The sequence below is a fragment of the Malaya genurostris genome, chromosome 1 (genome assembly GCF_030247185.1).
Source record: "Malaya genurostris strain Urasoe2022 chromosome 1, Malgen_1.1, whole genome shotgun sequence".
NCBI lineage: Eukaryota > Metazoa > Arthropoda > Insecta > Diptera > Culicidae > Malaya > Malaya genurostris.
In genome coordinates, this window is record NC_080570.1 from 113,045,679 (window position 1) to 113,168,995 (window position 123,317).

General features: G+C 36.5%; 7 protein-coding genes across 18 annotated transcripts; 3 read left to right on the forward strand and 4 right to left on the reverse strand.

The window, feature by feature from the left end:
• The first annotated feature begins 18,354 nt into the window (after positions 1-18,354).
• LOC131425425 (negative elongation factor D) lies at positions 18,355-20,508 on the forward strand. Its single transcript, XM_058587331.1, has 4 exons — positions 18,355-18,538; positions 18,611-19,335; positions 19,395-19,755; positions 19,824-20,508. Exons 1-4 carry the CDS (start codon positions 18,467-18,469, stop codon positions 20,424-20,426), a joined length of 1,761 nt encoding a protein of 586 aa, XP_058443314.1. The 5' UTR covers positions 18,355-18,466; the 3' UTR covers positions 20,427-20,508.
• Positions 20,509-21,067: 559 nt separating this feature from the next.
• Positions 21,068-39,744, reverse strand: LOC131425426 (trimeric intracellular cation channel type 1B.1). 6 transcript variants are annotated; one of them, XM_058587337.1, is made up of 5 exons: positions 39,672-39,744; positions 39,430-39,547; positions 24,153-24,588; positions 21,422-21,588; positions 21,068-21,351 (listed from the first exon to the last, which is right to left on the reverse strand). In XM_058587337.1, the coding sequence occupies exons 3-5, from the start codon at positions 24,534-24,536 to the stop codon at positions 21,075-21,077; spliced, it is 828 nt and encodes a 275-aa protein (XP_058443320.1). In that variant the 5' UTR covers positions 24,537-24,588; positions 39,430-39,547; positions 39,672-39,744; the 3' UTR covers positions 21,068-21,074. The 6 variants fall into 6 exon arrangements, with proteins under 6 accessions (XP_058443320.1, XP_058443319.1, XP_058443315.1 ...); XM_058587336.1 differs by having other exon boundaries at positions 39,423-39,547; XM_058587332.1 differs by lacking the exons at positions 39,430-39,547; positions 39,672-39,744 and adding an exon at positions 30,932-31,089.
• A 438-nt stretch (positions 39,745-40,182) lies between these two features.
• Positions 40,183-42,101, forward strand: LOC131425428 (synaptobrevin homolog YKT6). 2 transcript variants are annotated; one of them, XM_058587339.1, is made up of 3 exons: positions 40,183-40,377; positions 40,492-40,668; positions 40,726-42,101. In XM_058587339.1, exons 2-3 carry the CDS (start codon positions 40,544-40,546, stop codon positions 41,198-41,200), a joined length of 600 nt encoding a protein of 199 aa, XP_058443322.1. In that variant the 5' UTR covers positions 40,183-40,377; positions 40,492-40,543; the 3' UTR covers positions 41,201-42,101. The 2 variants fall into 2 exon arrangements, with proteins under 2 accessions (XP_058443322.1, XP_058443323.1); XM_058587340.1 differs by having other exon boundaries at positions 40,506-40,668.
• Positions 42,102-46,150: 4,049 nt separating this feature from the next.
• Positions 46,151-95,476, reverse strand: LOC131425429 (transcription factor GAGA-like). 5 transcript variants are annotated; one of them, XM_058587346.1, is made up of 7 exons: positions 95,320-95,476; positions 78,800-79,883; positions 78,613-78,735; positions 78,432-78,536; positions 78,308-78,361; positions 74,497-74,716; positions 65,779-66,108 (listed from the first exon to the last, which is right to left on the reverse strand). In XM_058587346.1, the coding sequence occupies exons 2-7, from the start codon at positions 79,851-79,853 to the stop codon at positions 66,093-66,095; spliced, it is 1,572 nt and encodes a 523-aa protein (XP_058443329.1). In that variant the 5' UTR covers positions 79,854-79,883; positions 95,320-95,476; the 3' UTR covers positions 65,779-66,092. The 5 variants fall into 5 exon arrangements, with proteins under 5 accessions (XP_058443325.1, XP_058443324.1, XP_058443327.1 ...); XM_058587342.1 differs by lacking the exons at positions 65,779-66,108; positions 74,497-74,716 and adding an exon at positions 46,151-47,042 and having other exon boundaries at positions 78,432-78,533; XM_058587341.1 differs by lacking the exons at positions 65,779-66,108; positions 74,497-74,716 and adding an exon at positions 46,151-47,042.
• Positions 95,477-101,532: 6,056 nt separating this feature from the next.
• Positions 101,533-104,187, forward strand: LOC131425430 (zinc finger protein 62 homolog). The gene is made up of 6 exons (XM_058587347.1): positions 101,533-101,738; positions 101,800-102,120; positions 102,178-102,758; positions 102,826-103,297; positions 103,355-103,551; positions 103,609-104,187. Exons 1-6 carry the CDS (start codon positions 101,547-101,549, stop codon positions 104,138-104,140), a joined length of 2,295 nt encoding a protein of 764 aa, XP_058443330.1. The 5' UTR covers positions 101,533-101,546; the 3' UTR covers positions 104,141-104,187.
• Positions 104,140-105,764, reverse strand: LOC131425431 (zinc finger protein 17-like). 2 transcript variants are annotated; one of them, XM_058587349.1, is made up of 4 exons: positions 105,508-105,764; positions 104,594-105,384; positions 104,360-104,531; positions 104,140-104,307 (listed from the first exon to the last, which is right to left on the reverse strand). In XM_058587349.1, exons 1-3 carry the CDS (start codon positions 105,643-105,645, stop codon positions 104,363-104,365), a joined length of 1,098 nt encoding a protein of 365 aa, XP_058443332.1. In that variant the 5' UTR covers positions 105,646-105,764; the 3' UTR covers positions 104,140-104,307; positions 104,360-104,362. The 2 variants fall into 2 exon arrangements, with proteins under 2 accessions (XP_058443332.1, XP_058443331.1); XM_058587348.1 differs by having other exon boundaries at positions 104,140-104,531.
• Positions 105,765-110,171: 4,407 nt separating this feature from the next.
• On the reverse strand, positions 110,172-112,182 carry LOC131425432 (uncharacterized). Its single transcript, XM_058587350.1, has 3 exons — positions 111,858-112,182; positions 111,391-111,564; positions 110,172-110,828 (listed from the first exon to the last, which is right to left on the reverse strand). The coding sequence occupies exons 1-3, from the start codon at positions 111,931-111,933 to the stop codon at positions 110,596-110,598; spliced, it is 483 nt and encodes a 160-aa protein (XP_058443333.1). The 5' UTR covers positions 111,934-112,182; the 3' UTR covers positions 110,172-110,595.
• Between the last annotated feature and the right edge of the window lie 11,135 nt (positions 112,183-123,317).

Sequence of the window (123,317 nt, forward strand, 5' to 3'; positions counted from 1 at the left end):
CGCCTGTCATTCATATTCCACTCCTGAGGGAAGTTCATTTATCGTACTCATACGCACACACCCACCCGCCCGAAACACAAATACCGATAAACATTTAGGACTCTCGACGGAATGTGGTATTGCTACTGACTGACTGTAGCGTTTAGTTCGGCTAACAGCTGCCAAGAAAAGCAAAAGAACAATGTTGATATCCTTTGGCATCGTGTTCTTTATCTCATCCTCGCACAACTTCATGCTTCAATTTTGGTCTCCCTGCACTCCAGGGGGTTGATATTAGGATTTTTGTCGTGTTTCTTGCCAGTGACAGATGTGCGGCAAATTATTTTGTAGAAGGTGGAATACACCGAAAGGAGCAAAGCAATTCATAAATATGTTTATGCAAATGGGACACATTTTCTACGTGTTCTTGAAGTAGCACAACCAGGATATCAGTCAATCAAATGTCGCGTTCAAGTAAGGTGCAAACTGTTCTATTGCTGCGGTATGCCCGAAACGACACGAGTCCTCGCCGGTGGTAATTCATTTGTTCTAATTATTTTGCTTCCAGTTGATGTTAGTTTTTTGGACGAATGTGCCAAGAAAATATTTTGTTGTCAGTTATGAACGATCGTCTCCACTGATAAAATTTATGTCATGGAGACAGTTGGTAGTTTGTTGAAAAGTATGAGTTATGACTTGCAGTGTCAAATACGTTTGCTTCAGTTTTCAGTGTTTGATAGAACATTTAAGATTTCGCGCACAAAATTTTAAACTTGAAAAGTTAAAATATCATACTTGAACGCATCGACTAAACGATTGTTAGATCGCATCAGCCGCTATCAAGTGATATTCCAGCCGAAACATTTCCCACTGATACTGGAAAGTGTGTAAGAGGAAATGTACAACCATTTCCTTCTATATAGCACATGAAATGCTGACACACGAAAAAGAAGGAGTTGAATTGATGAGATATGATTTTAATTAAAAGAGAAAAAATAACCCAGCGTCTCTTGAGAATCACTTTTGGGAATTATTCCGAGACAGCGAAAGTTCGGAGCATACTTCAACAAACAGTACTTTAATTTTGAGGAAAAGTATGGATGCTGGTAATTTGTTTCGGTCTTCAAGAAAAATGAACGGTCGTGAACCCTGCTTCTTTTTAGAATCGTATGCTTGAAGAGAACATCACACCGATGAAAAGATAAAATCCTCGCTTCATGAATAATTTCGTTTAATAATTGTTCGTCTATTGTGACAATGAGCTATTTTCTATCTATTTGAAAAATCTTCATTCCCATGTCATTGTGCTGTGAGTATGATGAACGAACATGATAAAATAATACTACTTAATCATTAATAAAACAAATAGGCGAAAAAGCATTACTCCGATATTCTGGTCTTTATTCAAATTGATGACGTGGCAGAATAATGAAACAGGCATAAATTAAGCTAATTATGATTATCAGTTTTTAATGGGAAAAACAATCCATTAGGTTTCAGTACGCTGTTTTATGAGCCCGTTCGGAATAAAGACAGCATTTAATGACACTGACAGTATTCAAAGATTGTTTTGCATAGAAGAGCGAGTTTTCCTGAATGTACGCCTACAAGTGTTGGGGTTTACTGATTTCGATGAAATTCCCCGTATTTGTTGCATCTATTTGTAACATTAATATTGTTACCGCCATGTACTTATTATTGTCGGATTACCCAATTATTTATTAAGTTTATTGAAAAAGTTACGTTCTTATTATTAACTCATTACAGTTTGTAATTTTTAACTCTAATTCGAATAATTATCAAGAAACGGATCTTCATTTGGTAATACTTAATACTCAATCTACGGCACATTGGTTAGTACGGTGCTGAACAATTTTCCGCAAACGACCAACTGAATCTTCTGAAATTCAAGCTAGCGTTCGAGCGGAAGTCCGGCATAATCGAGCAAGTATAAATTCTTCTTTTAGAAAACGACTGACAATGAGAAAATTTGGAATATTTTTGGTTTACCGTAAAGTTGGGTCGGATATTTCTCAGAGTCTTCCTTTTTTAAGTATTCAAGAATTTTCTAAACAAAAGTTTTATCACTAACACTATCTTTCGGTAAGATCTTTCTGCTATGCAAGTTTGGCAGTTGTCATTTGCTGGAAAATATGAAAAAACTGAAAATATCATTAGGCTGCTTTTCGATGTAATGTTTCGTCTAATGGTCGATTGCTACTCAGTACACTAAGGTCTCTTTTTACACGGTTTTTTTTACACGGATTCCGGAATTAACACGGTTTTTATTTACACGGTTTTCGCAATTAACACGGTTTCTGATGAGAGTTTAAAAAGCACTGTCATTTGTTTTTTGAGAAAAAATTTAAAAAAGGGAACAGGTTGTCTGTAAGAAAACGATTATGAGAGCAAATTTAAAGTTTGAAAGTTAACTAAAATCATTCATTCAACAATTCACGGGATCATTCACTGTCGTTCCATAAAATGATTAATCAGTCTTTAGATCTTGAATCTCTGTTGTAAATTACACGACAACGTCTCTTCTGCTCAGTTGTGGTGTATGATGTCAGAATCGTCTTTGATATCATCGAGAATTTCGTAGTGTTGAAGAACTAGTCGGATTTACTAATCTCGTCCACTCTTCGTCATATCAAACAGTAAGGTATATTATACCCATTTGAATTCTATAGCTCTAGTAGTATTATGATTTACGCCGATGAAATGAGTTTCTTCAGCATGACACATAGTAATAACTTTTCTAATTTGATCCATATTCATCTCTATGAATTCTTCCCCTTTGATTCTGTCGCTGCGTGCATAGATCTTCACCCAATATCCATGTCTTCCCTCTCAGTTTAGTTGAGAATTTTTGTTAAGATCGTTAGTGTTTACTACACATCGCACCTTCGGAATTAAATATAACTTATTGCGAGAGGCCGGCCGAACACGCCAACAGGAGACGAAACACATCGTCACACAAACACATTCACGATCAACACCCAAGCCGGACATTTTCAACACCCTGCCTACACAGCCCCGAACACCGATAACTACCGTCATCTCAGCCGTGGGCCGCCCGCCAGAGGGAATCCCCTGGGGGCGTCGTCCGTGGCCACACTACAATGGATACCGCGAACCAGCAACCAGGACCGTCCGCAGCAGACCCATACAGCGATTCAACTCTCATCATCATCGAACATCTCTCTCTCTGTCTCACAAGAAACCAACAATTGAACGTAGTCCCCCCTCCCACCCCCCCTTTTTTTTTCTCGACCCATCCCACTGATATCAAAAGAAATGTAACTATCTACAAATGCAATGTAATTTGAACGACACAAATGTAAAAATCTCCCATCCTCTTCTCCCAACCTCACTAAACCCCCCTCCCCCACCACCCAAATCTCCCCTCAAACGATACAAACCCGGCGAACGACCGCAACTTGATTAAAGCCGGGTATAAATAAACGATAAAATATATATATATATATATATATATATATATATATATATATATATATATATATATATATATATATATATATATATATATATATATATATATATATATATATATATATATATATATATATATATATATATATATATATATATATAACTTATTCTCAAGCTTTTTTGTAGTGAAAGTGTTTATGGGTTCTAATTGTACGTATTATCGTTCTTTTGAAAACTGAAGGCAATATACAGAAGGCATGAGCCATTTAGAATAATTTGCTAATCGTACAACGCGTTTCGTGTTCTAATTTTAATTTGTCATCCAATGTGTTTTATCAAGTATGACTGGACCCTTCTCGTAACCTCAGGCTGTTTTTTAGATTACCGTTTTCATTGGGAAATAACAGTTACATTTTCACAGTTATGTGCATCTTGCATAAATTTGGGGGTTAAAAAATAATCTTTTTTTCCCCTTCAAATGATCAAAAGTTATATTTCATCCAAAACAAAACAAACAAATAATCAAATCTGCGGTTTTTTGGAATTATAACGTCAAATTTTCCACGCGGTTTTTGTTGCACGGTTTCCGCAATTAACACGGTTTTCTTTTACACGGATTTTTTTAACACGGTACGTAACCCCCGTGTAAAAAGAGACCTTAGTGTAATTAACTTTCAACAGTGCTAATGTATCTATTTACAGTATAAAAATCCAAAGAAACAAAGCCATTTATTTGATAAACTAGTTGCCTCATAACAATCACTCTACGGACATTATGCCCCACCTTCGATTCAACAGTATGTTCCGAGTAAAAATATTGTTTTAAATATTTATAACGATTATTAAAACAAAATGTAGCATTGGGAGAATCAAAAATGTTGGTTTCCAATTGTAATTAATGATTATGCTTTTCTTCTATATCGACATTTCAAGGGACATCTCGCTTGTGAGAAATTCTGGCAACCCTCAGAAGGCTGACTGCATTCCGGCTGCTGTCAAAATTGTCCAGGCGAAATTGCATCATTATCTCGCCGTACGTGTCTTGTTTATTTCTCTCTTCCTTCGTTTTTCTTTTTTTTATTCGACATTCTTCAGTCCCACATGTACATACAAAAACGAATCTTGAGACGAGGTAAATGAGTTTGAATTGTTTTTAGTGAGAAAGCAATGTTATTGGCAATAACATGTTTCATAATTAGTATATATAAAGGGCAATAACTTATTGCCTTTCATATAACGCGTTTTTTTATAACGGCCAATAAGCCATCCATCAATATTCACTTTGAAGAGTAATTTCAAAAGACTCGGCACACGCTGACAGTAAGTCATAATAGATGTTAGAATTAATACTGTATCTTTCATAGCTCGCTTGCAATTTCTTTCGAAAGTAGAAGTTGACAGGTAGCTTATTGGCCGTTCTAAAAAAAAACCCGTGATATGTACTTTTTATTGAAAAAATAAAACCAAGACGCTACCCACATTATCGAAATGACGGAATGAATTCTTACTCGACTGCATGATTTTTCAGTGCTCGATCGGTTCAGTGCTAGAATTTTCGCCTGAGTTGGTTGCTCGATCAACCCGAATGACAGTGACATTATAAATGTCATTGAATATTCGCTCATTTTATGAATGTGTTAGTGTAAAACTTAGGCGCCTTAAGCCATTTCACTACACTCCAGCTAGAGGAATGGATGATGCTGACTAAGGTAGGCCGTTTTGGTAATTTCCAGTGAATTTCAACAGTTTATGTTGGAATTCTAAGAAGAACTGCACACTTAAAAAATATTACATCTTATTAAATGCACATAAATGGAGCGTCGCAGTTCACGCAAATTTACGTGTAAGAACATTTAATATTGTGTCTAAAACTCCATGACATGAAATTCATTGAAATAAAAAAAAAAGAATTTTGTAGCAACCCACCGCGACTTGAACCGAGAATCATAGGATTGCAAGTTCGTCTGATAATCGACTGAGCCACAGAAGCATGCATCTGCTAAGCTGGTAAAAGGTTAAATTCATACAGTCGCACCTGCTAATAGAACGCAAGTTACAGTCGGAACCAGTAAAATACAAGCTCATCTAACATTAAGTCATTACAAAAAAAATTGTCCGTCATTTAACAAATTAGGTTATTTTATGGTTATTTACTTAGTTCTGTATATCCGAAAAACATGAAGATTTAAATTTGTACATTCAGTTATGTAATGTTTTCATTTAAAAATTAACTGAAAATGAGCACGAAAACGTGTAAAATCGAAAAAGGAGAAGAAGAAGACGAATTGACAATTCAGTCCGCATGTTCTCAATCAATTCCGACAGATTTCCGAATCAGCCGGTTATAGGGGAAATTCATTGGGTATCGGTTGTTGCACTGGAGTTGGAAATGATTCGGAACTCCACATGATTTCCACATGGAATTACGAATGAAAATTTCTCGTCGATTTGGAATCCATTCGGATCTGATAATGTGGGTAAAAATGTAGAACCGATTCAAAACGGTTCTGCCAATCTTGTATGGCAAGAATACGACAGAAACAGAACCGTTACCCTCTCAGCAAGCCGTTCAATTTTGTTGATTTTTGAGCGCTTGTTGAACGCTTGTTGATATATTGAGCGCTTGTTGATATATTGCACGAAATATTCGTTCAATTTGCTGAAACGGTTTGTTGTTGTTTTTTCTCTTGCAAAAATAGTGTGAATATAAAGTGTTACTTTTCCATAGAAAGAAAATTTGTTGTTATTCTACGTGAAGTAGAAGTATTGTGCAGGTGTGTATTGTTAGTTTAAACAAATAAGTGGAAAAAAGTTCAGAAATTCTGCAGTAAAACTAGTCCAACGGGGCTCCAACTCCTCATGTTAAAAATGGCCCAACGATGGACCTCTGTCTGCCGGGTTTGTTGAACGAAAAAAAATGGCATTCGGTTCAACGGTCTGTTTCAAAATCGGCAAACGAAGGTCCCGTGTTGGCCTCCCGTTGAACGATTGATTGGACTTTCATTGGACCAATGATCCAACGTATTGGACCAATGAAGGACCACCGTTGAACGTTTTTTCCTAAGTGGGTAATAACCGCTAGACGAATTTCTCTACCGAAAACGGTTGATGCATTGTTGCCAGACTTTTGCCGGAATTCTGGTAGAATTCCGGCCAAAATGGTTGGCAGACATAGCCAGCCGTCTGGGGTGAAATCTGCCCGCCGCGTACAATCAATTGCATCATTATTGTGGGGCATACCACTGATTTGTTGTGAGGCATATTATACGATTGGTGGAGCATTATGCCTACGGCAAGCGAAAAACTGAGAATGTGGTCATTTTGGAAAATATGTTTTCATCAATCAATTCCCATCACTTCTACCGAAATCATTGAAAATTATGTTCCTCGGGCGTATTGCAAAGAAATACATATGTTCTCGAAGAAAATATATCAGTACATTTAGAAATATCTCAATGTTTTCTCAAGGGGGGGGGCATATTATAACAGAAGCTTTACCCTAATGATTTTCTGATGATCGCTGTACTTGAGTGGCGTTTAAAACAGGTCATGGCTTTTTCGATGCGCCATTCTAAGTAATTTAGCGAATTAAGATCGTGCCTGGATGACGACCACCATTGAGTGTGGTTCGAGGAGTCCCATCTTGTTAAAATATAATATTTGACTGTACTGTTTTTCGATCATATTTCAACACCATAACGCTAGAAAAAGTGTGTGATCAGACTCACGTTTTAGCATTAAAAATGCCTTACTCTTCGCTATACGAGGCTGGGTGTCAACTAAAAAAATGCAAAACTAACCGTGTAACCTTTTTCTATCATAATTTTGAACACTTATAACTCAGTAATTCGTTGATGGATTTATATAATTTAACAACCAATCGATTCGAAAACATTTAACTTATACTTATGAGGTAACGTCGTTTAAGTATTTCAATTGCATACCTTTGCAAAATTGGTTTGAATTGACCTACGTTTTCACGAGACAATCACAGTCGCAGTCACAGTGCGGCAATGATGTCACCCTCTCGTCCGATTTGTGCAGTATAAGATATAGCACAAAAGAGAATCTACAAATATATGCCCGAATACATTTCTGCTTTAGTTAACGCCTGGCTGTGAGCGAGGATTCCTTGTGGGCTAGAGGTGGGCGACACAGCTCATAACGGTGAGCTGCTCCGAACCGATTAGTTCACCAAAGTGGATCGATTCGATGTATCAGCTCATTTAGATTAAACTGGAGGTTTATTAATTGTTCTATGCGCTGTTTTCATAAGCATGATCGTAATCGAATTATTGATTTGCACAGAAAATAATACAATTTGAACTTATTCATGATTATTTTATGTGATAATAGTTGACTAAATTGTATTGTAACTTTTTTAGAATTGTCATATTTACACAAATCTGCCAATCATTATTATTTCACCTTATCCTACTGAGTGAGAGCTGTATGCTGTCAGCTCTCTTTTATGATTCGATCCACAGGAACAGCTCAGGAGCAAAGTGGCCATCTCTGGTGTAGGTCGGTGTAGGTATTTGAGTAGCGAGAGGATGAAAACCACATCCATTCGCTCGCTGGATAGTCGCTTTTGTATGTGTGCGGTGTGTTCAGTATAGTATAGTAGTACCGGCCAATTTTGAATTATCGGCGATAGATCTTTCGGACCTAATTTAAAGCGCTTGTAAATCGGTGATTTATTGATGGATTGGTCTCATTTAACTTAATTCGAAAGCTTTAATACTGTACGTTTAAAAGTGTTAATTTGTCAACGGGTTGTGTGCATACTGGAATCTCCATTTACATCAGACTAAGTGTAGCAAAAACAATGCAATGCAATGCGAATCGTTATGCAGCATCAATTTGAACAAGTTGTTGTCCCACCAGGAAACGCTTCGAAAGATTCGGAACTTGCACAGACTCACATATATAGAATTATCAGATGCAATTCTGATCTGCGATTTTACATGTATCATTTGAATCCTCACTGAACTCGGGTCACCGCCATTTTCAGTTAAATTATCATTTACATCAAAACAACAAGCATCTTATCACTACGTCCGTTGTAAATATCAAGTTACAATATGAAAAAATATAGGAATTTGGTTGCGTATGCATTGGTTCCTAATATGAACGGCTGAAAGAACGAAGAATCAATAAAATTTGCACTGTTATTGGCACATTGCCACGAAACTGAATTACCGGTAGTGACACCTGCCAATGAAAAATGGAACCAAGAAAAGGAGGATACTTTCGAAAATTTTCATATCGGCAGTAGTGATTTGCAACATTTTTATCGCTTATTCAATAGTACAAATAGATATCAGCAATAAAAGTACACTCGGACTAGAAGAAAATCGATTTCAAAATGATTACTACTACTTTTTTCTAGTGTTAACTACGATTAAACATGGAAAATCTTCAGAAATGTGTGAAATTGGGTAAGGTTAGGTTTTTTCGGATCAACATTTTTGCCTTTCTCTCTAAGACAAGACCTGACAACTGGCTTCTTATTCTTCCTTCCGTATCATCCTTCTCGTAATTTTCGCCCTGTGGAATAAATACCAACGTATCGGCTACAGTGTAGCCATATTTACAGATTTTTTAATTACTTTATGCTAAGAAAAAACTGTTTAATAAATTTAAATTTTTAGACTCGGTTTTTAATTTGAAATAAACATGAAAAATGTGTTGGTGAATGCATTTGATTATTATATATTAATGCTTAAAAACAATTAATTGAGCTTTGATGAAAAAACACGGAATATCTCATGTTGAACGCAAAATCGAATCCATTGTTGACGTATTACCAGATCTTTTGAAAACCGGAAAAAGTCAAGTTTGGGTAGAAATGCTTAGTGTGACCACAGTGTGGAACACAACAGTTCATTCTTCTCATAAAACTAAACACACTTTCGAGTTTACATTAATTTAACAAATCTTTTTTGGTTACACTTTTATTCACTTGCTTGATGCTGATTTTAAGTACACAGTGCTGCCACTATAAACATTTATTACAAATGAGTTTGGAATTTTCATTTTCATTGGTGAGCTAAAATTATACATTTTATGCCCCGTTTACACTTCTGCTGGCTGCCAGCATGCTGGTGTCAGTGTACTGCCCTCTAAGGAAAAAAACGTTCAACGATGGTCCTTCGTTGGTCTAATACTTTGGATCATTGGACCACAGTTGAACGTTTTTTCCTAAGAGGGCAGTACACTGACACCAGCATGCTGGCAGCGAGCAGAAGTGTAAACGGGGCATTAATAAACTTGTTTTCTGATTTTCTTTATACTTGGCATCATTGCTCGCGTACCCTGCAAAAGTTTTTTTCTTTTCACAATGTACGGGTAGCAACATCAAAATCAGCTTCGGTCCATTTTGGAATAAAAGCAGCCCCCCCCCCCCCCCCCCCCCCAGTTGTCAGGTCTTGTCTTAGCTTTCTCTATAGAAAGGTATTAGAATTGCTGGAAAACCCGACTATTGAACGGAGCCTCTGAGACCCATAGTGTTATATACCATTCGACTCAGTTCGACGAGATCGGAAAATGTCTGTGTGTGTGCACTTTTCGAAGATATTTATACGCGCTCAATTTTCTCAGAGATGGCTGAACCGATTTTAACAAACCTATGCTCGTTTGAAAGCTACTATCGGACCACTGATCAAGTTCGAAGACCAAATGGCTGTGACTTTTGGTTCCGCAGATATATAGTGGTATAAGTGACGTAACCGACAAAGCACGTTGTTGTTTACCGCTCTAATGTAAGGGTGCCAATATTTTGGGATCACTTCTAATTTCGTAAAGCGCTATTGTTCAAAAGTTTAAGCACCTCGAAAAAAGTCTTCATGCAAAATTTGAGCTAAATCGGACATGGATGCTGCCAGCGATTAAAGTTTGAAAATTTTCGATCTTGAAAAAGCACCATAGGGGGAGTACATGAAATTTCCGAAAACGAAAATTTCTTTTGATGCCAAAAATCTCAAAATTGCTTGAAACGTCGAGATTTAGTGTTATTTAAAAAAAATCGAAATAATCGACTTTCTGAGACTTTTCATTGATTTTTTCTAAAAAAAAAAAAATTTCGAGATGATACTAAATCTCGACGTTTCATGCAATTCTAAGACTTTTGGCATCAATAAAAATTTTTTCGATTTCGAAAATTCCATGTTCACGGTAACTGATTCCACATTTTTCGATCAAAATATATGAAATCTTCTCTTAAATCGCTATTTATAAAATTAATAAGTTTGTTTGTCAATTTTATCAGTCGCAACAAATCTAAGCGCTTAAAGTAGAGTAAATTTGTAATTTGCCACAGATTAGTACATCCACCATCTTGGTATTTATTATGGGAACGTTAGAATTATTTCATTTTTAATGTAATCGTGCTAGATCGTGCCTTGAATACAACCAGAAGTTTGTTCTATATTTGTTCTTGTGATCGATGTACCTCCTAAAAAATTTGGAGTAATGACTTCCAAATATTGCCTAAATAAATTCAAAATAAACATAAAATAAAAACAATACTTGTTTTTCTATGGTTTCTCAAAAAATCCGAAAAATAGCATTGGAATACGTCTGTTTCACTAAAGAATCCCCTACAGTTTTTTGTTCTAATTTGATTTGCAGTGCATCTCCTACAGATTATACAAAGGAAGTAAAAATCATAAAAAAAGAAAATAATAAATTTTTACCTGAAACATTGTCTCATTAGGAAAATTCCAGAAAGGAAAGAACAAATACATGCATATTTTGCTATTATGGGTAATCAAAAATAAAACAGAGCAGATTTGTACAGGTAACTTTTTCTAGGTATACTAATATGAAAAAGCTAAATTATTAAAATGCCATTACGAATTCAGTCAAATGTTAGTATGGTTGAAATAATCAACTGTAAATAAGCTCTAGATTAGTGAAAAATAGGAATGGTCTCTCAAAAGCTACTGAACCAGTGTTACAAATTCGAAACCGTTGCCAACACGCATCATGTGACCATTTCAAGTCCAAACTTTGATATAAAAATGAAACTGCTGCATTTAGTGTATCGACACGCGGTCGTAAGCGAATCCGCCTTACCTTCGGCTAGACATTCGATGGCGATCGCTCCCGGGGATGTAGGTTCACGATCCGAGGATCGTCCAACCAGTGAACCTTCGTACCGTCCCAGGATTTTGGCTGTTGAACGAAAGTCAAAAAATGAAACCCAAAAATCTAATCGAGTGCACATCAGTGTAAAAAGTGCCACTTTACCGGCCACCATTTCGAAACACCAAACAATGGAAATGAAACCGGAACTTGGAAAATACCGATCAATAGATCAAGCAGCAACCGTAGAAAGTAAAATAGCAAGCGAAACTCAAAAGGTGAAACGGTTGGTCAAGTATTTTGAAGATAACAGTGGCGGTAACAGCTCTAGTTATACTCTGCCTCGGAATGTGTTACGAGCAACTAACAAACTAAAAAATCAAAATGTCATCCAGAAACCAACGATGTCACAAGTGGCCGCACTGAAGCAGACAAGTCAACCGCCGGAATCAATGGAATCGAAGAATGCCAAACATGAGGACGATATAATCAAGGCTACACTGAAACAACAAAAGAAGGTTAAGAATCTGTGCAAGTTTTTCGAACAACAGGCTAAAAACTGAATTGATCCCGAAGAAATTGGGAGTACTTTTTCATGAATGTTACACTTATAATATATGTACATAAATCGTTACACTTTTTACTTTACTAAAATGCGTTTTATATTATTGAGTTGTGTTTGTGTGTTCAACCTTTCCCAAGCCCCGCGGTTTACAGAAAACAAAACATGTTCCCAAAATGCATTCAATGTCCTATTTCTTACCAATCGGATACAAACCTTCAGGCTTTAGAACCATAGAAAATTATACCTTTTGGGCATAGTATAATATTTCTCTGACAATAAGAATCCCAATGAGAGTGAGATGAAAAATGCTAAACCACGAATATTGTAAAGGATGTTACAGATGGTTTCTATGAAAACAAGTTGGCATAAAATCTACAAATTTTAAGACCACATTAAAGGATTTAAATACACTGCAGCAATATGTGACCAATTTTTTCGCAATTCAAATGAGTTATTGCATTCAAACAAACTCTCACCCTTTCATTCTACTACTAGAGCAGAAAGCGATAGCAACCAGACCGTATTGACCAAACATCATCGCAGACTCATGGGAGGGATGGAATAGGGTATGACAGTCATGAGATGTGAGCACTCAAACGTCTCAACTTTGAACAACCATTGCGTTTTATTAGATACCTCATAAAAACGTTATGACGAAATTCGTATTCGAAACTTTACAAATCGTTCTGCGCTATACATCCGAAATGAAGGCACATTTTTCGTGGTGAATTCGAAAGATCACAACAATGTTCTGTACCACAGATAACCGAAATTTTTTTTTATCAAAAACCCGTGTAATTTTTAATTTGCTATACATTGGAAACAAGGAGAGTCGGACCGGTTCAGAATCAGTTATTGCGTCAGATCCGGAATCCATTTGTAAATCATATTGAATTCCGAATCAAATTTCAGATTAGTTAACTGGGTACCACCCACTTGACTACCTGGGTACCACCTACTTGACGTTCCAGGACAATTACAAAGTTCTTCAAGTCACACGTAAAATCAACAGGAATAAAAAAAATGAAATTGTGTCTTTTACCAGCAGCAAGACAAAAATTTAGCGTGACGTGAATGCAGTACATTCTGCTCATTCGAAATTTTACACACATTTCAAATTGGAGTCCATATATCTGTTTTATACGACTATACATTTGCATGTTACGTTACACCACAGCAAAAAACGAACCGTAAAAACCTTGAAATAACTTCCAATCGCTGGGAAAGAAATTTAGATTAATTGAACAACGAACACAGTAATTTTCTGTTTTTCGATATATTATTCTAATAAATGTGTCCCACCAGCATTTACCTGGTAGATTTCCTCCCAGACGTCTGACAGTGTCTGCAATAACACAGCTTTTGCACTACCAAACATGATTAGCTTAATTTCATAATATCAAAGACACCATATTAACAAGATATCCAGCTCTCACATTTCCCGAACAAATCATTGGCAACATCCTTTTTGGCGAACATGGTGCCCTCAGGCGTGTCCGCATCGAATCTCGTACATAGAAGCAGGGGAGAGAAATGTCAAACTCGTGCGCGCCAGAATAGCAGCACTGCGCACCCATACAATTGACATGATATGTTGAATGTGACGCCGTGGGATGGCGTTGCTGAACTGAAGATTGATTTCGCTCCAAGCTGACAGGGTCTGATAATATGTAAGTATTTTCATTTAATTTAGCTGGTATCTAAACTCGTTTTCATGCACATGTACATGATGTACATGCAGGATTGACGAATATCAGATAAAGTAGAACAGAAAAAAAGATCAAAGCGATCTTGCAAGATATCACTTGAGAATAAAATGGCTCAATTTCACCTGCAAAATTTTGACAGTTGCCGGAACCAAGGCATTCTTCTGCCAGATATCAGAATTTCTCACGAGCGGGCTAAATTTTTAGGTCATCCCTCGTTACCCATAATTGGGAAGATGCACTTCAGTTGATTTTGGGTAGGTTTTGACCCAACATTAGGTAGCGGCTGGTAAGAGTGTAGACTGATTTCTCTCTACCCTGTATGAAAAAAATGTCCAACGGAAGTCCCCCGTTTTTTCCCATACGTTGGGCCGTTGTCCAGATGAATGTCCAATAAGTCGTCCAACGGGAGGTCGATTCGGGACTTTCGTTTGCCGATTTAGAAACAGACTATTGAACCGCGAGTCATTTTTTCCGTTCATAAAACTCGGCAGACAGAGGTCCATGTTAAACAATTTTCAGTATGAGGAGTTGGAGCCCCGTTGGACTAGTTTTACTGTAGAATTTTGGAAGTTTCTTACTTTTTATTTAAATAAGCACGGTATACCGTAGAATACTTATACTTCGCATGGAATAAAAGCACATTTTCTATGAAGAAAAAATACCCAATTTTCACACAATTTTTGTAGAAAAAAAAACAACAAAATCGCACCAAAGTGCTAAAGAAGAGCATACGAATTCTCTGAGGTGGTCTATTATTCTATAATCGAATATAATTTTGTTTGAACTAATCAATTAGATTTTAATCGAACGAAAAGTTATTAATCGATTCCTCGATTATTAGTATTGGATTTTTCGAATTACACTGAGGTCTCTCTGAAGGTCTCGGAATACGTAACGCGAAAAAAACCGCGTAACTTCGAAATTCCGAGAAAAAAAAACCTCAAAACTAAATAATTTCTTTTTGGTGCTAAATCTCTTAGAAATGCATGAAATGTTCAGATCTGGTGAAATCTAAAAAAAAGAAATATTTGTTTATTAAAATCAACTTTGGATTCCCAATTTATGCCAAATTTCTTAGAAATGCATCAAACATCCAAATCTGGTGTAATATTAAAATGAACCTGAGTTGATTTGTAACGTCACGATAAACAATAATTAATACAATTTTTACGTTTCGCCTTCGGCTCATCTGTGCAATTAACAGATTATGTTGATCTGCTAATGCTACGTCACGGATCAACATAATCCGCTAAGCAGACGTAAAGTATTTGCTATTTACAAGTCACTTTGTTTACACCGAGAACGAAACAAAATTAATGAAATATGAATTAATTCGATGATTGTAACATTTTCTCCAATTAGAGTGCTGATTCATTAACTATTTTTAGTAGAGGTAGACAACGGTACAAAACTAACGAAATTTTACATAAGGTACAGGTAGAATCTTTCATTCGTTTTGTAAATAACGTCAAGTTGTTAAAGGCCACGTGCATAGGTAAACAATGAAATTTGATTAACAAAGCTGAAAGAATTATTACCTGTAACTTGCGATATAAATTCATCAGTTTTCCACAAATATGCACCAGTCTCAAGCGTTATTTGAAAGTGGAAGAATCGCTAACTTTACGAAAATGTGTCAAAAACGAAGCCGACAAAAACCTACAGTGCGTCCCATCATTGGATCGTCAAATGAAAAGTATTCTCGGTATGACGTCGAGTATAAAATAAAAATGCTTCAACTGAGGAAGGACTGTCAACCGTTTGTCACTCAACACCATTCGAACGGAATATCATCATCGAACCGAGCTGAAACATTGCGAATTGCTCCAAAAATTGTTGGAATGATTCCAAAAGGAAAACTGTTCAACAATATCAGTAACGTATCTACAAATACATTGCTCAGTATAGTCGAAATCTCTTCAACATCGCATAAGTCTTCAGAGAACTGTGACACCATAGCAACAAAAACAACCAATTCAATATGTTCTTCAGATAATACCAAATCGCTGCTCAAAACAGAACGAAATAAAGTGCAGAAGTTGATATATTTTTTCGAAAATTACGCTAATGAAAGTCAATGGACTTCGCAGAAACTCAGGTGAATCGATTTGATGATGAATAATTCAATTGGTCGACGCAAATGAAAGAATCGTTATTTATTTGTACATATGAGTATTGAATAAAGTTTATTTAGTTGTTATGAAACAACAGGGTGTTTATTCTATTAATCCTGATTGGTAGAGCTTCGTTAACACTGATAAAAGTTGATAAAACGACGATAAATAACGCATAATCGATTGGAGTACAATGAGCATACATTTCCAGAATTCATACCGATTGGCGAAAAGTTTAATTTAGTTTTGTATAGAACATACTTGAAATATATTGATCTAAGACTTAAATTTTAATGGATCCATGGAACATTTTCTGAAAAGACATAACTTGCTTTGCATGGTCCAATGGAATAACGCAAGTCGCTTGACTTCCACACTAGCTCATTCACAAACAGAGAAGAAAATTCAATGACACTTATAATGTCACGGTGATTCGGGTTGATCAAGAACTCAAAAACGAGCATTCGAATAAGAAGTGATTAGTCATGTGCCATATGTTATATGAAACATAAAGTCAGTACTAACATAAAGTTAGAAAGATCCTATCCTAGAAGTCTATCGTTGGTCCAATACGTTGTACAGTCGGACCGATGAATGACTCAATTTCTCAGTGGGTATAAAAAGACATTACCCTCTTAGAAAAAAACTTTCAACGGTGGTCCTTCGTTGGTCTAATACGTTGGATCATTGGTCCAATGAACGTACAATCAATCGTTCAACGGGAGGCCAACCTTCGTTTGCCGATTTTGAAACAGACCGTTGAACCGAATGCCATTTTCTTCGTTCAATAAACCCGGCAGACAGAGGTCCATTGTTGAGCCATTTTTAATATGAGGAGTTGGAGCCCCGTTGGGTTAGTTTTAGTTAGCTACAATTGACATAATATGTTCAATGTGATACCGTGCGATGGCGTGATTGATCTGAAGATTGGTTTCTCTCAGAGCTAACAGGGTCTGCTAAAGGCCTGAAGTTAGAATTTTTTTGCAAGTTTAGTGTCGGAAAATAAATATCGAACTGTCAGTATGACCCATGCTTTCGAGCAGGTTTATTTTTGTCAAAGAAGAAAAAACTCCTCGACTGTAAAATTTTAACTAAAAGATAATGTAATTCGCGAGATGGTCACAGCATAAGTCAGCTTTATGAGGACTGATACCTAAAATAATGAGAATGTTCAAAATAAGTATACTTTCTTTCTTACATTTGATTATGAGTCTCAATATAGATTATCTTTACCGAAGATAACAATATTCCAACTCAAATAAAATTCTTCAAAAATCAGAATAATAGCCTTTTGCTCGACTGTTCGTTTCGATCTGACGAAACCGATCCACACCCAGGGCCGGTGGAGAAGTACTATTCAATGCTTCATAACTTGAAATACTAAAAAAATCGATAAAAAATTTTCAATATGTATCAAATTCTTCGCGTTTCGCCTTCGGCTCATCAGTGCTGCTAGGCGAAGCTGGCAGTTCAATTCAAGCATTGATGAGCCGAAGGTAAAATTCGAAGAAATTGGAACGAAATATGTGCTTTTTGCAAACCAACAAACCCCTAAATGTTCACATTCTTCGACGACCAGTAGTAAGCCGCCACTCGTTTACGCCTGAGACGTCATAAATAAAATTGCACCGGTGCAAACTATGCGTCTGCTTAGCGGTTTCAATTGAACTGTTAGGCGAATATGGCAGTTCAATTTGAACTGCTTTAGGCAGTGATGAGCCGAACGCGAAGAAATTGAAACAAAATATGTGCTTTTTGCACAAACCAATAAGCCCCGAAATGTTCAATATGTAGTATTTAAATAACATTTCCATTAGAATTGAGGAGTACTTAACATGTTTCACCGGCCCCTAAATAATGAATTATGTTACGCCAGGTTGACCATTCAAAATAGTACTGCCTCGATTATTTATTCGAATAAGCATTGTTTATTTTGGATGGTTTTGTTATATTTACATTTTTCCTCGTGACCAAAGAAATGGTAATTTTTATTACAAAAACAACAACTACAACCTGGGTTACCAGTTTCAAGTATATTCCTAACGAATATTATAGGTTACTGAGATACCAGGTTTGCAGATGTGTCTATTAATCTGCAGACTTTCAAAAGTGTAGCAGATATTGGTAGCAGATTTTTACAAATTTCTTAACATGTTTTGCAAATTTCCGAACTTTTTATTTTTGAAAATGACAGACTTTTGAAACCAACACGACCAATTGTTTTCGTTCACCGAATCTACAAAGTAGGACTTTTCTCTTTGTTTAAACATTTCTCATTTGGGCTCTGTTTATGACACAGTTTCGTTTCGTCGATTTCTATTCGTGTGTCTCTTTCAACCGAAATTGAAGTTTGGATTTGTTCAAAATCTATCTTCTTATAATTCAGTGTGTACAAAACTCTCCTCCTTTTTTCGGCACCACTGGTGTTTCTAATTTTGACAGTTATTCCACAATAAATCGAGTGACGCGATATTCCTCTTTTTCGACTGTTTTATTTATGTTTACTAGTATTCTAGAGTACGTTAATAGGAGCGTCTTAGATCGGAACATTATAAACTATGAGCGCAATGGCCGAAGAATTCGAAGAAGAGGGTTGGATGAATCGCGGTAACCAACACGGCGAGGAAGAGGTAATGTAGCTTACTCCTGTTCCGGTATTTACGTACCTGTTCTGAATGTTCCCTGTGTAAATTTTAAATTAGGCTGATGGACATGATGAGCCACTGGAAAATCCTCAAGAGGTACTCACAGAATGCCTGGGGAAGTTTGCTACGTCTGATTACATTATGGAACCGGGAATATTTGCTCAACTCAAACGATATTTTCAAGCCGGCGGAACCCCGGAGCAAGTCATCAATCAACTATCAGCAAATTATACTGCTGTAGCTCAGATGGCAAATCTGCTAGCTGAATGGCTTATTCTAGCTGGAGTTCGCGTCACCGATGTCCAAGCTATGGTTGAAAATCACCTAAAAGATATGATCCTAAAAACGTTCGATCCTAAGAAAGCAGATAAAATTTTCACCGAAGAGGGAGAAACTCCGGCGTGGTTGACGGAAATGATAGAACATCATACATGGAGATCACTGATTTATCGGTTGGCAGAAGAGTATCCGGATTGTCTTATGTTGAATTTTACCATCAAATTGATTTCCGACGCTGGGTTCCAGAGCGAAATAACATCAATTTCCACGGCAGCTCAGCAAATTGAAGTGTTTTCGCGCGTACTGAAAACATCAATTGCTAAGTTTTTAAACCACCCCGAAGACTGGCAGAGTGCGATTCACGAATGTGCCAAAATGGTTTGCCACGGTCAGCATACTTACGTTTACAGTCAGGTATTGATCCAGGTTCTCTCACAGGAACCGAAGGGAGGTTTTATCATGAAACGACTGGCACAAGAAATTACAAAATATGCGCTCAAGAAGTATGCTTTCATGAAATCGTGTGTTCATTAACGATAACTAATTAGTTTTATGCTTGCAGTAACCACAATGTTACCCCTATCACGATGGCTCTGAATGGTTCGGCTCGACATCCGCAAGCTTGCGAAGCTTTAACTTCTATGTTGACAAGGAATGCATTAAATCCCGCTGATATTACAGTGCTTTATCGTAATTATTCATCACCGGAGCCACCGCCAATCGATCTCATTCGTAATCCACAATTTCTGGATTTGTTAGTCGATTCCCTCTTCAAGGTAGGGGTAAAGATCAATCAGGAGCACAAGTCCAAGTACATCTATCTGCTGGCGTATGCGGCTAGTGTTTGTGAAACATCCGGAAAGAAAAGTCAGCCAAAAGGTCAACGAACCACCAACAAAGATGAACTGAAACCGACCATTCAGGTAAATACAAAATAAAGAAAAGACAAATCTGTGTCCGATTTTCGCAAATATTTTTTTTTTATTCGTAGGCCGTTGAGAAAGTTCACGCTATTTGCAACGTAAATCGAGGATCAACCGAATTGATTGCTGAAATTTCTACCCTATATAACTGCATTCGCTTTCCAGTCGTCGGAGTTGGTGTGATCCGTTGGGTGGAAAATACTGTCACCGAACCATCCTATTTTAAACTGTGTACCGAAAGCTGTCCCCTTCACTTGGCACTTTTGGATGAGGTCGCTTGTGTTCATTCCTCCCTGCACGACCAGATTCTTCGACTGTTGATTCAATTGTTTGAATCCAAACAAGATGAGCTGGAGATTTTGGTTCAACTCGAAATGAAGAAAATGTTGCTGGACCGCATGGTAAACTTGTTGGCTAGAGGATGCGTGGTGCCTGTCGTGAAGTATATCCGGCAGTGCTGCACACGTGGCGACACGGATATATCGTTGATAAGATATTTCGTGACGGAAGTATTGGAAACTATCACGCACCCATACTCGCCGGAGTTTGTGCAGTTATTTTTACCGATGGTGGAAAACGAAGAAATCACTGGTTCGATGCGAGGCGAAGGCGATAACGATCCGGTGTCAGAATTTATTGTTCATTGTAAGGCTCATTACACAACAATTTAAACTATGGTAAGTGAATAAAAAAATGCGAATATTTCATTGGACAGAGAACGGTTTATTTTACGAAAGCACTAAATAATTTATTCCGAAGACGTTTCCCATACTGTGGGTTTCTTTTGCATATTAGAGATGACAGTTTTCTTGGTTTGAATCATTTGTATATTTTCCAATTTTACTCCCATTTTGGTAGAATGAGTCTTAATACTAATCACTTGTTTTCTGAAGTCGCAAATGGTTTCCAAATTGCTCAAAATATTGCCGCTAAGGTATTTCATTATTGCGTTTATGGCATAGATAAAGGACAACCGAATCCCACCCACTGTTATTTGATTGTGCTTTTGTCTTTCAGTTTCACTATTTTCTGCGTTAACCAACACGTTATTATTGAGTATGGATAGGTTGAAGTTACCTCAAGTCGTCGTTTGTCTGTGTGTGTCTTCCTTCTCATCAATCCTATCTTGCGTCTATCGAATTGGGTATTATTTGACTAGAATGCCTCAATATGTGTCTTACAGCTAAATTGTTGCGTAGTTGCGTCCGAAGTGCATCGATCTGTGCGTTAAGCGATTGAAGAAAATCGCAGAAAAAAGACATAGCCTACAGAAAGTTGAAAAAAAAAATGACCCGACATTCACTGGCCAGGCCGCTTGTTCAGTTCGACTTCTTTGCGTCCTTGGATTCCTCTTTCGCTTGTCCGCGGCCCAGAATCTTGGCCAGGCTATCCCAGATGCCACCGAAGAACAGCGCGCAACTAAGATTTTCGAACGGTACGAAAGGATCGTGAATTCCCAGGAGCAACGACGACAGTTTGAAGTAGACAAGGAAAATCACAATGCCGAAATATACCAGGGCATGTGGAGCCGAGATCAGATCAGTCTTTTTATCCAGCACGAAGATAATGGAAGCGATGAGTGAGGCTTTGGTGTAGCTGAAATAACAAATGCGTTTGTTTCAACATTAAAACAATACGACAAAATTACTCATGTCCGAATACTTACAAGCTTGGCTGCAAGAATTCCATAGCGGTTGGAGTCCAAACACCTCGAATCAATCGTTCCAACAGCTTCGTGAATCCAGCTCCGTTGCCCTTGAGCGTACCAATGATGATCATGATGATGAATGCATTCGGGTATAGTTTTGCAGCATGTGTGACACCATCGTGTATCTGATGCAAAGAATATAAAGATTTAATATGGCAAAATACTGTCCAAAAACTTCTGCATATAATAATTGAAACTTTTCTATCGTTTTACCATACTCAATTAGATTTTACAAACCCCATAACCTCACCAAATGAGCTGGATGACCGTCGTTTTACAGTCACCAGTGGTTTATTTACATTTACATTACGCCTTCAGGTCGTGGATGCATTAGCCGATTATTGTACTGCTAATGTCACCGCTTGAGTTAACATAAATCGATAAGCAGACTTAAAGTTATTGCTATTTACAACACACTTATTGTTTGTCTTTTCTGGCGTTAAGAAAGAAACGAAACCAATTGATGGCATACTGGCCGTCAACAGATAGTAGTCATGATGAAATAAGTCATGTACACTTCAACACAAACCGGTACCCAGAAATAACTACGTGTAATTTTGTTTTGGAAGGACTGCTAAGACCGATTACGGTCTAGCTTAACGAATCTGGGTTTGGGTTTGCTGTTATGTTATCCGTGTTTTTAAATATTGTTTTAATCATTAAAAAAGTCATTACTGAAAATTGATCTCATTTTTAATGAACGTGTAATGGCAATAATGATGAATTCTTCATACAAATTTGGAATGTCATTACTTAGTATTCATTTAAAATGACAATAATAATGCTCGTGTAATTGCCGCTTATGACAAGACGAAACCAAACTAACGTCTGGAGGGTGAATCAGAAGAATTTCAGTTCTCATTCTTTCATCGATACAATGAAAATCTGTGGCGTTTTGGCTATAAAATTACTAAAATATGATAAATCGCGGTAACTACACCCCAGAACCTCTTTGAAAACCAAAACTACTACAAATTCGAGCACCAACAGATAAAAGTTATTGTGAAACCTTTTTCTGACATTTTCGATTCTCAAAGCTTCGGTTGAATATCGACACTGCATACTATGGGATTTTCACTGAAAACCGCAAATGACTGAAAGGGCAAATGAAAGAAACAATACAATTTTGAAACTACTGTTCCGCTTGTCATTGACTGGACATGGATCTCGTTCTCGTAATTTGCAAGCGTAACTGAGAATTAGGTTTTTCACATTCACTGCTAACCCCAATCGGGTGAACACATTTTGACAGTTCAGCAGTACTCTTTGTAAACAGAGATTTTTTTGTTTGTCTGTTGACAAATTGGATGAGACCATTTACGGTCCATATCGTCTAAATAGAGTTTTAAAACATTTGTTCACAATTGGATACAGCTTGTTTTTTTGAGATTTATTATGTAAAAGTGACTAGTTGCAAAGTGTAAAGATGATTGTTTAAGATGTGTTCTTCGATTTTTGTTTAAGCTTGTTTGTAAACAGTACCACTGAACTGTCAAGGATGAATGCTTGTTCATTCGTGACGTCACGATAAAAAATCTAATGACATTTATTCCTCGTCATTTTCGTATATTTTAAATTAATGAAAATGAGTTTTTTTTAGCTCTGTGTTTGTTTGGTTTCACACGTGGACGAAACAAATGGACTGCCGATGAATCAAGTTCGTCTTTGACAGTTGCTGTGTGTTTTTGTTTTGTTTTGCAACTGCAAATTAAAAATTAAAAAATGACGAAAAAGTGCCTGTAAAAACGTGTTCCACAGTGAAAAGAACTAAAAGCATTGTCCTGTATGCGTTTCCAGCATCAAGGAGCGATATTTGTATAAATCTGTTTAGTGTGAGGCGACTTGCAGTTTTTAAATTCAAATAATGAACCTCTGATGAACTTTTAAACTGTAAACAAATACACGGCGACTGTCAAAAAAAGTTAATTCTGTTTATTTTTGTGAGGTTATGTTATGTTCATGCAAAACCTAATTGACACGTTTTCAAATTAGAATGAACACATAAACCTACCACTGATAATTAGATTTTTTTTATCGTGACGTCACAAATGAACAAGCAATCTAAGAACACATTTTGAACAATCATCTTTACACTTTGCAACTATTCACTTTTATTTAATAAATCTCAAAAACAAACCGCCTAAGCCAGTTTCGAACCTAGTTTCCACGTCATTGAACTGAAATCTGAGTCAGTTTAGAACCTGATTTTTATGCCGCTTTTCACTGAAAAACACTGGTGGCGTGGATTGCTCTGGTTTTCCACTTTCGAGCAGAAATGACAATAAATTGTACTTCTGCTCAAAAGTGCAAAACCAGAGCAATCCACGCCACCAGTGTTCTTCAATTAAAAACGAAAACACCATAAGATGCCTAATGAGTATGTACACAGGTCTACTAGATTGAGGTTTACTTTGACGATAGAAAACCTATTTTAATGTTCGACTAAACGAAGACTAATGAAACTCTCAAAGAATGAGTGTATCACATATGAATTATCATCGGTACTTCGGTGACTCGCTGTTGCAACACAGCGAGGTTAGCACCTGTGTAGTCCAGTGATAAGAAAGTCCATTGGACTATGAGCAAAACACAACTGGCAATGTGTGTAGGCAGAAAAAGAATTAATAGAGAAAATTTATTGAAGACGACTTCTTGCAAGCGCTAAATGTTAAAAGAATACCGTACATACCTTCTTTGCACGATAAATTTCTTTCATGGCACTAGCTACCAGTTTAACTGGCAGGAACTTGGCCACCTTGTATCCAACGTCGAAGGGAGTGTAGAAAACGATGTACCAACAAGCGGTGGCTACGAGCAGCTGTGGAGTATTCTTCAGTGGCGCCAAGATTGGTTCCCCGAGTAATCCGTTGGCGACCATACCGCCGGCGAATACGACCAGCATCGTCGACAGCCAGCATGCTAGCGGATGCTTACGAGAGAATGCTTGCGCCCCAGCTCCGAGATCCTCCTTCACCGACAGCGCACACAACAGACTGTGTGCGATATCAAAGTACGGGAACATTTTCAGCTTTATCACCTGATTGGCGATATCCAGGAATGCTTCCGGATCCATTTTGGATGTCGGTGTGTTTTCCGGCCCAGGTCACGAATTCGCAGGAACTTATCTGTGAAGAGAAAACAGATTTCTACTTTAGGCATTTGGCTTCCGAAAAACTACTGCAATGCATTTGGTTGTATTGATGTTCTCCGATTCTTGTTTATTTTTTGCTTCTCAATTTTGTCGCCTATCATGAAATGGTATATTAATTAATTTTTTCCGATTTTCAGTTCCTGAATTCCGTTCCCGAATCCGGTCCAGAATCCAAGTTCAGAATTCAATTTCAAAGATTATGTCCAAGCAGGCCCGTGCGCAGGGGGGGGTTTTGGGGGTTTTAACCCCCCCCATGAAGATTTTTTTTAAATTAAGTTTCATGAACAATGGAGTACTTATTATATTAAAGTGCAAATAACTTGACAATTCATATTTTTTGTCAATTTATTATCTATTTATAAACTGACATAATAAACCCCCCGCTTTTTACATTGTCAATATAGTGGATGAGGCGCCTTTTCGCATTTTGGACACCCCCCTCTCCCCTTGAAACCCCCCCCCCCCCCCCATGGATGATTCCTGCGCACGGGCCTGTGTCCAAGCTTTAGTTCCAGAATCTAAGTCCAGAATCAAGTTCAGTTCCTTTTAGATTCTGAATTCCAGAACGCAGGTCTAGAACGCAGAAACTCGGAATTGGGCTCCCGAATCTAAGATAAAAATACAGGTTCAGAGTCAAAATCCAGAATCTAGGTCTAGAATTCAGTTTCAGAATACAGATCCAAAATCCTTGTTCAGAATCCAAGTTTAGAATGCAGTACCAGAATCCATATCAGAGCTTCAGTTGCAGAACTCAGCTCCTGTCAGATCCCGAATCCAATTCCGAGCCCAGAATTCTGGTTCATAATTTAATTCCAGAATGCAGGTCTTCAGATCCAGAAGGGGCTTCTCGAGTTCACTAGGAGATTGGTGTACCTATTATCTTTCTTCGGACAGTACTAGCCTAAATGCCGTGTGAAATCCGGCAAAAAAAAACTTCACCAAGAATGCATCCACTGGGTTCCTGCTTACTCTATTTTATAAAATTATCTTTTCATTCAACTTATCAATTTCCGGCTAGCTTCGGAGAAAAGTTTTATTCGGTTGTTTTTCTTATTCCATATTGTTGCTTGTCTTTCAAGATTATAAATTGAATGATAAAAATCAACTATTGCGCAGATCCATTAATATTACAATGTTATTAACATAACATGAGATAACATGTATGGGTATATTGAATAAATAGTAAAAAAATACTTATTTGTTTGATAAATTAATAATTTTTTCTCGGTAGCCGGCTGCCCAATTCAAACAATATTACCAATTAACCATTCAAATAAATAATTAAAATAATAATGGGAAATAAACAATCAAGACGCGCGTGAAATTTGTTGACCTGTGTTTGGTGATTTAAAATGATTTGATATAATTTATAGAATATGTCACTACAATGAATCTATGAAGCTATTTTGTCTAAATCCTGTTCACTCGTTTATTTTTTAGCGGGTAATTCCATTTAGAAAAAATAGGGAAGTTTTTATTCGTTTCGCGGTAGTATTTTAAATTTCTCTTCATTTTTCTTTACTAACAAATATCCTTCTCCCGTGACACTTGTGGAGTGCGCAGTTGTATATACGGCCTCTAGTAATAACAAGTGTTGGACTGACATCCCTTCATAGTCCTTAGTCAATCTACGTTCGGATTAGAACGTAGAATACAGGCTCGAAATTCAGTTCCAGAATCCAAGTCCAAAATCTTGGTCCAGAATCCAAGTTCCGAATTCAATTCCAGAAACCACGTTCAAACTTCGGTTCCAGAATCCAAGTCCAGAATCAAATTCCATTCGTTCCATTCAAATTTAGAATTCAGTTCCAGGATACAAGTTCGGAATTCATTTCCATAATGCAAGTCCAGTATTCAGCCCTAGAACTAAAGAATTTTCTAAGTTATAATCAAAATTCAAAATTTAAGTTTCGAATCCAATTCTAAACTTCAGTAACAGAACCAAAATCCAGAATGTAGGTCTAGAATTCATGTCAGAATACCGGTCAAATACTTGTTCTGTTATGTCAAGCCTTTAGCTTTAGAAATCAGTCCAGAGTTCTGGTTCATAATTTAATTCCAGAATGCTATTCGTTAGACCCAGAATACAGAATTCAGATTCGGTGTCCAGTTCCAGACTCCAGGCCCAGAATACAGGTTCGAAATTCAGTTCCAGAATCCGGATCCAAAATCCTGGTCCAGAATCCAAGTTTAGAATTCACTTCAAGAAACCACGTTCAAACTTCGGTTCCTGAATCCAAGTCCAGAATCAAGCTCAGTTCCCGAATACAAATTCGGAATTCAGTTCCAGAATGCAAGTCCAGAATTCAGCCCTATAACTCAATTCCAAAAGTTCTAAGCTTCAATTCCAGAATGCAGTACAAAAATTCAGGTTCAGCTAATACAGGTTCAAAATCCTGGATCTGTTCCAGAATTCAGTTCCATTCAGACTCAGAATTCAAGTTCGTAATCCAATTCCAGAATGCAGGTTCAGAACTTAGTTCCTGAATCCAGGTTCAAAATCTAATTTCAGAATGTCGTTCCAGAATTCTGGTCAAAACTTAAGAACTAGACTCCAAATCCAGAATCAGGTTCCGGAACTCAGATTCGGAATCCAGTTCCAAAACCCGGGCCCAGAATCCAGGTACAGAGTTCAGAATCTAGGTCTGAAATCCTGATAGATTCAGAAGTTGAGAATTCAGTTCCATTCAGAATCCGGACCCAGAATTCAAGTTTTTAATTCAGTTCCAGAATCCAACTTCAAAATCCTGGTTCAGAATTCTGTTCCAGAAACCAGCTTCAAGCTTCGGTTCCAAAACACAAGTCTAGAATCAAGTTCCAGAATTCAGTTTCATTCAGATTCACTTCCAGAATGTTGTTTCTGAATTCAGCTGTAGAGCTCAGTTCCAGAATTGAGCTTCCTAAATCAGGCTAAGAATTCAAGTCCAGAATCCAGGTCTAAGTTTCAGTTCCAGAATCTATGTACAGAATTTAGGTTCAGAATTTGGACCCATAATGCAATACTAGAATTCAGTTTCATAATGCGAGTCCAAAATCCTTGTTCAAAATTCAAGTTCTTAATGTAGTTCCAGGAGCTATATCAAAACTTTAGTTCTTTGAGTTTTCTGGTATAGCCTGATGAGTAAATCGATGCGAGGGTCAGAAAGTTTTTGTAGCCTGAAAAGGCGAATGACCTGAAGTTTAAAACCTCTATAAACGAAATGAAAAAAAACTAGTTACAGGATCAAAAGTCCAGAATTCAGTTCTATTTACGTTCAGAATTCAATTCCATTCAGTCGAATTCAGGTTCAGAATGCAGGTCCGGAATTCAGTTTCTTCCACTTAGTTTCAGAGTAAAGGTTCTATAATTAGGTTTCAGAATTGAGTTCCCGAATTCAGATCCAGAATCCAGAATCAAAACTCAGTCGCTGAACTTAATTCCAGAATTCAGGTTTGGAAATCGATTAAGCTCACTCTACTTTGAAATTTTGAACTTTACTTCTAGAGTAATAGCAGACCCTGTCAGCTTGGAGCGATCTCAATCTTCAGTTCAGCAACGCCATCGCACGGCGTCTCATTCAACATGTCATGTCAATTGTATGGGTGCACAGCCCTGCTATTTTGGCGCGCACGAATTTGACATTTCTCTCCTCTACTTCTATATATGAGATTCGATGCGGACTCACCTGAGGGCGACATGCTCGCAAAAAAGGATGTTGCCAATGATTTGTTCGGGAAATGTCAGAGCTGGATATCTTGTTAATATGATGTCTTTGGTAATAGCCAGTATAGCCAAAATAGGTTCGTTTGGCCATCAACTAATAAAATCTTTGAAATGTAACAGTTTTGAGGCCTGTTTTTAAGGTTAAGTGCGAATTTTGCATCGTCAATTTAAATGACAGTTTGAAATTTCAAATGCTCACCTTACTGTTATTCTGGAACTGGAAGTCGTATTCAAAAAAAAATTATTGGCATTGTGTGGGAGACTTTCATTTGATTATAGAGGGTTTTGACCTTATGATCATTTGCCTTTTCGGATCAGAAAAACTTGTCTGACCTTATGTGCGGGGGTTGGGAATCGAACCCAGGTGAGTTGCATGATAGGCTTCGACTATCGGATCACGCTTTATCCGTCTCCTATAGGAGTCTTTGAGTTCGAATTTAATTGGGTAAAAATCTGTATAACCTTCTACGATAAATCGAAACTTGCTTCAATTTCGTATTTTCCTTTGCTTCCGAAACCGAGAGACCGGTATAGGTTAAGTTAGTTTTCTAGGTTACCAACTAGGTAGTCTTGTAAACTATGAGAAATTTGAGCAAAATTCCGAAAAATGTGTGTGCGAATGCGACAAAAATAAGCACTTAACTATCCCAGAGAAGGCTAAACCAATTTTCATACTAATTCCATAGGCTGGTAATAAGTTTTATCAGAATCCAACACCCGGTTCCAGAGTTACAGGTTGATATGCGGAAAAAAGTGAAAATAATATGTACTGTAATTTCTCTGGTATGATTGAGCATTATCCATATCTCGTGAATTTAAAAGAAAGATCTTAAGTCTATTCCATAATTCCGTAATCGAAAGTAGAAATTGTATGAAATTCAATAACAATTTATAAAATTATAAGACCTTCCATTTGGATTTTAGAATGTGAAAATCTGTTCAACGATTTTGGAAATAAAACGATTGATAGTAGAACATTTTTAATTCTCTGCCTCTGAAACCAGATTCGGCTCCTGATAAAATTCAATAGCAACCTATGGAATTAGTTTGTGAAAATCGGTTTAGTCGTCTACAAAAAAATTGAGTGCATATTTTAGTCACATTTCTTTACACATAGACATTCGCTGATCTGACGAACTGAGTCAGAGGTATATGCCATTCGATTAAATAATCTATTTTCACAGTTATTGAAGAGTCTTTCTATACGAGAAAGGCAAACACAATTCTAACAATATTCCCCAGTATTGCATACAATATCAAGAAAAAGTATTATTGACACAATCAAATAACTGGCCGTAATAATTATGATAAAATTGTCAATCCCTTGAACTGAAATATGTTGTATCAACTGTTCAATGAATCGAACGGCATTCACAGGTACGTAAGGAGGGGTAAAATTCGCTACAATGAAACCTCAGCACAAGTAAAAATAGCTTAAATGATCAAAAAATCATTCAACAGAACAAGCTCCTTCGCTTCTGAATATACCTTTACGACAAGCTAGAAAAGAGAGCACATCAAAGGCACGAACTGTTTCTGATTCTAATCGTAAATATGTCAAAAGCTTTCGGGCGGATTACTGTTAAACGCATCAAAGTGCGATATTATTGACAAAAACGTTATACTATATCAGACTATGTTTCAGTATAGCCACATAAGATGTTCATTTATCAGACACATGAAAAATTTCGTATTCAGTCATAATATTTCGCTCCAACAGCATGTTTTCCTATTAAACGAAGCACCAATCTATTCATAGACTGTGTATGTCCTTCCCTAGTAACAGTACCGGTGAAGAAATGGGTTCAAAACATGTAATACTTTACAAATTGTTATTTTGTATGCGATATTTTGACGGTCATCTGTAGTACAAATCTCCAGAAAATTGTGGAATCGGAAGAACTAATAACTAAAATTGTTTTCGTTTCTATTCTAACGACAAATGGAAACCGGTTTTTTGTTTAACGATGTCACGTGCAATATACTAAAAAGATATTCACTAAAAACACGGAAAATACTAGCACTACAAATATGAAACGTGGGTTTCATAACAGTCGATTCTCGTCTACACATCTTAGGAAGAACGTTGTTTCGTCACCGTTTTTTTTTCTCTTCACATAATACAGTCATCAGCCTCCGTGACCGATCACACAAAGACGGTTAGCATTTTCATTTGAACAAGAAAAATGCGCAGACATCGGTACCAAAAAAACAAAACGACCGTGAAAATCATTTCACCTCACTCTTGACTTTCGTAGCGATCTTGTCACTGAATTCACAATTTACTGACCCCACCGTGTACTCGCGAGCAAACTAGAGCAAAAATTATCAATCAGTTTCAATAAATAAAAAAAAAACATGTGGAGACTGCATTTTAATGAACAGATGATATACGCACGCTTAAAATACACGCGACTGTCCCGGGATGGTCTAAACTTATTAAGCTAACCGAAGAAGATCACCAGAGAACCGTGACGTACCACGCACGTCCACACTGCTCGAACTCCAGGAGTGAAAAGAACTGAAATACGTACCCTGTCTCACAACTATAGCATATTAGAACTCGAAACTCCCCAATACTGCGATATTAAACTAGTGCAAACCTGCAACGTACCTCTCTGGATATACGAGGAAAAGCCTCTTGAGGAGAAAATTTTCCTGCTACCGCTTGCTAGACGAATTTTTCTTACACTGTCCGTCACCACGCATACGAACGCACCCCGTGAATAGAAGCCCGGCGGCGGTGTCCTCTGGGGGTGCTATATTTAGAATTATAGATGAAGAGGTTGCCGCCTGCTAAGATAGCTCTTACATACATTGGTGTGCTACGATGAGAACTTTGTTGTTTGATATTTACACACGGCTGTATAAAGGTAGTCCGTCGTCATGCACTCGCGAGACGAACAAAGTTCTCTGAGATTCGCTTAAGCCGCAGTTGAGAGGTTGCTTGATCTTATTGTGTAATGTGTTTCCAACATTACACTGTCGCTTGTAAGGCCATTGTCCAAGTACCATGCGCGCGAGTGGTTTTAGGAAATTTTCGATGGAAATTTTGAAAAATTTGACAAAACCAAAAACATACAGACCTTGGAAATACTTTTATCTATCTACAGGGTGAAAATGACTGGAAAATTCGGAGGATTTTCCGAGTCTTATCAAAAAATAGCACTGAAAAAATGAGCTTTTTTTGTAATCTTTCATAATTATTTGAAAAAATAATTCGATAGAATGAATTTTTTTTATCAAATAAACCTTATGCTGGCAACAAGGATCACATTCGGACACATTTTTGGAAAACCTTTTCACGCTTTTCATGGGAATTCAACGAATTTCATATAACCGATTTCGTGGAAATTTTTGAAATTCGTGGATTTTCTATGAAAAGCGTGAAAAGGTTTTCCAAAACTGTGTCCGAATGTAATCTTTGTATCCACCATAAGGTTTATTTGAAAAAAAAAATTATGTCATCGCATTATTTTTCCAGATAATTGTGAAAGATCACAAAAACACTCATTTTTCAGAGCTATTTTTGATAAGACTCAGAAAATCCTCCAAATTTTCCAGCCATTTTCACCCTGTAGATAGATAAAAGTATTTCCAAGGTCTGTATGTTTTTGGTTTTGACAATTTTTTCAAAATTTTCATCGAAAACTTCCTAAAAGCACCCGCGCGCATGGTACTTGGACGATGGCCGTTAGTACAGGATCCGGCGCTCGAAGTGTAACAAATTAAAAAGGCCATAAATTCAGTTTGGAAAATTACTTTTACTTAATTCAAAGTACAAAATGTGTAAAAATAATACAAAATTCAGAATCAATTCACTTTTGCTCGATATGACCACCTTTTGCCTTGACTATGGCCTTGAGACGGTCAAAAAACGAATCGCAAGTTGCCGAATGTGACTTGCAGGTATTTAGGCCCGCTCGCGGACAATAACTTTTTTCAGCGCCTCGAGACTGGTGTATCTTTTAGTTCGGACTTTGCTCTCCAAAATGGCCCAAAGAGAATAATCCATTGGATTCGCATCTGGTGAATTCGAGAGCCATTGTGTGGACGTGATGAAGTTCGGAACGTTGTTTTTCAGCCATTCTTGGTTCACTCGAGCTTTGTGAGACGGTGCCGAGTCCTGCTGAAACGTCCATGGTCTGCCACCGAAATGTTTGTCTGCCCACAGCTTCAAAGCAACCTCCAGAATACTTTCCCGATAATATGTCGCATTTACCTTGACGCCAGGCTCGATGAAAACGATTGGAGAGCGCCCATCTGCGGTTACAGCGGCCCAAACCATTATCTGTTGCGGGTGCTGCCTCCCGGTGGCCGATGACTCAAATTCTCGTATGAACGGTCGGTCAAGTAAACCCTATCGTTTTGAGAGTTTACGAATTGCTCAATTGGAAAAATTTTCTCGTCAGAAAATACAATGTTCGGAAATTGACCGCTTTCGGCCAAACAAAGCAACTCCTTCGCTCTCTCAAGTCAAGATTTTTTTTTCGCGTTCACTTTTGGCAAAATGCTTTCTTGCGCTTGTAAACAATACAACTCCGAACTGTCATTTAGCAAATTTCTAGAGAGCTGATGCCCGTGCGTCAGCTGCGCGAGCGGTCTGAAGTTGGTTACACTTCGAGTGCCGGACCCTGTATGCTTACAACTTGTTCTTGTTGCTCTGGTCTCTCCCGAAATCAGAAGTTTTGGGACTGTTGATCTTGTAGATTAAACCGTGAGAGTTGTGTGATGGTCAAAACGTCACTGGGATTGGGTATCGAACCCAGGCGGGTTGCGATATTATCATGAGATGGGAAGCGTTACGTTAAGTTAAAGAAGCTAGAAATCGTTGCAAGCGATAATTTTCTTAAATTGCGGGTTACAAATCATATGAGTTATTTTGTGGAAATTGAGAATGTTAAAAACCATTATAATGGGTAGATTCTTGCGGTTAACGAGTTACGACGCGTTACTTTCTTGTAAGTTATAGGCATTACGAAGCATTACATACGTTATTTTTAAGTAAATTATAGGCGTTACGAAGCGTTACATGCGTTACTTTCTAGTAAGCTATAGGCGTTACAAAATGTTACATACGTTACTTTTTTGTGAGTTATGGCGTAACGAAGCGTTACATGCATTACTTTTAAGTGTTATGGACGTTACGGAGCGTTACGAAGCGTTATTTTTGTGTGAGTTAAAGGCATTACGAAGCGTTGCATACGTTACTTTTTGTGAGTTATACACATTACGAAGCGTTATATGCTTTACTTTTTGGTAAATTAGAGGCCTTACTGGTTGGTAAGTAATAGGCATTACGTACGTTCCTTTTTTTGTAAGTTATAGGCATTACGAAGCATTACATGGGTTATTTTTTATAAGTTATATACGTTACGAAGCGTTACTTTTTCGTGAGCTATAGGCGTTACGAAGCGTTACTTTTTACGAGTTACTAGCTGAATTATTATTTATTATTATTATTTATTATTATTAGCTCCATCTGACTGTTGTCTACATGAAATAAAAACTTAAAACTATACACAAAACAGTTAACTAAATACGTGACTTGATTCGTGAAATAAACCGGGTGGATGGTTCTCCAAACTCATGAAACTCCTCGACAGTCGTGAAGATTCGAATCATTGCAGTTATTGGTTCGAAATACCCAAAAGTAGTGCGATGAAAACGTGGCTCAAGTAAAGTACTACTACGAAGAACTCTCGGAGGAACTCGAAAATTCAACATGGAGAGGAGCTCAGAGCTATCAACTTCACCATTCAACAACTTAGCCACAAAACTAGCTTGATGAATACGCCGACGCCGTTCTAATGTATCCATGCTCAATAATCTACAACGATCATCATACGAAGGAAGGTTTATGGGGTCTCGCCATGGTAGATTACGAAGTGCCAATCGAATGAACTTGCGTTGTACATTTTCAATCCTTAAACTCCACGTCAATTGATAGGGCAGCCAAACAACAGATGCGTTTTCTAGAATTGGACGCACGAGTGAACAGTATAATGCTTCTAAGCAGTACGGGTCAGTGAAATTCTTTGCAATTTTCGATATGAAACCCAATTGTCGATTAGCTTTAGCGATAACGGCCGCGCAGTGGTGATTGAAAGTGAGTTTTTGATCCAGCAATACACCTAGATCACTGATCAGATCAGCTCTTACCTCAGCTCTTACCCGGCGTTGCTCAGAAATGTTTCGTGAAAGTAATACCGTAAAAACTCTAGGAATTGTCCTCCCCATTGCACAGTAGTCTCAATCATGTCAAAACATGCGTTTTTTTTATTTAGGGGTTAATTTTGAAGCTTTCATGTCTTCAGAAGAATTTGTGTTTGTAATAGTCCGCTTCATTCAATATAATCAATGTTGACATTAATCCACCTACAAGTGAGTTAAAAAAAATATTTTGCATACAATACGAGATAGAGCATTGATGTCTTTAGAAAAATTGTGGATCATGGTCAAACAAGAAAACATGCCAAAGACATAAACAATTTAAAATGCAGTGGTGTCGAGATATGACGCACTGTTTAATAAGGACCTCTACATTCAAGTATTTCCATCATAACTTTTTTCAAGGAATTTTTAGAATTTTCGGATGTTCTACAATTATATTTTAATTATCAAAATACATATTTTTGTCCAAGACTGCATATTTTCAAGTTCACAAACTAAAAAGTTTTTGATCAATTTGATCAATTTAATTACAAAATACTACATATTCAAGTATCAATTTCTAGAAGATGTTGAAATATGGTGAACCAATTTCAACAAAGTTTAAAAGTATGGTCAAAACACTATTAGAAAAATTAGTAGTCACAACTTATATTCACTTAAATTTATATGTGTTTCCATATAAATTTAAGTGAATTTAAGTTGTGACTACTAATTTTTATAATAGTGTTTTGACCATACTTTCAAACTTTGTTGAAATTGGTTCTATATATTTCCACATCTTCGAGATATTGATACTTGAATATGTAGTATGGTGTGATTAAATTGCTCAATGTGAACTTAAAAATATGCAGTCTTTGGCAAAAATATGTATTTTGATAATTGATATATAATTGTAGAACATCCGAAAATTCTAAAAATTCCTTGAAAAAAGTTATGATGGAAATACTTGAATGTGGAAGTCCTTATTAAACAGTGCGTCATATCTCGACACCACTGCATTTTGAATTGTTTATGTCTTTGGCATGTTTTCTTGTTTGACCATGATCTACAATTTTTCTAAAGACATCAATGCTCTATATCGTATTGTATGCAAAATAATTTTTTTAACTCACTTGTAGGTGGATTAATGTCAACATTGATTATATTGAATGAAGCGGACTATTACAAACACAAATTCTTCTGAAGACATGAAAGCTTCAAAATTAACCCCTAAGGCACAAATAAAAAAACGCGTGTTTTGACATGATTGGGACCACTGTGTATTGGTACTCTGATTGTAATGAAACACAACTTAGACGACAACCCGATGTTAATGTTCAGATTGCGAATCATCAGTGCCCCATCTCGGATCTCACAATAGTAATAATTTTCATGGTATTCTCGACAAATTGGGTCAGTTTTAAATTAGAACCATTTTTTTTTTTTTTTGTTTCAATTATAGAGGCTTTAACATCTTAGGTCATTCGCCTCTTCGGACCAGAAAATTTTTCTGACCCTATGTGCGGGGTTGGGAACCGAACCCAGGCGGGCTGCGTGAAAGGCATCGACTATCCCATCACGCTACACCCGTCCCCCTTGAACCATTTTGTTAGAAACATTTAAGACACCTTTCTCTCTATAAATACCTTCTTAGTAACCTCCGAGTTGCATAAGTATAACAGATCGGCTGAAAAGTTCGTATCGTTTCTATGAGAGGGCGCCACTAGAATTAAATCCATACCATTTTCAGTTAGTACCAACCTTCAAAAGATACGTGTATAAATTTGACAGCTGTCTGATTATTAGTTTGTGAGATCTTGCATTTTGAGTGAAGCTACTTTTGTTATTGTGAAAAAATGGAAAAAAAGGAATTTCGTGTGTTGATGAAACACTACTTTTTGATGAAAAAAAGTGCCGCCGATACCAAAAAATGGCTTGATGAGTGCTATCCAGACTCTGCACCGGGCGAAGCAACAATTCGTAAGTGGTTTGCCAAATTTCGTACTGGTCATATGAGCACCGAAGACGATGAACGCAGTGGACGTCCAAAAGAGGCTGTTACCGATGAAAACGTGAAAAAAATCCACAAAATGATTTTCAATGTAAAGTGAAGTTGATCGAGATAGCTGACACCCTAAAGATATCAAAAGAAACGTGTTGGACATATTATTCACGAATATTTGGATATGAGAAAGCTTTGTGCAAAATGGGTGCCGCGTGAGCTCACAATCGATCAAAAACAACAACGAATTGATGATTCTGAGCAGTGTTTGGAGCTGTTATATCGAAATAAAACCGATTTTTTTCGTCGATATATAACAATGGACGAAACATGACTCCATCACTTCACTCCGGAGTCCAATCGACAGTCAGCTGAGTGGACTGCACGCGATGAACCGAACCCAAAGCGTGGAAAGACTCAACAATCGGCCGGTAAGGTTATGGCGTCTGTATTTTGGGATTCGCATGGTATAATTTTCATCGACTACCTTGAAAAGGGAAAAACCATCAACAGTGACTATTATATAGCGTTATTAGAGCGTTTGAAGAACGAAATTTCAAAAAAACGGCCTCATTTGAAGAAGAAAAAAGTTTTGTTTCATCAAGACAATGCACCGTGTCACAAGTCGATGAAAACCATGCTGAAATTGAACGAATTGGGCTTCGAATTGCTCCGTCATCCACCGTATTCTCCAGATTTGGCCCCCAGTGACTTTTTCCTGTTCTCAGACCTCAAGAGAATGCTCGCTGGTAAAAAAATTAGAAGCAATGAAGAGGTAATCGCTGAAACTGAGGCCTATTTTGAGGCAAAGGACAAATCGTACTACAAAAATGGTATCGAAAAGTTGGAAGATCGCTATAATCACTGTATCGCCTCTGATGGCAATTATGTTGAATAATAAAAACGAATTTTGGCAAAAAAATGTGTGTTTCTATTAAACGATACGAACTTTTCAGCCGAACTGTTATGTGCTTGTAACGTACTTCCGTACTTCTTCGTCACATTCGATCTACAATAACTTTGACTTCCATGGCTATAAACACTTGCTACTCCCTCCTCGTTATAAAAAATTTTCTGACATCATTATTTTCACGTAATCGCTCAAAAATTTCCATCTCATAATGATTATTTTATAACGAAAGTCTGTTTATCATAATAACTACATTCGTACTGTAGAATAACTTTTTTATATCATTTATTTTACCCCGGCTTTAACAAGTTTGGTCGTTCATCGGGGAGGAAAACATATTGAACAACGTATCAGTTAATACAAATGTTTTTTGTAAACTTATTTCCATCACCTTGGGTCCACAGTTTTCTCAATTTACATAAAAATTGCACATTGATTTCGTCAATTCTGATCAACGTTGAGAATACTTATTCTCCCTCCCTCTTGTGAATATTTTGTGAACCTCTTTTAGTTGCTAGAAATATCCTGTACTCGTAAAGAAGTACCAATTTTTCGCAAAAACCGATCAATTTTCTCTTACACTTTCCATGTTCGAGGCACTTGCTGTACTCCCTCACCCTCAAATAACATAATTAATACAGATCTCTTCCATGATTACTCTAAGTAGTGTAGAAAGTGACTGTGCTTTTAAAAAATATCGATTCCTACGTTTGGTACATGTGCCAAACTTAGTGGCGATTCGTTTAGTTGTTTCGTAGATATGCTAAGACTTAAATAAAGCCAGATAAAGGTTATTTTCCCTTAGTTCTTTGAACCAGATCTTTTGAAATTATTTAAAGAAAATTGCGTGGCAATCAAATTAACATGTGTTGCAATCAAATTATATGTTATTTGTTGTAAGTTCTAGGGTATTAAAAAGCGTTACAAGAGTTTTGAAATCCCAATTTCAACATATTGATGGGTCACTTATTTGCTAAATCTACTGGAGTTCTTTTCTTGATATGAGAGTATTCAGTAAATTAAAATGTTATTTCACATGATTCAATGGTTTCAATATTTTAAATGCTACCGACAGCCACGTACCCAGAGAGGAGAGCGGGGGGTGAGGGACCCTGAAAGAAACGAAAAAGTTATGGGGCTATTGATCCTGTAGGTTACATTACATCACATATTCGCGATAAGTACTCCAGAAGTGTCGTGAATACACCGACGCGAATGGTCAAAGGAACGATGGATAGACGGATGTGCTACGTCCGAGTATCATGGACGCTCTCGAATCCCTTCGAATCTCGGAGAGGGCTACGGTAAGGTGATGGACTCTCTTGTGTCTTGGTCAATATTGCTTTGGAAAGTGTGATTCGAAAAGCGTGGATCGAGTGGTACGATCTTCCGAAATCCCGTACAGCTCTTTGGCTTCACTGACGATATTATGGCACGTAACCTTGAGAAGATGATGGAAACATACATCGGACAAAAAATTGAAGCTAGGCGCATCGAGCTGGCCATTAATGTCAAGAACAAAATACATGAGAGGAAGCGGCTCTAGAGAAGAAAAACTAAGCTTCCCACTATGAATATGACGATATCGAGGTGATTGACAAGCTCGTGTATTTGGGCTTATTAGTGACCGCCGATAATACCAGCAGATAAATTCAGAGGTATATTTTGGCAGGAAACCGTACGTACTTTGGACTCAGAAAAACCCTTCGGTCGAGAAAAGTACGCCAACGCTCAAAATTGATCATCTACAAAACGCTCATTAGACCGGTTGTTCTCTATGACCACGAGACCTGGACCTTGAGAATAGATTTTACCCAAACAGCGTTTTCAGTGAAAGAATTCAAATTTGAGTAACTAAGGAATTACTCTAAATAAGAGTTGTTCCACTTTACCTGCAGATGAGTGGGTCTTACTAATTTTTGAGTAACTTTTTCTAAGCGTGAACATTATACAATTATGACATTTTCCCTCATCATTTACTTGTTTTTAACTCACATTGAACGTATAGCTTCTTAGACAAAAAAAATTAATAAGACATACCACTTACAACACGACCGTTTAAGTTTCTTTAATGAAAAAGATTCACTATGGTTAGCTCACTTAATCCCTCAAAGTATTACATTTCCTTCTAGGTCAAAACCCTCATGTGACCATCAGAATTTGTGCTGTAGAAGAAATAGAAAATAATGTATAAAACATCTATTATTTGGTAGCTCTAGTCAGCTGCATAACAAAGAAAAAGCGGATATAAGGACAAAAATAAAAGCAGAAATTCAAAAAGATGTTTACCTGTATATAAAACAAACACGAGCATTCACATAACACACGTCTTCGTTAGGAATATTTATGTAAAACGAGCATGCGTTAAACTTCATAGTCAAAGGGCCTATTCGCTTTTATTTACAACACTCTACTAAAAAAGTGTAGATTATTTGGAATACTTAAAAAAGTTCACTTTCAACAAAATATGCAGTTTTTTGTGACAACGAATCTGTAGTTAGAATTAATACACAATTGGTTATCGTTATACGATTCGTCTTCGACTCAAACATTTTTAGTTTTGTATCGAAGTACAATGTCTAACATGACATCTCGCTTCAAACAATTTTTGGAATACTGATGGTTATTCGATGGTGAAAAACTATCTCGGAATTTGTGATTAGTGCACTTTATTTTTCTTTTCTTATTTTTTCGTTTCGTCATCGATTCACTAAATTTTTTTTTATATCAAGATATCTTAACAAACACCCTGTATCAGTATCAATACGCCCTTTGGTTAGAACAATTTTTTGACATTACTTGGTTTTTCTATTCCTGGGCAGCTGTGCTATAAAATTGTCAAAAACATCAGAAAACAATTAACAGAAAAAGTAGATGATTTTTTTGTCTGCTAGAAAAAGTCGAAGAACTGATTAATTTACTGATAACGTAACGAACCGATTACTCCAAACTGTTTCTCGTACGCATCTGTTAAGTCTCCAGTATATAGTTTAAGGTAGGTGTGTTACGTCAATCATTGGCAAACCAAACAACTTAGCATAAAAGAAAGTGCGTAGGAAAAATATATCGAGCAGCTCTAGTCTATTGAGTATCACTTATCGATTTTCAGTGTACATATTGTAGCATTTCCGAAGATTATTGTACGACTAGAGGCATATAAAATGGTTAAATTGTATGCCATAAGCGTATTCTATAAAGCACCAAACGATGCTCGAGTGCTGAAATCGGCGTACGACCTTCAAAGTTTCTCCTTTTTCCAACGAGGATCAGTTCAGGAATTTATTAGGTAAGATTTTGGTTTATTGAAAATATCCAATATTTTATACATAAAAAATGGTTTTAGTTTTGCAAGTAAAACCCTCGTCGAGCGCACACAAGCAGCGACACGCCAGTCCGTGAAGCAGGATGTCTACATGTGTCACGTGTATGTTCGAGCGGATAATCTCGGAGCAGTAATTATCTCGGATCATGAGTATCCACACCGTGTAGCGCACACACTGTTGACAAAGATATTAGACGATTTCAGCGCTAAAGTGAGTTCAGATCAGTGGCCTTCCGGTAGTGAATCTTCGATCGATTTCAGCACTCTGCCGAGTTTACTTAGTAAGTATCAGGATCCTCGCGAAGCCGACGCACTGACGAGAATGCAGGAAGATTTAGATGAAACTAAAATTATTCTTCGCAACACAATTGAAGCTGTGCTAGAACGGGGAGAGAAGCTGGACGATTTAGTATACAAATCAGAATCACTTTCAATTCAAAGCAAAGCATTTTACAAAACGGCAAAGAAAACCAATTCGTGTTGTAATTTTGGCTAGACTCGAGCGCATACTTTTCGTGGAAATCAACTCCAAATAAACCCACCAATTGTGCCGAAGGCTACATAGTTAACTTGAATACACAGTTCTCCACAGTTTGAGATGCGAACCGGAATGTATTACAAGCTCATCTCATTTTGTCATTTTATGCTACATACGATACTTCACGGCTATGGTGTTTATGGAGGGATTGATTTGCATATGTGTGTTGCATATCATTCCATGCGTGCAATAACGAGTCTGATTATGAGCTGCCAACAATGCTGGTATTACTATTGGTTGAATGCTGCTACGTTTTATACCAAGAAAAGATTACATTTTATGTTCAGTAATATAGATGTAGGAAAATTTGTAACAATTATTAGTTCAGTTGACAGAAACCAAATGAAAGTTGATGAAACCATTTCCTGTGTGTTGCTTTTAACATAAGTAATACAACTGCATGATTCGATTAATGTTGACATCGGCCTTTGATCGAGTATGGTAGGATGAATTACAATATTGAAAATTCATTTTTACTATATTACAAATTTTTGTTTTGTTGAACAATTATATCACAGAGCTTGTGTCATTTGTAGTAAATTCAATTATGAATATTGTTTCCAAAAGGCTAACTGGGTCGTTATCCAAACATTATTAAAAAAATCCAGCCACTAATAGATTAATGTGCTTTACATTATAAGCTTATTCGAAAGATATGAAGATTTGTGTCCGGTTACTTGGATTGTAAAACTGAACAAGCTGCAACAAAAAATGTCTGTTAATTACTCAACCATATACACCGTTCCGTCAGCATAACGTGGGTAATGCTCGGAACAAGTAATCGAAATGTAACAATAAACCTAGTTTCAATGTAAATCGTTGATATTGTGAGCAAAATACAACATAGTTTTAAATGCAATCAATATTTTTTTTTGTCATATACCGAAAGTCTGCATCTCAGTTGATAAAAAACTTGTAAACAAGACTTCGTGGAAAAATCGGTACGACGACATACATGTAAAATAAACATGCTTTGATGATTCAACGGTAATTAGTTCGAATAGTATGACGAAAGCAAACACGTGATTTTGGTTTCACTTGGCCACCGAAACCAAGTTCATTTCAGTAACACAAAAATGTTACTATTTCTCACACACGTTTCTACATTATTGGTTTCAAGCAGCTGTATATCCAAAAGGCTGTGAGATAGTAGTATGAAACAAAACATGCTTTACCTTCATCATTGCCATGGTCACTAATACTAGAGTACCCAAAAGCAGAGTGACGACATCTCATCCACAATGTGATCGTTAGCATTACATTGTAGTTGACAGGTCGTCATTCCAAACGAAGAGCTGTCGTTACATTAGTTTTAGGCACTATAGCTAAACCGAAGCTTTTTCCCCAAAAAATCATTGCCCGGAAAGTACTAATCTCCAGAAATACAAACTCTAGAAAGTAATTGAAGTGTATCGAACCTTAGGATTATTAATTTACACAATAGATTAAGGATGCTGATTGTATCACGTACAGTCTTAGACTGACTCTATATTATAAAACTTAATATCAATACTGCAGCACTCACTAGTTGAGTCCTTTTGGTATTCAGCTAACTAGTCGAATGATATTATAGTAATAAAATCCAGAAAAAAAATCCCAGAATGTACCAAAGTCCAGAAAACCATACACCCGATGGCATTAGTCGCTAGAATATTATTATTGGTATAATACCGTTTGGCAATAATGGTTATTTGGTGTAATTGTTATTTGGCATAATGATCATTTGGCATAACAGATCAACATGCTGCTTAATAGACTATGTTTTAATTTACTGCGATTTTAAAAGGTCTAATGCGGCTACGCCTCATCATTTTTAATGACCTCGCTGCCGCTCGTTCGGACTTAACTGAAGGATAGCCCCTAGGTTTGGGTAATCCGGGCAAACACCCGCAACTAGACAGAGGTGATTTCTGAGGGAGGCACCCCATAGTAAAGTAAGTCGTATTCACAACACCAAATAAAGCTTTCCTCTGCAGCTAACCGGAAATTGGTAAGTTGAATGACGAGATATTTTAGTAAAATAAAATAACCAGATGTGAAACGTTGAAAAAATCTGATAACTAAAGGGAAAAAGACACTCCTGCAATTGTCGCCTTTCACGACATGGAAGTAGGAACCCAGTGGATCTATTCTTGGTTAACTTTTTCCGGCGGATTCCGCATGGCATCGAGAAAGATAATAGGTACTATTAATCTCCTAGTGGACCCCAGCCCTCCATCTTTAGATAAAATGCAAATTTAAAACAAATATTTCGATTCAGCTCTAGGAGTCGTCTTTTAACTCTTCTTCAACTTCTATTTGACAACTGACGAATATTTCTCAGATGGGCGAGCAGTTGGGTAGATTGATGTCCGTTTCGAAGAAATCCACCCGGTTGTCTAGTTGCATTCGCATGTAATTTTTCCAATCTATTCTCCCCGTTTGATACTGATCAAATTTAAAACTAGCTTAAGGCGGCTCTATGTCTAGAACAAATCATTGAAATCTAATCACAGAATAGATTTGATGTGTAAAATACATAATTTTTCAAACTCCTTCAATGTTGCAGCTCACTCGATCTGTCCTGGCATCGAATTGAAGAAAAAAAAACTTTTTCTTTGTACAATAATGAGGTGTGTTCTCGCATCACAAATTTTTCTAATATTATACCTATGCAAAAGTAACAGCTTGCTAAATCAGCCCAAAACATTACAGGTCTATTGTGAGCTTCAATGTACGGAAGAATATGCTTTTTCAGAATTTTTTGTTCTCAGCTGCAAATAGCATTGCCAGTTTATGTTTTTTTTTGCGAATTCACCGGCAAAAATCTGTTTGAATTTTATCTAAGAAGCTACCCTCAATCCATTTTCACGTATGGTTCGTCCGCCCTGAGAATGCATTCTTCATAGTGTGTTTTTGTACAACTTTCGGGCACGTCTTCTGGCCACTAGGCCACTGTTTCTTTGTTTTACTTGATTGTTCACTGGCCGGAAAAAATAATTTCCAACCACACAGGGTTTTCCGAAATGAGTTTGTTTGAACATCAACTAACTAAGTCAGTTTTGAAAAATCCGCTTACTATTGCATGATCACTAATAAAAAACTACACCCTAAAAATTGAAATTATTGCATCTATCTTCGAAACCGGAAGTCGAGTCTAAATAAAATTCAGATTTTTTTTATGATATCCTAAGCCCTTTCATTTGACTTTAAGTGTATAAAAATCAGTCCAACCATATCGGAACCAAGTGAGTGCCCATATCTTGTTTTTTTTTGTTGGATCCTGATCAAATTCACAAATTTTTATGGGACTACAAGACATGGAACTACAAGATCTATCCTTTAAATCTGAGTTCGTTGAAATCGGCTCGACCATCTCCGAGAAAAGTAAATGCAAAAACAATGTGACAGACGCAAACTGTTATCGACAACCAGATCGAAACGCCTCATGTCGGTTGAATCCTTAAAAATAAAATCCACTATCATTTGTGAGTACAATGTAGGCAGTACAGCATCACAAGCACTACAGTACAAACGTCAAAGATGGACGGTCGATTGTTGTTAGCTAGAGTATTGTGGTAAACATAGTTCTTCAAGCCATTACCATGATTTTGCTTAACAAAGGCGACAGTCTCGTAAATATCAGTTCTCGGCTTTCATAGGAATTCCGCTCTGTAATGTGAGCGTTCGCCAAAACTCTCTCATAAAATAAGATGTCTTTAAGAAGGTTACTGTGCACATCGCAAGTAGACCGTGTACAAATTTATTTAATGCACCGTTCAACTCGCTTCAAAGGTAATCATTTTCAATGTGTGTGTTCGCATTTATATAAGGCCCTCTCACAAAACAATAATTAGTATCGAACCGATTTGCACTCTGTGCGGTTCGTTAATTGCGTAGAGAAGAGTGCTATGTACATTAGCGACTGAACCTCGATCATGGAGTGCTGGATAATTGTGATCTGCACCCTTTATCATCCACACCAACAAACCAGTGTTGGTGATTGCCGAAAATTTCACAGCAGCTGCTATATTGCTATCTATATTGTATACAACATTTTCAATCCGGTAGAAGATGCTACAAGAACTCGAATCTCTCAATGCATGAACCGCGAGAGAATTTTTCTATATTCCTTCGCTCCACTTCATACTCTGAGTATTTCTCGGCCCTTAAAAAAAATTACAGTCTGATAATGATCGTTGCTGTGTGGAATTTCCCAAGAGAGAATCGCAAGTTGACAGTTATCGCAGAAAATCGAGTCGATGATTCAACTTGATGATTCTCATACTAGGTTGCAATATTTCAAAACCCTTGTGTGGAGCATTCACATACATTTCCATAGACACAACTTATACAAAGATTACATGCACATAGTTAGAATAAGCGGCAATAGTAAAATGATTCTATCGCAATTATCAACTGCCTGTATAGAATCGGAGAATAAGCGACCGCTTGTTGCTTCAGAGAGGGTCCCCACAGCAGCGTGCTAACCTTTGATTCTCAGAAATGTCATCGAGAGAAATTCGCTCTCGCACTGGTGTCGATTCTATGTTAAATGAGCCATGCCGGGTTTTTGTTGTTGCGATCATTTCCAACTATCTTTGATGGCACTGATTCAATCGTTGAAGAGTTGCCAGCGAACGTTCTCTGATACGATAAAAGCCATCCTTGCAACAAACTAAACGTTCCTTCTCGGGATTGTTTGTGGAAAACATATGTCGCATAGACACAAATAAGTTTACACGGAACATATAAAAACTGCTGCCTATATTTTCAGGGCAAATTTTAGCAATGATTTTTACAATATTTGTGTAGTCAACAGTTCGAACGACGCCAACGAACTGTCTCTTGTAAGTTTTTTCAAGTTGAATGAATTTAAAGCTTTGAGCTTAAAATGGAATTTTTCTTTCAAATGAAAATGATACCCGGTTTCGCTTAAATGGGGAAAGTTTTTTACTTATAAATAGTTCACTACAGTTATCGACTTAAAATATACGAAAATTTCAGCTACACTGATGTCGTTTCTGCCTGGGTAGTGTACAATTTAAAATGGTGACCGTTATCGGTATATATCTAAAAATCAATCAACGAAGGACTTCTACAGCTTTCAAAGTATAACTAACTAATTTATGTCGGAAATCTATCGGATTTCAGTTGAGCTTAAAACACGATCATTAATTCTAGTGACAGGATTATTTACCTTTCTAAAATTATGTGTCCATATGAAACAAAAAAATATATTAACATACCATGGAAAAATGTAGATTCGGCTTCCATCAGTTGCAAGAAGACTGCATTGTACAAAGCATGATTTAATCCTTATATCATTTTGTTTTATTATTTTTCGTCTCCGCCTGTTGGTTACGTTCTGCTTCCAACTCCGTTGTTCTACCGAAAGTCGGAGCAGTAACAACAACCGGATGTCGCTGTTCTCATGGTGTACCCCCGGAGCTGATTTGTATGGACTTGCGGGTGTTCGCCGGCGTCACCGTCGTCTGTCCAACCTTACGCAGTGCTACCGGGGTGACCGCTGAGCCTGTACTTACGGTTGTTATCGTCGTAGTCGGAGTAGACGGTGCACTATCGGAAAGGTCCGCCTTAACGGGCAAAACCATCACCTTGTCCCGGTGATATTTGCTCTTGTGGGTAGACAGTGACCATTTGGTTTTGAAAACGGCATTACACATCACACAACTGTACGATACCTTGTTGTCGCCGTGTTTAGCTAGCTTGTGCCGTTTCATAGCATTCACCGAACAGAACTGTCGATGACACTCGGTGCAGGTGTGCAGCTGTTTGTTCTCCGAGCCGATGCCGGAAGCTGTAAGGCAAAACAATGGTAAGGAACATTAAAAAATGATAAATTCAAGCCAATAGTAATTGAAATCATCGTTTATTTTTTTGTTACAATGTTTCGAACCGCCTATAGTAAGATTGTACCACGATTTTTTAATTGCTTTTATTATAATAAAATATTGCTCAATATTGTCGTGAATACGACTTACTTTACTATGGGGCGCCTTTTCAAAATCTACTCTCTGAGAGAGTGATAAGTTTTTGATCGTGAATATCTCTTGTTGTATCTAACGAAACAACATAATTTTTGCTACATGCCATCGGAAATATGATCACAATTTTATGATAAAATTTTCAGTTGTGTGACATAATCTCAAATAATTCAAAATTAAATTTTTCTGAAATGTTTGTTATAAATGAGTATCGAAGAAAATAATTCATAAGGAGCGTTTGCCTTTCTCGTATTTTTAAAGCGCATAGCTCAGTGATCTGTGAAAGGATTTCTATAATCTAACTACCAATAGAATCGAGATTTTTCAACTTAAAAGTGTATAGCAACAGCATTAAAGTATTTCAATAGTACACTATTGAAAAACTTGTCTCATTTGACCCATGTCAACACCAGCCAATCAGAACGCTTTCTGAGGAAGAGAACAAAATATCTGCTGCTGTACAACAAATCGTTCGAGGAAAATGTTCCAAGCAGTGTTTAATATCGTAGTGAGTTCCACAATTTGGTCCTTCTGAAAGGCAGGAATGAACCCCGTACAGCATTCTGATAGTTTCTTTCAATGAAATGCAAATCCGAAATGAAATAATCGACATTAAATTTCTATATGCTGCTATTTGTATAGCCGTTAGGACCGCCAATTAGTGAAAAAGCTACAAACGAAATCACGTAAAAAGAAACCTCTTAACAAAAATTGGATCAGTTTGGATTCTATCGTCACTGCGAGCAGATGTATTGTGTGTCGTTTGCAAAGCTAGTTTCGCCTCCGACAAGAGCGATTACGTCACAGCTGCTAGTCGTTTGCATTGGTGAAAAAACAACGAAAAGGGGACAACGGTGGAGATCATCACACAAAATCAGCAGTTCTTCTTCGCAAATCGAAGGATTTCTTCTTCGCAAATCGAAGCTCAAAATCCTCAGTTTAGTGCAAATCTAGAGCAGTTTGATTTGATTTTTGCACTTTTCGCAGTGTGAAATTCATAATAAACTAGATCAAGTGAAACCTTCTTTGTTTTTGCGAAAAATGTGAAAAAGGGGAATGCTTGCATAATTCATACAATTGATCAACTAATTGATATTCGGAAGTGTTAAGGAACATGTCAGTTATTTCGTATTCACGACATCCAGTTATGTCTCTGACATTACCCACGCGCCTTTTTTTATTATAATAATTTGTTTTGGTACATATGTGTGTTTTGAGTAATATGGCGATATTAAGGAAGCGCAGAGAGAGTTCAAACTAGAGGTTTTTTTTTTGGACTCGATACCATTGACGTTTAAGAGAGACAGTAATAAATATTTCGTTCAATTTGTTATATTTTTCTATTACAAGTATTCGCAAACCATCGGTAGATTGGCTCAAGCAGTCTACATATGGTCAATTCCAAACCCCGCAGAAAGCTTTTTCGATCACATAGGCGTACGACCATAAAGTTAAAGCAAAGCAAAGTCCTGACATTGCATTCCTTTTATGGAATTTGGTCTTTCTGTTTCAAATGACTTCGCAGCTGAGCGTAGAGAATCATTGTATGGCTAGTACTATGGATCCTATTGACACTTGAGAATCCTTCCAAGTCGAGACTCGAACATACGACGCAACTGGCTTGCAAGACCAGCGTCTTTTTCATTGAACCGCCAACCCGCCGATCCATAAACTTAAAATCTCTATAAATAAAAATATTCGCAAGGTGTCACAACGGAAGCTTTTGATTATGTTTTCTGTATCAGATGAGATGAGAAAGGATTTATTTTGAAATTAACGTACGGCTGAAAAAATAAACGATACTATGCATTGTTTGAGATAAAAAAGGAGTCTTGCAATGCGCCATACTCCCCGGAATTGGCTCAATGCGAGTATCATGTGTTTTCATCGATGTCTCTCTCTTTTCCTGAGAAGCACATCATTAGCTATAAAGATATAAAAAAATAACATCTCGACTGAATAGTTTCAAAAGATGAACAGTTCTTTCGGTGTGGTATTTGTGAGCTTATGGAAAGATAAAAAAGCATAGCTTTCGAAGGCAATTACTTGTAAGTTAAGGTATCTCGAACTTATTATTTACACCTCACCTAGTATTTTAAACTTATTACTGTTGATACAACAAGTTTATGTAAGAACAATTCCAGAAAAATGTGTTAGAATCAGGATCGATTCGATTCGATGTAAGTAAAACTTTGCAAACGTATTGAGTATGGAAAACTATTTGTTTTGTGTGGATTCGGCCAAATAACATTTTGTAAAAAGGGCGAATGTTTTTTTTGGTTGCCTTCCTTAATGCCTTACTCTTCACTATACGGGGCCAGGTGTCAATTAAAAGTTTCAAAAATAGTCGCGTAATCTTTTTGTCATAATTTTGAACGATAATAACCCATTCATTTGTTTGATGGATTGATATAAATTAACAACCAATCGATTCGTAAACATTTAACTTAAATATGTATGACAACGTCGTTGCAGTATTTCAATAGTATACCCTTGAAAAACCTATTTGAATTGACCTATGTTTTCACGAGACAATCACAGTATGAACTATCGCACAAAAGGGGGTCTATAAATATATGCTCGAACAAATTCCTACTTTAGTTAACCCATGGTTGCGAGCGATGAAAGTGTTTGAGTAGTGAGTGGATAACGAAACTGAAAATTACATCCATTCGCTCGCTGGATAGTCAGTGCGGTGTGTAGCTGCTGTTTTCACTTGAGTATATTGAATACCAGTTAGCAGTTGAATCTGCTGTAACTAGTAGGTCAATTTATAATTACCGGCGATAGATTTTTCGGAACTAACTTGAAGCGCTTGTATCTCGGTGAATTGTTGATGGATTTGCCTCATTTCAAAAGCTTCAATATTGTACGTTTAAAATGTTTTAATTTTACAACACATCCCAAATAGCAAACATTGTTCTTGTATTGGATTTCCTAACTCTTCCCGAAACGATTGTGTGATTGGCAAAGCGCACTTTGCTTGTATGATGTGCAACGAGTTTCTTGTTTGACATGTTCCACAGTAGTAACATTTGTTAAGAGAAAACTGGAAATGAAACTGTTTAAATGGACATATTGTACAGACAGTTAATAAAACCGATCTGGAACATAATGCTTTCAGGTTTTTGAGTTGGTTCCACAAGCAGTGGTATGAAGTGCAGTGGTATCCAACAAAAATAACCGTACTGTAGCAATTGTGAAACATGTCAATTTCAACAAGTTCTAGTTGCTACTTGGGATTGTACCTTAACATTCCGGAACCGTGAGTCATATCCGAATATAATTTAATAGTAGACGACAATGGGATTCAGAGCTTGGCGCAATTGGTTTGTCCAACGCTTTCTGAGAAAGTCGAGTACTTTTGTTCATGAACATTTTATCTCGTTATTCCAGAAAAATCCGTTTAAAATTTTATAGCAGATGAGGGGATCTTGGGACATTTAACTTGAGTTTAAGTTTGCGAGAATTGGTCCAGTGATCTCTCAGATTGAGAAATTTGTGTACACTTCTTTAAACTCTGTTCCACATTTTACTCCTTTAGTTAGCGGAAGTTGAAATTGGACCTGGGAAAAATTTAATAGCAGACTATGGGGCTATAAGTACTTTCATTTATAGACAAGTTGATTGAAATCTAGCATAAACATACTATGACTTATTCCGAGATTTATTAAAACGATTTGCTGTTATTTCAAGAAGCGCTTTGTTTTACATTGTAGTTTGTTGAACTAGGCAGTCGCCAAAATCAACCAATGCACAGTGGTCCGAAACGGGAAATTAGCGTGACCAAAATATTTTCACTATTAAATATGTAGTTTTGGTGTGTATCATTTATCGAAAGGACAATGTATGGAACACTTGTAGAACTAATTTGATACTATTATTTTGACGAAGGAAGTATATTGATACGTTAAGGCGTTGAAGAGTTATGCAATGTATTTGAGTTTTTGAAGGTATTTTTAAAACTAATTTAAATAAGTTAAAAATAATATCACCCTTCCCATTTTCTCTTAAATTTTTACATATATCATGACCTTTCAGGAACAGCATAGGATACATTTTATCGATATGGCATCTAATGAATATTGATATTTAAAGCTTGACTAGTTTTTGATGAAAAAGCAATCATAACTGTTTATTGGTAGCTCATATGAAAAAGCTTGGTTGAGTAAAATTGTGCGCAATAATTAGTTCAACAACTTTTCTGAAGACAACTTTTCGGTAGAACGTTTCATTAAAAAGTTAGTATAAAAAAAAAGTGATTTTTCTTGAGCCACCCTATTTTTACTCGGGAAAATTTATGTAATTCGATGAAATGAAAAGCTAGAGAAGTGTTTTTTTCAGCAAAGCTGCTAAAAATAAAATTTCCTACAATTTTATTGTACAACAAAATCATTTTTGAGTTCAATCAAGAAAGATAGGTTTCAGATTTCAATCTAAATGAGGACCACCATTGTAACTTTCATCAAAAGACACCAACTATAAAAAACTAATATTTAATAGTGAAAATATTTTTGTCACGCTAATTTCCCGTTTCGGACCATAGTGCAATGCATTTGTCGAAATTCCGTAGGACAACTGTTCTAATGTTTTCGCGATATCCAAGTTTGATCAAATCAAATGGACAACATTTTGAAATAACAAAACAGATGTGGAAATTAGAACTGTTCTGTACAGGCAATTAAAAAGAAACTTTAAACTTTGATTGTTCATAGTACTGGAATATTCAAATCTTCTTAAAAATTTACATATTTCCCATGTCCCTCCGACGAATGATTATTACGGTCTGAGGCCAGTGTGTTTTAGGGTGTTTTAGAGGGCTATTTTCACGCTTCAAATCTGATTTTCTCAGAAATTTCAGAATGACTGTAGCGATCGGGAAAGTCTTTTTTCTGAAGGAAGAATTGAATAGCTGAAAACGCCGCCTTACAACTTGTTCATTGAAAATCTCACCTTCAAAGGCATGCATCATAAATCTATCCTGAGAATGTCTAGATAATTTAATTTAGATGCGATTAGTGCATAAAAACATAGGTGTTGTCGCGATAAAAATGAAGTGAATGTTATTTTTGTGAAGATAAGTCGATTTCTATGCACGGGCCATTTTTTCTGCTCCAACTTTCTGGTAACGTAACGGAAAATGAGAGAGCAATAAAAACGGCCAAGCAAGGCTGCCAAACAAGCGGTAGCTTTATTGGATGCAGACACATTCTTCGCAAACTTGTAACCGAAAATATCGAAACTTTTCTGGTCACCCGGCCCATCGAGAGTCATTTTGTACATATGCGAGAGAGCATGGAGAGAAATGTAATACGCAGTGCGAGACACGTGGTTATACGCGACGAACTGGCCTCAGACCTTAAGGTTAAAAGAGCGGTAAGATAAATTAACATACACATACTTCCAAGTCTCTTCATATAAAATCTTGTCACGCTTTTTGTTCTCAGATAGAGGAGTGGAACAAATAGTAGGCTGGGCTCCACTAGCAGATTGCTAGTACCTATTATTTTTCTCCAGACTGCCAGCCTAGATGCCGTGTGGAATCCGGCGGAAAAAAATAAGCCAAGAATAGATACACTGGCTTCTTGCTTCCATGTCGTAAAAGGCGACAATTGCAGGAGTTCCTTTTTCCTTTCAGTTATTAGATATTTTCCACGTTTCACTTCTGGTTACTCTATTTTACTAAATTATCTCTTCAATCAACTTATCAATTTGCGTTAGCTTTGGATAGAAGTTTTATTTGATATGTTTTATTGCTTGTTTCAAGATTATAAATTGAATGATAAAAATCAATTATTGCGCAAATTCGTTAATATTACAAAGAGATAACATATATCGGTATATGGAATAAATAGTAAAAAATACTTGTTAGTTTGATAAATTAATAACCAATATAACCAATTAATAATTTTAATAAATAATTAAAATAATAAAGCGAAAATAATAAGAAATCGAATCGCGCGTGAAATCTGTTGACCTTTGTTTGGTGATTTAAAATGATTTTATAAAAATTTTTAGAATATGTCACTATAATGAATCAACTATGTTGTCTAAATCCTATTCACTCGTTTATTTTGTAGCAGGTAATTCCATTTAGAAGGGAAGTTTTTAATCGATACACGATAGTATTTCAAATTTTCCTTTTGTTTCCATGAATAAGAACTGTGAATCAAGACTCCTCGGGACTTCAGTATCGGATATTGTTGAAACTTTCACTCGGAAAGCCAGTGAGTTTAGTGGTGCATCTTGGAACCAGAACATACTAGGTCGCACAGGAATACTACCATTACTGGAATTTTTACTAACAAATATCCTTCTCCCTTGACACTTGTGGAGTGCGCAGTAGTATATACGGCCTCTAGTAACAAGTGTTGGATCCCTTCCCGTTCCTTAGACGATCTACGTTCGGGCCTGGCCGGCTCCGGTACTGATCAATGAATGCTGGGGTTACCAGAAGATGTACATTGCAGAATGATTTACCAGTCTCAGGTTGGATCATCTATAAATTCCCTGTACAATTTCATCTAATCCCGATCAGTAACGGAGTAGCAACCAGGGGTGGTCGCTCAAGCTCAGATAGAGGAGTGGAACAAACTGCTAATAAATTTATAGCTTACAGGTTTTAATATAAGCATGTACCAGAACCGCTTTTACAGAGGGGCAATGCCCCCCGTTCTTAATGGCGCACTTGACGGGACCCGCCGAGCAAACAGTTAGGTCATTCTGTTAGTTAGGGACATACAAATAAATTTTGGCCTTGGGCTCATTTACACGCAGAAGCGGCGATGATATGTCCCATCAATGGCTTCTGTATTTCTTAATAAAAAGCAAATTAAAACAGGATTTTTTTTCTCGCTCACTTGCTGACAACTCCGTTAATCATCGGTTTTACGAGCACACAAGTAGTTTTGACAGTAAATGACTATCTTTTATAGTACCGGAATTCGCAGAATTTTCATCATTTCGGTAAACACAGAAAAAATAAGAAACTCGGTTGTGCAGATCTCGGTATTTTTTTCTTGGTAAAAATTATTACAAAACAAAACAAACTAAAGAATAACACACACTTGTCGAATGTTATAGAAAGGATCCTATTATGGATGTACTCACCGGCGATTGATACTCTGAATACTACTTCGTTTGAGCGTACTAACACGTACTTTATAGCAAGAATTTAAAAAGTTTCTGGTTTGCCAATACAAGTTTTAAAAAAACTGACTCAAAGTTGTAACATTTATTTCACGTTTTCAACATTACAATTTATTTATACAATACAGAATACAAGATTCGTACTATTCTGAACTATTTATTGATCCTGCATTTGAATTTTACACGGTATTATGGTTAAAAATACTTGGTATTCTTGACAATGGCGCCTATAATCTGTAACGTGCTCCGTGGTCCCAATGCCGTTGCGTGCTTCTGCTTACGCTAATGTTCATCCGAAAGGTAATCGTAAAACGACGATCGGGACATTTAATACAACCGTATTTTAGCTAACATATGTACAGTGCTAAAACTCGCCAAGTTTTCTCTGCAAACGATGCGCGGCCCATTAAGTTAGTTTGTACTACAAAAGCGTGACCTCTTAGAACTGCAATCAAAACAGCTTCATCGTTGTCGCAGCCGCCAGCTGTGCCGCTGACAGGACGGTCAACCCGGCTGCCGACGATGCATCCACTGATATTCCCGGACTTGTTTCTTCCAGTACCGATCCCAGTGTTATCGAACTACTCCGCGGTGAAAGTGCTTCACCAGCAACGGGTGCGGTTGTCGATGGTTGCGATTGCGGTTTGTTTTCGTGTGCCATGCGCACATGCTCACGCAAGCTGTACTTGTTCTTGAACTGTTTGTTGCAATGATCGCACTTCTTCGGTTCTTGATTCGTGTGCTGCGTTCGCATGTGCCTCCACAGATTGACCGAGGTAATTACCAATTTACAGATCTGACATTGGGACCATTTGTTTGTACTAACAATATCTAGAAGTAGAGAGAAAGAGAGAACAAAGAGATTGGGATAGCACTCTTGTTTTTCATTGGTTTTACATCGCTTCCAATTAAATTGTAGCATATGCAAGTTGCAACTGAGTTTTGTTTTCCAAAATTATCGGCTACCTCAACAAAAATTTAGATCGAATGAAATTTTAACTACTGAGGAATTGAAAAAAAAATAAACAAAATTGGTACTTTCTCTGTTAACTCTTTCTCGTAATGAATTGCGGGGGATAGATAGCAAAACGAAGCAGATGGTTTCTAGACATATTCTTATTTCAAATCTAATTGGAATATGCCACCAACTGCGAATATTGTTTTTTTTTTAAGAAAACATTTTGAAAAATCGGTCTCAAGGTCAATGTTATTTCGTAAAAACAGTTCACGAATTTCATAGAATCATATGTATTTCCGTTATTTCTTTCATGTATTGTAGTACTCAGTATTGTAATCAAACACAGCTATGTACACTTGTTAGCCCGTCGGAGTGATGCAGCACTGTTCCTCCTTGGTAAATCCATCGGCCGGTAGCAATTCGACTTTGGGCACCACCGTTTTGTCGTGCTTCAGTTTCATGTGCCGCTTGAGATTGGCCGTCCTGGACAACACCGCTCCGCAGATCGTGCACTTGGTGAGACCCCGATGAATATGGTTATGCATCGTTAGCGATTTCCAGGCCGCGAAGCTTTTGTCGCAATCTTTGCACTTGTACTTTTTCGGTTTCATTTTTTGCTCAAACACTTCTGCGAAATAGAAAGAGAGAAGAGGAAAGAAGAGGTTTATTAAATTCACCGTTCTCTTTCATACAACAGTTTCAGTTTTGGGTTGGCACCACCGAAAAGAGGGAAACAAATTGGATTTACTACCGAGTGGAACCGTGGGTGTATCGAGTTTCATTTGAAAACTTTGCAACGGATTAAATTTACAACTCTGCAAAAAAATTTATTGCAGACACAAAAAATAGATTGAAATAATCGAAGAAGTGTTTGAGCAAAGGCGAAACTGAAAAAAGACATCAATCTAATACACAAGTAAATCACCAAACGTAGTTTGGTTTACACCATTGTCACACACACAGCAGTCCTCAAGCATTAAATCCGGCAATCTGTTCCCCCATTTTTAAACTAATTATATATATTTGCAAACATCTTCATTCAAGTAGTATACAAGTTAATTTCTCATTTTACAACGGATTTCTCAAGTTTGCATTTTCTTTCGGACAATTATTTACATTTTTCTTAGATCTATAGACCTTTTTACGAAATAGGCGTAAAAATTACTTAACCTTAGAATGTAAAATAAATGCCTTTGTATTGATAACAAACGGATAAAATCTTAGCATCGATCAAAGTGTGTTCTATTTTAATTCTCTTGTGCTGTTGAATTTTTGTCATACTAAGGTAATTATCATTGTTTAAAAAAATGCTCCAATCTGCCGCCTGCTTTGAAGTCCCAATGTTTCAAATAAAACTTGACTGTCACGATTTTGGCCCGTCCTAAAAGGCCAAACCAGCAAACAAAAAATGAATGTCACTGTTTTGTTCACCTAAAGAAAAACCTGTTTTAGTTCACCTTGTGGTGTAATGATGCCTTTCTCATATAACTAGACTATAAGGGATCCTTCAAAAAACTTTCATGTGAATCCTGCATAAGAACAAAAAAAAAATTGTTTGAGCATACACTAGAATAAAATTTCCAGTTTATGAAAAGTTTTGAACCAAGTTTGTAGGAATCAGAGCTTGAAATTGTCACGCATTTTCAATGAAAGAAGCCATTCCAACAACCTCAGTTTCAATATTTTTCTGTCTCTTTCGTAAATGACCAATACCAGAACAAACGAAGAGAGACGAAGCAGTTCGTGTCTCATTCAAAAAATGAGAGAGTAAAATTTCCAACGTCACTCATTGCTCTATGACAAGACGAAACCAAACTAACGTCTGCAGGGAGCATCAACAGAATTTCAATTCTCATTCTTTCATCGATGTATTGAAAATCTGTGACGCTTGGCTATAAAGAAAAACTAAAATATGAAAAATCGAAGTAATTACATCCCAGAACCTCTTTGGAAACCGAAACTACTACAAATTCGAGCACCAACAGGTAAAAGTTATTGTGAAACCTTTTTCTGTCATTTTCGATTCTCACAGCTTCGGTTGAATATTGACACGGCGTACTATGGGATTTTCACTGAAAACAACAAATGGCTGAAAGGGCAAATGAAAGAAAAAAAAAACACAATTTTGAAACTACTCTCCCGCTTATGTCATTGACTGGACATGGATTTAGTTCTCATAGTTTGCAAGCGAAGCTGAGAGTGACACCAATTTCTCGTCATTGTCGTCATTGTCAATGAAAATTATTTTTTTTAGCTCTGGTAGGAATTCTTCGTTTTCTTTTGCATTTTTGCTCTACATGACGATATTAATTTCAAACACACTTCACCCCGGAAGTCGCATCGGAACAAAAGTCAATAGTGTAGTCTATGAGACCATAAAACTTTTCTTTTGAGTCTAAATTCAGCCGTCTCTGAGAAAATGAAGAGACTGGGACTTCCGTAACTGGGAACTGGGAAACCGGCACAGCTGAATTCGGTTTGTTTGCCAGTAATTGACACAACCTATAAATTGAGACAATTTTGAGCCAAATTAAGAATTAGGACTACGTCTTTTTTTACTATGGCCACCTCGGTGTGTTTCCAAAATTTCACAACACGAAAGTGTAACGAAATGACGAAAAACTTTTTCCCTGTTTGAATATTTTCTCCAATTCGTTCCTAAATTAACCGAATCGATAAATAAACCCTGTTGCATATTCGCAGATGGAGTTTAAATTCAAACAAAAGTGATTGTATAATCCAGCTTCTGGTCGTGGCATTGGAAGAAAAGATAACGAAAACTGGACAACGATGGGGAACCTTACACAAAATCAACCGTTCTAATGGCTCTAAATGTTATCTAAAGAACTAAAAAAAACGATTGTTTTTTTGCAAATCGAAGATAAAAATCATCAGTTTAGTGCAAAACTAGAATAATTTGATTAGCTTTGTGCACTTTTCACTGTGCGAAATTCGCACCAAACGAATGTTAGCTAGCATTTGACGGCATCGCGTTTGATAAAAATGTTCCGAACAGATGTTAATATCGTAGAGAATTCCACAATTTGTTCCTTCTAAATACCAGAAATGATTCCCGTAGTCAGGACTCCAACGCCACTAACGGTCTGTTTCAGCACACGAACACATTTTCCGGAACCGGGAATGAAGATCCGGTATACATAAAATCAGTGTATTTGGCCATCAACTAACTAAACCTTAAGTTTACGTTTCGTCTTCGACTCATCAGTGCGTCAGCAGATTATGCTGACGCAAACCCCCGGATCAACATAATCCGCTGAGCAGACGTAAAGTTAATGCTATTTGCAAGACACTTTTTTTTGTACACATGAAGTGTAACGTCTAAACCTGACGTCTCGAACGAAACAAGTTTCGGCTTACTGGCCGTACAGATTGTGGTAATTTGAAGGGGAAAAAGCTTGCTTTTACCCCCAAGTTTATGCTAGGTGCACATAACCATTTTCTTAAGTTTACGTTTCGTCTTCGACTCATCAGTGCGTCAGCAGATTATGCTGACGCAAACCCCCGGATCAACATAATCCGCTGAGCAGACGTAAAGTTAATGCTATTTGCAAGACACTTTTTTTTGTACACATGAAGTGTAACGTCTAAACCTGACGTCTCGAACGAAACAAGTTTCGGCTTACTGGCCGTACAGATTGTGGTAATTTGAAGGGGAAAAAGCTTGCTTTTACCCCCAAGTTTATGCTAGGTGCACATAACCATTTTCTTAAGTTTACGTTTCGTCTTCGACTCATCAGTGCGTCAGCAGATTATGCTGACGCAAACCCCCGGATCAACATAATCCGCTGAGCAGACGTAAAGTTAATGCTATTTGCAAGACACTTTTTTTTGTACACATGAAGTGTAACGTCTAAACCTGACGTCTCGAACGAAACAAGTTTCGGCTTACTGGCCGTACAGATTGTGGTAATTTGTTATGTGCACCTAGCATAAACTTGGGGGTAAAAGCAAGCTTTTTCCCCTTCAAATTACCACAATCTGTACGGCCAGTAAGCCGAAACTTGTTTCGTTCGAGACGTCAGGCTTAGACGTTACACTTCATGTGTACAAAAAAAAGTGTCTTGCAAATAGCATTAACTTTACGTCTGCTCAGCGGATTATGTTGATCCGGGGGTTTGCGTCAGCATAATCTGCTGACGCACTGATGAGTCGAAGACGAAACGTAAACTTAAGAAAATGGTTATGTGCACCTAGCATAAACTTGGGGGTAAAAGCAAGCTTTTTCCCCTTCAAATTATAACTAAACCTGTTCAATTGAAGAATTAGACAGCTGTCGTTGAAAGCATTTTGCTCGTTTTTCCAGTATCATGTATAAAAACACGCTCTTGAGAATGAAATTTTTATACTTATCTGCCTTTAATTCCGGAACCGGAAGTCGCATCCAGATAAAATTGGTTGGGGTCTATGGGATTATACGACCTTTCATTTAAACATAAGCTTGTGAAAATTGGTTGAGTGGTCTTTGAGTAAATCGAGTGTATTTTTTTTTGCACATTTTACTGCTAGTAAATTTTGAACACAAATTTGACCTCAACTGGTTAAACACTGACCAGGGCTTAAACAAGATGTTTTCATTTACTCAAAATAGACGAAAATGACGATAAATAAACGTCATTCTCTGCAAACTATGTGACCGAAAACCATGTCCATTTAACAACCAAAGCGGAACAGTCGTTTTAAAATTGCGTTCTTTCTTTCATTGGGTTGAGGGTCATTTCGCCGAATCGTAAAACTGTCTTAATATATTGAAATTGATTTAAAACAAAGACCAATGAAAGATGATAATGTTTACGCCCCTTTTTGTTGACCTACAATCGTACTTCTAGAAGATCGTACTTCATTTCGCCAAAAGCCGAAATAGTCATATCGCCGAAAGGGTTATTTCACCGAAGGGATCATTTCGCCGAAAGGGTCATTTCGAAGAAAGGGTTATTTTAAATACATAACATAATTTATTAGAAAACTGCAAATTCTGATTCTTCATCAAAAAGGTCTATTTGTTTTTATATCTCCTGGATAATTGATGTGAAACATACAAACCTGTAACCGCCTCGTTTGCTCGGTCTACTCAAAGCTAGGTTTCTTTGCTTCAGTTAGGTCCGAACGAGCGGTAGCGAGGTCGGATAGCATACGAACAAAACGATGCACTTCAGTTATCGGAAAATATCGCAAACAAACAATTGCCTGGTAGACATACTAATAAAGTCAACAAGTTTTTTTGGGAATTATGTTCTGACTAGTGATGCCGGATCGTGCGCACAAAATTTCCGTATTCCGTATTTCATCTAGGATTGTGATGTAGGAAAAAATCAGTGTAAATCCGTATAACTAATTTTTACATTCAATACATGTTTTTCATGGATCAATAAGTCCCGAGACTGAAGCAGAGATGGCGCTCGTAGTAAACCAGTAACCACGTCTTCCTAGAGTACTAACCTTTGCTTGAAACGGGTCAAAATTTTAAGTCGATCCGACCAGAAACAGCAAAGTTATCGGGGTTGGAGTAAAGTCGTTTTGTAGTTTGTTTAAAAAATGGAAAAAACCGAGTTTCGTGTTTTGATAAAACATTGTTTTTTAATGAGTAAAAACACCGTGCAAGCGAAACAATGGATTGAAAAATGTTATCCGGACTCTTGTTCATCAAGAGCAACGATTTGTCGGTGGTTCGCCCAGTTTAAACGTGGTTGTACCGACACAAATGACGCGGAACGCTCGGGTAGACCTGTGGAAGCCGTTACACCGGAAAATGTGAGTGAAGTGACAAAAATTATAATGAAAGATCGTAAAGTGAAGCTCCGTGAAATTGCTGAGATGACACAGATATCATATGGAAGTGTATTTACTATCCTTCATGAAAAATTGAGCATGAAAAAGGCTTTTTCCAAGTGGGTGCCGCGATTGCTTTCGATGGAACAAAAACAGCAACGAGTCGATGAATCAGAAAGCAGTTTATCGCTATTTACTCGCAACAAAAAAAAATTCTTGCGTCGTTACGAGACCATGGACGAAACATGGATACATCACTACACTCCAGAGTCGAAGCGGCAGTCATCTGAGTGGCGTCCGAAAACGCAGCAGTCAGCTGGCAAAGTCATGGCGTCAGTTTTTTGGGATACGCATGGCGTGATTTTCATTGACTACCTCGAAAAAGGTAAATCGATCAACAGTGATTATTATATCGACTTACTGGTGCGTTTGAAGGAGGAAATCGCAAAAAAACGACTGCACATGCAGAGAAAAAAATCCTTTTTCATCAAGACAATGCACCCTGCCACAAGTCAATGAAAACAATGGCGAAATTGAACGAATTGGGCTTTGATCTGCTTCCTCACCCCCCATACTCGCCAGATTTAGCCCCCGGTGACTACTGGCTCTTTGCTGGTCTTAAAAAAATGCTCCAGGGAAAAAGATTTGGCTCAAATGAGGAGGTCATCGCTGAAACTGAAGCTTATTTTGAAGCGAAAGATAAATTTTTTTATAAACATGGTATTGAAAAATTGGAAAAACGTTGGAACCCTAAAAGGTGATTATGTTGATTAATAAAAAAAAATTTGCAAAAAAAAAGTTGTTTCCATTGTTAGTCTCGGGACTTATTGATCCATATGTTATTGTGTAATGTTTGTAAGGGCGACTTTTTCGAGTTTAAACGTATTTTTATTATTTAATACGAAAAAATATAGTTAAATCCAGAGCAAATCATCTCTATCTAAACTATCTATCTACTCACTGAAGTGCCTGAATATATCCAGGAGAAAACATCCCGGTCGAAAACGGAAGTTTCATCATGAGTGTATTGGATGTGCAGAATGCACAAAGTTTGTACATGTACTATACACTTTGGGTGCGTTCTGAAAGTTCAACAGTTAGATAGTTCAACTTGCACAGGTTTTCAATAATTTTACTCAATGCAATTTGTTGACCGGAATCGGTCCGATGTTCGAATCGATTGATCACATTCCTCTATCATTTTTCATAACGCTTTTTAATGAAATTCCAATTTTCGTGGCTTTATAAGACGATCTTATAATTCGCATACGATATTTTTGTGGCTAAAACCATGCAATATCATGTGTATGAAAAGCAGAAAAACCTTTCTGTAATATTACTTATATTGGCGGAACACTCCGAGTTTCTTCGAAAATTTCTGATTTTCGATGATATTTCTGGTAACCCCTGTTTCTGAGGATCAATACAAAAATTATTCAAGCCTTTCTGGATTATTTCAGAAGTACGATTGTAGGTCTACAAAACGGGAGTAAACATAATCATTTTTCATTTGTCTTTCTTTTAATTCAATTCCAATCACGATATTAAGACTAATGAAGAATTCGATGAAATAACCCATTCGGCGAAAGGATTCATTCGATGAATTAACATTCGGTGAAACGACTTTCGGGAAAATGATTTTCGGTGAAGTGACCCTAATCCCTTCTAAAATACCTTATATTAAAATTAACGAATGAATGATCCTCAGAATGGAATTCACAAGAAAACTTTATGGCTTTACTAGCTACTAAGCGTCAAAGTATTTGCTTTGGTGTGTCTACCAAGCAAATGTTAGCGATATTTTCCGTTAATCTAGTGCAAATGAAAACACGCAGAGAAATAGAAAACATTAGATTCTTATATATTGAATATTCCAGCCAGCTTCAAACATTTGTTTGATACAATTAAAATATTTTTTAAATAAAATTTGAATCAAATAAAACTCTCTTTGAATTAAATTTAATTTGGCAATGCATATTAGATATAAATATATTTAGAGAAGAATTCAAATTTGAAAATTTTATTGAATCAAATCTTAAATTTATTTAATTCAAATGCTTGTTACAATACGTTAAATGTGTTTGAATCAAAAATGTCGTGGTATAGATTCAAATTAAAAATTATATTCAAACAAATATTTGTTTATTCAAACACATGTACGCAGTAATACGATATATTGGAAATAAAGATGTTGACTCTTGAATTCAACTGAATCAAATATATTGAGTTTTAGATTCAAATTCATGGATGTTTAAAATACCAGGGAATATTGATTCTAAAATATTGCCATTAAATCAAACATTGCTATTAGTTGATTTTGAGGTATTTAACACTACTTTAGATAAGACTTAATTTTGCGTGTACAAACCATCTTGTTACATCATTCAAACGGAACAATCGACGTGTTCCAGGAAGTAATAACTCATTACGATTGATATCACTAATATACAATACGTGGAACGACTTGAAAGAAATTGGAATGATTTTCAAAAACAACATTAAGGGCTGATATTCGATGATTAAGTAGATGTATGTTATTCTAAGCGTTGCAATTTTCAGCAGTTCTTCAGTCAGAAAAAAATACAATACGAGTGGTAACCTCAATGAATCATTCTGAAAATTTCACAGAATTTTCTCAACTAAATTTCGAAGAGATTGTCAGGTGGGTTTTTCGATATTCATCACCGTTTCCAAGAAAATTTAATTTGAAACGGTAAATTACCAAAAAGCCTACATCTTTAGCGTACTGTCCTCAGCCTTTAAATGTGGTTAGCTCATCAGCATTTACGAGATGAATAAAATAATTTTAGATAATTTTTATTTTGGATGTTGATTTGATTTTGTATTGAATCTCGTAAGTTCCATGATCATGATCATGGTCACTCGAAGTAAAAAACTACCTAGAACACATTTTTTTGTAAAAATATACAATCTAGATTATTCTGCATAAAATGGATGAAAAATATGTTTAAGTTTACAGTTAATTTTCCTGCGTGAAAATATCTAATGCGACTTCACCACGCCGTGTTTTGTTTGTCTGACCTCGATACCGCTCGCTCGGACTTAACTAAGACAAAGAGATTTAGCATTGAGTAGACCGAGTTTTTTGGTTTCCAGAAAGTTCTGAGAGTGACATTTATTTTTCGTCAACAGTCCTGGCCATATTATTAGACCCATGCGGAAAAAATAATATTTCTCTGAAATATTGTTACTTCCAACGATTAAAAATGGTTTAAAATTCGCGGTACATCATGTCACCGTTTAAAATGGTTATCAACTTATTTAGAAAAGAAAAAAAGTCATCCTTCTTGACTGGCCAGGAGATTCTCCAGGCATGAATCCGATAAGGATTGTTTAGGACTCTATAAATTATCAAGTTTCTTAGCATACTCCTACTACCAAGCAGGATCTCGTGTACACAATGAAACCGGGAAAAATAACGGAGATTGATAATTGCCTCGACAATATGCCTCGTCGAAGGTGAAGGTGACCAAATAAAATTCTTTTTGTAAATATAAACGTATTTAACGTTTAATAATTTTATTCAAAATCTTGTGTAAATTTCAAATTTGCTAAACGGTGGAAACAAGAAGCTCACTACTCTCACCACCTCGACTATTCGCCGCGATTTTTCAAAACTTCCACTGCGTTCCGGAACGATGACAATGTTCTCCTGTCTCTTATAGAAATATTTCAACTCCAACAATTTGAACACTTCTCATACAATTCAATTAACCATCAGCAAAACAAACATTTTGCGTGAAATAAATGTGGCACCCAAAACAGTGTCTATCGCGGTGACATCTACAATTATCTGCCACACTGGATGAGCAAATTTTACACACATTTTTTTCCATATGCAAGCCTGTATATCTGTTTTTTGTGATTGTACCAATAATCATTTCATTGGTAAGGTCGCCGGATACGGTATCTTTGCTTCGGTTCTAAGAAGTTTACCCTTCTTTTTTATCGTTTATATGAACGGTTGAATGCGAATATCAGATAAGTTAATTTGGAAACCCTGTTCAAGTACTTTTGAATTTTAAGTTATTTGTGTTGCGAATTTTCAAAAATAATTTTTTTTTGTTGAAAATTTTGGATGCCCTGAAAAGGACCGTTAAGCTTGTTGGGGTTGATAATGAAAAGTGCTAATCATTTCAACAAACAAACCAAAGTTTTAACCGTAATTTTGGGTCGCAGTTTATTCTTTTGAAATAACGCGCGTAAATATCGTTCTGGCTGCAGCGAAAAGCTCATTGGTATTGAATATCGCTAAAACAAACGAGTGGAACAACTCTTGACCGCCGACTGTCTGGAGTTTCGGAAATTTATCGGTACGAGTACTGTGTATTTGGCAGCATGTGAAGCAAAGTGATCATGTTGCTTGAAAACATAATTTTGAACCATCAACGAACTAATTTCAACGAAAATGCTGTGTATTGTAAATTAATAACAGAATACTTTCTTCAACTTTGAAAAACTATTTCAAAGTCTTGTGTGAAGGTTATAAAATACTTGTGCCATTTCGCAAATTACACATCAATTCTACTTAAATTCAAAGAGTTTGTTTCCATTAATTTATATTTCATATGCTTCCCATCCTTAGATTTAAAATACAGTAAATAATAAATGTTTTAATTGTAGTTGAATTGATTTATTGCGGACTTTTCTCAGTTACAACATGTTTTCCTTCATTACTAAAATAAATAATCTATTCTAATCATCACGATCAGTCTGCTGTTGGCTTCATACTATACATTTTTATTTTAGTCCTAAGAAAATCGACTCGCGTATATGACAAAAAAATAATGTTTTACATTTTGTTCTGCTTCTAGGAAGCATTCCTTAACTTCTGGCTATAAAATAATTTCATCATAATTCACTTCATTCACTTCGTTTAGGATCTCATGCCAATTTTAAGGGGGTCTTGTTTCAAAGTGCAAACAAATGGTCAGCAGCTGTCGCATTGTCAGATCAGCTCGCAACTGTTTAAAAATATATCTCTGAATGTATCAATCGAACCTTGGTAAGTGTTGAAAATTTTCTCATGCACACATTGAACAGTAAGATAGTTGTAGCTTGGTTTTAGTGTTAAGAAAAAAAAAAGATGTAAATCTTTCAAGTAGTAACTAGAATCCTTCGTCTAAATTAAGGGTTTATATACCTTCCGTCGCAAAAAAAAAACATGCCCATATTTTGCGATTAATCAAAAAGTTTCATTTGATTTTGTTTGCGGAATCAAAATTCTGGTGTTGAAACGTTCAGAATGTTGGCTAAGGTCTTCGATGATAATTATATGTTGCGAGCAAATGTTTTGGATTGGTACAAGTTGTTCAAAGGACGGCCATCAACATCAACTGATGATGAACGCGTCAATAAAATCAAGGAATTGGTGCTCGAGAATCGACGATTTACAGTAACAGACCTTACTGAGATTGTTGGAATATCGAAAGGATCAGTATAAATTCGTATTCGTAAAAAGCGGCCGAAATTATGGGCCGACAACTCTTGGTTTTTGCACCACGATAATGCACCGTCGCATACTGCATTGATTCTTCGTGATTTTTTTGCTAAAAAATCAACCAATATCGTTCCGTAACCACCGCATTCGACTGATTTAACTCCGTGTGACTTCTACCTATTTAGCAAACTCAAACGAAACCTTTGAGCCAATTGAAGACATCAAACGTGAATTGCTAAGCGCATTGAAGGTTATTCCGGAAATTGACCTTAACAACTGTTTTGAGGATTGGAAAAAATGTTGGCACAAGTGCATTGGGGCCGGGGACAATTACTAGAAAATAGATTAGGAAGAATAAATAAATAATTTTGAAATTTTGAACAGTCTTACTATTTTTTTTATCACAGTAGTAGTTCTTTTAACAAAAGTTTTAGAAAAAGCATTCAAAATTATAGCCCTAAACCACTTTAATGGAACTTAAAAAAACTGTAGCTTTCCTAAGAGTTCAGCACAATGTTGTTCCAGATGAATGATTGAATGAATGATCCAGATGAATTGTTAACTGTTCCAGATGAATTCCAATTTATGAGTCGATTTTACCCGGAGAACAACCAAAATTAGGTTAAAGCCGAGTATATCGATATAAAAAAATGAGTTAACAGCGATACTCATAAGATAGATGAATTGGATCAGACCAAGGTAAAACGTAACGTATAAAGCACCTTTGCACGCTTTCGATTCTTTTGATATGGACTGTGGCAGGCCGCCCTAACTGAAACCGACACATTCTAATAACAGATCGGCTGAAAAGTTCGTATCGTTTCTATGAGAGGGCGCCACTAGAATTTAATCCATACCATTTTCAGTTAGTACCAACCTTCAAAAGATACGTGTATGAATTTGACAGCTGTCTGATTATTAGTTTGTGAGATATTGCATTTTGAGTGAAGCTACTTTTGTTATTATGAAAAAAATGGAAAAAAAGGAATTTCGTGTGTTGATGAAACACTACTTTTTGATGAAAAAAAGTGCCGCCGATACCAAAAAATGGCTTGATGAGTGTTATCCAGACTCTGCACCGGGTGAAGCAACAATTCGTAAGTGGTTTGCAAAATTTCGTACTGGTCATATGAGCACCGAAGACGATGAACGCAGTGGACGTCCAAAAGAGGCTGTTACCGATGAAAACGTGAAAAAAATTCACAAAATGATTTTCAATGACCGTAAAGTAAAGTTGATCGAGATAGCTGACACCCAAGAGATATCAAAAGAAACGTGTTGGACATATTATTCACGAATATTTGGATATGAGAAAGCTTTGTGCAAAATGGGTGCCGCGTGAGCTCACAATCGATCAAAAACAACAACGAATTGATGATTCTGAGCAGTGTTTGGAGCTGTTATATCGAAATAAAACCGATTTTTTTCGTCGATATATAACAATGGACGAAACATGGCTCCATCACTTCACTCCGGAGTCCAATCGACAGACAGACAGCTGAGTGGACTGCACGCGATGAACCGAACCCAAAGCGTGGAAAGACTCAACAATCGGCCGGTAAGGTTATGGCGTCTGTATTTTGGGATTCGCATGGTATAATTTTCATCGACTACCTTGAAAAGGGGAAAAACCATCAACAGTGACTATTATATAGCGTTATTAGAGCATTTGAAGGACGAAATTTCAAAAAAACGGCCTCATTTGAAGAAGAAAAAAGTTTTGTTTCATCAAGACAATGCACCGTGTCACAAGTCGATGAAAACCATGCTGAAATTGAACGAATTGGGCTTCGAATTGCTTCCTCATCCACCGTATTCTCCAGATTTGGCCCCCAGTGACTTTTTCCTGTTCTCAGACCTCAAGAGAATGCTCGCTGGTAAAAAATTTAGAAGCAATGAAGAGGTAATCGCTGAAACTGAGGCCTATTTTGAGGCAAAGGACAAATCGTACTACAACAATGGTATCGAAAAGTTGGAAGATCGCTATAATCGCTGTATCGCCTCGGATGGCAATTATGTTGAATAATAAAAACGAATTTTGGCAAAAAAATGTATGTTTCTATTAAACGATACGAACTTTTCAGCCGAACTGTTATATCTGTACACATTTAAATTTCGATGAAATCAATAATGACGTCGCGATTGCAAACGTCCTGTTATGGGTACAACCATGTCTCAGGAATCGTCGTCTTGCTTTTGAAATTGACGAGTACGTTTCCGAAAAATGTATGACAGCATCTGGAATTGAACCGGAGAGTCAGACATCTTGGCCCTCTAATTTTCTTATTGTGTTTCAACGTTAAATTTTCTCTGAATAGACTACCGCAGATGCAACTCACGATCTATCAAGTTATTCGCAACTTAGAGGATGTAGGACTAGGCTGCAACCTCGGATACATGCTTCGCCCGTCACCAATCCAGGAATTGAAGAAAGTTACTTTTTTCGACTATCTCTCTTTCGATGCGAAGATGCGCATGGTTTTGTCAATGAGTAATCCGATTGTGAAGACGTTCAGCTCTCGAAACGTGGGATCTGATTTTTTATTATATCAAAAGTTTTACATAATTTACAACAAATCATGAACAAATTTATTGCCTTTAATCTGTAGAATAATATTCTACTGTTTAAATGATTATCTTTCAACGAGAAATTGAAATTTCGAATATATCTGTAAATTGTTTTAGCTGTAACTTCTTCATTTTTCAAAAGGCACGGATTGGATAGCCATCAATCTGCAGGTTTTAATAACAGCTTTAAAATAAAAATATCAAAAAAAAATAAAACCATACTTTTTTCAGATTATTTTGTAATTATTGAGAAAAAAATCAAAAAAAAATTTCAGTGTATATTTTTTTGATTACCCAATCGATTCCCTACAACTTTTTCCTGAACGCCATTTTTGTACAGTTAACGGTTTCCGAGTTACAACGATTTGAAAAGGCAATTTTTGAGAAATGCAAAAATACATACGCCCTTTTTAAAAATCAGTCGTGAGTCGGATTGACCTTTCAATCGGTTCAAAACTTATGGTTTGCCATACTGAAGTCATGTGCAAAGCTTCATCCAAATCTTAGAAGGTCGATTCTGATTTTGTCACTTTTTCGTCTACTCATTCCTGGAATTGCTCATAATTTACAACTTATTGTAACATTGACTGAATATTGCAATCCATTCGAAAAGGTAGGAATGAACTGATTTTTTTTTTTTACTTTTTTTTCGATAATATTATTCCAAAACAATAAACTTCAGAACATGATAATTAAATTAATTCCAAAACATATAGACATTTTAAAACAAATCCTGCTCTGTAAATCGACTCTTTTTTTAAGCAAGTGAATTTCATTTCAAGGTTTTGGTACTGCATGGGAAGCGGCTTGTGCTAAACAGTGTTGGGAAAATCATAATCAGAAAAAGTTAAGTTCAACAGATTTTATAAACAAAACTCAGTGACTGAAAATTTTCAATATTTTCAGTCATGGAACAAGCATCCACAAAACTCTGCACTTCGAAGTTCACAAGTAATTTTTTGTGTCAGCGAAACTTGATCACGAATATTCACCCAAAGAAACATTGCTAGAAATAATCGAAAGGGACAAGAGTCTCCGATGGTATTTCGATGCTAAATTTAATGACTGTAATATTTTCGATGCACGTTGGGTGGGTAATATGAACAAACTGGCTGATTACACTGTACTATTTAGATTAAACCGAATATAACGCTATTTAGCATGAATTTTATTCATAGAAGTAACGGGAGCGCAGCATTGTCAGCAAGTCACGAACACACAGTAGGAGCAGAGTTCGAATAGAGGTATTCTGCGCTCCTTTACAACTATTGTTGCTTTATCATTACAACTATTGTTGATCACAGCACTTGCTGCTTTTATTAATGATATTACTCCACCATCACGGTAGTGCCGAATAAATTTCAAATACATCAGAACTATTGATCCACTTATCAACCACCCTACGCACACTGAATATTTTCAGAAAGGTTCAGTTTTTGTTCATTGGCGAATTTATTCCTCATGTAATCTGCAAAGGGTTGAGATATAGCGGCTATGAAAACCCATTTCCCTAAAATCTTCTGTTCGAGGATCATATCAGATATATTCAATGTGCGAACTTGTGTCTTAAATATCATCGAGAAGAATGTTCGCTAGTGAACTTTCCAGAACTGATTGTTTTTGCCATGCGAAATCAGTTCCAGTGAGAATGGCGCTGTCAAAAAATCAGCACTGAACTTTTCTGCAGTGAGTTTTCTGTTCGATGATTATTTTGTCTGAAAATCACTTCTGAAAAAAATCAGTCAGATTTTCGAAATTTTGTTTTTTCCCAACACTGGTGCTAAGTAGACATAAACATTTAATATTCTTACGTATCGTCTTCGACTCATCAGTGCATTAGCAGTTTATGTTATGTTTTTACTGAAATACCGATAAATTGTAAAGGGAACTCTCAAAATGTAGTCGTCATTTAATCACATTTTCCATTTGATAAAATTTCAATACAGGAATCCCACTGTCGTTGTCATATATGCCACTCGGGATAAGAGTAATAATAAATGAAGTCAACTTTTGCCATTCACAACTTTTCCATTTTCCGCTTCTCAATTTTAAGTATGGCTGATGTTTAAAAGCTAACAACAGTTCTTTTATACCTGATGTTAGAACCAGTGCGGTAATACTTCATTTCAATCGAATATTATTAGATGAAAATTAAATTTATGGCCGTTGACTGTCAGCATATCCCTTCTCATTCATTTTACTTTTGTTGCCGAAGCTCCCAGAATTCATCATGAATTGAATAACCGTACCTAGTCACTTGAAGTTTCGCTTGCTCAGTTTTTAGTGCCAATTAGTCTACCTGTTTCATTGTCTTCCTTGTCTTCACTGTGGGTAGTGAGCAAGTGCGAATGAAAAGGCATAAACATCAACTCGATAACCAAAATTCTCTCCGACCATAATGATAAATAAAGGGTGGCGGTTCTCATTTGAGTTATCAATTATTACCAGCAAGTTAAAATCGATAATTTCGGCTGTTTGAAATGTTTTGAGATGTGCTCCGAAATAATAAAAATGAAAACTGAAAAAGGGAACAATTAATTTATATTTATTTTGTAATTAATATTTCAGTTATCATGACCTTTCATCTATTATTTTGAACCGATTCGAATATTCATATGAATCTCACTTGAATTGTAAGAGATATTTTGTTACTTCAATAGATAAACTGACAGCGGTTAAACTGAGCTTCGGTAGAAAGAGAAACGAATGAAGAAGAGGATGATGTCCATTCGGTGCGACAGCGAAGGTTGTGTGTTAGAATGTGAAATTTACTGCAGTAGAGTGATCGTCAGTGTGTGCACACATTCGATTTCAACTGAGATGAATGAAGTTTTACAGCATAGATTAGAACTATCAGTTGACAAAACCATTTGCAACAACCTTTATTGAGAGCAGAACTCATTACCTACATCGAACACTGTAAGAAGAGTCCTAGCAATTCCTATGATTGTCACATGCGAACATATAAATTGTCATATATCTTTATCGAGCGATCAAAAGGAATTTAATCCCATCTAATCATTTTGCGATTTCCAATTTGTCGTGTATTGAGTATTTATTAAAAGTTAAACTAAGTTATTGATAATTTTACGCCATGGCGAATCATGCGAATCATTAGGAATCATCGGTTGTACTGCGGTCCGGCAGAATTTTCAAAAGTCCGTCAGCTTCTTCTAGGCCCGAAAATACCGGGCGAGGCCAGTGCAACCCTAAGAAGATGCGACTTCCCTTCAACGAAAATTGACAATCTTTCAAGATTGGTAGATTGACATGCATCGAACAGTTAACATTCAAACAACACATCAATCGCAATGCTACTGAATCTTCCCGATGCTTTGGGCTCGAAAAATTCAATCGTTATACAGAACATTTCTTTGAAATGATATTCTTGTCTTATATGACATTCTCGTTTTTCTGTTTTATTCACATCGAACAATGTTATTCAAGAAATTTCTTATTTTTCTATGATGAGAGTAACCATTTATTCTTTGTTTGCAAAAAGATGCACAAAACAAACTTCTTTCAATCTTTAGTGGAGCACAAAAAATCGTAAAATTATGTTGACGATGAAACAAAATACATTTCATTGAAAATAAATACGAGACTTTCTTAGAACTTCCCTCCCCCTTCGTACATGTAAGTAAATTTGTAAGTAATCGGCCAGTTAAAGTGGAAAATCCCTTTTCATTCGGCACGTCAATTTAGACATGGCACTTCGGTGCAAAACAAAAAGTTTTATGCAAATATCAGAAACATTATGTCTGCTTAGCGGTTCAAATTTAACTGCCGAGTTTTGCATTAAGTAGTTCAATTTGAACTGCTAAGCAGTGATGAGTCTAAGACGAAACGTAAACAAAATTCAAAGCAAAATTTTTACATTACATTCCATTTGTGGCATTTGACCTTTCTGTCTCAACAGACTTCGCAGACGATTCTTAGCGTTCAGAATCATTAGATGGCTAGTACTACGATCCTATTGATACTAAGAATCCTTCCCCGTCGGGGTTCGAACATAAGACAACTGTCTTGTAAGACCAGCGCCCCATGCATTGAACCGCCAACCCGGGCTCCAGCGAAATTATACATGATCCTGATTTTAAAATGGAACTATTGCCAAAATAGTCTGTTCTGAATTATATTCTCGCAACAAAATGTTCAATAAGGAAATATATATTTATCTAACTGTTAATTCATGAACATAAGTAATCATCGACTGCAAAACATGTTCATGAAAAGAAAAGGGAAGTTCCGCAGTAGCTGTCAAAATAAACGATGATAGGCTTGTGTTTGCAAATTGATCTTTCCGTCATTGCTGGAGCTGATTTATTTGATTATAATCAATGATAAATCAGTATTCATGCAAGGCAAGACAACATACAAATGGAAGAATCTTAAGGAGCAATTTAAAATCTTGGGAAAACTGCCCAGTCGTAGAGTTAAACTCTAAAATAAGGAACATAAATTTATATGGCAATTATTGATTTTTTGAAAGAAGATTAATTGTCTGACACTGTTGGTTGTCTTGCACAGGGATCGGGAACCTGTGGCTCGCGAGTCATATTATGCAACCTTTTGTATAAAAGTCTATGGACAAGGGACAACTTCTTATGCTAATTTTATCTATTTTACTAGATGAATTAAAAGGGTTGACACTAGAAAATATTTGTAGCCTCTTCAAAACATTGATACTTTTTTACCCTGGTCTGGGAGAATATTTGTATCGTTCCAGTGGTAATCTATCCTTTGCTTCGAATGTCGTTTTTCGACAATAACGAACATTTTTATTTAGCTTGAAGTATCACGAAACACTGACTGTCATTCTAACGGCGTTTTTGTTTATTGCGCTGAGCATATTCGTGCATAATTCAAGTAGCAATGAATGAAGTCAGTGTGAATCAGCGAATACAACGAAGAAACTTGAAGGATAAAATGCAACTTTAATCCTACTAACGATATTATTGTATAGCTTTCAGTACAAACTTCCTTTGGCAATGAATCGTAATAGTTATAAAAGCATGCGAAAATCTACCCGATTCTGTGACGAGCGCAAGATTGGTTTGCTATCTAATCAAAATCAAAGAGGATTCTAGTTTCCGGTTACTGCAAAAATTCAACATAATATTAGACTAAAAGGACTAGACCCTAGATTCCATGAAACGTAACCCAACAGAGATCCCGAAGAAAACCTGACCGAGTGACAGTTCAATTTTGTTAAACCGAGACCCGTAACAAATCAGAAAGCAATCCGTGCAATTTTTCTTTCAACGTATACAAGTGCACGCAGACTCACACACGCACACAAATTTTATATACATGGTGAATTAATTCTCTCTCCCATCCTTACTTCAAATTGCTGATGTTCTTAATGTTCAGTTTGGCATCCAGTTTGAGCGTAATTTTGTGTATCTTGCTCAAATGGATCCGCATGTCGTAGCTGCGCGAGAACGAACGCAAGCATACGGGACATTTGGTTTTCCCCGAGTGCAGATCCTTGTGTAGGGTTAAGGACATCGGGTGCTTGAAGCCCTTCCAGCAGATACTGCAGCGGAAACGGAGCTCAGCGTCTGGAAGATAACAAGAGAGAGAGAAGACCACAGATTAGACGCTGGTCTGGCAATTGAGCGAAACATTTGCCGTTTGAAATTTGAATGAGGGGACAAATACAACGAATGAAGAAATGTTCAGTAATCATCATGAGCAGTTTGAAATCTAATAGTAGCATAGCTTCGGATAAGTTACAGGATATTTCAGTAATTAATTAGTACCTAAGAATTGATTCGAAATAACTAAGCGTATGTATTTTCGAAAAATTGAAATACTGAAACAACCTTGGCTTATCTTTGGCTCTCTTTGTAAGAGACTAATAACTTTGACCCTGACAAGGTTAATCACTGATGAGAAACGAAAATAGAATAAATAAGTGAGTGATCCGAGTGTCAAGAACAAATGTTCCAAAATCAAGTTTTACGAAATAAAATAAAAAGAAAACCGCTAAAAATATACTATGAAACGAATGAGCAATTCAATCTATACATATACTGAAACGTTTACGTACCGAACTAGTCCCGGATCGAATTCACGTTAGTTTTTATTCTATTTTCCTTCTCCTTCTCTAGCACTCTATACTGGCCGGGAAACTCCACAAATATTTTTTTTCGCACTCATATTCACTTTTCGCGACTGCTTAGTAAGCATAAGAAATAAATCCAATTTTATATGAATAACTGCCAAAATTTTGAACATTTGAATTGTAAACAGTAAATGAATGAAATATAGAACAATGAAACTTGCGAAAAATTATTCCCAAACACACTCGACCGTTTTGCCTTTCTCTGCAGTTAGGGTATAGAATTGCTGGAAAGCCGACTTTTAATCGGTGATCGTGAGACCCCTAGTGTTATAGACCATTCGACTCAGCTCGACGAGATTGGATAATTTCTATGTACCTTGCATATTTTTTCTATTTCAAAAGATTTAGATAAAAAAAATTGGAAAACTACTTTTGATTCATTGATCAAATTAATATATCAAATAGCTGTCACTTCCGGTTTTGTCCCGGGTTGTCGTATATTCGAGCCCCGATCTGGATGGATTCTTAGTGTCAGTAGGATTGTAGCACCAGCCATGCAATGGTTCTGTATGCTTTGAATCGGTTTCCAAGCCTATTGAAACTGAAGGTCAAATTCAACAAAAGGAATGTAATAACAAAGCTTCCGGCTCCAGAGATAATGCTACAGGCAGTATTTTCAGTGCGCTAAATTTTCTCGGTATTGCCTGAACAGATTTCGAAAATCTTAGACGCATTCAAAAGCTTTCAGCTAATCTGATAAGATCACAATACCCATGACGAATACTTTTTGTTCCGTAGATGTAATATTGTAGCATACATGTTTTAATGATACTTTTTGATTGGAAAGAAAAAGGCAATAAGGACTCAGAAAAGATTATCGCTAATTTAGCAATCCTAGAGATGTGGAAACCACATGTCAAAGTGTCTCGATTAAACAGTGTTAAAAAAAATCGGTGATTCTATTTTTCATATTTACTTTGTGTGACTTCATATCGCAAGAATGAACAGTTGCACATCTATCATTTATTTTTAAAAAAAAAATAACGTGAGGACAAGATAAAACATGTTGTTTTTATTCAGCAATCAGGATTCAGGATCAGGAAATTAATTGACTCAAGTAGCATGTTCCTCCGGTTATTTGTAGATTTGTACCATTAACGGGTTATATACAAAGTTGGGGCTCACAAAATTAAAACTGAACTTTTGCATACTCTGAAAGTACATATTTCGAGAATATCTGTGTAATATTCCATCCAGAAAAATAAATCTTCGAAGAATTACAGTGAAAGTATCTCAAAAAATTTATTCGCGGATTTAAATTTTCATCGAATTGTTCGTATTTACAAATATGTGTATTGAACTGTTACTTTTTCAGTAAAAATATTTCGTTTGTATGCAATGCAGTTTTGTTTAGAATTCTGAACCTCAAAAATCGATATTTGTCAACATCAGGGCAAACATCATTTGGAAAACTCAATATCTTTATAAAATCGACTTCGGGACTTGAATTTGAGATCGCGTAACTTCGGAAATTCGCGCAGGAAGAAAAAATCGCAAAATCGAAAAAAAAAAAAATTTTATGCCAAATGTCTTAGAAATGTACGAAACGTCCAGATCTGGTATAATCTCAAACAAAAATTTGGAATTTAGAAAAAAATTCAGATTTCCGAAATCGAAAACTCTTAGAAATGTCTTAGAAATGCATAAATAGTCGAGATCTGGTGTAATCTAAAAAAAATGTTTTGGAAAAGATCGAAAATTTTCTAAGTTTCATGAGTTGACTTAAAAAAACGGAATACACCAGATCATGACGTTTCATGTATTTCTAAGACAAAACCGGAAATCCGCGTAAAAAACCGCTTAACTTCGGAAATCCGCATAAAAAACGCACAAATCAAACTCTATTACGAACTCGATTTTGCGCCTCAACTTTGTATTTAACCCCTTTAGTTTGTAAATTCTTGTTTACGCTAGTAGGCCAAACATAAGAGCCAGCGTTTGGCTCAATCAGGCTACTTTGACAGGTGCTTTCGCTACATCGACAGGGTGGCTCATTTGGCAGAGCTGTTCCACGGTGTGGATGAGATTAGATGAGTGGAATTCTATCTTTGGATGATTTCATTAACCTTTCGTTTTATTTTTCATTTAGCGGAAGAATTCAAACCATGATCAATTAATATTTGAACATTTAATATACTAAAAATCACTAATTTTAGAACGAGTCTCAGTTTCTCGATTCATCCCATCTATCAAAACCATCAGTTAAAGTTAAATCGTCCATCTCTGTTCTAAGCATTGCAATCCTAAGGATTGTTTCATGGAGTTGAAAAAAGAATTTTCCATATTGGTTTATGCGTAATTCGATGAATGATCAATCAATCAGTGAAATAGTTTGGAAACCTTGACAACGTTTGTGCTTAAATATTGGTACAATTTACTTTTTTATTTAGGTAACTTGCTGGAATTCATTTAATTTCGGCTAATCAGTACATCAGTAGTTTATGTTGAACTGCTAACGCCACCTAACGGTTGAATATGAACCGAATGATGGAATTTTTGAGGATTATCGTTTCAAGTCACGGTCTTTTTTTCTAACCAGAGACCAGAATTTTTATTTCCTTCATTTATGATCGCATGCCTCACCGATTCACATTGGACATTGCCGAAAAATCAGGATTAGTCCTTTGAGATTTCTAAGGGTGTTTAGAATGCTAATTGCTAAATTACGGAATTTAGAACACAATGGTTGTCCAAATTTAAAAACTTTATAAACCCGGTCATACTTATGCATTTATCAAAAACACATTTCCTTATAAAACACTTAAAAACTTGCTATCGACAATCAATTTCACTTGTTTGCTCACTCAACCCAAGTAAATTGACGCAAAGGAAGTTTAACTACAATGCAATTTCAATGCGATTAATGTCAGGAATTTGAAAAGGATATCACAAACTCGAAAAGAATATGCCTGTTCACACGCAAAGTGAATGTAATCAAAATTTTCTTTCTTCTATCTTGTTGAAGAAACTGATCAAACATCCCGAATAAAACATACTCATAATAAAATTGTAAAACGTTACTCACCTTGTAGCAAACTCGCCTTGGTTTGTTCATCTGTCGCTCCTTGGAAAATCCTACCTGAAAATGAAAACCGCAAACATTAAATTCAGATGTACTAGTTTTGCGAACCAGAATCGCAGAAACTCACTCATATCCATGTCCGAAGTTTCCATTTCAATACCGTCCTGATTCATATCCTCATCGTCTTCGTCCTTGTCATCCATGTTTTCGCCGACCAGTTCGTAACTTTCTTCTGAGATAAAACAAAAAACGCAAACCATATTTTACAACAAACACAAACGGTGCCACAAATCCGATTCGATACAAACCTTGTATGTAGGACGTGTTGTTCGCACCCGTAGTATTAATGCCCTCACTGCAGTCGATGTATTCCGGTATTTCCATCTTCAGAGTTGCCCCACTGGCCTGCGCTGCTTCCACATAAGTTTCGACTGAAAGAATAGTTAAAACTTGCATGGACGGTCCACATTATGTCTTACACTAAGCGATAAATACCTTGTTCCTGTTCCTGTACTCGATGCTCGTCCGATTCCGCTTTAGCCGTTGTAATGTGATACGTTTCCGTCGAGGTTTCGTAGATTTCCGTGTCGCCAGATCCCGCTGCCGTCCCCTGCGGTACTTGAGACGTCACAACGGTCGTAGTCGGGCCACCCGATTGGTTTGGAGTGGACGTGATGATCTGTTGTACTTTTATTTTCTTTTTCTTCGGTTGACTGACTACACTTTCGACCACTTCCTGCAGGGTAGTGGCTTGGGTCTGCTGTTGCTGTGGTTGTGACTGCTGTTGGTGCGTTTGAATATGCTGCTGTTGCTGTTGCTGGGGTTGATGTACTTGAACTTGCTGTTGTACGGTTGCCGTCTGCTGGGGTTGTACCTGAATCTTGGCAGCGATCGTCTGCTGTTGGGGTTGAGAAATCGGGACGGTGATAGTGGCTCCGGTAGCAGCCAAAGCCGGCATTTCGGCGGGTGTAGCTTTGATAATGGTTTTGTTCAAAATCTGGGGAGCTGTTTGAATTTGAGCCTGCAGTAATTTGGCGGGCTGATGTACGATGGTGGAATTTGACGGCAGGGTCAGATAAACGGACTCGGCCGTCGTAATCGTTGCTTTATCCAGCAGACTTTGATTCTGTGTCTGAATGATTTGCTGGGCTAACGACGACGTTGCCTGCTGGGTCTGTTGCTGCCTCGTATCGCCACTGTTGTCGGTTAAACCCCGAATCGAAAGCAGCTCAGCCGTATGTAGAAATGATGGCAGCGATTCCTGAACTACGCTTACCTCTCCCTGGTACATAAACTCTACGATCGACATCAGGTCCGAATATTTCACATTCTTGAATATGATCACCGGATGTTGACAGGGGTTCTCTTTGAATATCTCCTTGAAATAGGCGCTGCATGCTGAAAGTAAGATCTTGTGTGCCCGGATTTTGCGCCCCTCACAACAAAGCGTAACGTCTACGAGATCTTCCTCGTAGCGAAGCGAATCGAACGCACCGGTTATGTAGTTGGTGTAGTTGTTCCAACGAAGTGAAAACTGCTGAGCCGACATTGCGATGCCGATGCCGGGCTCGAACCGATTCTGCGGTGGTGAATGGAAACAAAAAAGTTTGGTATTATCTATACTGCGAACACAGATAACTATTCTTATCAGATTGACATGAAGTAGGTTGACCTGATGGTTGTTTGTCTTATGACCGGTCATCGGAAAAAAAACTAGGTGGGTAATGTTGGTGACTAAACTGGGTAACGCGAAAACGTCTGAATATCGAAAATCACTCCTATTAGTGAACTGTTCAAGCTTCCAAATTATAACGTTGCAGAGACATCGAAATTCGTTTAAAGTTCTTGAAGCAATGTCTTGGCATTACATTCCTTTTGTCATTTCTGTTTCAACAGACTTCGCAGTCGATTCATAGCGTACAGAATCATTGCATAGCTAGTACTACGATCCTACTGAAACTAAGAGTCCTTCCAGGTTAAGTTTTTAGAAGAACCGAATTATTCAACTTCTTAGCTAATGAACAAGTTTGAGTGCAATTTACTTGAATGCAAAGGTCCTGTTGCAGAATATTGTTGAAAATAATTGCCACATTTCGACTGGGGCTAACAAACGGAAAACAACATAAAGTACCTTTTTAAATACTGCGTTATGATACGTTTACAGTCCATGAAGCGGCGCTAACGAGAAAATATCAAACAGTTTGTTGGAGTCAATTTAAGGTTCAGAGAAGAACTGAATTGATTGGAATAGGCTCAAATCGCCTCTGATTAGTTTTTTTAATATTCCTTCAATTCAAGCTTTAAACAGATATCCCATGTCAACAAAAACGAACATTATAATAGGCCCGCTAGTAGAGGATTGAAATATCTATCGTATATCTGGATTCAAGCTAACAACATACCTTCTGATTAAAATTGACCCGGACTAATCCCGGATTGTATCTACATTTAAACCGTACGCGTAAACCCAATCGGTAAAAAAATGTAGCAGAAGTATTCAGTAAGGGTCGTGAGATTGTAGAAAAGTTGTCTCAGGCCACCTCTGTTAACGACGATAACATCGAAAAAATGAAAGATATCGTGCTTGAAAATCGTCGTGTTGATTTTTGTTTATTTTGAGGAGCAGGGAAAATCCCGATGGAGCAAAAATTTGACAATCTCTCTCTCCAGCAGGCACAAAACCTCTTCATCTTTTGTATCAACAGATTACAATGATTCAACAGAAACAATAAGACTCAACACTAACAATTAAAACTAAACCTATAACCCTATAACTAGTTGATGACATCAATCATTACAGGGCAGCAATAGTGTTCTTGCTTAAACGACCCGAGAGAGAAGAGAAAAGTGGATAAGTAAATGGATGATGAAGGTAGGTGGAGGGGGTGGAAAGTAAGCGTGGGTTAGAATCGGCATGTAGATCTAATTAGTGACCGAAAAGATGGTGGAAGACGTAAAGCTCTTGGTAACGCGAAAGACGAAACCCAAGAGCTTGGAAGCCTTTGGAATCACATAATCGATGTGACTTTTGAAGCCCAGCTTGAAATCAAAAATAATACCCAAATCTTTCACGGAAGATTCACGTTTCAGTATATTGTGCGAGATACTGTAGTCGTAGGCAATCGGCGAGCGTTTACGAGTGAACGACAAAACGGAATACTTCGAGGCATTCTGATCCATTCTATTATCATGACCCCAGTTTTTTTTTTTTTTTTTTTTTTTTTTTTTTTTTTTTTTTTAAATAACTATTTATTGGAATATGAGTTAAAATTAAATTATTAAGATTTAAATTGGGTGTTCAGCCACAAGTGGTGACTTTTCAGCCCTGTTATATATATATATATATATATATATATATATATATATATATATATATATATATATATATATATATATATATATATATATATATATATATATATATATATATGATTTGGTTATTACCATGAAGACATCATTTGCTTCCGCAATTCTGAGATTTTTGTGTAGGGAAAATTCTAAACCTACTTGTATTGTGTAATGGGGAAAAGGAACTTATATACTAACTTACTAACTAATACAGAGAGCGAATCGATTCAATTGAAGATTGCATCGATTTTTGTCGGAATTTGCTTATAATATTATGTGACATTACATCTAATGGTTCTATAGGGTGATTTTTTAAGAGCTTGAGAACTTTTTTAAACAATAAAACGCATAAAATTTGCAAAATCTCATCGGTTCTTTATTTTAAACGTTAGATTGGTACATGACATTTACTTTTTGAAGATAATTTCATTTAAATGTTGACCGCGGCTGCGTCTTAGGTGGTCCATTCGGAAAGTCCAATTTTGGGCAACTTTTTCGAGCATTTCGGCCGGAATAGCCCGAATTTCTTCGGAAATGTTGTCTTCCAAAGCTGGAATAGTTACTGGCTTATTTCTGTAGACTTTAGACTTGACGTAGCCCCACAAAAAATAGTCTAAAGGCGTCAAATCGCATGATCTTGGTGGCCAACTTACCGGTCCATTTCTTGAGATGAATTGTTCTCCGAAGTTTTCCCTCAAAATGGCCATAGAATCGCGAGCTGTGTGGCATGTAGCGCCATCTTGTTGAAACCACATGTCTACCAAGTTCAGTTCTTCCATTTTTGGCAACAAAAAGTTTGTTAGCATCGAACGATAGCGATCGCCATTCACTGTAACGTTGCGTCCAACAGCATCTTTGAAAAAATACGGTCCAATGATTCCACCAGCGTACAAACCACACCAAACAGTGCATTTTTCGGGATGCATGAGCAGTTCTTGAACGGCTTCTGGTTGCTCTTCACTCCAAATGCGGCAATTTTGCTTATTTACGTAGCCATTCAACCAGAAATGAGCCTCATCGCTGAACAAAATTTGTCGATAAAAAAAGGCGGGTGGGTAATGTCAGAGACATAACTGGATGTCGTGAATACGAAAACAAATGACATGTTCCTTAACACTTCCGAATATCAAATAGTTGATCAATTGTATGAATTATGCAAGCATTCCCCTTTTCCACATTTTTCGCAAAAACAAAGAAGGCTTCACTTGATCTCGATTACTGTGAATTTCACACAGCGAAAAGTGCAAGAATCTAACCAAACTGTTCTACATTTGCACTAAACTGAGGATATTTTCTTTCGATTTGCGAACAACACATCCTAATAGTTCTTCAGAAAACTTTTAGAGCCATTAGAACGGCTGATTTTTTATAATGCTTTCCAACGATGCTTATTCATCCATCGAAATGACTGGCAGCTGTGACGTAATCACTCTTATCGGAAGCGAAACTAGCTTTGCAAACGGCACAAAATACATCTGCTCGCATTGGCGATAGAATCCAAACTGATTAGATTTTTGTTAGGAGCTTTCTTTTACGTGATTTCGTTTGTAGCATTTTCACTAATGGGCGGTCCTAACGGCTATAAAAATAGTCGCATACAGAATATTAATGTCGATTATTTTATTTCGCATTTGCAAATTTATTGAAAAAAAAAACTATCAATATGCTGTAGGGATTCATTTCCAGCATTCAGAAGGGACAAATTGCGTAATTCTCTACGATATTAAACTCGGAACATTTTTCGCAAAAAAAAGCTTCACTTGATCTCGATTACTGTGAATTTCACACAGCGAAAAGTGCACAAATCTAACCAAATTGTTCTTGATTTGCACTAAACTGAGGATAATTACCTGCGGTTTGCGAAAAACAAATCCTAGTAGTTCTTTAGGAAAATTTTAGAGCCATTAGAACGGCTGATTTTTTATAATGCTCTCCAACGTTGCTTTTTCATCCATCGAAATGACTGGCAGCTGTGACGTAATCGCTCTTGTCGAAAGCGAAACTAGCTGTGCAGACGACACAAAACACATCTGCTCGCAGTGGCGATAGAATCCAAACTGATTCAATTTTTGTTAAGAGTTTCCTTTATGTGATTTCGTTTGTAGCTTTTTCACTAATGGGCGGTCCTAACGGCTATAAAAATAGCCGCATACAGAATTTTTATGTCGATTATTTCATTTCGGATTTGCATAATTTATTGAAAAAAAACTATCAATATGCTGTAGGGATTCATTTCCAGCATTCAGAAGGGTCAAATTGCGTAATTCTCTACGATATTAAACTCGGAACATTTTTCGCAAAAAAAGGCTTCACTTGATCTCGATTACTGTGAATTTCACACAGCGAAAAGTGCACAAATCTAACCAAATTGTTCTTGATTTGCACTAAACTGAGGATAATTACCTGCGATTTGCGAAAAACAAATCCTAATAGTTCTTTAGAAAAATTTTAGAGCCATTAGAACGGCTGATTTTTTATAATGCTCTCCAACGTTGCTTTTTCATCCATCGAAATGACTGGCAGCTGTGACGTAATCGCTCTTGTCGAAAGCGAAACTGGCTGTGCAGACGACACAAAACACATCTGCTCGCAGTGGCGATAGAATCCAAACTGATTCAATTTTTGTTAAGAGATTTCCTTTTATTTGATTTCGTTTGTAGCTTTTCCACTAATGGGCGGTCCTAACGGCTATAAAAATAGCCGCATACAGAATTTTTATGTCGATTATTTCATTTCGGATTTGCAAAATTTTTTGAAAAAAACTATCAATATGCTGTAGGGATTAATTTCCAGCATTCAGAAGGGACAAATTGCGTAATTCTCTACGATATTAAACTCGGAACATTTTTCGCAAAAAAAAGCTTCACTTGATCTCGATTACTGTGAATTTCACACAGCGAAAAGTGCACAAATCTAACCAAATTGTTCTTGATTTGCACTAAACTGAGGATAATTACCTGCGGTTTGCGAAAAACAAATCCTAATAGTTCTTTAGGAAAATTTTAGAGCCATTAGAACGGCTGATTTTTTATAATGCTCTCCAACGTTGCTTTTTCATCCATCGAAATGACTGGCAGCTGTGACGTAATCGCTCTTGTCGAAAGCGAAACTAGCTGTGCAGACGACACAAAACACATCTGCTCGCAGTGGCGATAGAATCCAAACTGATTCAATTTTTGTTAAGAGTTTCCTTTATGTGATTTCGTTTGTAGCTTTTTCACTAATGGGCGGTCCTAACGGCTATAAAAATAGCCGCATACAGAATTTTTATGTCGATTATTTCATTTCGGATTTGCATAATTTATTGAAAAAAAACTATCAATATGCTGTAGGGATTCATTTCCAGCATTCAGAAGGGTCAAATTGCGTAATTCTCTACGATATTAAACTCGGAACATTTTTCGCAAAAAAAGGCTTCACTTGATCTCGATTACTGTGAATTTCACACAGCGAAAAGTGCACAAATCTAACCAAATTGTTCTTGATTTGCACTAAACTGAGGATAATTACCTGCGATTTGCGAAAAACAAATCCTAATAGTTCTTTAGAAAAATTTTAGAGCCATTAGAACGGCTGATTTTTTATAATGCTCTCCAACGTTGCTTTTTCATCCATCGAAATGACTGGCAGCTGTGACGTAATCGCTCTTGTCGAAAGCGAAACTAGCTGTGCAGACGACACAAAACACATCTGCTCGCAGTGGCGATAGAATCCAAACTGATTCAATTTTTGTTAAGAGATTTCCTTTTATGTGATTTCGTTTGTAGCTTTTTCACTAATGGGCGGTCCTAACGGCTATAAAAATAGCCGCATATAGAATTTCAATGTCGATTATTTCATTTCGGATTTGCATAATTTATTGAAAGAGACTATCAATATGCTGTAGGGATTCGTTTCTAGCATTCAGAAGGACCAAATTGAGGAACTCACTACGATATTCACCACTTTTGGAAACATTTTTCTTGAACGATTTGTTGTACAGCAGCAGCTATTTTCTTCTCTTCCTCAGAACGCGTTCTGATTGGCTGGTGTTGACATGGGTCAAATGAGATAGGTTTTTCAATAGTGTACTATTGAAATACTTCAATGCTCTTGCTATACACGTTTAAGTTGAAAAATTTCGATTCTATTGGTAGTTAGATTATATAAATCCTTCCACAGATCACTGAGCTATGAGCTTTCAAAATACGAGAAAGGCAAACGCGCCATATGAATTATCCTCTTTGATACTCGTTTATACCAAACATTTCAGAAAAGTTTAATTTTGAACTATTTGAGATTATGTCACACAACTGAAAATTTTATCATAAAATTGTGATCATATTTCCGATGGCATGTAGCAAAAATTATGTTGATTCGTTAGATACAACAAGAGATATTCACGATCAAAAACTTATCACTCTCTCAGAGGGTAAATTTTGAAAAGGCACCCCATAGTAAAGTAAGTCGTATTCACGACAAAAGCGGATTTTCCGAATGGACCACCTAAGACGCAGCCGCGGTCAACATTTAAATGAAATTATCTTCAAAAAGTAAATGTCATGTACCAATCTAACGTTTAAAATAAAGAACCGATGAGATTTTGCAAATTTTATGCGTTTTATTGTTTAAAAAAGTTCTCAAGCTCTTAAAAAATCACCCTTTATATTTGTGAGTCTGTGTAACTCATTTGTACTAAACCAGGGAGGACGCTTCAGAATCATTTTCAGAATTTTATTCTGAATCCTTTGAAGCGTTTTCTTCCTGGTGGAACAACAACTTGACCAAATTGGTACTGCATAAAGCATGGCTGGTCTGAAAATTTGTTTATAAATTAACAACTTGTTTTTTAGACAGAGCTTAGAATTTCTGTTTATAAGAGGATATAAACATTTAATATATTTATTACACTTTGCCTGGATTCCTTCAATGTGATCCTTGAAAGTGAGTTTTTTGTCATACGTTAAACCTAAGTATTTAGCTTGATCAGACCATGTCAATTCCAAGCCATTCAATTTGAGAATGTGATTATTGTTTGGTTTTAGAAAAGAAGCTCTTGGCTTGTGAGGAAAGATAATTAATTGCGTTTTTGCTGCATTTGGTTTAATTTTCCATTTTGACAGATAATCACTGAAAATATTTAAACTTCTTTGTAGGCGACTGCAGATCACTCTTAGATTTCTACCTGTGGCTAACAGACTTGTGTCGTCACAGAATAGCGATTTCTGACAACCAACGGGTAGATTTGGAAGATCAGAAGTGAAAATATTATACAAGATTGGAGCTACACTCGAACCCTGCGGAACACCGGCTCGTACGGGTAGCAATTCAGATTTACAATTCTGATAGCTAACCTGAAGAGTACGATCAGTTAAATAATTTTGAATCATTTTGATCAAATAAATAGGAAACTGGAAATCAGACATTTTTGCTATTAAACCTTTGTGCCAAACACTGTCGAATGCTTTTTCTATGTCTAGAAGAGCAACTCCAGTGGATAACCCAGAAGATTTATTTGATTTTATCATGTTCGTTACTCTGACAAGTTGATGAGTAGTTGAATGTTCATGACGAAATCCAAACTGCTCTGGTAAAAAAATTGAATTCTCATTTATATGAGTCATCATTCTTAACAAGATAATTTTTTCAAAAAGTTTACTGATAGAAGAAAGTAAGCTAATTGGGCGATAACTTGATGTTTCTGCTGGGTTTTTATCAGGTTTTAGGATAGGAATTACTTTAGCGTTTTTCCATCTTTTTGGGAAGTAAGCTAATGAAAAACACTTGTTGAAAATTTTAACCAGGAGTCTCAAGGCAACATCGGGAAGATTTTTAATAAGAATATTAAAAATTCCATCATTACCAGGAGCCTTCATGTTTTTGAGTTTCCTAATAATTGATTTAATTTCATCAAAATTCGTCGCAATAAAGTCATCTTGTGATAACACTTGGGTTGAAATATGATCATACTTCAGTGAGACTTCATTTTCAATAGGACTCACAACGTTTAAATTAAAATTGTGGACACTCTCGAACTGCTGAGCTAGCTTTTGAGCTTTTTCACCATTTGTAAGAAGTATTTGATTTCCTTCCTTGAGAGCAGGAATTGGTTTCTGAGGTTTCTTAAGAACCTTAGAAAGTTTCCAGAAAGGTTTAGAATATGGTTTAATTTGTTCAACTTCTTTAGCGAAATTTTCATTTCGCAAAAGAGTAAATCTATGTTTAATTTCTTTTTGTAAATCCTTAACTATGTTTTTCATAGCAGGATCACGAGAACGTTGATATTGTCGTCGACGAACATTCTTCAACCGAATGAGCAGTTGAAGATTGTCATCGATGATAGGAGAATTTAATTTAGTTTGAGCTTTGGGAACTGAAAGATTTCTAGCTTCGATAATATAATGATTCAAATTATCAATTGCTGTGTCGATGTCCGCAGAATTTTCTAAAATAGTTTCATGATCCACATGATTTTCAATGTGAGATCTGTAATCCAACCAATTAGCTTTATGATAGTTGAATATAGAACTAATTGGATTAATTATAGCTTCGTTGGAAAGTATGAATGTTACAGGAAGATGATCTGAGTCAAAATCAGCATGAGTAATCGGTTCACTACAAATGTGACTTTGATCTGTTAGAACCAGATCAATTGTAGACGGGTTTTTCACGGAAGAGAAACAAGTAGGATTACTGGGATGAAGAACTGTAAAGTAACCAGCTGAGAGTTGATTATGAAGTATTTTACCATTACTGTTATTTTGCCTACAATTCCACTGGACATGCTTAGCATTTAAGTCCCCTATTACGAAAAATTTCGATCGATATCTTGTAAGTTTTTGCAAATCGCCTTTAAAGAAATTTAATTGTTCGCCGGTGCATTGGAATGGCAAATATGCTCCAGCGATGAAATAAATTCCATGAATGGTTTCAACTTCGATTCCCAAGCTTTCAATAACTTTAGTATTGAAAGAAGGTAAAATTCGATGTTTAATTTGCCGTTGGACAAAAATGGCAACTCCACCATCAATTCCAGTAAACCTGTCAAATCGATGAACCACATAATGTGGATTACTTTTCAATTTTACATTTGGTTTAAGAAAAGTTTCTGTCACAATGGCAATATGAATTTTGTGAACTTTGAGAAAATTATAAAATTCATCTTCACTCGATTTCAAAGATCGAGCATTCCAATTTAAAATATTCAAATAATTATTTAACATCACTGTTAAATTTTAAATTCATTATAATATTATTTGCAAATTTCCATCCGATTTGAAATGCTTCAAAAAGTGATGAAGTCGAATTCATTTGGATGATCATTTGAAAAAGTTGATCTTGTAGGTAGATCATTTTATTTTCAGTTATATCGCCTAAATCGACTTCATTTAAAGAAGCGAATGGCATTGAAGGAATATTTGTAGGTAGACTGTCATTAGAAGAAGATGATTTGGCCGGTCTACCTATTAATAAATTGTTTTCGTTAGAAGAAGAACTGCAAGGCGGTCCTGTGTTTTGATTATTTACATTAGAAGAAATAGGAGATAGATTTCTACCTAATATACCAGCATAACTGACATTAGAAGAAGATGATGACGAGGTCGATCTACCTGTCAATAAATTGTTTTCGTTAGAAGACGAATTGGCAGGTGCCTTAGAAGAATTTTCAGGTATATTCTGTAAATTTAAGGTCGTTGATTTGACTTGTTGTCTAAGCGAACGAGCGTTTAAAATTTTTTCCCTGACAGGACATTTCAAATAATTGGATTTATGATTTCCATTGCAATTTGAACATGAAAATTTATCAGTGGTTTCATTCATTGGACAAACGTCTTTCGAATGCGATTTACCACAATTCAAACACCGTATATCCATATGACAATTTTTGGTTCCATGACCGAAGCCTTGGCAACGACGACATTGCGTTAAGTTAGCAATACGATTATGCCGTTTATAATGTTCCCAATGAATTTTAATGTGGGAAATGAAACGTACTTTTTCTAAAGTTTTCAAATTGTTTACATCACTTCGATTGAAGTGTATTAGGTAAAGTTCATGGGAAATTCCAGAGCGTGGTTTAGAAGTACCATTCGCTCTTTTTTTCATAAGTATTACTTGGGAAGGGGCAAAACCAAGCAATTCTTTTAGTTCATTTTTAATTTCATCAATACTTTGATCATTTGATAATCCTTTCAAGACAGCCTTGAAGGGTCTGTCTGATTTTATATCATATGAATAAAATTTATGAAGTTTTTCGGACAAATATCGAATAAGACGTTCGTAATCTTCCAATCCATCCACCAAGACTCGACATTCTCCTCTTCGTCCGATTTGAAATGAGACTTTTACTTCCGGGAGAAAAGTAGTAAGCTCAGTACGGAATGCTTTGAAGTCGGAAATCATCACCGTCACTGGTGGCATAGATTGATGTTTCTTCCCAGAACGACAAGCGTCCATTTTGGGAATTTTTGAAGAATTTTCTTCTATGTCGCTACAATCGGATTCAGGAAGAATCTCGTAAATATTGTTAGACGGCATAGGATCAACGGAAGGGAAATCCGTCCGTTGTCTTTTATTTTTACATTCAGATTCTATAAGATCGTGAATGTTATTAGAAAAATGTTGAATAACGGATTGTGATTTATTCCGTATTGAATTATTTTTAGCCTTAGGCTTGTTGCCTTTCCGGTTGGACGCAGGCATTTTTGAAATTAATGAAATTTTAAATTAAATTAACTAGGCTAAATTAGTCTTCGATTAGACTCCTAGCTAGCCTTAAAAAAGGCTGATTAATTTCTTAGTCACTCTAATATCACTCTTTGTATCACTTAGTCACTCTAATATCACTCTTTGTATCACTTAGTTAGTGATTCAGGTAGCCTTGAAAAAGACTGAAGCCTTGAATCAATGAAACTCTAGGTAGCCAGAAAAAAATTCCAGGAGCCAAGAGCTATACGCGTGCGGTGCGAACGACTGTTCAACACCGACTGATCATGACCCCAGTTTGTGAATATGTCCGAAGGTGACTGTAAATATATAGTGTATTCTAGGTAAAATAGCTTGAAGTCGTCTGCGATAATTTGGATAATTTGGGACATTTCAATATGAACTTGAGATCATAGTGGTAGAGTAAAAATAAGAATGGTCCTTGAGGGACTTCAGACAACAATAGGTAATATAATCAAGTCTCCGATTTTCCCAAACATTTCGTGACCAATTAGGTATGACTGGAGCCAATTTAGCAACGATGCACTGAAACCAAGTTTATTGAGTTTAAGTACTGCTATTTGGTGGTTTAGTTTGTCAAGGTTGCAGAGAAATCAGTGTAGATTGGGTCCCCCTGTAGGCGTGCTTGTAGAGATCGAACTATAAATTAATTGTAGTACAGTAAGTTGTTGCAGTTGATCGTTTAGGCATGAATCCGTGTTGAGTTTTTGCTGTTGTGCTTTATGAAATCTAGAACTATAGTTTCAAATAATTTAGATACGGCGCATAGTGCGGCTATACCACGATAATTAAATACATCGGCTGAGAAAATAAATATTTTCCAAATATTTGGCAATGTTCCTGACTTAAGAGGAATATTGAACAATATCGACAGTGGAATTAAAACTCTTTGAGCACTTTTTCAAAACTAGAAAAATATCTTTATGGATCGACTCAGCACATTCTAGTTGATGTTTTGGGTATGAAACGAGTCAAAGCCAAGCTTGTACCGAAAGAAGTAAACGCGCCGTCGCATTCCAGTATGATTGTGACTAAATTTTTGGCCAAACACAGAACAAAAGTCATCGCTCAGCCACCTTATTCGCCAGATTTGGTCCCCTGTGACTTTTTCCTATTTCCAAACGAATGACTCGATCGAGGACATACGAAGTAGTTCGCTGAACGAACAGAAGCCTATTTTGAAGGCGATGATGAAGAAATGTACTAAAATCTGAACAACAATGTTTTTTTTTATTTGATGCAGTTCAAGTCAATTTTGATCAGAAGTTATACGATATTCTTTCAGCAACCCAGAACAAAATTCCTAAAACGGACGCTTTGCCGCTATGGAGAACCAGCAACAATCGATGGCTGCAATTTCAAAGCATTTCATACTGAGCTTTCTCCGCTCCTTCCGTAAGTGAAAGTAAAACATTATAAATGGCATGATAACAACACTACGATCCTAATACAATGGCGCCATTACCAGGGCTTCGACTATGGTACAACGAACGCCGACCCGCCGTCGGAAGCGCCGTCCAATCACTAATCGGAAAACCTATAATCCAAGTGTTTCAGGCCGTTATGTATTTCAACCTTTTAAATTACTCCCAGAATAAGACGAATCAAAAGAAAATATGCACAATTGAAATCATGCCAGATGAAAATTATGCCAAATGAAACAGTATATATTTTTTATTTTATGCCAAACGAGATTATGCCAAATAGATTTATGCCAAACAAAAGTTATGCCAAACAAAGTTATGCCAAACAAAATTCGGCCAAATAACGTACACCCATGGACATATGCTGTTTAATTGTGGTAATTCACTTGCAAACATATCTGTTCAATGATCGAAATCCTCAGACGAATTTTCATGCTCTGATTGTGATGGAGAACCTAAATTCAATTATTGACAATGTCAAGTCAGACCAAAAAAATTAAATTATCATCCAATAAAATCTAATTTAACATCATTAGATGTACATATACCTATAATTTAACAAAACCTATCTGCTTCCACGCCTGGCTCTTCTAAAACACAATTTTTTTCCTCTAATGTATTCGCTAGTCAATAAACAATTAGTACATCCATTATGAGATCCCATTTTTGAAATGTTTATGATTTGAATCCATTGATGAGCAAATAAAAATGCGGATACTATATACTAAGCATATCTCGTGGAGTAACCAGAAAAATAATCAGAAAATAGGAGTTCTTAAAAATTAACTATCCGCTAGTTTTTAGCCAGTTTCATTTCCGAATAGCCCAACTAATTTATCTTCTATGAGAAATTCTTCCACAATTGATCTAGTTTTAGAAGATCGATGTCACATTTGTATTCAACTGGCTTTGATTCAGATCATCTACCAATAACATTCAGGATTTCAAATTAAGCAATGATTAATTCTATTAAGTCGTTTTTGCTTGAAGCAAAAACTAACCCAGTTCCAACCCAAAACATTTAACAGCTGTTGGGGTAAAAACTGGGTTAGGTTTGACATCAAGCAAAAACATTAGTAATAAAGGGTGATTTTAAGAGGTATAAGCAAATACAAATAATAATACCCCTAGGTACCACACAAATGCATCGCCAATGATTGGTTCAACAAATGAACAAGTTAGCCTAGCCTGTTCTTCCGTTCAGTGTTGACAAAGTAGAGCAAGCAAAAATGTTTTCAATTGGCAACATTACTTGAAGTTGCTGTAGTTCTATTAGTTTTGTAATTTTCGTATTGTCTATTTTTCTAGTATATGGATTATGAATTGAAGCTATCACAGTATTCCACATAAATGTCTCGGGAATCCGTCGATCAAACTTCTCAGTCCATGTATTTGGTATAAGTATAGGATTTGATATTCAAAACAAAAATTTGAAAAAATTGATGAAATTCTAATAGGAATCGATAGAACGACCAGTATAATTTTATGTTTGAAGATGATTTCATACAAATGCTGGCCGCTTTAGATGGCTCATGTGTAAGGTCCAATTTTAGCATTGCGCCACTGGCCCATAATCCACACCAAACAGTGACTTTTTTTAGATGCATTGGTAGTTATTGCAATGCTTCTGACTGGTCTTCACTCCAGATGCAGTAACTTTACTTGTTGACTTATCCATTCAACCAGAACATTCGCTGAACACAATTTTTCGATAAAAAAGTGGAACTTCCTCCAACTTTGCTAGTGGCCATCCATGATTAAAATATAATTCAAACGACGATTTCTGATTAAATTATAGATTAAACTGAACAAGTTTGCTAATGACACAAGACACGATTCCCGCGTGATCTGTCCAAAGCAGTGTTGCCAAAAGGATACCAGCAAAAAAATCACCCTTTATATTCTTTATATTCCCTTTACAATCTTACAAACCAGTTGTCGTATGTTCGAGTCCCGATCTAAAAAGGATTCTTGGTGTCAGTAGTCAACAGAAGATCAAATTCCACAAAAGGAATGTAATAGCAAGGCTTTGCTTAGCTTCCTTTATGTTCCCAGTCCACAAGCAATGCGCTAAAGGATATAAACGGTATACCACGGTATTACTTCACTCAGTTCGAAAAGGTTATACTGACATCAACTTTCAATCACTGCAAGAAATATATAGTCGATACTCAACACGGTTTCATGTCTAACCGCTCTACAACCACGAATTTAGTATCGTTTTTGTCTTGTGACTAATGCAATGACTAACGATTCACAAACGGACGTTATCTGTACAGATCTCTCTTTCGCTTTCGATATAATCAACCACGACATCACGGTTGCTAAATTGGACAGGCTTGGATTCAGTTCGAACATTCTTCGTTGGATACAGTCATACCTTTTAGTAGTTTAAATTGATGTTCACACTTTCGAAGAGTTCCTCGCATCATCCGGAATACCACATGGAAGTCATCTCGAACCGTTAATATTTTTACTGTACTTCAACGATGTCAATTTTGCTCTGAAAGGTTCTCGTTTATCGTTTGCTGATGAAGTCAAGATCTACCACATCATCCGCAATCAGATCTGTATAGACGTACCAACTTCAGTGCGAACGATTCTGTTATTGGTTTGCAGAATTAGTTCAAAGGTGTATCATCTGGGTAAGTTTTTTAATGTGTCACGAAGCAGAGTGAAAAATAAATGAATAAATAAAATATGCTTGACGTCAATGTTCTAAACCCGAATAATTAATATTATGACGACCATTTGGTCTGTGTGAAATATTGAAGTTATCGAGTGCTTGCTTGAAATTCAACCTAAAGTCATGTTACGTTGCCAATCATGTGTTGATTATTTTGACTATTATAAGGATTATCGCAAATGGAGTTTTAATTTGATAAGTGATGGCAGTCCTTTAAATATTCTTTTTGTCACAATTTAGCAATAGTTAGCAACAGTATTCATCTTGGCAGCTAAAATTACCAAGCCACATTATCCTTCATTGAACCAATTATTATCGAAAATATTACAAGCAGCGTTTCTTTAATTTCCATTTGTATCGCATGTATAGCAGTTATAATACATCGCTGATATCAACAAAGTTCTAGTTATTCCCATTTTTACAGAAAAAAATCGATAAACACCATTCATAACAAGAGTCGCTCAAAAGAAATGACACCAGGCAAATAAAAAGTGCGCACAACCACTCAAATTCAGCCAGTACCGAATGAGGAACGAAGAAGCAAAAAAAAATTGTGCGCTTCGAGAAGATGGATTCCACTCACGAGCAAACGCAAAAGCGATGTGGCTCAACACTCCCGCCGCACGGTTCCCCCTCTAGGAACCCATCATTGCATAGGCTTGGTAAATGCTGCTAACGTTCGACGATGGACACAAGACGGGGTATGACGCCGAGAGGCGATAGTGAACACCAGCATAGTGCGGGATCCTCAAAGCACAGTGAAGAGGTTGAAAATTACTGCTGTTTCAGCTCTTGTTAAAGCGATCGAACTTTAACAGCATTTTACGCTCAAACCAACATCGTATACTTACCAATATGCGTTACAAAATATTCCGTAACCTGTTAGATACACTTTAACACTAATTTTTGCAGGAAATACACAATATTTGCACTAATTTCCAGCATCAAATGAAATTGCACTCACGAGTCACTTGTTTGTGGCATCAAAGGTAGAGAGAAAATTTTCCTCTTTTCGTGAACTAGTCGAGCAGCGTCACACAGCTCAGCAAAATGAGCGCTTTCGTATAGCGCAACCGAGTACTCTGATAGGGCATATACAGGGTGTGCATGTAGCTCAATTTTCGACCAACAGACAAATTTCTCCCCTCTAAGAAAAAAATGTCTACCAATACGTTGAACAGTTAGTTGAATTCTCGATTAACATTAAAAAAGGCTCCAAGTGAAAGTAACAGTTGCTCTTGGATTACTTTCTCTTTCATTTATTACGGTAAATTCCAGTAATTTGTACAGCTTCTATCGAAAGTTGATGGTTTTTGCTATTGTCCTATTTGAAGTGTTAGATGGAAGGATTGCTGATTGAGCCGTAATACTCGAAAGAGAAAGTAAACAAAGAGAAACTCTCTTTTGCACTTAGGACCTTTTCTCGTGTTTGTCTTCAATTAATGTCCAATGAATCGTTCAACGGGAGGTCGATTCGGGACTTTCGTTTGCCAATTTTGAGACAGACCATTGAACCGGGTGTCATATATTTCGGGTTAACAAACCCGGCAGACAGAGTTCCATTGTTAGGCCATTTGTAATATGCCCCGTTGGACTAGTTTTACTGGAGAATTCTGGAAGCTTCTAACTGACGAGATAGATTTGTAACACATGTATTTGATCAGTGACAACTTTATTAATAATGAATTAGAAAGCAAAAAGAGGGTTATGAGTTTCAAGAATAATACAGAAATAAATGGTGGGGCACGTTGACATTATGGCTTACACTCTATAAGAATTTAAATTGAACTGTTAATTTTTACGCTGATGTCTGTTTTACAACAATAACAACCTATTTAAAAAAAACATTACATACTTGTATAATACTTCTACTCCACACAGACACAGACATTTTATTTTTATATTAAAAATAAACGTTTAATTTTTACACTATTTTTGAAGTAAAATAAAACAACAGAAAACCGTTCCTACAAAGTGAACGAGCATTTCGTTCATTATGTCGTTCAATGAACGCTTACCGCCCAACAAGATCTTGCCGCTTTTTCAGTATATAATAATATATCACATGAAGAAAATATTGTTAAACACATACACCGTAGAATGGATGCACTTCCATGTCGTTTACAGTAGGAAACACAATTCGATTTTTCGCAGAAAATCAGATTTCGACTACAACGAAAGTAATGGCTCAATGAAACATTGTATATTTAAATAAATATGTCATACCGCAATCCAATCAATTTCATGCAGTAGATTAGCGTTGCGAGAATTTTCGTCCATGTGTGCAATGATTCTTTGGGGGATTTCTACTCACGACTAATTGCCAAACATTGCACAAATTTGTTCTTAATATCACAAAACATATCGCTTTATTTGGATATAATTTTTAATTGCACATACACTTATTCACATCGTTCAGTTTTATAATGGAGCACAGAAAACAGATATACAGGATTACATATGGGATGTATGTAAAATTTGCTCTTCAGTGTGGCGAACACTTACATATGTCGCCGCGATCGCTATTATGTGTTCCAGGGATAAGATTTCAATCACGCCAATTTGTTTGTCATTATGTGTTCCAGGGGTCAGAATTCAATCACGCCAATTTGTTTTTGTGTAGCTTAATATTACATGTCAAACTGTCGTGTTTGTTCTGCTATGTATGTGAATTTTATACTTGTGGAAATCGCGAGAGCAGCTGTAGCCGTAGTAACGATATTTCGTTTTATAAATTTCTTGAAAACAAGAAACTGTAAGTAACTTATTATTCAATAGTTGCACTATTTATGCACAATTCAATTCCACTATTTCACTGTCACGTTATTACACTTTCACAAAGTCATTATACTTTAATGAAGCATAACAAACGTTACAATACAGATACGCGTATTTCGGAATGTTATTTACATCCTTCTTCAGTGTATCGGTTTTATAAGTTTGTTTATAAAATGAAGTGAAATAGTGGAATTAAATGCATTTGAAAAAAATAAAAATCTATTTCTTAGGTGTTCTTTGTGGGTAAAGGCATGTTGCTCTCCCGAAGCAACTCATATTTTTGAAACGAACGGAGTAGAAGGTTTTCGAATGAAAAAAATCTGCTGTAACCATTTTGCACCAACTGCATTCAAAAATATTGATAGGAAAAATAAAGGGTAAGTACTTCAAGTGGTATAACTCTAGTCCTGTATTCTCTATAACCAGTTAATTGAATTCTTTTTGAATAAGAAAAGAAATTTATAGTTTAGGGGCTGTCCATAAAAGACGTCACACTTTTTTGACGATTTTTGACTCCCCCTCCCCCCTTCGTCACAAATTGTCACAGAAGCAAAGACCCCCCACCACCCCTATGTCACATGTCACGAATTCAAAATAAATAAAAGTCATCTGAATGCATTCTCAATATGTATGACAAACCATACAAATATGAGGGAAAAATCGATTTATTACATGCTGTCATTAGATTAAAAAATATCCCTAAAACTACAAAATCATCGGAATTATTTGATTAATATCAATTATATAAATTAACAAAAGTATTTGGTTGGAATTGATGAAACATTTAAACCATCTGTTTTATTCCTCCTAGGAGTACACAGATATATTATTGTTTCAGGTAAAGAATAATATTTTCTTAGTGTAGCATACAGGGCTGAGAAAATAAAGACCAAAACCTCATCAAAACGAGATCACTGCCGGAGAATCCTTCCATGATCAGTTGATCAGTGAATTTTAAATCACATCGATCAATATCGGTACTGATCTTCCGTCACACAATGGGTAGTGATTTTGAGCTAAAATGATTCTTGATTTATGTAAGTTCAATCATTGGATGATTCGATAAGCTTTGATGTTGGTGGAGGAAAATCACATATGATCAAGATAAGACATGACATGATCTACGTCTGAAATCGTTGATCTCCCGCCCTTTTTCAAATGGAGAACAATTGAATAAACTGCATCAGAATCAGATAAGAGAAATTCTTATGATATACTATTATCAATGCTAAAAAATCAAATCACTGAAAAAATTGTCAGTGCATAACTTAAGTTAAACCCCCAAGTAACAATTTTTGTTACGCTAGCTTGTTTGTGACTAGTTTGCAACCAGATATTTGAGTGATTGTTACTAACATCTAACCACTTGCATGACTCAAAAAGCGCAGTTTCTACTAGTTGTTAAATCGGCTAAAAATATGTTGTCGTTACGTTGTAATGCCATACTGAAATAACTTATCTTTTCATAACTTGAAAATAGCTTGTTTCCAAGTAAACTAGTTGAAACTTAGTTACCATCGACATTATAAACATTGAATGAATCCGGAATGCTTTTCTATCATCAATAAAAAAGCAGAAGAGTACTTTAAGTCACAAACTTGATACAAGGTACAAATTTCACAACGATCCAAAAATTATCGAGCGGAATTCAATTTTACTTAACTGTTTTTTATGCGCCTTCAATCAAAATCTGTTTATAAAGATATAAAAAATAAACAACAAAATAACCCTATGTTCAAAATGCTCAAAATTATTCCAAGTAGAGTGATTTCTCATCATTTTAAATTCATATATCATGAGAACTATAATATTACTACAATCGATGTTCAATCCCTGTATTATTTTCTTCGTGTTTATGACAGTGCATAGAACAAAAATGACTATTCTGCCATTCACTATTTTCGGCAAAAAGTAGTTTTGAAAAAAGTAATATCCTGGTTTAATTTACGTTTCATACACTTCTTGAGACTCCATATTGTGTTCGTCATATTCAAGCCAACAAAGGTTGTTTTGTTTGCATTTTAGTTATCATAACGTTGGGAAAACTTACCGATAACTATCTGAATTAATGAGGAAATTATATGTTATAATCTTATAATATCTAAGTTATTGCTATATCAATTCACAGTAACGATTCACATATACGTTAATGTATTTAGAATGGTTTCTCAACGGAAAATAAACCTTTTTTCAACTAGTAGCTAGAAACATAGCTATGATCAAAGATATGTTAGAATCAAGTAACGATAACTTACAAATGATAGTGAGTTTAATGTTTACGTTATAAAGAAACACTGCGGTCACCTTGTTTTAACCAGTATAACATAAAAAACATATTCGTGCTCTTGTTGCAACATAGTTTGGACATTGTCGTATCAGAACTAGTTGCGGATTGCTACTTGGGCCGTTTGAAGGCATCTTTTTCTTATTTACTCATATTAGGCAAAATTTATTAATTTTGCTAATTTGCTCGCTCCTCCGTGCACTTTTGCTGATCACAACATAAATGATTTCCTGCATCATTTATTTCCGAATTTACTAGAAGAACCTTTTACATCAACAAATACACATTTCCCTATAGAATGTAAACGTTTATTGTGGAGATTTTTTCAGGAAATAAGGCAAACAGTAATATAATTAGGTATTTCAAAAATGCGCTCATCGAAAATATTGGACGTCACATTCCAAAAACCTCCCCCCCCCCTTCCCCCTGTCACAAAAGGTCACGTTTTATGAAACACCCCCCTCCCCCTTGCTGCGTGACGTCTTTTATGGACAGCCCTTTATTACAGTTTGATTATTTTCCGTCGAAATCGTTTCCTTATATTGGTGCAACCCCATGAAGAAAGAAACACAGCATTTGACAGCGAACTACAACCAAAGAACCAACAATTTCGGCTTCAAGCCAACTGTATGCTGATGACAATCGTGTCACCGGGGTGGTTAAAGCAAAGATAAATAATAAAGGCATGTATGTGCTTGCAAATATTTAAAAAAAAATCTGGTTCGTTCTCGGTACTTTCTAAAATGACCGCACTCACCGCTTGGTGGAGCGCGAGATTAATTGCATTGTTATCATTTAGACCAAAGTGTGCCATAAAATTTCAATATATACAAATGAGCTAACGAATCGAAAGGGTTTTCACAGTTTGACATTTGCATTATGAACAGAGATGCCAGATATTTTCATAGAAAATCTGTTTTGCTTTGTATAAAAAATCTGTATCAATCTGTACACACTAATAAAATGAAATTCTTACAACAAAATTGAGCTAAAACATGTTATTCCATTAGATTGTGGTTGTAGGATGGTAGATTTAATCGATCATTGTCGCGCTCACAAGAATATTCAACAATTTCAGTTTTTTTTAATTATTTTTATCCACAACATTTGAATTGAAATTCCATATATTTATCTATTGTTGACTTCATAATTTGACATGGAATTTTAACGCCCAAAATGCAACGTCAAGTCGGGTCATACAACTCTCAGTATGACAGTAAAGTTTCATGATACCATTACTTCCTTGAATATCAGTTCAAATTATTTTCAAAGTATAATATAAATGGATTTCACAACAGATTTTAAAATTAATTTGTGATTTGTCCGTTGATTGATAGACTTTTATCACGTCACTGGAATCAAATACTAAAAGATAGTTCAGACAGAAAAGTTTCATACTTTCTTTCCTACTTTTTACGAGATCTGTATAAATCTGTATTAAATTGAGGAAATCTGTATGAAATTTATACTCTGTATTGAATCTGTATGAGAATGTAAAAATCTGTATAATACAGATAAATCTCGGTTGATTTTTCAGAAGGCCGTAACAGCAAGTGACAGTTTCTCTTTGTTTACTTTCTCTTCTAATATTTACCAAGCAGTTTACACGTTTATCACTAACTCTTTGCATAGAATGATGCTCGAAACGTTCGACTTCCAAACAGAACTGTGAAATCCAAGAAAATCTTTTTATATCACATCACAATAATCGAAAGAGAGAGTGAACAAAGAGAAACTGTCACTTGCTGGAAAATCGTTTGTGGTTAAAGCGCGACGCAATTTCAAAAGTCTGTAAATTGGATGACTGTATATAAAAGTTTCAAAAACCTGTAGAAAGTCTCCCAAATTGCAGAGTCTGCTTACAAAACAAATCGGTTTAACTTGGTTTTAACTTGAAAATTTTATGAAGAATAAATTATCAAATATTAAATCAATTCGATAAATCGTGATAGAAAAAGTAAAGGTAAACCCTATTTTGTTAAACTGGCTTGTGATGAATAGGCGTGTATTGCGTAGATGTCAGATGACAGCAAAAAAAGAAATTTGTGTTTACATTCGAATGCAACTCCAATATTAACTCGCAAAATGACCGAAAATTTGCAAAACTGTCTGACATGTCGTAGAAAAACGGAGAATTTCCTTCGAATACTGGATGATAACAATGTGGAAAATGTTGAAGATATTCTGACCAAACACTTTTGGTTTAAGGTAATTTTATAGCTGCCCTTTTTGTACGTTTTATATGATACAAAATCATTTTTGATTGAAGACTAGTGAATATGAGCAAAGAGTCATTTGCACTAGCTGCTGGGAAAAAATTGATGAATTTCACAAGTTTTATTGTGAAGTTCAAGAACGTTGGAGCGGGAAGTCTGAGTTGTTAGATGCTGTTGTCAAGACTGAACAATTGTTTGATGAAGATGAACCACAAAGCGAGTTATTTACGTGTGCACTTATCAAAGTGGAAAATGAGAACAAATTGCAACCGGTTATTTTCACTAGCGATGAGGAAGATTCCGAGGAAAATTATATTGAAATGAACGTTACGGATAATGATGATGATTATGTACCCGACGCTATCGACTCCGAGGTATATATTGGTTATGTTGCGCAATTTACCGCACGCTTATTTTGTTTTTTTTTTCAGGTTAAGCAGGAAGGTGAATCATCAGAAAATTCGACCGAAGAATCATCTATGCCAATTGGGAAGCGACGAAAAATTACTCAAAAATCATCTTCCAGCCAAAAGGAATCGATCCCGAGGAAACGACATCCTAGTTCACGAAAAGGCATGAATCTTAAGCAAAATTCATTGGTTGCAAAATATGTTGAACTGGTGTGTGATATTTGTAAACACAGATCAGAAACGTTTTCCCGGTTATTGCTACACTATCGTCGAATACATCAGATTCAAGGATACGTAACCTGTTGTGATAGGGTATTCCAAAAAAAGTTGTCATTATTTGAGCATTTGCATCGGCACGAGTCCGGTACTGGTGAAATCAGCGAATCGCAATTTCGCTGCGATCTATGTGATGCAGCAAAAACGTTCAAGGACGAAGAAGGTTTACAGTTACATACGGTAATATATCACTCTAAGCAGGACAAGATTTACAAATGTGATCAGTGTGATAAGGCTTTTGGCAGCGAATGGCATCTATCAGGTCACAAAAACTGGCATCAGAATGTAGCCAGTTTGAATATCCACTGTGATAAATGCAATAAATAGTGAGTATAAAAGTTGTATATCGAAGGAATCTGGTTAGAAAATCTTTTATTCTTTGTTGGCTTACAGTTTCAATTCGATTCGTACACTCAATACGCACATACGGGCACATCATAACGAAGCAACGACTGCTTTGGCAACTTCGGTCAATTTAGTTAATACAACCAACATCACTACGGAATCAACACTACCAGAAACCATTATAGCAAATGATCAGCAGGATAGGACAGCAGAATACATTTTGGCACACACACCAAATGAGACCTCTGTCGAATCAGGCGTACCTTCCGGACCTCCCAAGAAGGTGTTGAAATCTGCTGAAGATGTCGCCAAAGAAGATGAACTGATTCGAAGGTTTTGTACACTTATTTGTGAAAAGTGTGATTATGCCGGCAGAAATTATTATCAACTTGATAAACACTACAAAACAGATCACAATATGCGTGGTTATGCGATTTGCTGTGGGCGTAAATTTTGTAAGAAACGACGTCTCTATGAGCATTGCCAGCGGCACATCAATCCGGACATGTTTCGCTGCGAGGTAGACACCGAGGTTGGATTGATGCTTTCCAACAATTAAAAGGTTCTTTACTTTTAGATATGCAACAAATCGTTTACCGAAAGCGATGGATTGGAAAAGCACAATAAATGGGTTCACACCCCCGACTCGGAAAAGCCCTTCAAGTGTGAAATTTGCGATGCAGCTTTTTACAAGGATTATCTACTGCGAAATCACATGAAGTATCATATATCGATGGAGCAGAAAATATTCAAATGCAAGGAATGTGATAAATCGTAAGTGCATTTATGGATTCACTGATCAGGCTTAATAATCGATGGTTGAAATTTCAGCTTTGGTACAGCCGTTCTACTGCGGGCACATCAGCAAAACATTCATGGAGCGGCTTCCAGCTGGGTTTGTGATATTTGTGCCAAAGGATTCGTACATAAGTCGTTGTTGGAAAGGCACCGACTTTCCCACTCACCGGAGGGTGCGGCTAGTTTGAAAAAGCAATGCGAAAATTGCAAGAAGTGGTTGAAAAACAAAGACACCTACCAAAATCATCTGAAACGGTGTCTTGCTGGAGGTCCAGTGACATGTGATGTTTGTGGCAAAGAGGCAGTAAACGAGCTAGCACTGGCAAGTCATAAGCGGTTCAATCACGAGGAACGACCGGCATTCGCTTGCAGCTATTGTGGAAAACAATTTAAGCGGATTCTTCGGTTGAAAGAACACGAGGCGAACCATCGCGGTGAGGTGCTGTATTCGTGCCCGTACTGCCCCCGAACGTGTAATTCTAGTTCCAACATGTACACCCACAAGAAGGTAGCCCATCCAGAACTTTGGGCTGCCAAAGTGGCAGAACGGTTCTACAAGCAGTAAGGAAACGATAAATTCTTCTCAATATAGAAGTTTTAAATTATTTTAAACCAACACTGTTTTAGAGTTCTAAAACATCCGAACTGTAAGTAATCTTTGGTTTTTCACACTTAACTGTAATCAGCTAATGTCAAATATCAACTGATGCAATTACGCACTAGACGCGACAACTGCAAATAAGGATGTAAATGTACGAAACGAATCGATTGAAAGAATTTTTACTATTCAATCCTGATCGTAGTCGGGTAGCAAACCCACCGGATGAGTTCCGTTTTTGATGTGCGTTTTGTAATGTGCAGTACGATTATGTTTCACCTTGAAGAATTTTCCACAGAATGCACAAGGAAACTCGGCGATCCCCGTATGTACCGTGGAGTGAAGTTTTAGCTTGCATCTGTAAGTAAAATCGAAACCATTAACAAGTTGTATGCCCGAAAAACTCGAATGGAAACTCACTTGCGTCTGAACCTTTTACCGCAAATGTCACACGAAAAGCGAGGTTCGTCTGTGTGTAGTTTACGGTGAATTAACCAATAGGCTGTCCCCTTGATCCTTTTACCGCAAACGTTGCAATCGAAGTATCGATTGGCAGATTTGTGTCTACTTCGGTGTTGCTGAAGAGCAAATTTTGAATAGAGTTTTGCATCACACCCTTCGAAATCGCAGGAAAAAGGCTGCACACCGAGATGTCGGTTCAAGTGTCCTTCCAATACCTGTTGGGAAACCAATTCTCCACAAGTAGGGCATACAACTTTTTCTTGTCTGTTTTTGTTTCTTTCGTTTGTTTGATTTGCTGTGTTAGCGTCAGGATTCGAGTCACAGTCGGCTTCGGACTGCGCATTATCTAAATTATTCTCATCTGTGTCGATTTGAGCTTGCTCATCGAGTTCAACTAGATACGAAATAGACTCTTCGTCTTGTTCTTCACATTCTTCCTCTTTGATGTACACATACAGTTCTTCTGTTTCTTTGACAGTGATCCGATCTGATGTTGAAATTGGATCGGATTCGGCTTTGTAGGTACTCTCGATGACGGAATTAATTTCCTCCCTATGTAAATCTATTAAATCTTTGGCTTGCTTAAAAACGTTACTGTTTGGAAACTCCCATGTATCCGTTTTAATTACAGAGCATGTTTTTGTAAGCAAAACTTCACTTTGTATGCATGCTTCTTTGAAACATTCGATCAGTGAAACAATATTTTTGCAATTGATACAAATCTGGGTAGAATGGTCATGTCTGCTTGGCTAAAAATGAGAAGCTTTTGTCATTTGAAATTTTTCGATATTTTTAGTTATTCTAATCAGTTTTGCAATAATCACATGCGTTTTTACGAAATTTTCATAACTTTCTTTGAATTGGGAACGTACTTTTACACCCACATTAGATAGAATGGTGCTTTCTAGTTTAGATCCTTTGGCAAATATATCTTCTAGTTGTATCTCACTGTACTCCCGGAAACACAACCGGCATCGTAACTCTCGTCTCGGACTAGATAATTTATCCATAATTTTATTTAATTCTAATCGTTAACATCAGAAGAAATCGAGAAAAATCCCAAACAAATTCTTATTTACTGTGTTTTCTTGTGTTGTCCAAGGAACGGCTAAGACCGTTCATGGATCATCTTTTATTGGTGGTTGTCGTGGTGTTGTGATATTTTTGGAAATGTTTATGTTTACGATGGTGAATGGATAGGTGGCGAGATTTTTTTTTTATGTGAGTGCGTTGTCATTTTGTTCTGGAAGAAAAATTCCAGTCCAGTTGCTATCACCGAGAACAAAGTTTTATTTTCACTTCCGATGAAGCACTTAACGTGTGTGCATATTGTTTCGCACTAGTGCGAAGAAATTTTGTGTATTTCTTCAAGGAAGAAAGATTATTATTATTAATTCATCGTTTATTTATACCCGGTTTTAACCAGAATGCGGTCTTTCGCCGAATAATGGAAAAAAGATTTTTCTCGTCCTGGAGTAAATCAGTGTTGCGACGCGGCGAAATTATCATCGGAAGTCAATGTAAAAGAAATTACAATCGAAAATATAAAAATATTCTAAAATAACAATAAAATCGAAAACATAACCTAAGAGCAAATTCAGCAGCTAAAAGTTCTATATGGAAGATCTATAATAGAACAGAAACTATAACAAACGTATCCCCAGCAAGTCGTTCTAATACTATTCATTCGACCAGTTCTTCTGTTAAATGTAAAACTAGACACGAGGCGCCACCACGATTTGGGTGTCGCTTTCACTGAGCCAAAATTTTGGATGCAACATTCACTTCACACTAGATTTTCGTTTTGCACTGAAAATAAATGCACGCTAGCATCACTTTGGTTATGTATTATATGAAAAAGCATATAAAATTGAAGTGGTGTTCACATATCAGTGTGCTGTTGGTTAAAATGACAACTGATTTATGCGACATGGAAATAAAGTTGTCTTCAAAACTTCGTGTGATAAGTGTAAAGATTGTTGTAGTTGGAATATTTCTATAACAGGCAGGAGGATTTTGTTATCGTTCCGGAGCGTAGTGAAATTTAAAATTTACACAGGATTTTGAAAAAAAAAAATGTTCGAGCCTGTATATCTGTTATCCGACTTTTTTTCACTTCCGGTAAAGGTCTTAACGTGTGTGCATGTTGTTTTGCTCTAGTGCGACGAAATTTTGTGTTCGAGGAAGAAAGATTTTTCTCGTTCTGGAATGAATCAGAGTTACGACGCCGCGAAACTATCATCGGAATTCAATGTAAAAGAAATTACAATTAAAAATAACAAAATACTCGAAAACAACAATAAGATCGAAAATATAACTTAACAATAAACGGGCGAGATGAACCATCACTGGCCTTAGTTTTATTTCATATTTACCAAGACAGAAATACTTGGTAATTTGTACAACTAAACTACATACCCGAAAACACCACATAGTACACTGAAAATAATTAGCACGCAGCATCACGTGCAAAGCATTTGAACTATCACTATTTGTAGAACACATGAAATTCTTGAAGATATACACTTAAGTAATAAAATGAGTGTAAAAACTGATGATATTTAGGGGAAATCATACTACATTTATCTGAAATGCACATCAAAACGATAAGATATATTGTTACCTCAATTGAAACAAACTTGACTGAATCAAGTGTTTTGCACATATGTTACATTTGTGCTGTACTCATTTCCACTAGGAAACGAAGTGCTTAACAAATGTAGTTCGGTTCGATAGCAGAACACATCACATCCTTAAGGAAAAACACATCAAAGCTAAGTGAAAAATAATCAAATCTTGCATCTTAGTGAATTATTTACACATGAAATCTTAAAACAAATCGCTTTGGTTATGCATTGAAATGGAAAAGCATATTAAATTGAAGTGCTATTTACATATGAATCGATCGTACAAATTTTTATCAGTGTAGTTGTGGAATAGAATCCTGAGCAAGCAATTATCGTTGCGAAAATATTAAACGGCGATATCGATTCTCCGAAGCTTTTTATCTAGTCTAGACGATCGCTATGTTCTACTAGTTTACTTCAATTGAGATTCCACCGAACGACGTTGAACTTAAACCTTTCAACGTTGTTTTTCGGGGAGTAAAGTAGTAGGTATTCTGGTTTATTGCAACAGTCGTAGCCGCCGTCGGTTCCTATCCCCCATTTGTGTCATTTTTCATACACACACACACACACACACACACACACACACACACACACACACACACACACACACACACACACAACCACCCAGGGGAAAGTAAAGGTTACCGGCACCCTTTTCTTTTAAGCTTATAACTTCTGGCTTATAATTTTGGGCATTTCAAAAAAGGTGTTCGGTTACTACTGGCACCCCAAGAAACTTCGCTAAAAATGGAAAAATATAAGTAAAAACTGCAATTATTCAAAGAAAAAATTTATTCTTTTGGGAGGCGTTTTGGACCAAAGTTTCCATTGTGTGATTATAACTTCGCATTGGCTCTCTTGGCCGATGATTTGGATGGTGGCGCCTTTGGTGTTGATTAGGCCGATTTTCAACGGGAGTGAATACGTTTCTGCAGTCGATTTTATTGGCTTCTTATCAATTAAGCAACGTTTAATGGTGCATTAAAGTTCATTTTCCTTTGCTTGGACGATTTGTTTGAAGTTACCATGGCTAACAGAACAAGATAACCAAAGTTTTTACTTATATGACGGATGTATTGGAGGCGTCAAATTGTTCACGTGTTGCATTATCACCCGAGATGCCAGGTAATACAATAATTCAAGCTAGCAAAAACGTAAAGATTGCGCCAATTTTCAAAAGTCTGTAATTTCTGACGAATGTCTGCAAACAATCGAAGTTTCAAAAGTCTGTAAAAAGTCTTTTGACGGAAAAAGGTTAACTAAATTGCAGACTTGGCATCTCTGCATATCACTGACTATTTTTCGCGATTTGTCGCGTAACCGAAATCGGTAGACATTTTAAAAATGACTAAAAAAAAACTTTGGTTGCGAAAATTTTGATAGCATCCGTTATTAAATCACGAAATAGATCGATTTCACCTCATAAATATTCAATCAACTCGCCTTTTCGATTGATGCTTTTCAATTTCTGATACTATTAAAAAAACTAATAAAAACTTTTGTGTTGATTTTCACGCAATTAAAATTTGTTTTAAGCGCAGCATAAAGTACAAGCGTCTGTTTGCTTTGGTATTCGGCACAATAAGAACGTGCTGCTGTTACACACACATGACATTTGTCGGAATGACACGCTTAGAAAAAGTTACTCAGAGTTTGAGTACTAGTTACTCATTTTCAAATGATATATATGAGTAGTTACCATAAATAATAATGAGTAACTCTTACTCTAAATTTGAGTTTAAAGCAAAAACTCGTTTTATGTTACTACTCGCAAGATCAGTCTAAAAGCTGTAATAACCATTTGTAGCAACAAGTTCTATTTTTTGTTAGTGAGATCGCGTATTTCAAGAATGAGTCGCTTAACACAAACGGTGTTGTGTCTGCAAAAACCACAATTTTTAGATTGTCCTCTTGGTTGTGCCATCGACGCAGTTATTGTGTCCAGAAGGGATCCGTACTGTGCTTCAGAAAGGAAACAAATATGCTCAAGTGTGTCATTTATGAGGAACAAGTGTCTGATTGGTGTCTGAGCAGTACTGACATGTATGTAAAGCTACGATTGACACACTACTCCAAGCGATCGCCACTTGATATGATATCTCGAAGTTAGAAATCGGAATAATAAATAAACACAGTATGATTATTTTATGTATTGCGTGTCCATTACTTAATATTTTAATACAATACAATTAAAAAAAGAGCAATTTTACGCAAATTTGTTATATGTGGAATAAATTTTCATTCAGAATTTAACTAATTACTCTATTTTTGGCTCATGGGCAAATAAAGCATTACTCAGTAAATGAGTAGATTTTACCCAAAAATCGTTTCCAGTGGAAGAACTCAAATTTGAGTGACTAAGGAGTTACTCTGAATTAGAGTTGTTCCACTTTTTCTATAGATGAGTGGGATCTTACTCATTTTTGAGTAACTATTTTCAGGCGTGAACGCTATATGCTTTCTGTCAAAAGTTACGGTGGGGTGCCGGCAACCGAACATTTTCCCCTATTATTTAAAAGCACTGTTCTTCAAGCCTAAACGCAAAAGTGAGCAACCATGGGAAAGTGGGAAAGAAAAGTGAGCTACCTTGGGAAATATTAGAAAAAATCAGTCCTTCTAATGGCTCAAAATGTTATTTAAAGTAAAGCACTATTAAGATTGTTTCTTTGAAACCGAAAGTGAAAATCATCAGTTTAGTGCGAATCTTGAAAAATTTGATTAGCTTTGCGCACTTTTCGCACCAAACGAGTGCTAAAAAATCTAGCATTTGACTGCTTCGTGTTCGAGAAAAATGCTCCGAAATCCCTCATAAAAGGCTGAAATGGATCCATTTGGATAGTTTCTTTAGTTGAAATAATCAAATCCGCAAAATAAGATTCGACATCAAAATTCTGTATGTTGCTATTTTTGTGGCCGTTAGGACCGCCCATTTGTGAAAAGCTAAAAACAAAATTACTTAAATAGAATAGCAAAATTGCTTCAGTATCGAATTGATCGACACTGTATTATTTTTCCCTTGCCTCGGTTTTTGATGGGAGAAATGATGAGATAAAAAAAACTATGTTTTGCTAACAAATTTTGCTATATTCATTCATTTTAGAGTGAACATTCCTGCTAATTTTGACAGTCATATTCCAGGATGATGCGATATGATATTGGAGAAGATAGGTTTTATGTTTGAACTTTTGCTAACAATCAAGTTCAATTCCATTTGTCACAGAATAAAGGCTAGACATCACAACTAGGTTATGTATTTTGAACATGAACAATTTACTGTGATTTGATAAAGAAATTATGGGGAAGGGTTCTCGAAAAACTGATCGTTTTTAACTATCGAAGAAATCTGAGCGGCAGCAGTAATCTACTACACGATAATGCGGTGACTATCGTTAGAAGAATGATTATGTTCGGTGTTGCTCCTGTTCTAGGTGCAGCATTGCATAGATCACCTTGACAGAAACACATGTATACTTTTTTATAGTTGTAAACCGTGTACGCACAGCGATCTTCAGAATCCGAGGGACCGCGTTGAACGCACATTCGCTGAGTGGCCATGTCGTAGTCTGAAATTTCAAGAACAATGTTTTAGAATACTGTGAAAAAATGGTTATTACTACTCTGAGGAATTCATTCACCTATGAACCTAAAGCTTTTTGTGATTTATCTAACATTAACTGGGAAACATATCACATACTGACCAAAAAAATGGATAGTCTAAAAGAAACGATCGGCTTCATGTAACCCAATTTATTTTACAAATTTGTGTTGCTTTACTCGTTCGATTATTTTTATACTTCTGCAATATTTCTTTCAACGATCACATTTAATTCAAAAGTTTTTTTTTCCATTTTTTACATTGCCATTGTCATTGGTTTCATGTTTTGATTTATCATCATTTATTCACATTGTTTTGTGAAGAATTAGAGGGAAAGATAAGTGATAGTCGTAATAATCCGAAGATAATGCAGACATAAAGAAAATTTTTGTCGTTTTGCAACAATGGCTGTTTTCCTAAGAATGTAAATTGCACGTTAATGAAGAAATAAATAAACTAACTGTATCAGTTACTTTTATCTCAACTAAACCAAAAATTGACCCGTCGAACTCAACAATGTCAAGACTTACCATCCTCCCGGAACGATCCTTGGCCCTCGATCACTTTTCCGCACCAACCAGAAGCACACGGGACAGCCGTTACTCCGTGCTCACCTTCGACTTGCGTAGCATTGAATGTGAACGGATCTTTGCAACTTCCAAGTTCTCCCCTAGATCGGCACTGGTAGCATCGTTTTAACAGAGCTGCAATAAACGAAACATCATCAATCGTACATATTCGCGGAACTAGAAACAAACGCTCGTTCAATGCATGAATTCGATCCATTCGTGCAGTCGCAGAGTGCGATGGCCTTGAGTAATTTTAAGGTTTGGTTCATTCGCTCACTCACGACTAATGGTGACTCAAATGATAGTGGCTACGTTCGAACGGCGAACCCGTTTCATAAGATTTTTGGCACTGCATGAATGTTTGAACCAGGATTATGCATTTCCAAACTGACTTTGCGTTTATTTTTGGTACTGTTGTAGTCGCTTACCATCCGTTTGCACAATGTAATTAGAAAGTAGCATAAATCCAAACGAGAAGAGAGCAAATTCCGACCATTTACACATCACTAATTTTACGTTTCGGAATCAGTTGCGATATCACAAAGGTGTCAACAGAGAATGGTACTTCGTTAGAACAAAACAAAACACGTTCAGTCACAGTTTGCAATCCGATTTTGTGACTGGTTCTGCTCTACCTAAGTGTACCTATCGGTTGGTGATTTCCTCTGACATTTATGGGGTCATCGTATGCGTATGGCATTAACACGATCGACACAAAACCAAAACAAAAACGAAAGATCTGTCTGTAGTGAATGATCATTTACCTGCCAGAGAACCCGAGCAAAACATTTTTTCTGCATAAGCGTGAAATGAAAATAATTCAATTGATTTGATACCCAATATGAAAGTAGTATATTTTTCTAGATTGTTCGTATAAAAACCATACCAGTCATAGATATAGGGTCGCTATGAGAGATGGATGGTGAAAAGAGGTACACTTCCTCCGTTCCCGAACTTTTTCAAAGGACCCAGAAATTCTAAGATTTTAAAATGGTTTTTATTTTTCACAATGGAAAATATTAAAAATGAAACCTAATTTGGCAAGTGAATTATTTTGTTAAGTCAAATGTATTTAAATTTTTTTTTATTCGATGCTATTCCCATGTCAACAAATAAAAAAAAACCTTTTTCATCCACCTATTGCTGTAATGATGCCTTTCTCATATTACTTATATTTTCAAAAATATCACTAGAAGATTCCGTGAAGAATTTTTTTTCAATCTTGAATAAAATAAGAAATTTTCTTTGGATGTAAGCTAACATAACCTTTTCAATTTGTAAACAGTTATGTCAAGTTAATAAGAGATTTTCTTTATTTTGCATCGTTGCACTAAATGATTAAACAAACTTAACCAAATAATTCAGGAATCGAAAGTCGGATTCGGACGAAATTAAACAGCAACCTATATGAGACTATAAGAACTTTTATTTGAGCGTGTTTGTGGAAATCGATCAAATCATCTCCGAGAAAATTGAGTGAATTTCGTTTTAAACTTTTTGATCACTATTTTCGGTACTTCTGGAACCGGGAACTTGGAACCAGTATAGCCGAAGTCGGTTCGTATTAGTAAGTAACTAATATAGCCTACAAATTGAATCAGTTTGTTGAAGACAAATCTAGAAGAATTTTACCCTTTTTTGCATCGTCGCACTAAATGATGGTGTGAGATTCAATAGCAACCTATGGGACTACGAGATTAATTATTTTATGAGTGACATTATTTGACACTTACACACATACACACATACACGCACAGACACATACATTGCTCAGCTTGATGAACTGTATCGAATGATATAGCACACTTGTCCCTCTGGGCCAATTTTCACTAGTCAATTTTTCAAGTGATTGCATAAACTTTCTATATGAGAAAGGCAATAAGTGTACTTTTATAGAAAAGCATCGTTATCATGATCTTTTAATAACACTAACAAGTAGGTACAAACTGAATAAAAGTTTTACAAATTTACATTTATTTCACCTGAAAAATATAGATTTAAATGTGGCAACCCTGAACGCTATACGAAATTGAACAAAGCACGCTGCGAACGGAGCAAAACCGCACGTACCGTCGTGTACAAATTTTGCATCGTCAATTGAATGACGTTTTGAATGTTTTGACACTCATCGCCCTATAACTTCGGAACCGGAGGTTGAAACTTGATGCAATTGCACAGTATATTTAAAGACAACAATAGCTTTAATTTGAATCATGATTCGTGAGAACCGGCTTAACCGTTCACACTAAGATTTAATTCCTTTGTTCGGTAATATTTTTGACGAGATCTTTCGGTAATCTATAGAAATAACCGATATTTCGGTACATGGCTTTTATTTTACAACAATTATGCAAATGTTCACCGAACGATCAGTTTAACGTAAATTTTCATTACAGAATTCGGTATTAGATATACATTCGATACGGTAAACCTGAATAGTCGCCAAATACGGTAAAAATCATACTGTCCGTTTGGTAAAGTTATCTTCCAATAACCGAACTTCTGTGAAAACTGATTGTCATGAAATTAACTGTCAAACAGTTATTAAAATATTCAGTGAGTCTTCATCGAATGGATTGAGGTACAGGTGATAAAAGTTTTTAAGACATTAGAGCCACTAACAGCTTTTTGTTTACTTATAGGCAGAAAATAATTTTGTATCACTTATCCACTTGCTGCCAACACAAATCGTTCAAGGGTAATTTTTGTTGAACTCGACGGATTGTGCTTCGTGTTGGAAGGCGCTCATAATTCCGGTCAGTCGGAACATCGGACACTTTTAAAATTTCTCGTTGGATAAAACCATTTTCTCCATTCGTTTTTGTGAATATGTGTTGTTTTTTGAAATCCGAAAATCCAGAATTTTAACCAAAGGAAAACAAACAAACAAAAATTACCGAACAATCTGTTAGATCCATTTGGTTTACAGTGTACGGTAGTTGTTTGACAGTTCAGCGATTACCGAACGATCGGTAATCAATTCAATTACCGAACTGTTTACCGAACGTTAAGCTGTTGAATATTCGGTAAAAAATTACCGAATACTGCGAAATTTTCTAAGTGTGTTGCTGAGAAATCGTGATTTTCTTCATTATGATGCTTTCGGAAGCGGAAACCGAGGACTAGTAGTCCCAAAGTAGTTTTATATATTCACTAACTAACAAGATCTACCAACTAGATGAATTTAGCAGTAAGTTTCATAAAAACGTGCACCTCGTTTCGCAATCACTTGTGAAAAAATACTCATGAAATTGAAAATTTTCGCTAATCGCACTGTAATACCGGAACCGACAGTCAAATCTGGATCAACTTTTCGAGTTTTTTTTAAAGAATTTCAAGACCTTTTATTTGCTTCTTAGTTTGTAAAAATCGATCAAGAAATTTCCAAGAAAATTGAGTGCACATTTTTCAATAAATTCGCACCAATTTCCTTATAGTTCCGGAACCGGAAGTCGGATTCAAATGAAATTCAGGAAATTTGTATCAGAGCGTTACACCTTCCATTTGAAACTAAGTTCGTGAAAATCGGCTCAGCTATCTGAGAAACGTGCGTGACTATTTTTTCCTTTTTTTGGCGCATAGGGTAACAGAGGTATTTTGGCCCACTTTAGGATTGATTTTATTTTGGCCCACTTTTAATAAATATCCACCAAATGTTGTAATATCTTTGAAAAACCCTTCCGCAAGAGATAATTTAATGTGTTTACCTTCAAATTTATGTAACATGAGTTACTTCACATCAATTAAATCCGATAAAATCGATAAAGTTTGTTAGGTGGGCCAAAATATATGAAGTGGCCAAAATACCTCTGTTACCCTATAACCCTGTAATTCCGGAACCGGAAGTCGAACCGAAATGAAACTTAAGAACTTTGTGTGGGACATTACAACCTTTCAGTTGAATCTAAGCTTGTGAAAATCGGTTCAGCTATCTCTGAGTAAATTAAGTGATATTATTTGTCATACACACATACGCACGCACGATTGCATATCCTTTCTATATGAGAAAGGCAATAACTTCGTAGTTCCGCCTGAGGAAATTGGAATTTTACGGGCTTTTGCTAGAGATTGGCAGCCATATTGAGAGAGAAACTTTCGAAGCTGCAATTCACATCACAAATTTTCAAGATCTGTGCAAAAGTAAAGGCCTATACACACTCGCTCGGTCAGGTATGGTTTTGTCGTGAATACGACTTACTTTACTATGGGGTGCCTTTTCAAAATTTACCCTCTGAGAGAGTGATAAGTTTTTGATCGTGAATATCTATTGTTGTATCTAATGAATCAACATAATTCTTGCGACATGCCATCGGAAATATGATCACAATTTTTTGATAAAATTTTCAGTTTTGTGACATAGTCACAAATAATTCAAAATTAAACTTTTCTGAAATGTTTGGTATAAACGAGTATCGAAGAGGATAATTCATATGGCGCGTTTGCCTTTCTCGTATTTTTAAAGCTCATAGCTCAGTGATCTGTGAAAGGATTTATATAATCTAACTACCAATAGAATCGAAATTTTTCAATTTAAACGTGTAAAGCAAAAGCATTGAAGTATTTCAATAGTACACTATTGAAAAACTTGTCTCATTTGATCCATGTCAACACCAGCCAATCAGAACGCGTTCTAAGGAAGAGAACGAAATATCTGCTGCTGTACAACAAATCGTCCGGGAAAAATATTCCGAGAAGTGGTGAATATCGCAGTGAGTTCCTCAATTTGGTCCTTGTGAATGCTAGAAACGAATCCCTACAACATATTGATGTCACTGGACTGGATCGAAAAGCTCCAGATGATTGACGTATCACTTCATTATATATTGGAGAGAGGCTTCGTTCCAATGCTTCAATGTTGTTGCTTGTGAGTACGAGTCCGAAGAGTAGTTTGGACACCACCAATGCAGAACCAACTTTAAGTAGTGTTGATCGACTGCTCCTTTTTATTCGGCAGCCTAGGATACGTAGAATGTTTATTCTTTTACTGCAACTGTCCTTAGTCTTTTTGATGTGTTGCAGATAGGTAAGTTTGGAATCTAGTATGACTCCTAAGATTTTCATTTTCCTGAAACAAGGGATAGGTACGTTGTTTATTCGGATAGCTCGGCCACGTTTGCGGTGTTGTATGTTGCAAACATGAATTAGTTTGGATTTGGAGGGTGCTATTTGGAAACCCACGCTGCCAGCCCAGCCAACAGCTGCTTTGACGGCTTTTCGAAGTTGTTTCCGTATTTGTATCGTATCTGAACCCTTTGCGATGAGTAGTACATCGTCTGCGTAGAGCAGGATTTGAACGTCGTCTGGGATGATCCTGAAAATCGGTTCCATAGCGATCAGGAAAAGTGTGACTGATAGAATAGAACCCTGCGGTACACCGTTTTCCGCTACACGGCGGCTTGATGATGCGCCGTTGGCGAATACATTAAAGGTTCTGTTTGAAAGAAAGCTGGCTAATATGTTCAATATTCTACCGGAGATTTTCCATCTGGCCAGAGTTTGGAGAATGGCTGGTCTCCAGGTAGTGTCGTAGGCTTTCGATATATCCAGTGATACTATTTCGACGTGTTGATCATCAGTTGTTGACATAAGCGATTCCATTTGAGCTAAGTAGGAATCGACACCTTTTCCTGGGCGAAAAGCATGTTGTCGTCTATCTAGTCTGTTTGTGTCTTCAAGTTCGGTTATGAGGCGGCGATTTATTATGCGCTCGAATAGCTTGCCAATGCAGCTGAGGAGAGTGATAGGGCGGTAATCTGCTGGGTGGCAGCGATCTCCTGAATCTGGCTGCTTACCGTTTAAACTTCTATTGGTACAGCGGCTATCCCAACTAGCAACACGGCTTTTGGAAAAACAAACACCTGCAGACACAGCGAACTATCCAGTGTACAAAAGAGCAGCAGAATTATTTCACCAAACTACTGGATCTACGTTCCCAAGCGTTCACAGTCAGCTCAGACTTACGGACCGAAAGTGGTATAGTCCGTCACCAATAATCGATAACGAACTAAGGAGAAAACTTAGAGCAGGTACAAGTAGCCAGATAGTTACAGCTCACTTTCAAGCTCTCATAAGCAATCACTATCCTTCGCACGAACAAATTTACACCGACGGCTCCAAGGACGACCAACAAGTTGGAGCAGGTGTGGCATCAGAAAGTAGTAAAATTGCATACACCTTACCTGGACTCTGCAGCATATTCTCAGGCGAGGCATACGCTCTGAGCAAGGCAGTATCATTGGCAAAGGAGGGTAAAACAATAATATTCACTGACTCAGCTAGCTGTCTAGACGCTCTTGCCAGTGGCCATTCCAGACATCCATGGATCCAAAAAATTGAAGCTGAATTAGAAGGGCGAAATATAACCTTAAGCTGGGTCCCTGGACACGCCGGTATACCCGGAAATACGGAAGCTGATAAACTAGCAAACGAAGGTAGGAACGGCAATCCAATAACCCTCCCGACCCCGTCGCAAGATGTTGTCCGCTTCACAAAAGAAAAAATATGGAACGTCTGGCAGAAAGACTGGAGCCGAACCACATCACATCTTCGAGAAATCAAACCCAACACAGAGAGACCTGTTGATAGAAGATGCGCCTCTGAACAGCGAACCCTGACAAGACTGCGAATCGGGCACACTAACTTCACCCACTCCTACCTAATGGAACGAAGCGCACCACCGATCTGCCGTTTCTGTGGAGATCAAACCACTGTAAAGCATATCCTCGTGTACTGCCAAGGCTACGCCCAACTGCGAAGGGAGTATAACATCACTGGATCGATTGCTGATGTGTTATCAAACGATAGTGAGAAAGAAGCATCACTACTAAAATTCATCAAGCAAACACAACTAATCGTTTGACTTAATATCGGTTTCCCAGGAAACCAAACTGACACGAATGCCACAAAGATGGTAAAGTGTCATTAATAAAAAAAAAAAAAAAAAAAAAAAAAAAAAAAATACAACATATTGATAGTTTCTTTCAATAAATTATGCAAATCCGAAATGAAATAATCGACATTAAAATTCTATATGCGGCTATTTTTATAGCCGTTAGGACCGCCCATTAGTGAAAAAGCTACAAACGAAATCACATAAAAGGAAATCTCTCAACAAAAATTCAATCAGTTTGGATTCTATCGCCACTGCGACCAGATGTGTTTTGTGTCGTCTGCACAATTGAAGACAAACACGTGAAAAGGTCCTAAGTGCAAATGACAGTTTCTCTTTGTTTACTTTCTCTTTCGAGTATAACGGTCCAATCAGCAATCTTTCCATCTAACACTTCACATAGGATTATAGCAAAAACCATCAACTTTCGATATGCACTGTAGAATTTGTTGGAAATTACTGGAATTTGCCGTAATAATTGAAAGAGAAAGTAAACCAAGAGAAACTGTCACTTGCACTTGGGACCTTTTCTAATGTTCATCGAGAATTAGTTTCGCTTTCGACAAGAGCGATTACGTCACAGCTGCCAGTCATTAGCATTGGTGAAAAAGCATTGGGAGAGCATTGCACCGTTTCTAAAGAACTATTAGGATTTGTTGTTCGCAAATCGTAGGGAAATATCCTCAGTTTACTGCAAATCTAGAACAGTTTGGTTAGATTTGTGCACATTTCGCTGTGTGAAACTCACAGTAAACGAGATCAAGTGAAGCCTTCTTTGTTTTTGCGAAAAATGTTCCAGAGTTTAATGTCGTAGAGAATTACGCAATTTGACCTTTCTGAATGCTAGAAACGAGTCCCTTCAGCATATTGATAGTTTCTTTCAATAAATTATGCAAATCCGAAATGAAATAATCAACATTAAAATTCTGAATGCGGATATTTTTATAGCCGTTAGGACCGCCCATTAGTGAAAAAGCTACAAACGAAATCAGGTAGAAACAAGCCGCTCAATAAAAAGTGAAGCCTTCTTTGTTTTTGCGGAAAATGTGCAAAGGGGAATGCTTGCATAATTCATACAATTGATCAACTAATTGATATTCGGAAGTGTTAAGGAACATGTCAGTTGTTTTCGTATTCACGACATCCAGTTATGTCTCTGACATTACCCACCCGCCTTTTTTTCTCCGTAACATTTCCATACCCCCGGACCCGAATGTTCTCTCGACGGACCTGTATAAATGTAATACATACTGAATTGTCATAAATCTCCTAATAGTCGTATCACGTTTTGCAGCTGGCGAAGCGATGAGTTCTAGTGATTGATTCTAGAGCACTAATTTCTATATTACTTTTATGGCCAAATGCCCATTTTAATTGAATTAAGAGAGAAGATTTAAAATTTCTTGACAAACCATTAAACCTTTCTGTGCTTAACATGAATTTCTAACGCAAAATAAAGATATCCAAAACCCGGATTTCTTCGAAATCCTATAAGATAAATGTCTAATCAAGATCCTATAGAGCAACTGCCTATTTACATACCATTGAAATAGCACAGAAAACAGATATACAGGCTCACATATAAAATTTGCTCAATCTGCATGGCGAACAGTTGCAGATGTCACCACGATCGACATGAGGTGCCTCCACTGAGGTGGATTTGGGTGCCGCTCTCACATGAGACACAATTTTGGGTGCAACATTCACTACAAGCTAGATTTCCGTTTTGCTGTTGGTTAAAATGATAAGTTTATTTTTGTTTTGTTCCGATCGAAATTGCGTGTGATTTATGCGGAATGAAACAAATGTTGTTTTTAACACTTAGGGAAATCGTGTGATAAGTGCTAAAATTGTTTATTTATTTTCATTTCATTAGTCATTCACTCAGACAAAACAATTAGCGATATTCTACATTTTGCATTATGTTTTTTAGCCACAAAGTATCGGTAAGCTTTTCATTGATTTGCCTTATAAATTTAATCTAATTAAGTTTCGTAATTTTATCATACAAGCATTATCATTTCTCATATAGATTTTGAACGAAATTGTTAAATATTTTGGCGCAGTATTTTTTTTAAATATTGTTGTATTATGTTAATGTACATAAAAATTAAATGGCAATACTTGGGTTATGAGCTATCTGTATTCTTTGTTCTTATTTCAATACATTTGAATTGATCACTGATGCACTGATGAATGATGTAAATAACATTTCAAAATACGTATTTGTATTGTAACGTACACATTTAGACATCCACCATGGGGGTTTCTTAGGTCAAGTTTTTCGTTCAGACTGCTTAATATAATTAATTCTCCTGAACAATTTTCCTATTGGATTTATTTCGTCCAGTCTGAGGTAACATATATAATAAGTTTTCTATGAAGGAATGAAAAATACTTAGCTCTGGTGTGGTATTTTCACATGAAGATATTCATCTTGCTTTCCTTGGGAAATACCTCCACTATGATGTCACTAAGATCGTTCACAATCTCACAGGAAGTTTTGCGATTTGGAGCCAGAAGATACCACTAGTTTTCTTCCAGAGTTCGATAACAGATAAGTTTTTCCGTTCTGCAGTACTTGCTTACCATAAATGGACTGCTCAAGAAGTTGTCGTAGTCGTATTATTTGAATGTATTCCATTTAAATCTACAACCGGTTCGGAAACTGTAGATCTATCTACAGGCCAACAATCGTCGCATTGACTAAACCCTGCGAAATAAGAAAAATAACAGCAATAATGTACAATATTTGCGCCAATTTTCCACCAAAGACCATAATTAACTTGCCTCAATTGTTGGCTCGATCCACTGCTGATGGTTTCGATAAGGTGGTTTTTATTCAACTTGACTAAATGAACTGTTTTAAGTCCGGCACCTGTATTTCTGTGGATTAAGAAAATTAGCTGTTTTAGTTTATTTGTATCCAGGCAGATCACAGGAGCTTCTGTGGGTAAATCTGCGATCAGCACGAGCTCGTCAATCTCAACGGTAGCCATTTTTTTTACTTCTATAAGAATTTTTTTTCACACTTGTGACAGATATAAACATCATAAGACGACCGAATGAAATTTATACGCATGTTTGTTCGGTACCTTATTTTTCGGTTATGGAAATCATACAAATGGAATGAAATTCAAATGGTTTTTATGAAAACGTGTCTCGGTATTCTTAAGAAACATCATAAGGTAAATTTTATGAATATCAGCAGTCAATTTATCTGAGCTGAAAACTGCATATTTTTCCTTCTCAAACAGTTTTCATATAAGAATGACACCAAAATAACTAGTTTCATAAAGCCAATTAACTTACGCTCCTAGTTCAGATCATTGATCTTCTGTATAGTTTTTAAATTTGGAATTACTTTCTTGCACAATTGCAATGAATAGATTAGCTTGCTTCTTGATTGAATTTATTGGAAATTATATCGTATGCTTATATACACTTGTCAAGATCAAATGAAATGAGAGATTTCTTTCAAAAAGGGCAATGCTACTGTAAGTGAAAATCCTGGAAATCAGAAAATAAAATGAAATTTTGTCGGGAATACGACTTATTTTACTTATTTTACTATGGCCTTTTCAAAATTTACCCTCTGAGAGAGTGATAAGTTTTTGATCGTGAATATCTCTTGTTGTATCTAACGAATCAACATAATTTTTGCTACATGCCATCGGAAATATGATCACAGTTTTCTGATAAAATATTCAGTTGTGTGACATAATCTCAAATATTTCAAAATAAAACTTTTCTGAAATGTTTGGTATAAACGAGTATCAAAGAGGATAATTCATAAGACGCGTTTGCCTTTCTCGTATTTTTAAAGCTCATAGCTCAGTGATCTGTGAAAGGATTTATATAATCTAACCACAGACTAACAGACATGACAGTATGAGTAAATTGTTATAAAAATCATTTTTCGTGATGCACTAGTTCCACCTATATTGTACTGCGCGAACTATTTGCTATCGGTACACCCCTTGTGTTACGTAAAAGGTTTTTTACTAGTTGGTTTCCCCTCGTTTGTCAACACCGATCAGCTGCTTGCAGGGTTGCCTGATTTCATCAAAATATTTGATAATGAATCGTCACAATAAATTATTGGAGTACGTTGATAATATATTTAACTTTTTTAGCGATGTTGGAAAGTAAACATTTATTTTACTCAACGTTGTTCATCTAGACTATTTTTTATTGTGTTGGTAATTTCCATCCGAAATTAAGACCAGAAGCAAGTAAATATTGTAAATAGTAAACTATTGGAAACCCTGTGTCATTTGACCCAAGTCAACACCAGCCAATCAGAACGCGTTCTGAGGAAGAGAACAAAATATCTGCTGCTGTACAACTGATCGTCCGAGGAAAATGTTCCAAAAAATGTTGAATATCGTAGTGAGTTCCTCAATTTGGTTCTTCTGAATGCTAGAAACGAATCCCTACAGCTTTTTTCTTTAAATAAATTATGCAAATCCGAAATGAAATAATCGACATTAAAATTCTGTATGCGGCTATTTTTATAGCCGTTAGGACCACCCATTAGTGAAAAAGCTACAAACGAAATCAGGTAAAAAGAAAGCTCCTAACAAAAATTGGATCAGTTTGGATTCTATCGCCCCTGCGAGCAGATGTATTTTGTGTCGTTTGCAAAGCTAGTTTCGCTTCCGACAAGAGCGATTACGTCACAGCTGCCAGTCATTTGCATTGGTGAAAAGCAACGGTGGAGAGCATTACACAAAATCACCCGTTCTAATGGCTCTAAAAGTTTTCTAAGGAACTATTAGGATTTGTTGTTCGCAAATCGAAGGGAAATATCCTCAGTTTAGTGCAAATCTAGAACAGTTTGGTTAGATTTGTGCACTTTTCGCTATGTGAAATTCACAGTAATCGAGATCAAGTGAAGCCTTCTTTGTTTTTGCGAAAAATGCGAAAAAGGGAATGCTTGCATAGTTCATACGATTGATCAATTAATTGATATTCGGAAGTGTTAAGGAACATGTCA

Coding starts and splice junctions, on each gene's coding strand:
- LOC131425430 (XM_058587347.1), top strand. CDS start 101,547: ATGTCAGATGACAGCAAAAAAAGAAATTTGTGTTTACATTCGAATGCA. Junction 101,739..101,799: donor CCAAACACTTTTGGTTTAAG/GTAATTTTATAG, acceptor TTTTGATTGAAG/ACTAGTGAATATGAGCAAAG. Junction 102,121..102,177: donor CCGACGCTATCGACTCCGAG/GTATATATTGGT, acceptor TTTTTTTTTCAG/GTTAAGCAGGAAGGTGAATC.
- LOC131425425 (XM_058587331.1), top strand. CDS start 18,467: ATGAGCGCAATGGCCGAAGAATTCGAAGAAGAGGGTTGGATGAATCGC. Junction 18,539..18,610: donor ACCAACACGGCGAGGAAGAG/GTAATGTAGCTT, acceptor ATTTTAAATTAG/GCTGATGGACATGATGAGCC. Junction 19,336..19,394: donor ACAAAATATGCGCTCAAGAA/GTATGCTTTCAT, acceptor TTATGCTTGCAG/TAACCACAATGTTACCCCTA.
- LOC131425432 (XM_058587350.1), bottom strand. CDS start 111,933: ATGTGTAAATGGTCGGAATTTGCTCTCTTCTCGTTTGGATTTATGCTA. Junction 111,565..111,857: donor TTACATTGTGCAAACGGATG/GTAAGCGACTAC, acceptor CGTTTATTGCAG/CTCTGTTAAAACGATGCTAC. Junction 110,829..111,390: donor AGGATCGTTCCGGGAGGATG/GTAAGTCTTGAC, acceptor TTGAAATTTCAG/ACTACGACATGGCCACTCAG.
- LOC131425429 (XM_058587341.1), bottom strand. CDS start 79,853: ATGTCGGCTCAGCAGTTTTCACTTCGTTGGAACAACTACACCAACTAC. Junction 78,736..78,799: donor AGTACAGGAACAGGAACAAG/GTATTTATCGCT, acceptor CTATTCTTTCAG/TCGAAACTTATGTGGAAGCA. Junction 78,537..78,612: donor CAACACGTCCTACATACAAG/GTTTGTATCGAA, acceptor GTTTTATCTCAG/AAGAAAGTTACGAACTGGTC.
- LOC131425426 (XM_058587337.1), bottom strand. CDS start 24,536: ATGGATCCGGAAGCATTCCTGGATATCGCCAATCAGGTGATAAAGCTG. Junction 21,589..24,152: donor AAATTTATCGTGCAAAGAAG/GTATGTACGGTA, acceptor TCTTTGCATCAG/ATACACGATGGTGTCACACA. Junction 21,352..21,421: donor GAATTCTTGCAGCCAAGCTT/GTAAGTATTCGG, acceptor TTGTTATTTCAG/CTACACCAAAGCCTCACTCA.
- LOC131425428 (XM_058587339.1), top strand. CDS start 40,544: ATGGTTAAATTGTATGCCATAAGCGTATTCTATAAAGCACCAAACGAT. Junction 40,669..40,725: donor TCAGTTCAGGAATTTATTAG/GTAAGATTTTGG, acceptor AAATGGTTTTAG/TTTTGCAAGTAAAACCCTCG.
- LOC131425431 (XM_058587349.1), bottom strand. CDS start 105,645: ATGGATAAATTATCTAGTCCGAGACGAGAGTTACGATGCCGGTTGTGT. Junction 105,385..105,507: donor TATCTAATGTGGGTGTAAAA/GTACGTTCCCAA, acceptor TCTCATTTTTAG/CCAAGCAGACATGACCATTC. Junction 104,532..104,593: donor GGTAAAAGGTTCAGACGCAA/GTGAGTTTCCAT, acceptor TTTTACTTACAG/ATGCAAGCTAAAACTTCACT.